Raw genomic sequence first — 128,148 nt, 5'->3', positions numbered from 1 at the left:
GAGATCATGGCTAACCTGTGGACTAACTCCATATCCTTTGGCTTACATCCTTTCATACCTTTGATTAACAAAAAAATCATCCATCTCAATTTTAAAATTGACAACTGATCCAGCATCCACTGCAGTTTGTGGAAGAGAGTTCCAAACATCTACCACTCTTCGTGCTTAATATCACTCCTTTAGTCTGGACCTAATGTTTAGACTATGCCCCCTAGCTCTCAAACACCCAACTATTAGAAATAGTTTATCTCTGCCTACCCTGTATTTTCCTGTTATATCTCGAAAACTTCAGTGTATTGAGTAGGAGTTGGGAGGTCATGTTGCAGCTGTAAGAATATTGGTTAGGCCACTTTTAGAATACTGCATTCAATTCTGGTCTCCCTACTATAGGAAAGATGTTGTTAAACTTGAAAGGGTACAGAAAAGATTTATAAGGGTGTTGCCGGGTTAGAGGATTTGATTTGACTTATTGTTGTCACATGAACCTAAATACAGTGAAAAGGTTTGTTTTGCGTGCTCTTAGGTTTGAGCTACATGGAGAGGCTAAATAGGTTGGGGCAATTCTCCTGCCATCTGAAACAGAGGGCTGACCTTATTGAAGTTTATAAAATCATGAGGAGAAAGTGAGGTCTGCAGATGCTGGAGATCATGAGGGGCATGGATAGAGTGAACAGCCAATTCTTTTCCCCAGGGTAGGGGAGTCCAAAACTAAAGGAAATAGGTTTAAGATGAGAGGAGAAAGATTTAAAAGGGAACTAAGTGGCAACTTTTTCATACATAAGGTGGTACGTGTATGGAATGAGCTGCGAGAGGAAGTGATGGAGGCTGGTACAATTACAACATTTAAAAGGCATCTGGATAGGAAGGGTTTAGAGGAATATGGGCCAAATACTGGCGAGTTGAACCAGATTAATTTAAGATACCTATTCAGCATGGATGTGTTGGATTAAAGGGTCTGCTTCCATGCTGTACATCTCTGTGACTCTTTGACTTCAATCAGATCACCCTTGATCTTCTAAATTCTAGAGAAAACAAACCTAATTCATATAATCTCTCCTCATAACCCAACCCTTGAAGTCCACTTGTAAATTTATGTTGTTTTCCCTTCAAAGGTCAATCTATCCTTCCTAAGGTGTGGTGCCCAGGTCAGTTCACAGTATTCACAGTGGGCTCAAGGATTTTGTATACCTATAACATAATCTAGATTAGAATTGTGCTGGAAAAGCACGGCAGGTCAGGCAGCATCCACACAGCAGGATCTGCCGATCTGACAATCCTAACCTACATCAAGATTAAAGAAATCCATGATTAATGTACTGCCTTTTTCATATGTCCATTATCTTCTGATGTATTCTCTGTCCCACTGTATAGTCACCATTAGGGGCATATTGGCTACTCCTACTGGCAAACTGGTCTTTTTTATTTCCTTACTTCACCCACATAGATTCTACATCATCCAATCTGGGATCAGTTCTTGTCAATCATACTTATTCCATTTTGTAATAATAAAGATACTCTCTCCACCCTTTCCTTACTGCCTGTCCTTTCAAAAAGTCACATATCCTGTACACAGTATTTAGTTCCCAGTTTTGATTTCCTTCTGACCCATGTCTCCGCAAAACCTATAAAATCATACCATGTACCTGTATTTGGGTCGTTAGTTCATTTATTTTGTTCCAAATACTGTTTACACTCCAGTAGAGAGTCGTTCATTTTGAATTTATCCCTTTTCTTTCTGTCTGTGACCCTGTTTACTGCTGCTTATCTGTGTTTGTACACTCTGACCCTTTCTGGGCCGCAGTGGTATGAAAGCTACAAAATCATAAACTAGAAAGATCCAATTCCCAGAATGTTTACAAACAAAATCACTTGCATGCAAGAACTTAACAATGTTCATAATGCGCTGACAGTTACAAATAATCATTGCATTCGATCTATTGCATCATTATTGTACATCATTGAAAGAGTGTGTTATCAACTTAAATCTGAAGGTGACCAGGGAAACCAAACACCTGCTTAGAGAGAGTGTATGGTCCCCAGGAATTGCCTGTATGCTAAAGCACAAACTTATAGAACCAGAGGTTTACAGCATAGAAACAGGCCCTTCAGCCCAACTTGTCCATGCCACTCAGTTTTCGCAAGTAATGCAGTCCCACTGGTTTGTGTTTGGTGTATATCCCTCCATACCTATCCCATCCATGTACCTGTCCAAGTGTTTCATAAATGACAAAATTGTACTCACCTCCACCATTACGAGTGAAAGCCCATTCTAGACACTCACCACACTCTGCGTGAAAAAATTGCCCCACTGGACTCTATTGTATCTCTGGATTAGTGGTGCTGGAAGAGCACAGCAATTCAGGCAGCATCCGAGGACAGGCAAAATCCGAGGACAGGCAAAATCGACGTTTCGGGCATTTTGCCCGTCCTCGGATTTTGCCTGTCCTCGGATGCTGCCTGAATTGCTGTGCTCTTCCAGCACCACTAATCCAGAATCTGGTTTCCAGCATCTGCAGTCATTGTTTTTACCTCTATTGTATCTCTCCCCTCTCACCTTAAACCTATGCCCTCTAGTTTTAAACTTCCCTACCCTGGGGAAAAGCTGTTGGCTATCTACCTTATCTAAGCCTCACATTATTTTATAAACCTCTATAAGTTCACCCCACAGTATCCTACACTCCTGGGAATAAGGTCCCAGCCTGTCACCTCTCCTTATAACTCAAACCTCCCAGTCCACATAGTATCCTAGCAAATCTTTTCTGCACTCTTTCTAGTTTAACTATAAATGGTCGTGTCAACCTGGGGAGGCTACAGAAAGATTTGGACAAGCTAGGAGAGTGGGCATAGAAGGGGCACGTAGAGTACAATGTGGGAAAGTGTGTGGTTGTGCACTTTGATAGGGAGAATAGAGGCATAGACTATTTTCTAAAGGGAAAGGCTTCAGAAATTTCCGGTCTCACAATGATTCCGGAGCGATCACCCAGCCTCGTGAGCCCTGAGGTGAAGCCAGGCTCAGTCTGGATCAAGGCCCAGTGCAGACCAGAGGCTGGGTATTAATGTGGACCGGGTCCAAAGACTATTTCTCTATTAATTTTTTCTCAGTTTTATGATTTATTCCTGAACCTGCAATGCTAGACTTTTCTTTTGATTTCTCTATTTTTCTAAGAACCGAAACTGAAAAAGCTGTACCAAGGGATGTTTGTATCTAAGATGGTGCCAAAGGCGACAACTTGCAGAACTTTCGCTGCACTCATTTGAGTACATGTGACAATAAAGCTAATTCATTCATTCAGTTCCTTCGTCCAGTTCATTAATGTATTAACATGAATAGCTGTAGTCCAACACTGACCCCTGTAGAACTCCTAGTTACTGGCTAACATCCTGAAACACTGTTTAACCCTACTGTCTGCCTTCTGCCAGTCAGCCAATCTGCTATCCATGCCAGTTCCTTGGATCAAGGTGGAGTTGCTATTTTGAAAAGGTGAGCAGCCTTCCGGGACCATATAACCTGCTCCTGCTCTTACGTTGTATTTCTTTAAAACATTAACAAGTTCCAATCTAATTGAATGACAGGGAGTTGGTTAGTTCAGTTGGGTGAAGAGCTGGTTTGCAATGCAGAGTGATGCTAACAGCATGGGTTCAATTCCCACACTGGCTGAGGTCACCTTGAAGGACTCTCCTTCTCAACCTCTCCCCTTGCCTGAACTGTGGTGACCCTTAGATTAAACTCCACCCATCATCTCTTTCTCAGTGGTCTGGTAAGATTATGGTAATTTTTAAAAAAGCTTTTAATGGAATAATTTCCAAATACAGATAGCTTTAGAATATTACAGCTTTTACAATTTCCTTCCCATTTGTTTTGCTATGGTGTGACAGAGACAAGTCAGAACATGGAGAGCTTGTTGCCTTAAACTTCATTATTTGTCTATTAACATTTTTAAATGAATATTGAATGCACTAAGTTCTTTACCTTAATTTATTTTATTTTTCATTTATCTTCCAACAGAGATATTTTATGTTCATTCAACTGCTGTAATGTTGTCTTTTAATAATACTGCCACAACTAATACTATTCTATTATCTCACTGTCTTGCTTGTCGAGCATATCGCCAAGATGCTGTGCTACTGTCTCAACTTTGAGCTGTTGGAACCGAGCACACAACTTCTTCCTCATCTGTTTTACTTCGTATTCCTCGGTCCAATTCTCTGGAAGGTCGTGTGTTCAAGCTTGCACTGCAGAGTCTTGAACCAAGTGTCGCAACACTGGTGCTTTTTTCTAAAAGCTGTTCCTTTTCTCAAGATTTGGAGATGCCAGTTTTGGACTGGGGTGTACAAAGTTAAAAATCACACAACACCAGGTTATAGTCCAACAGGTTTCAATGGAAGCACTAGCTTTTGGAGCGTATGAATACTGTTTCCTTGTTTTTTCTCAGAGGGGTCGTAAACCACTCAATCTCTGAATCAACTGGTTTTGTGCAGAGATGAAAGGCCTTTTTTTTATACGTGCACAGGTAAGACTTTAGGCCAAAGCTTTCATGTTTTTAGAAGTAACCCATATAAGTCAAGGGGGCATGGTCAGCTTTCTAGCTGAGCAGTTCAGTCCTAGAAACTGAAGTTAAGTTAGGAGTTCAGCTGTGAGCTGTGTGGAAACAGGCTGCTAGACTCTCTCTCCTTCTGCCCTTCTAACTTCAACCTGTAAGCCTTTGTTTCATTTTTACTGTCTGTAAGGGGTTTGTTTATTGGAACTGTTGTGAATATTCCACACAGCATAATTAAGTCTAGTTTGGATAGACTGAGCTCTGTTGGTGTTCTTTATTCTGTTGTGTTCCATTCCGTAATTTTGTGAATAAATTTTTGACTGTTTTAAACCCAGATAGCCAACCTAGCTAACTTACTCCGGGTAATTTTCACTGTACACTTATCAAAACAAATTGCAAAATAACGGTCAGGGCTCCCTGCTTTAGAATGTTTTGAGTGGTCTGGCCGAGTCCATAACACAACAATCTAGGCAGACATTGCTTGTCGTCTTTTGGATGAGAGAGTCTCATTCAGGCACCGGAAACAATCAACGGTGATAGAGACACAGGTTGGAAGTTTTGGGCAAGAGATTTGATGGTGGTAGGAGTGGGAGAGGGGGAAGCAGCCTGTTGTAGAGCTGCTGTGATCCCTGCCACCTGTCACAGGCGGTGGAAGGCAAGCTGTCAAACACAGGCTCTTTTTGGGTTAATTATAAAAGGAAGATTGCACTGTTAAAACTAATTTTGGCTATTATCATATTGCGGAAGTTTGCTGCATGCAAATTGGTTGCCATGTTTCCTTCATTACAATAATGACCACTTGAAAAGTACTTCATTCGGCATTACTGTAATTCGCTTTGAGACCTCCTGAGTGCTCCCTGCGTAGTTGGTTTCTAATCAATCTGTTCTAAGATCACAGAATTGTTATGGCACAGAATGAGGCCATTCAGCCCATCATGCATGCACTGGCTCTTCAAATGAGCATCAATACCCAATCTCTTTGCTCCGGAACCAACTGAAAAAAAACTGCTCCCGATGCGGTCTCCTCTACATTGGGGAGACTGGACGCCTCCTCGCAGAGCGCTTTAGGAAACATCTTCGGGACACCCGCACCAATCAACCACACCGCCCTGTGGCCCAACATTTCAACTCCCGCTCCCACTCTGCCAACATGCAGGTCCTGGGCCTCTTCCACCGCCGCTCCCGCAACACCCGACGCCTGGAGGAAGAACGCCTCATTTTCCGTCTCGGGATGCTTCAACCCCAGGGCATCAATGTGGACTTCACCAGTTTCCTCATTTCCCTTCCCCCCACCTTACCCCAGTTCCAACCTTCCAGCTCAGCACCATCCTCATGACCTGTCCGGTCAAGCTTTCTTCCCACCTATCCGCCTCACCCTCCTCTCTGACCTATCACCTTTACCCTCACCTCCATCCACCTAGTACACTCTCAGCAACCTTCCCTCCAGCCCCACCCTCCTCCCATTTATCTCTCCACCCCGGAGGCTCCCAGCCTCATTCCTGATGAAGGGCTTTTGCCCAAAATCGATTTTTCCTGCTCCTCGGATGCTGCCTGACTTGCTGTGCTTTTCCAGCACCACACTAACCTTGACTCTAATCTTCAGCATCTGCAGTACCCACTGCTATCACTACCCAATGCCACTCTCCTGCTTTCTCCCCATATCCCTGTACACCATTTTGATCCAAATAACCATCCAGTGCCCCATGTGAATGCCTCAATTGACATTGCCTCCATCACATTTCCAGGCAGTGCACTCTAGACCCTAACTACTCGTTGTGTAAAATGTTTTTTCCTCACATCACTCTTGCTTCCTTTGCACATCACCTTAAACCTACCCCCTCTTTCTTGTTCCTTTTTCAAGTGGGAACAGCTTCTCCCTCTCTACTCTGTCCAGCCCAATCATGATATTGAAAACTCTATTAAATCTCCTCTCAGCTGCTTTCTCTCCAATCCCAACTTCTTCAATCTATCCTCATCACTGAAGTTTAACTAAAGATGGAATTAAACATCTCTAGAATGGGTGGGACTAGAATCTGGGACCCCTGGCTGAGAGATAGGGGCACTATCATTGCCCCACAATAGCCCTCTTACTGAATGGCTATCAACTTTTAATATTCACTAGTGTGACACGGGCCAGCATTGATAGTCCATTTCTAGTTGAGTAGGTGGGAGTGAGCTGCCTTCTTGAACTGCTGTAGTTCAACTGCTTGAACCCACAATGCCCTTAGGGCAGAAATTTTGACCCAGAGACAGTGGAGGAACGGTGATATATTTCCAAGTCAGGATGGTGAGTCGCTCGGAGCGGTACTTGTAGGTATTCCCCTGAGTTTAATGCATCCAGGTGGATCATTAATCAATGATTTCCTTGTGGCTCTGTGAATAGATACAGTCTGGGTCAGGTGGTGCATGCTTGTTTCCCATCAATAAATGTTTATAAAAAAAGACTGGCTCCACTCCTTTATCACTGGCTTTTCTGAGGGAGAACAAAGTTGGAATGAAGGCTTGCCAGAAACGCAAGTCCTTTAGTTCTTATCGATGCCAGTCCCTTCAAGTTCAGAGATACTACTCTCAAATGGGTGTGTGTGTGTATGTGTATCTGTGCATGTCTAATGTGTGTGTGCGCCTGTGTGTGTGTGCATGTGTGCGTGTGTGTGTGTTTGTATGTCTAAGTGTGTGTGTGTGTGCATGTGTGTCTGTGTGTGTGTTTGTATGTCTAAGTGTGTGTGTGTGTGCCTGTGTGCGTGTGTGCGTGTATGTGTGTGTCTGTGCATGTCTAAGTGTGTGTGTCTGTGCGCGTGTGTCTATGCGTGTGTGCGTACCTGTGTGTGTGTCTGTGCATGTCTAAGTGTGTGTGTGTGTCTGTGCGCGTGTGTGTCTATGCGTGTGTGCGTGCCTGTGTGTGTGTGTCTGTACATGTCTAAGTGTGTGTGTGTGTCTGTGCGCGTGTGTGTCTATGCGTGTGTGCGTGCCTGTGTGTGTGTGTCTGTGCGCGTGTGTGTGTCTATGCGCATGTGCGTGCCTGTGTGTGAGTGTGTCTGTGCATGAGTGTGTCTGTGCGTGTGCATGTGTCTGTGGATGTGTGTTTGTGTCTGTGTGTCTGAGTGTGTGCAGATGGTGGTCAGGTCTACAAGCAATGTTGCAACTTGGGGTTGGCTTTCACTTTCTTGGATTATAAGAATCAGGAGCCGAGTGAGGGGATGGGATTGGGAGAGACTCCCATCAGACAACAAAGTAACTTGCTTGCAAAGAGTAAAAGGTTTATTCCTGAATAGGTTAAAGTGAGTTTTGGTTGTGTAACCTGCTCATTTACAGGTTGTATTCAGAGTCTGCAGCTACAGTTGTAGCCCTCGACATGTCCAGATATTGATGATGGGAGTTCATATCTCCCAGAGAGGACTCGATGGCTGTTGAATGAGAGTATCCACTCTTTTGTAGTAGAGCCTCCTCATCCACTGACTCCTCAGCCCCTTCATTCTCGATGTAAGAATCAATGGGGATGAGTGTATCTGAAAAGAAATTTGAGAAAGGCTCTCCGATGATCCCAATGCTGAAAGAAACAGAACAAACAGTGTGAAAGAAGGCTTTTCACCATCAGCTCCTCGGCTCATTTCTCCAAGATGTTGGTCTCTCACTGGTTTGTAGGGTGCTTACAGTCACATCTAATCCTGAAGGGTCAGTTCACTCATTAGCCTGGAGGGGACACGGTCCAACTTAATTCTGTCCCCAGCCACGCTATCCAGCTAGGGTCCACAATCTGACTGAAGCTCAGACCAAAGCAGATCAAGAGAACTCCCCCACCCAAGGCGACAGAACTGGTAGCCACATTGGTGAGTGAAGAGCAGAGAGTGCCTGTTTAACCCCATTCACTGGTAGATTATTACATCTGGGATAAGGGGTAGGGAGAATCACTTGCCTTCGCAGTCCCTAGAGGGAACTACTTTAAAACAATGACTCCAGAGTAAAGGTTGAATATTTAAGACAGAGATGAGGAGATTTCTTTTCCTCTGAGGGTAGTGAGAGTAGGAGAGGAGGGGGACCCCAGTGAGACTCAGCATCTTCAAGAGAAGGAGGGGGAACCTGTACCCCAGTGAGGGTCAGCCCCTTCAGGAGAGGGAGGGGGACATCATACCCCAGTGAGAGTCAGCCCCTTCAGGAGAGGGAGGAAGACCCCGTACCCCAGTGAGAGTCAGCCCCTTCAGGAGAGGGAGGGGGACCCCGTACCCCAGTGAGAGTCAGCCCCTTCAGGAGAGGGAGGGGGACCCCGTACCTCAGTGAGAGCAGCCCCTTCAGGAGAGGGAGGGAGACCCCGTACCCCAGTGAGAGTCAGCCCCTTCAGGAGAGGGAGGGGGACCCCGTACCCCAGTGAGAGTCAGCCCTTTAGGAGAGGGAAGGGAGACCCCGTACCTCAGTGAGAGCAGCCCCTTCAGGAGAGGGAGGGAGACCCCGTACCCCAGTGAGAGTCAGCCCCTTCAGGAGAGGGAGGGGGACCCCGTACCCCAGTGAGGGTCAGCCCCTTCAGGAGAGGGAGGGGGACGCTGTACCTCAGTGAGAGTCAGCCCCTTCAGGAGAGGGAGGGGGACCCCGTACCCCAGTGAGGGTCAGCCCCTTCAGGAGAGGGAGGGGGACCCCGTACCCCAGTGAGGGTCAGCCCCTTCAGGAGAGAGAGGGGGACCCCGTACTCCAGTGAGAGCAGCCCCTTCAGGAGAGGGAGGGGGACCCCGTACCCCAGTGAGGGTCAGCCCCTTCAGGAGAGAGAGGGGGACCCCGTACCCCAGTGAGAGCAGCCCCTTCAGGAGAGGGAGGGGGACCCCGTACCCCAGTGAGGGTCAGCCCCTTCAGGAGAGGGAGGGGGACCCCGTACCCCAGTGAGGGTCAGCCCCTTCAGGAGAGGGAGGGGGACCCCGTACCCCAGTGAGAGTCCGCCTCTTCAGGAGAGGGAGGGGGACCCCATACCCCAGTGAGGGTCAGCCCCTTCAGGAGAGAGAGGGGGACCCCATACTCCAGTGAGAGTCCACCCCTTCAGGATAGGGAGGGGTACCCCGTACCCCAGTGAGAGTCAGCCCCTTCAGGAGAGAGAGGGGGACCCCGTACCTCAGTGAGAGTCAGCCCCTTCAGGAGAGAGAGGGGGACCCCGTACCCCAGTGAGAGTCAGCCCCTTCGGGAGAGGGAGGGAGACCCTGTACCCCAGTGACAGTCAGCTCCTTCTGGAGAGGGAGGGGGACCTCGTACCCCAGTGAGAGTCAGCCCCTTCAGGAGAGGGGGACCCCGTACCTCAGTGAGAGTCAGCCCCTTCAGGAGAGGGAGGGACACCCCGTACCTCAGTGAGAGTCAGCCCCTTCAGGAGAGAGAGGGGGACCCCGTACCTCAGTGAGGGTCAGCCCCTTCAGGAGAGAGAGGGGGACCCCGTACTCCAGTGAGAGCAGCCCCTTCAGGAGAGGGAGGGGGACCCCATACCCCAGTGAGGGTCAGCCCCTTCAGGAGAGAGAGGGGGACCCCGTACCCCAGTGAGAGCAGCCCCTTCAGGAGAGGGAGGGGGACCCCGTACCCCAGTGAGGGTCAGCCCCTTCAGGAGAGGGAGGGGGACCCCGTACCCCAGTGAGGGTCAGCCCCTTCAGGAGAGGGAGGGGGACCCCGTACCCCAGTGAGGGTCCGCCTCTTCAGGAGAGGGAGGGGGACCCCATACCCCAGTGAGGGTCAGCCCCTTCAGGAGAGAGAGGGGGACCCCGTACCTCAGTGAGAGTCAGCCCCTTCAGGAGAGAGAGGGGGACCCCGTACCCCAGTGAGAGTCAGCCCCTTCGGGAGAGGGAGGGAGACCCTGTACCCCAGTGACAGTCAGCTCCTTCTGGAGAGGGAGGGGGACCTCGTACCCCAGTGAGAGTCAGCCCCTTCAGGAGAGGGGAACCCCGTACCTCAGTGAGAGTCAGCCCCTTCAGGAGAGGGAGGGACACCCCGTACCTCAGTGAGAGTCAGCCCCTTCAGGAGAGAGAGGGGGACCCCGTACCTCAGTGAGAGCCAGCCCCTTCAGGAGAGAATGAGATACACAGCCAATGATAGAATCCATCACTTCTCCTTTCAAATGCATTTGAGATCGTTAATATTGTCCAGCAATTTCCACAAGCCCCAGTAACATGTTCTGATATACCATCTCACATTCCCTGAGTCTCAGTGATGAGCAGTAACCTACCCCTCTGCTGATGAGGGTACTGACTTTGAGATATGGGCGTGCAGATGTTGAGGTGTATCTTTATCTCACTGAGTCTCCAGTGTGACCCAGGACACTGAGCTCTGGCCCACTACTCAGCCAGCAGACTGAATCCTAGCCTGACGAGACAGTGAGATCTGCAGATGCTGGAGATCAGAGCCGAGAGTGTGGTGCTGGAAAAGCACAGCAGGTCCGGCAGCATTCGAGGAACAGGAAAATCAATGCTTTGGGCCAGAGCCTTTCATCAGGATTCCTGCCTGAAGCGTCGATTCTCCTGCTCCTCAAATGCTGCCTGACCTGCTGTGCTTTACAAGCAGCACACTCTCAGCTCTGAATCCTAGCCTGACCTCACTCAAAGCCTCTGTGTCTGGTGCACCCTTCACCAGCACATTCCCTGAATGTTCTCTCCCCCTTGATGTGGTTCAGGAAGGTTAGAGTCTCAGGCCCTCTTCTCCCCGGGAGCAGATGAGGGAATTCACTCCTATGAAGGGTCTGAAAACTCATTGCAATTTTCATCCAGGAGGAAGGCCATTCCACCCACTGTAGTTGTACTGGCTCTGAGAAACAGTGGTCTTGCTTTACGTCACATCCTGTTTCATTCTCAGTAACTCTGTTAGTTAGCCATTCTGGAGGATCTGACCAATTCTATTTCACAGAATCAGCTCCCACCACCAAGAATTCCATATACTGGAAACTGAAAGCAAGAGAAAGCTCATCTCTCCAAGATCTTCTTTAAGCTCATGCATTAAGTGTATGTCTTGCTGGTTAAACCAGTGTTGATTGCTCAGAGAGCGGTTAAGAAACAGCGACATTGCTGTGGGTCTGGAGTCACATGTAGGCCAGACCAGGTCAGGATGGCAGATTTCCTTCCCTAAAGGACCTTCATGAACCAGTCGGATTTTCCCCCAACAACATGGTCATCATTAGACCCTGAACTCCAGATTTGTTTTGCGAATTGGATTCAGACCCAAACACCTGTCATGTCTAACAGTCCTAGCAACAATACCCACCATGCCAGGGTTGGAGGGTTTGGATGCTGGGGCTGTTTTCCCTGGAGCATCAGAGGCTAAGGAGTGACCTTATAGCGGTTTATAAAATCATGAGGAGCATGGATAGGGCGAATAGACAAGGTCTTTACCTGGGGTCGGGGAATCCAGAACTAGAGGGCATATGTTTAGGGTGAGAGGGGAAAGATATAGAAGGGACCTAAGGGGGCAACTTTATCACACAAAGGGTGGTGCATGTATGGAATGAGCTGCCAGAGGAAGTGGTGGAGGCTGGTACAATTACAACATTTAAAAGGCATCTGGATGGGTATACGAATAGGAAGGGTTTGGAGGGATACGGGCCAAATGCTGGCAAATGCAACTAGATTAATTTAGGATATTTGGTCAGCATGGACAAGTTGGACCGAAAAGTCTGTTTCTGTGCTATAAGCTATATGAATCTCTGTCATTGCCTACTTAAACAAAGAAAAGAAATCAGAGTCGAGAGTGTGGTGCTGGAAAGGCACAGCAGGTCAGGCAGCATCCGAGGAGCAGGAGAATCTTCTGGGGATAGTTCTTCATTAGGAATGGCCTGAAACATCGACTCGCCTGCTCCTCGGATGCTGCCTGACCGGCTGTGCTTTTCCAGCGTCACAGTATTTGACTCTGATCTTCAGCATCTGCGGTTCTCATTTTCTCCCCAGGAAAATAAATCGCAAGGCTTTGGACAAAGTCCAATGGGGTGGAATCAAAATAATTGGATTGCATTTCAAAAACTGAAAATGTGTTGCTGCAAAAGCGCAGCAGGTCAGGCAGCATCCAGGGAACAGGAGAATCGACGTTTCGGGCATAAGCCCTTCTTCAGGAATGCATTTCAAAAAGCCAGCATTGGCACGCTGGGGCAGAATGGCCTGTTCTGTGCTGCCTCATTCTCTGTGTGGAAAGGAGCAGTCACCTGGTCTGCATGGGGTTCATTTGTTCTGATTGCCCCCTTACCTCTCAGCCAATTCCAGCTTCAGGTCCAGCACCTTGGTCTTCTGGTCTGCCACATCAGCTCGGAACTTTGGATTCACGTGGTGGTGTTTGAAGAGGTACGCAGACTTTTCCCGAGGGGTCTGGATCAGTGAGGTAAGGACTGGCGAGCGTTGGTTCAGGATGGTGTTTATTGGAGGTCTCCTTGTCTGAAGGCGCCTGAACAATGAGAAAATAATGATCAGTAACTGGGGAAAAACCTCACTCCTTAATGACTAACTGTACCCCACGCATCAGCTCAGACCCATTGGCAGATGGACCTCATCCTCTGAATTTTTCACAGAAACACAACAGCAATACCAACCACTCAAACCTCCCTGAAACCTACACAGGTATTCCCAGCCAAACAGAACCAGCCCTCTCTATCAGAATGGTAAGTGGGAGATTCAGTTATTAAGATATGTGTTGGTACCTCTGGCATTCTGTCCCTGTCCTGGAAGTGTTTGATGTGGGACAGTGTAGAGAGAGCTTTACTCTGTATCTAACTCTGTGCTGTCCCTGTCCTGGGAGTGTTTGATGGGGACAGTGTAGAAGGTGCTTTACTCTGTATGTAACATAGAACATAAAACAATACAGCACAGAACAGGCCCTTCGGCCCGTGATGTTGCACCGACCTGTGAACTATTCTCAGCTCGTTCCCCCTACACTATCCCAAAATCATCCATGTGCTTATCCAAGGATTGTTTAAATTTCCCTAATGTGGCGGCGGCCCTTACCATTCTCTGAGTAAAGAACCTGCCTCTGACATCTGTCTTAAATCTATCACCCCTCAATTTGTAGTTTACCCCATCATATAAGCTGATGTCATCATCCTAGGAAAAAGACTTTCACTGTCTACACTATCTAATCCTCTGATCATCTTGTGTGTCTCTATCAAATCCCCTCTTAGCCTTCTTCTCTCCAATGAGAACAGACCCAAGTCTCTCATCCTTTCCTCATAAGACCTTCCCTCCAGACCAGGCAACATCCTGGTAAACTCTCCTCTGCACCTTTTCCAATGCTTCCACATCCTTCCCAAAATATGGCAACCAGAACTGTACACAATATTCCAAGTGTGACCGCACCAGTGTTTTGTATAGTTGCAGCATGATATTGCGGCTCCAGAATTCAATCCCTCTACCAATGTAACCTGACACACCATATGCCTTCTTAACAGCACTATCCACCTGGGTGGCAACTTTCAGGGATCTATGTACATGGACTCCAAGATCCCTCTGCACATCCACACTACCAAGAATCTTTCCACTGACCCAGTATTCTGCCTTCCTGTTATTCTTCTCAAAGTGCATCACCTCACATTTAGCTGCATTGAACTCCATTTGCCACCTCTCAGACCAATTCTGCAGTTTATCCAAGTTCCCCTGCAACCTGTGACATACTTCCAAACTGTCCACTATCCACCGACTTTAGTATCATCTGCAAACTTACTAATCCATCCACCTATGCTTGTGTCTAAGTCATTTATAAAAATGACAAACAGCAGTGGTCCCAAAACAGATCCTTGTGGCACACCACTAGTAACTGGACTCCAGGCTGAATATTTTCCATTAACCACCACTCGCTGCCTTCTTTCAGAACGCCAGTTTCTAATCCAAACTGCTAAATCACCCTCAATCCCATGCCTGTGCATTTTCTCCAACAGCCTACCATGTGGAACCTTATCAAAGGCTTTACTGAAGTCCATGTACACCACGTCAACTGCCCTACCCTCATCTATATGCTTGGTCATCTTCTCAAAAACTCAATGAGGTTTGTGAGACACAACCTGCCCTTGACAAAACCATGTTGACTATCTGAAATCAAATTGTTGCTTACTAGATGATTATAAATCTTCTCTCTTATAATCCTTTCCAAAACCTTTCCTACAACAGTAGTAAGACTCACTGGTCTATAATTACCTGGGTCATCTCTACTGCCCTTCTTGAACAAGGGCACAACATTTGCAATCCTCCAGTCCTCAGGTACTAAACCTGTCGACAATGACGACTCAAATATCAAAGCCAAAGGCTCTATCTCCTCCCTATCTTCCCAGAGAATCTTCAGATAAATCCCATCCGGCCCAGGGGACTTGTCTACTTTCACTCCTTCTAGAATTGATAACACCTGTTTGTAACTAACCTCGATCCTTTCTAGTCTAATATCTCGTACCTCATTCTTCTCCTCTACAATATTCTCCTTTTCCTGAGTGAAAACCGATGAGAAATGTTTGTTTAGGACCTCTCTGATCTCCACAGGGTCCACACTCAACTTCCCACTTCTGTCTTTGACTGGTCCTATTCCTACCCTAGTCATCCTTTTATTCCTCACATGCCTATAGAAAGTTTTAGGGTTCTCCTTTATTCTATTTGCTAAAGACTGCTCGTGTCCTCTCTTTGCTCTTAACTCTCTCTTTAAATCCTTCCTCGCTGATCTATAACTCTCCATCGCCTCATCTGTACCATCTCACCTCAACGCCACATAAGCCTCCCTCTTCTGCTTAATAAGAGATGCAATTTCTGTGGTAAATCATGCTTCCCTTACCTTATCACTTCCTCCCTGCCTGACAGGGACATACCTATCAAGGACACGCAATATCTGTTCCTTAAACCAGCTCCACATTTCCATTGTCCCCATCCCCTGCATTTTGCTACCCCATTCTATGCATCCTAATTCTTGCCTAATCACATTATAATTGCCCTTGCCCCATCGATAACTCTTGACCTTTGGCATGTACCTATCCCTTTCCATCACTAAACTAAACGTAACCGAATTATGGTCACTCTCTCCAAAGTGTTCACCTACAACTAAATCAAACACCTGGCCTGGTTCATTACCAAGCACCAGATCCAGTGTGACCTCCCCTCTTGTCCACCCTTTGACATACTGTGTCAGGAAACCCTCCTGTACACATTGGACAAAAACTGATCCATCCGACATACTAGAGTTATAGCATTTCCAGTCAATATTGGGGAAGTTAAAGGCCCCCATAATGACCACCCTGTTCCTTTCACTCCTACCCAGAATAATTTTACTAATCCTCTCTTCCACCTCCCTGGAACTCTGTGGAGGCCTATAAAAAACTCCGAGCAGTGTGACCTCTCCTCTCCTGTTTCTAACCTCAACCCACATTAGCTCAGTAGACAAGTCCTCTTCAAAAGTTCTCTCTGCCACTGTTATACTATCCTTGACTAACAAGGCCACACCTCCCTCTCTTTTACCGCCTTGCCTGTTCTTAATGAAAGATGTAAACCCTGGAACCTGCAACATCCATTCCTCACCCTGCTCTATCCATGTCTCCGAAATGGTAAAAACAAGGACTGCAGATGCTGGAAACCAGATTCTAGATTAGTGGTGCTGGAAAAGCACAGCAAGTCAGGCAGCATCCGAGCAGGAAAATCAATGTTTCGGGCAAAAGCCCTTCATCAGGAATAGAGGCAGAATGCCTGCAGGGTGGAGAGATATATGAGAGAAGGGTGGGGGTGGGGAGAAAGTTGCATAGAGTACAATAGTGAATGGGGGTGGGGATGGAGGTGGTAGGTCAGGGAGGAGGGTGGGGAAGGTAGCCTTTGCTACTCTGCACTCTGCCTCTATTCCTGATGAAGGGCTTTTGCCCGAAACGTTGATTTTCCTGCTCCTCGGATGCTGCCTGAACTGCTGTGCTTTTCCAGCACCACTCTAATCTAGAACCATGTCTCCGAAATGGCCACAACATCAAAGTCCCAGGTACCTATCCATGCTGCAAGCTCAGCTACTTTATTTCGGATACTTCTGGCATTGAAGTAGACACACTTCAAACCACTTCGCTGTCTGCCAGCACGTTCCTGTGACCCTGAAATCCTGCCCCTGTCCTCCCTACTCTCATCCTCCTGTACACTGCAACTACATCTCAGGTTCCCATCCCCCTGCTGAGCTAGTTTAAACCCACCCGAATAGCACCAGCAAATTTCCCACCCAGGATATTCGTACCCCTCTAGTTCAAGTGAAGACCGTCCAGCTTGTACAGGTCCCACCTTCCCCAGAATGAGCCCCAATTATCCATATATCTGAAACCCTCCCTCCTGCACCATCCCTGCACCCATGTGTTCAGCTGATATCTCTCCCTATTCCTTGCCTCGCTATCACGTGGCACAGGTAACAAACCAGAGATAACAACCCTGTGTTTGTTCTAGCTCTCAGCTTCCACCCTAGCTCCCTGAAACCCTGCCTTACATCCCTATCCCTCTTTCTACCTATGTCGTTGGTACCTACATGGACAACGACTTGAGGCTAGTCACCCTCTCCCTTCCGAGACATCACGAACCCTGGCACCTGGGAGGCAACACACCAACCGCGAGTCTCGTTCGTTCCCAACAAACCTTCTATCTGACCCTCTAACTATTGAGTCCCCAATGGCTAACACTCTCCTCCTTTCCCTCCTTCCCTTCTGTGCAACAGGGACAGGCTCTGTGCCAGAGACCTGGGCCCCACTGCATGCCCCTGGTAAGTCGCCCCCCCCCCCCCCTTCAACAGTATCCAAAACGGTATACATGTTTTTCAGGGAAACGACCACAGGGGATCCCTCCACTGACTGTTTGTTCCCCCTTGACCCTGTGCTGTCCCTGTCCTGGGAGTGTTTGATGGGGAACAGTGTAAAGGAAGGGACCTGAACCCCAGTGATGGGCAGAACTTGAGGAAAGGTAGAAAAGAGGGAGTTACACAGAAAGAGGTGGTGTATTGAAATTTATTCTCATCATGAAGGTTTCTTCTTTCTCACACTTTCTCCCTGTTACCTGGGGCTTTCTTGTGAACCTTTTGGTTCTTCTTTCTTCAAATTCTGAGCTGGGTTGAATATCTCTGAACGAAGCAGTCGTCCTAGCTCCAACTCAATCACATCCAGGTTTTTCCTTCCAAACGTCACCCATGTCACATACGCACAGAAGGAGTAAAGGCACTAAAATTACCAGAGGAGGACCCTCAGTGTGTAGGAACATCATATTCATTTCCAAAAGCACAGCACTTTAAATTTTATGGAAATGTATTCTTACAGCACCTTCCAAACACACAGCCACTTCCATCTAGAAAGTCAAGGGCAGCAGATACATGGGAGCACCACCCCCTGCAAGTTCCCCTCCGAGCCACTCACCATCCTGACTTGGAAATATATCACCGTTCCTTCATTGTCACTGGGTCCGAATCCTAGAACTTCGTTCCCAACAGCACTGTGGGGGCAACTACACCACATCAACTGTAATGTGGGTTAAGTCAGCAAACATCCTAACACTTATCTCCCTGGGAGGTTGTTAGTCATGTAGCTAACATTTCTTAGAAATGATTTGGAGATGCCGGTGTTGGACTGGGGTGGACAAAGTTAAAAATCACACAACACCAGGTTATAGTCCAACAGGTTTAATTGGAAGCACACTAGCTTTCGGAGCGACGCTCCTTCATCAGGTGGTTGTGGAGGATACAATTGTAAGACACAGAATTTAAAGCAAAAGTTTACAGTGTGATGTAACTGAAATTATACATTGAAAAATACCTTGATTGTTTATTAAGTCTCTCATTTGTTAGAATGACCATGATAGTTTCACTTCTTTCATATGTAAATCACAAAACTTTTTTTTAAAAAGTTACATTCTCAGGTTAACTTGTTGGATTATAACCTGGTGGTGTGTGATTTTTAAATTTCTTAGAAATACTGTCTTTAGCTACTGTTTAAAAATTAACCTAGTTTTTAAAAAAAATCCAATCACCTGCAATAATCCACGTATTTTCATTTGTTGGGACTATAAACTGAAATGGAAGTTGGACAGTCACATCATTAAAATATCTGGAGAATTAGCAAATTGTAAATTAGATGCTGCCTACAATGATATGTATAATATAAAGCTGCTGTTTGAAATGGTGAGGGGGAAAAATTGAGACTGAATTATAGAGTCCCGACAGTGTGGGGGCAGGCCATTCAGCCCAACTCTCCAAAGAACATCCCACCCAGACCCACCCCATCCATGCATTTCCAATGTCTAATCCACCTAACCTACATATCTCTGGACACTATGAACAATTTAGCATGGCCAATCCACCTAATTTCCATATCTGCAGATGGAAACCAGAGCACCTGGTAGAAACCCACAAAGGTAAGGGGTGGGGGGGGGGGGGGGGGGGGGGGGGGGGGGGGGGGCGATGTGCTAACTCCACACAGTCGCCTGAGGTTGGAATCAAACCCAGCTCCCTGGTGCTGTGAGGCAGCAGCACTAACAACAGAGCCACCATGCCATCCTATGCAACTTAAAAGAAACACTTAAAAAAACTCCAAACAGATACACAATTAAGATAGATAGAAGTGCTGAGCTGCAGCATGTTAAAAGCTATCAGTGCCAAGACAGAAGGAGAAACAGCTAGAGCCCTGCAAACTGAAAGCTTCCAATGCTCCTTCTCAGTCTCTCTCTCTCTTTTCCTCTCATTGTGAGTTATGATTACACTGCTGCTTTTCTCAAGCAGTTGGGAGGGGGATGTTTGAAATCCAATGGCACTGTGGGTTCTGAACAAACTCTGCCTAGAGGCAGATTGCTGATTGGTTTGTGCTGTCAGGACCAGTTATGCAGGAGATGAATCATGGCAACAATACACTGATTGGCTCCTGGGCAGGTAGCCAGTGAGTGTGTGAACAATATAGAGGCAGAAAGACTACAGACTGCAAAAGAAAGCACCTCTCTTTATTGCTCTCTGCAGTGAAGTCACCGAGAACTGACAGAGAGCTAACCTCTCCCACCATCAGCTATAAGCTATTCCCTCCAAGCAGGGATTGAGAATTAGAAAAAATATTGTGACAACTCCACCACCACTGCCACTCCCAGCCCCTCACCCACTACCCTAAGTCCCTCCCCACCCCGCAACGTGTTTTCAGTAATGGAAGTGACTTGGATATGAAGATTGGAGATCAGAAGGTTTTGAAATGAACAAAGGGGACAACTCATTGAATCCTGTAGACAGGCACTATTTAACCATATTTCCCCAATAATTTCTCTCCAACAATAATGCCCAACAGGATTTGTTTGTTTTTCTGTGTCTGTGTCTGTCTGTGTGTGTGTGGATTTTACACAGGGTTAGGATCCCAGTTAGTTGGATTAAATGTTTGTCAGTTTAGCCTGCCTGTGGTTAGAATTGATTTATATGTAACCAATAGCTCATGTTAAGTACAGTAACCTGGTCAGTATTTTCTGATAACCTAAGTTCATTACACAGATACACTGGGGATTTCAAGTTATTTAATTAAATCTTTAACTTCTGTGACAATCCTGGGATAAGTGAGGCTCAGGTAGTTAGGAAGTCAAATGCAATGTTGGCACTTATTTTGAGAGGACTTGAATATAAAAGGGATAGATTTCTGGGGCTCTATAAGCCTCTGGTCAGACCACATGTGGAGTATTGTGGACAGTTTTGGGCCCTGTATCTCAGGAAGGGTGTACTAGCCCTGGAATGTTTTCAGAGGAGGTTCACGAGAATGGTCCCAGGAATGAAAAGCTTCACATATGAGGAATGTTTGAGGACTCTGGGTTTATACTCAATAGAGTTTAGAAGGATGAAGGGGGATCTAATTGAAACATACAGAATACTGAATGGCCTGGACAGAGTAGATGTTGGGAAGATGTTTCCATTGGTAGGAGAGACTAGGGCCCGAGGGCACAGCCTTAGAGCAAAGGGAAGACCTTTTATAATGGAGAGAAGGAGAAACTTCTTCAGCCAGAGAGAGGGGAATCTATTGAATTCACTGCCACAGAAGGCTGTGGAAGCCAGGTCATTGAGTCTGTTTAAGATGGACATAGATAGGTTAGATTAGATTAGATTCCCTACAGTGTGGAAACAGGCCCTTTGGCCCAACCAGTCCACACCAACCCTCCGAAGAGTAACCCACCCAAGCCCATTTCCCTCTGACTAATGCACCTAACACTATGGGCAATTTAGCACGGCCAATTCACCTGAACTGCACATCTTTGGACTGTGGGAGGAAACTGGAGTACCCGGAGGAAACCCACGCAGAAACGGAGAGAACATGCAAACTCCACACAGTCACCCGAGGCTGGAATCGAACCTGGGACCCTGGTGCTGTGGAGGAGAAAGTGAGAACTGCAGATGCTGGAGATCAGAGCTGAAAATGTGTTGCTGGAAAAGCGCAGCAGGTCAGGCAGCATCCAAGGAGCAGGAGAATCAACGTTTCGGGCATGAGCCCTTTTTCAGGAATGAGGAAAGCTCCCTGCCTGGTGCTGTGAGGCAGCAGTGCTAACCACTGAGCCACCGTGTCAAGGGGATCAACGGTTATGGGGAGAAACCAGGAGAATGGGGTTGAGAAATTTATCAGCTATGATTGAATGGTGGAGCAGACTCGATGGGCTGATTTGCCTAATTTCTGCTCCTAGATCTTATAGTTATAGAACATAGAACATAGAAGAATACAGCGCAATACAGGCCCTTCGGCCTTCGATGTTGCGCCGATCCAAGCCCACCTAACCTACACTAGCCCACTATCATCCATTTGCCTATCCAATGCCTGTTTAAATGCCCATAATGAGGGAAAGTCCACCACTGCTACTGGCACATGTTATCAGCACATGTTCCCAAATGGGTTGTGACTTCACACAGACAGTCACCCAAGGCAGGAATCTAACCCAGGTCCCTGGCGCTGTGAGGCAGCAGTACTAACCACTGAGCCACCAGGGGTTGTGACACTTCTGTCTGTCTTGACTGTGTATCTGTCTACTTGGTATTTTTCAAGCGCTTGGTTCAAGTTGTGAATTGGAGATGCCGGTGTTGGACTGGGGTGTACAAAGTTAAAAACCACACAACACCAGGTTATAGTCCAACAGGTTTAATTGGAAGCACACTAGCTTTCAGAGTGCCGCTCCTTCATCAGGTGGTTGTGGAGTTTAAGATCGTAAGACACAGAATTTATAGAATTTTTTTTTTTTTAACTTAGTTTAAGTTACATAGTTGTAGATTAGAAATCCGTCATTGTTTTTTCTGTTCTTTTATTACAGCTGCACGTTACAGTAAATGGTTGATTATCTGTTATTGATGAAACCTGGTGCGAATTGCTTTTGACCTGAGTAGCAATCAGTCAGACAATTTGGTCAACAGAGTAGTCCCATTGGGATTTTACACATTTGGGATGGCTTGTGGAAAAGCAAAACATTGGCACATTGTTCCCAGTTAATTTATAACACCCCGCAGAACTGAGTGTTAATGTCTATTATTTCTCTACTTTCGGACCTAAACTCTCATACAATAAAAATAATACATTTTAAACATTTGCTACACTGTTTACATATTCATATGTAAACCCTTTTCTCTACATCTCCACCAAGATCATTGTCAAAAATCACACAACACCAGGTTATAGTCCAACAGGTTTAATTGGAAGCACACTAGCTTTCGGAGCGACGCCCATTCATCAGGTGATCTGATGAAGGAGCGTCGCTCCGAAAGCTAGTGTGCTTCCAATTAAACCTGTTGGACTATAACCTGGTGTTGTGTGATTTTTAACTTTGTACACCCCAGTCCAACACCGGCATCTCCAAATCATGATCATTGTCCGATACAATATGAACATCCTTGGATTATTTCTCTTCTGGAATATTGTCTGCTGGATAGCTATCATCTTGAACCACAGGTGTACCCTTGAGAACACTTGATCCTTTGACCAGAATTGGAGGTAAGGCTAGTGAATTATCTGCATGTGTGAAAATGTCACTCACCTCATACAGCTGCCTGTCCTTATTACTGGAAGATCCCATTGCCCTGCAACAAATCCAATCAGTTACTTTGCTTCATCCCAAACCATCACACTAAAATGTTAAGCAGCTGTTGTGTTCACAATGTCATGAATGATGTAGAACTCAAAGTTTAATGTAATTATTGTAATCTTTGTTAAAAAGTGTTTCAGATTCACTTGTTTTTCTGCTACCATTTTTAGTGAGGTTTTACAGCTGTTGAAGTGAAGAGATTTGTAATTCAGTGAATTAGAAAAAGGCAGAAGAAATGGTTCTAATGCCTAGTGACAGCTGTCTTGGAACGCACAGAGACACAGAAAAACCCAGAATGGAGTCAGTTAGTGTGTGGTTGTGCCAGAGAATGGAGGCAGGAATGTTAAACCCTTGAATAAGAAATCCTGCAAAGACTACTGGAAACTGAGTTGAGGGAATTCTGATTTGGTCTGAAGTTAAGGTAACAATGAGTTCAGTTTGCAGTTGGTTTTAGGAATCTCAGGTATAGCAGCTGAAGAAAAGTACTCAGTACAGAAATTGCCAAAAGGAAGCCGGTTGCAGCTGTGCCAGACTGAGCAAGAGCCCTTGATGTTGAGATAGTGGTAAATCTTTGCTGGACCTTTAGTTGTAAGGATAAGGTAAAGCTGTCATAGTCTTACCAGACCATAGGGGTGTACTCTCATTAGAGAGCGAGACAGCTGGAGTTGGTTTAACATGAGAGTCACCATACTTCAGGTGAACAGAGAGGTTGAGAAGGAGAGTTCTTTAGGGTGACCTCAACTGTTACGGAATTGAACCCGCACTGTTGGTGTCTGTATTGTAAATCAGCCATCCAGCCAACTGAAAAAAAAGTCTGCTGTGAAGATTTGGAAGCTGTGCCTTTGAATATTGTTAAGGCAGAGGTTGCTAGATCCTTGACAAGCAAAGGGGTTGAAAGGTTATTAGGGACAGGCAGAAATGTGGAGTCATCAGATGAGCCCAATAATCTTGTTGAATGACAGAGCAGGTTTGAGAGGCTGAGAGATTTACTCCTGCTCCAGTTCACATTTTCATTAGTCATTCATTTATTGCACTTGGGCATCACTGGCTGAGTCAGCATTTCTTACCCATCATTAAAGGGCAATTAAGAATCAAGCATATTGCTGTGGGTCTGGAGTCACATGTAGGCCAGACCAGGTAACGATGGCAGATTTCTTTCCCTAAAGGACATTAATAAACCAGACAAGTTTCCCAACAATTATCAGTGGTTTCATGGTTATTATTAGAATATTAATTCCAGAATTTTTAAATTGAATTCAAATTCTACCAACCTGAACTTGGGAGCATTACCTGGATATCTAGATTAATGGTTGAGTGACAATACCATTGCCTCTCTTTCATATGTAAGAGAATTCAAAGACTCCTGACCCTCTAAGGACATAAGTTTCTCTTTACCTTTGTCATAAATGGGAGATCCTTTATTTTTGAACAGTAATCCCTCATTCTAGGTACTCCTACAGGGGGAAACACCCTTTCTATATCCATACTGTCAACACTCACTGGTGGTTTGTGGGAATATACCAATGGGAACGGGTGTCATGTTTCGCTGCAAAGAAGAATCCACAAGCTGGACTTATTGGAGGTGAGGGGCCTCTCACCTGTTAGCTGCCTCTGTTCAGAAAGGACCATTACACCAGCTACCTCACTGGGCAATGTTGGGCCTGCCCCAGATTTGGAAGCACAGCCTGCCGAGAGTGGACAGTCATTCAGCCATCAATGGCTCTACTGAACAATAGTGCAACTGAGATCGCAGTGACAGCAGCTAGTACTATAATTAGCCAAGGTTCAGGATCATCGCTGAATCCCCAGTGAAGACCTAACCACTCCATAGAATTCCGACAGTGTGGAAACAGGCCCAGCAAGTCCACATCAACCCTCCAAAGAGTATCCCATCCACACCCATTCCCCTATTGGTCTACAGATCCCCCTGACTAATGCACCTAACCTACACATCCCTGAACACTGTACAATTTAGCATGGTCAATTCACCTATCCTGCACGTCTTTGGACTGTGGAAGGAAACCCACACAGACACAGGGAGAATGCATAAACTTCACACAGACAGTCACACAAGGCAGGAATCGAACCCAGGTCCCTGGCGCTGTGAGGCAGCAGTACTAACCACTGAGCCACCATGCTACCCAAAGCACACCAAGCCTGTTGATGTGGGTCTGAAGTTACATGTAGGCCAGAGCAGGTTAGGACAGCGGCTTCCTTCTTCAAAGGGCATTAGTGAACCAGGTCCATCATAGTCTCATTACTGAGACAAAGTGTTATACTCCAGATTTTATAAATACCTTTACATTTAAACAATTTCCTCAGTGGTTTTTAGTGGAATTTGTACCTCTGTCTCCAGAGTAATATGTCAACCTCTGAATTACTTACACTACCACCTCCTCCAATTAATAATGTAATAATCTACCTCCAAAAAGCAGCATAATCACTTTTATATATTAATGACTTGGAGGAAGGGAGTGAATGTACTGCTGTCAAATTTGCAAACAACATGAAAATAGGTGGAAAGGCAGGTTGTGAGAGGGATAGAAACAGTTTGCAGAGAGATATTGATAGCTTAAGAAAGTGGGCAAAAAGTTGACAAATGGAATATAATGTGGGAAAATGTGAAGTTGTTTATTTTGGAGGGGAGTGTAAAAGAACAGAATTGCTTAAATAGAGAAAAACTGTAGAAAGCTGCATATAACTTGTGCACAAAATACAGCAAACTGTCACAGGGGTAGCAGGGAATCAGGAAGGTTAATGCAATGTTGGCCCTTATTTCAAGGGGGGTTGGAGTATGAGAGGAGGGAAGTCTTACTGCAACTGTACAAGGTACAGATGAGACTACTTCTTCAGTACTGTGAGCAGTTTCGGCCTCCTTATTTAAAGGAAGATATTTTACTGGAGCAGTTTAGAGAAGGAGGGACACAGTGGCTCAGTGGTTAGCACTATTGCCTCACAGTGGCAGGGACCTGGATTCAATTCCAGAATTAAGCAAATGTCTGTGTCCACAGATGAGCAAGCTAAGCGGACTAGCCATGATAAATTGCCCATAGTTGGTTGTGCAGGCTAGGTGGGTTAGCCTTGGGAAATGTAGGGTTATAGGAGTAGATTAAGGGGGTATGAGTCTGAATGCAATGAGTCAGAGAGTCTATGTGGATTTGATAGTCCTAATGATTCTACGATTCACTAGGTTTGGAGGCATGATTTGGAGATGCCGGTGTTGGACTGGGGTGTACAAAGTTAAAAATCACACAACACCTGGTTATAGTCCAACAGGTTTAATTGGAAGCACACCAATTAAACCTGCTGGACTATAATCTGGTGTGTGATTTTTAACTCGGCTTGGAGGGATTGTTTTATGAAGAAAGAGGGTGGTGTGTGTATGGAATGAGCTGCCAGAGGAAGTGATGGAGGCTGTGCAATTACAGCATTTAAAAGGCATTTAAAATTCAATTCAATCTGATGGGTACATAAATCGGAAGGATATGAGCCAAATGCTGGCAAATGGGACTGGATTAGGTTAGGATAACTGGTCAGCACAGACGAGTTGGATCGAAGGGTCTGTTTCTGTGCTGTACATCTCTATGACTCTAAGAAACAGTTTGGGACTCTACTCATTGGAATTTATGAGAGGTGATTTTATTGAAACATAGAGGTTTCTTCAGGGGCTGGACAGCGAAGTGCTGAGAGATTGTTTCCCCTCATGAGAGAGTCTTGAATCAAAGGTCACAGTCTCAGAATAAAAGAGCACCAATTTAAGACTGAGATGAGGAGAAATTTCATCTCTCAGAGGGTTGTGAATCTTTGGAACTCCTTACCACAGAGAGCTGTGGGAGCAGAATCCTTGTGTATATTTAAAGCTGAGACAGATAGATTTTTGATCAGTCAGGGAATCAAGGATTACACGGAAAGGGCAGGAAAGTGGATGTAAGGAATGTCAGAAACAAAAACAGAAATTGCTGGAAAAGCTCAGCAGACCTGACAGCATCGGTGGAGAGAAATCAGAGTTAGCGTTTTGGATTGAGTGACTCTTCCTGAGGAATATCTGAATTGAATGTCAGAGCAGGCTGAAGGGGCTGAATGGCCTCCTGTTGTTCATATTTCTTATACTCTAATGGTCTTACATTGTTCAAGGTACAGCTCGTTCTGCTATAATGTGCATTTCATTAACGCAAATTCAGCAGTGTAATTGATGAACTGGGGACACTGTTTCTAAAGCATGAACTTTTAAAACGTGTGCTGTTTGTAATACGATTACATCGTCAATGTTTTACGTGCTGTTTCTGAAGGTGCGATTTCTCTATAATGCGGGATTGCACAAGAACACAACTATGTGTTATGGAAGAACTACCTGTACGTACAAGTTGTTGTTATTGTAAGCATTTCTTTTGTTTAATTTTAACTTCAGCCATCACGTGATCTGTGCTTTTGGATGCTGTTCCTCCTTCCAGTTTGTGAAAGTGTCTTTGCTTGGTCAGTCATCTTGTTGTGTTTCTATGTGGCATGGTGTCAGAGCTTAAAAATGTGTTGCTGGAAAAGCGCAGCAGGTCAGGCAGCAGCAAAGGAACAGGAGAATCTTCAGGGCTTATGCCCGAAACGTTGATTCTCCTGTTCCTTTGATGCTTCCTGACCTGCTGCGCTTTTCCAGCAACACATTTTTAAGCTCTGATCTCCAGCACCTGCAGTCCTCACTTTTTCCATGGTGTCAAAGCTTGGCTGCTTTGCAGCCCTGAGGTGTGGCCTGGGATGTTTGCCTACATTTAAGGTCCTACCTAAATGACACATTGTTGTTGTTTTGTGCTCCTGCTGATGGATATCAGTGATGAGGATGTACTCACTTTCCACATGCCATGTGATGCTGTTTGGCCATGCCAAGGCCCAGTAACATCTTGCAATATATCTGGGCCATTAGTTTCCGTGCCAGGTCCATTTTAGTATTAGCCTCAGCAATCTCGATTTGCTCCATAGCACTGAGAATAAGGAGAGGGTAAACAGAAAACATGTCACAGCAAAACCTACGATGCTGAACAATAAAACTATTGATTAGGAGAGAGGTGGAATTCACATGAAACCACTATACTGAATTCAGTCTAATGAATTCTCAAAATTTCAGAAACAGGTTTTTTTGAAAGCACTTAACCTTTATTTCAACATGTTAAGGTTTTAATTAATTCAAACTTTATTATAAAACTTTACTAATATTTGGAAACATCACATGATGAGTGTAGCAAATTATATAACACAAATAACCTTATAACATCTTAGTGAATTGGATAGTCACCCAGGACTTTTAAATTGGCACAGGCTAGTCATGGAATATATCCCCCTTGACTTTCTTACGAATATGGTGCAGAAAAAATCGGAATTATTTTACAGAACATGACAGCCCTTTTTGAATTATACTGACACCGATATTTTGGCCATATTGTCCAGGGCTTTTGCTTAGCCGTGGTAATGGTTCCAGCTGGTTCGGGGGCTCCCAGGAGGAGGAATCCCGTATAAATACGGGTTTTGTTATGACTTGCTATAAATCTATTTTGAGCATGTATCTAGTTATTTATCTACCTTTTTATTTATTGTTAGTAATGTATGATATCCTATTTGACGTTTTGGTCATTTGTAGAATAGATTAATAGTAAGGTTTTTTAAAATTGTATATTGGTGTTGTTATTATATTGTAAATATAATACACTAGTTTGTATTATCTTTGTAATTTTGTAAAAAATGTTTTAAATCTTCTCTCTTCATAAAAAATCTATTAAAAAAAAAGATTGGTTTTACAGGTTGGCGCAACATCGAGGGCCAAAGGGCCTATACTGCGCTGTAATTATCTATGTTCTATGTTCTAAATGAAGAAGATTGACACAGGCCAGTTCACAAAGATAAGCTTTGCTATGTCATTACGGAACTCCCAGTTTCATAGATCAAACCTGTCTTCCATCTCTTCCCAGATAATCTCAGCTTCTACCACATTCCTCATCATTTTCTCAGATAGCACTTTCCAAACCCACGACCATTACCGTCTGGAAGCACAAGGGCAGCAGATACATGGGGATGACACCACCTACAAGTTCCCATCCAAGCCACTCACCATCCTGACTTGGAAATATATTGCCATTCCTTCCTGGGACAAAGTCCTGGAATTGCCTCCCTTACAGCGTTGTGTGTGTTCATATTCACAGCAAAAGGTCAAGAAGGCAGCTTACCCCCACCTCCACAAGAGCAATAAATTTCAGCCCCACCAACATCTCATGAATGAATTTAAAAAATGTCCAGATGTAGTCTCAGCAAGGTGCTATATAAATGTTGTAAGACTTCATAATATTTTACTTTAAAAGCTAACATATTATTTGCTTTTCGAATTGCTCCAATGCACTTGAATATTAGCTTCCTGTGATTTGGCCATGAAGATACTCAGTTCTGTTTGCAAACATTTCTCCATCCTCCTCTCTTAGGGGCTACAAATTCCATTTGCACTAAGACAGAATTCAACATTTCTGGAAGGAGATTCTGATCATGACGGAACAGTCGAGGGAAATCAAACCATGGTCCCCTTGTCACCAGCAGGATTTGCTGTATTTTATGATTTCAATGTCCAGCAACACATGCAGCCAGTCTGATAGCTCTTGTGAAGAAGAAAGTATATAAGATAGGCATAGGGTTAGGGTTTCAGGTGGTAGAGTGCCAGGTGGATAGTGTACCAATTGGGAAGGGTGCCAGGTGGAAAGGGTGCTAGGTGGAAAGGATGCTAGGTGGAAAGGGTACCAGGTGAGAATGTGCCAGGTGGATAGTGTCGCAGGTGAGAAGGGTGCCAGGAGAGAGATGGTTTAGGGTATGGGAATGGGAATGTCCATGGTGCTGGAAGAGCACAGCAGTTCAGGCAGCATCCGAGGACAGGCAAAATCGACGTTTCGGGCAAAAGCCCTTCATCAGGCATAAAGGCAGAGAGCCTGAAGCGTGGAGAGATAAGCTAGAGGAGGATGCGGGTGGGGAGAGAGTAGCATAGAGTACAATAGGTCAGTGGGGGAGGAGATGAAGGTGATAGGTCAGGGAGGAGAGGGTGGAGTGGATAGGTGGAAAAGGAGCTGGGCAGGTCGGACAAGTCCGGACAAGTCAGGGGACAGTGTTGAGCTGGAGGTTAGAAACTAGGATGAGGTGGGGGAAGGGGAAATGAGGAAGCTGTTGAAGTCCACATTGATGCCCTGGGGTTGAAGTGTTCCGAGGCGTTCTTCCTCCAGGCGTCTGGTGGTGAGGGAGCGGCAGTGGAGGAGGCCCAGCACCTCCATATCCTCGGCAGAGTGGGAGGGGGAGTTGAAATGTTGGGCCACGGGGCGGTTTGGTTGATTGGTGCGGGTGTCTCGGAGATGTTCCCTGAAGCGCTCTGCTAGGAGGCGCCCAGTCTCCCCGATGTAGAGGAGACCGCATTGGGAGCAACGGATACAATAAATGATATTAGTGGATGTGCAGGTAAAACTTCAAGATCCTCCGCTCCACACTCGCAGCAATGCGTCGGCACCTAACCTCTCTACAGTCATCCCTGCCTCAGCTGAGGGTCACACTCTCTCAGAATTGCAAAGGACCCACTCTGTACTACATCCTCAGGAGAATCCATACTCTCAACAAACAGTATTTCAACTCCATCTCAAACATCAAAAACTGTAAGTACAACAAACTTTTATCTACCCACCTCCATAACCAGCGCTCCTCAAATATTCCAGAAGATTCCCCTGGCCTCGGAAACACCATTAGCCATGCGGCTGATGCAGCTACCACCCCCACGCTGATTGATGATGTCACTTCTGCCCCCATCATGGCCACTCCCACAGCCACTTCCGGCCCTCACATCATCGCTGATGCCACAAGCTCAGTGACTTCCACCACCCCTACTGCCGTGTCTGCCACCACTTCCACCCCCATCAGCGCCACACACCTGCATTCTGCTGACACGCCCCCCACAGACCCCACTGTCACTATCCCCACCCCCCAGAACCCCGAGGGGAACACTACCCCTGCTCATGACTCTACCCCCATTCCCCCCACCATCACACCCACTCCAGGTACTGGCTCCGACCCCACTCCCAGCTCCACACCCACAACAGCTCCCAGCTCCCAGCCCTGCCGAGTTTTCACCATGACTCCAGACCTCCCCCTCACTGAGGACGAACGATCAGTCCTCAGCAAAGGACTCACCTTTGTCCCCCTCCGTCCACGCATCAATGAATTTAATACACGCCATGACATCGAACACTTCTTCCGTCGCCTCCGCCTCCGAGCTTACTTTCACAATCAGGACTCCCGCCCACCTTCCGAGGACCCCTTCGCCCACCTCTAACGCACTGCATCCACCTGGACACCCCGTGCTGGCCTAATACCTGCCCTCGACCTCTTCATTTCCAACTGCCGCCGGGACATTAACCGCCTCAACCTGTCGACCCCCCTCCCCCACTCCAACCTCTCACCCTCACAACGCGCAGCCCTCCAATCCCTCTGCTCCAATCCCAACCTCACCATCAAGCCAGCGGATAAAGGGGGCACAGTGGTAGTCTGGCGCACTGACCTCTACATCAACTTGAGGACACCTCTTCCTACTGCCCCCTGGACCATGACCCCACCCCCCATCACCAAACCATCATCTCCCAGACCATACAGAACCTCATCACCTCAGGAGATCTCCCATCCACAGCTTCCAAACTCATAGTCCGGGAACCCCGCACTGCCCGGTTCTACCTCCTTCCCAAGATCCACAAGCCTGACCACCCTGGCCGACCCATTGTCTCAGCATGCTCCTGCCCCACTGAACTCATCTCTACCTACCTCGACACTGTCCTATCCCCTCTAGTCTAGGAACTCCCCACATACGTTCGAGACACCACCCACGCCCTCCACCTCCTCCAAGACTTCCGTTTCCCCGGCCCCCAATGCCTCATCTTCACCATGGATATCCAATCCCTCTACACCTCCATCCGCCATGACCAGGGCCTCCAAGACCTCCATTTTTTCCTCTCCAGACGTTCCCAACAGTACCCTTCCACCGACACTCTCATTCGTTTGGCCGAACTAGTCCTCACCCTTAACAATTTCTCCTTTGAATCCTCCCACTTCCTCCAGACCAAAGGGGTAGCCATGGGCACACGTATCGGCCCCAGCTATGCCTGTCTCTTTGTTGGCTACATAGAACAGTTGATCTTCCGTAATTACACCGGCACCACTCCCCACCTCTTCCTCCACTACATTGATGACTGCATTGGCGCCACCTCGTGCTCCCGCGAGGAGGTTGAGCAATTCATCAACTTCACCAACACATTCCACCCTGACCTTAAATTTACCTGGACCATCTCTGACACCTCCCTCCCCTTTCTGGACCTCTCCATCTCCATTAATGACGACCGACTTGACACTGACATTTTCTACAAACCCACCGACTCCCACAGCTACCTGGATTACACCTCTTCCCACCCTATCTCTTGCAAAAATGCCATCCCGTATTCCCAATTCCTCCGCCTCCGCCGTATCTGCTCCCAGGAGGACCAGTTCCACCATAGAACACACCAGATGGCCTCCTTCTTTAGAGACCGCAATTTCCCTTCCCATGTGGTTAAAGATGCCCTCCAACGCATCTTGTCTACATCCCGCACCTCCGCCCTCAGACCCAACCCCTCCAACCGCAACAAGGACAGAATGCCCCTGGTGCACACCTTCCACCCTACCAACCTTCGCATAAACCAAATCATCCGCCGACATTTCTGCCACCTCCAAACAGACCCCACCACCAGGGATATATTTCCCTCCCCACCCCTCTCCGCCTTCCGCAAAGACCGCTCCCTCCGTGACTACCTGGTCAGGTCCACACCCCCCTACGACCCACCCTCACATCCTGGCACTCTCCCCTGCCACCGCAGGAACTGTAAAACCTGTGCCCACACCTCCTCCCTCACCTCCATCCAAGGCCTTAAAGGAGCCTTCCACATCCATCAAAGTTTTACCTGCACATCCACTAATTTCATTTATTGTATCCGTTGCTCCCGATGCGGTCTCCTCTACATCGGGGAGACTGGGTGCCTCCTAGCAGAGCGCTTCAGGGAACATCTCCGAGACACCCGCACCAATCAACCAAACCGCCCCGTGGCCCAACATTTCAACTCCCCCTCCCACTCTGCCGAGGACATGGAGGTGCTGGGCCTCCTTCACCGCCACTCCCTCACCACCAGACGCATGGAAGAAGAACGCCTCATCTTCCGCCTCGGAACACTTCAACCCCAGGGCATCAATGTGGACTTCAACAGCTTCCTCATTTCCCCTTCCCCCACCTCATCCTAGTTTCTAACCTCCAGCTCAACACTGTCCCCTTGACTTGTCCGGACTTGTCCAACCTGCCCAGCTCCTTTTCCACCTATCCACTCCACCCTCTCCTCCCTGACCTATCATCTTCATCTCCTCCCCCACTGACCTATTGTACTCTATGCTACTCTTTCCCCACCCCCACCCTCCTCTAGCTTATCTCTCCACGCTTCAGGCTCTCTGCCTTTATTCCTGATGAAGGGCTTTTGCCCGAAACGTCGATTTTGCCTGTCCTCGGACTTTGCCTGTCCTCGGATGCTGCCTGAACTGCTGTGCTCTTCCAACACCATTAATCCAGAATCTGGTTTCCAGCATCTGCAGCCATTGTTTTTACCCCAATGGGAATGTCCAGTCTGGCAGAGAGAGGGTGTTGTCATGTCCGACAAAGGGAAGAGGGGTGTGAGTGCCAGGTTTGCCATGATGTGGCAATGCCAGTGTTGGACTGGGGTGGATGAAGTTAGGAGTCACACAACACCAGGTTATATAAAGAACAAAGAACATTACAGCACAGGAACAGGCCCTTTGGCCCTCCAGTCCTGCACTGGTCCAGATCCTCTATCTAAACCTGTCATGTATTTTCCAAGAATCTGTATCCCTCTGCTCCCTGTCCATTCATGTATCTGTCTAGATACATCTTAAATGACGCTATCATGCCAGCCTCTACCACCTCCGCTGGCAATGCATTCCAGGCTCCCACCACCCTCTGCGTAAAGAACTTTCCACGCATATCTCCCTTAAACTTTTCACCTCTCACCTTGAACTCGTGACCCCACAACATTGAGTCCCCCGGTCTGGGAAAAAGCTTCTTGCTATCCACCCTGTCTATACCTCTCATTTTTCTGTAGACCTCAATCAGGTCCCACCTCAACTTCCGTCTTTCTGATGAAAATAATCCTAATCTACTCAACCTCTCCTCATAGCTAGCGCTCTCCATACCAGGCAACATCCTGGTGAACCTCCTCTGCACCCTCTCCAAAGCATCCACGTCGTTTTGGTAATGTGGTGACCAGAACTGTACACAGTATTCCAAATGTAGCCAAAGCAAAGTCCTGTACAACTGTAACATGACCTGACAACTCTTGAACACAATACCCCATCCAATGAAGGAAAACATGCCGTATGCCTTCTTGACTACTCTGTTGATCTGCGTTGCCACCTTCAGGAGACAATGGACTTGAACACCGAGATCTCTCTGCACATCAATTTTCCCCAGGGCTTTTCCATTTACTGTATAGTTCGCTCTTAAATTGGATCTTCCAAAAAGCATCATCTCACATTTGCCCGGATTGAACTCCATCTGCCACTTCTCTGCCCAACTCTCCAATCTATTTATACTCTGCTGCATTCTCCGACATTCTCTTGAGGAGTATAAAGAGTGTAGGGGCATTCTTAAGAAGGTGATCAGCAAGGCCAAAAGGTGATATGAGAAAGCTTTGGCAGATAAGGCAAAGGATAATCTGAAGAGATTCTACAAGTACACTGAGAGCAAAAGAGCAACTAGGAAGAGAATAGGGCCCCTTAAAGATCAACAAGGTCATCTTTGTGTTGAACTTCAGGTGATAGGAAAGATACTAAGTGAATATTTCCTATCAGTTTTTACTGTGGAGAAAGAATTGGAGGCTAGAGAATTCGGGGAAATAAATACTGATGTTTTGAAAACAGTTCACATTACAGAAGAGGAAGTCCTGGGAGGTCTTAGAAAATATAAAGGTGGATAAATCTCCAGGACTTGATCAAGTGTATCCCAGGCAATAGTGGGACAAGAGGGAGAAAATTGCGGGGCCCCAAGCATTAGTATTTGTATCATTTATAACCGGGGTGAGGTGCTGGAGGACTAGAGGGAGGCTAATGTTATGCCTTTGTGTAAGAAAGGCTATAAGAGGAAGCCTGTGAGTCTGACATTGTTGGTGAGTAAGTTGTTGGAGGTAATTCTGAAAGGCAGGATTTATATGCATTTGGAGAGGCAAGGACTGATTATGGATAGTCAGTATGATTTTGTGTGAACGAAATTGTGTCTCATAAACATGGTTGAGTTTTTGAGCAAGTAACCAAAAAGGTTGATGAGGGCAGAGCAGTAGATTTTGTTGACATGAATTTTAGTAAAGCCCTTGACAAGGTTCCACACGATAGACTAATTAGGAAAGTTAGGTCACATGGGATTCAGGGTGAGCTTGCCAGTTGGATACAAAATTGGCGTTATGGTAGGAGACAGAAAATGATGGTGGAAGGTTGTTTCTCCAATGGAGGCCTGTGACCAGCGGTATTCCACAGGGATGAGTACTGGGTCCACTTTTATTTGTCATTTATATAGATGATTTAGATGAGAATATAGGAGGCATGGTTAGTAAATTTGTAGATAACACCAAGATTGGTGGGATAGTGGACAGTGAAGAAGGTTATCTAGGATTACAAATGGATCTTGTTCAATTGGGTCAATGAGCTGAGGAATGGCAGATCGAGTTTAATTTGGATAAATGCGAGGTATTGCATTTTGGTAAAACAAACAAGAGCAGGACTTTTACAATTCATGACAGGGCCCTGGGCTGTGCTGTAGAATAGAGAGACCTAGGGGTTTAGGTACATAATGCTTTAAAACTTGTGTCACATGTAGGCAGGGCGGTTTAGCATGCTGGCCTCCATTGCTCAGACTTTTGAGTATAGGGGTTGGAACATTATGTTAAGGTTGTATAGGACATTGATGTGGTCTCTTCTGGAGTACTGTATGCAGTTCTGGTTGCCCTGTTATAGGAAGACTATCACTAAGCTGGAGGGGTTCAAAAGAGATTTACCAGCATGTTGCCGGGAATGGAGGGTTTGAATTCTAAAAATAGGCTGCGACTTTTCTCACTGGAGCGTAGGAGGCTGAGGGGATAGAGGTTTATAAAATTCTAAGGTGAATAGGGTGGGGGAATTCAAAACTAGGGGGCATATTTTTAAAGTGAGAGAAGAAAATTTTACAAAGGACATGAGGGGCAACATTTTACACAAAGAGTGGTTCTTGTGTGGAATGACCTGGCAGAGGAAGTGGTGGATGCGGGTATAGTTACAACATTTAAAAACATTTAGGTAAGTACATGAATAGGAAAAGTTTGGTGGGATATGGGCCAAGCGCAGGTAAGTGGGACTAGTTTAGTTTGGAAACATGGTCAGCATTGACGAGTTGGACCGAAGCTGTTTGACTTTATGACTCTATAAGTTGAAAACTCTCATGCTCAAATCACTCCTTGGCTTTGATCTGTCTATTCTCTGTACCTTCTTCCAGCCTCCCTGTGCACTTCTAAATCTAACTTCTTACACCCAGAACTAGAGGCCATAGGTTTAGGGTGAGAGGGGATAAATTTAAAAAGGACCTAAGGTTTCACATTTTCACACAGAGGGTCGTGTGTGCATGGAATGAGCTGCCAGAGGAAGTGGCGGAGGTGGGTATAATGGGTTAATCTGCTTCCACTGACCTTTCAGGCAGCACATTCTGGCTCACAGCAACTCACTGTGGAAATGATTTTCTCCTCATTTCTCCTTCTGGTTCTTTTGTTAATTGGCTAGAATCTGTGTCTCTCCTGGTTACTGACCTTCCTCCCACTGGATACAGTTTCTCCTTATTTACTCAGTTAAAACCCTTTGTAGTTTGTAATGCTGCTATCAAATCTCCCTTGGTTTCAGACTGTCAATGGGATATGAAGTCCAACATCCTAACTGAGACACTCCCCACACTTACGTCATAAAATTGCTGGTCTTGGACTCCAACTCATACTTAGAAAGAAACGCAGAGAAGTAATTGAGTAAAATTGTGAGGAATTTATTCAAATGATGAGCCCTGGAACAGCAAAGGAGAGAGAATTCACTTTACCTCTTCAGAGAAAATTATAAATGAAAACTCTGGAAAAAAACACAGCCATTCTATCTGAGAAACTGAGAAAGGTCACCATTTCTTCAAGAATCAGAATTCAGTTTCTCTCTTCCCCTTCCCATCACAATCCCTGCTTTTTCCCTGATTTTGAAAACATTGTTACTGACTCTGCCTTCTTCAGCGAGTGGCAGTGTCATCTTTTCCACCCAACTGAAAAACTGGATGTGGCCATTGTTACATGTTTTATGTGAAGGACTATGTCTCCAACAGGACAGCACCCACTTAGGCTGGAGGGAATGAGTTCAGGCTCCATTCCAGGGTAACACTCCAGTGCAGTGCTGAGGGACTGCTATGCTGTTGGAGACACTATTTTGAAAGAAACACTAAATCATGTACACATCTGCTTTATAAGATGCATGGAGACAGGGGAGTTGTTCCAAGTCTCAGTCAATATTCACTCATGATTCAACTATCAAGATGATTACCTGATTGTTATCACATTGCTGTTTGTGGGAGTTTGCTGGTGTGAAAATTGGTTGCTGTGTTTCCAACAATAGTGATTACAATGTAAAAGTACATCCCTGGCTGCTGAAATGCCTTTGGATGTCTTGTGGATAATGACACTGCACCTACATCTTTCCTCCTGTCAATAAGAGTACTGGGCCATTATTGTGACTGTATTCCCTGGGAGTTTAGAATAAGGTGGGTGAATCTCTGGAAACCTTACAGGCAGGTTAGACACAGGAAGAATGTTCCCGATGGTAGGAGAGTTCAGAACCAGGGGGTCACAGTTTAAGGATAAGGGGTAAACCTTTTAGGACCGAGATGAGGAGAAATGTCTTCACCCAGAGAGTGGGGAGCCTGTGGGATTCTCTGCCAAAAACAATGAGGCCAAAACACTGTGTTTTCAAGAAGGAGGTAGGTACAGCTCTTGTGATGAAAGGGATCAGAGAGTATTGGGGGGTGAGGTGAGAGTAGGAGATTGACTTGATGATCAGCCATGTTCATACTGAATGGCAGAGCTGGCTGAAAGGGTCCAATGGCCTACTCCTGCTATTGTCTTTTATGTTTCTATGAAGTGTGATCATAGTTTGTGCACAAAAAAAAACCCACAGACATGAACATGATAAAGTGTTGTTTGTTGGGGATGACAGTTAGCTGGAGAATAGAATCCCTATTGAGTGGGAGCAGGACAAACAGCCCATCAAGTCCACACTGACCCTCCAGGGATCATTTCACCCAGACCCAACCCTATCCCTGTGACTTTGCATTTCCCATATTTAATCCACCTCGCCTGCACATCCTTGGACACTATGGGTAATTTAGGATGGCCAATCTACCAAACTGGAAACCGGAGCACCCAGAGGAAACCCACACAGACACGGGGAGAATCTGCAAACTCCACACAGACAGTCGCCCGAGACTGGAATCGAACCCAGTTCCCTGCTGCTGTGAGGCAGCAGCGCTAACCACAGAGCCACCGTGCTGCCCCTATAATCTCCCTGCTGCGTGATGGTGAGAGAATGACCGCCACTTCTTACCCCAACATCTGCTGAAACAACGGCGAAATGCTCAGTGAATCATTTCCTTTCAGTAAATGGACAGCTGCCTCTGTGAAAAGGACATCAGCAACACGTTACATCGCAGTAACCAATACACTATGACCACAGTATCCCTCATTACAATGTGATGGCCGCCTTCAGTTAGCCTCTCCCTAGTTGTAAACGTCTCCCGTGCATCAGCACAAAGTTCTTACACTTGGTTCCCTCTGACTCCACCTTGTGAGTCAATTTCTGATGACAGGATGGTGTTAGAGAATAATTTGTGCAGAAAGTGAACAGTGAAATCATATCTGTCGTGGTTTAGGGTCGAGGGAACAGGGAAGAGGAACTGGATTGATCCTGGGGTGGGAGGCTTGGCCTATAAAGAGAGATTGAATAGAATTGGGTGAATGAAAATTGAAATGTGTATAATTCTTAGAGGGTACGACAGGTCAAATGCTAAAAGGCTGTTCCCCTTACTGGAGCACTGAGAACACTGAATACCCCATTATCAACATCCTGGGGGCTATACCGCACAAACACAGGAGCTATAAGCCCAATTTCTGATGAAGGGCTTTTGCCCGAAGCATTGATTTTCCTGCTCCTTGGATGCTGCCTGACCTGCTGTGCTTTTCCAGCACCACAACGATCTAAACTCTGGTTTCCAGCATCTGCAGTCCTCACTTTTGTCTACAGGAGCTACAAGAGCAGGTCAGGGGCTAGGAATCCTTCTGACTCCCCAGAGCCTGTGGACAGTCAGGAGGGTGATGGAGTATGGGAACTAATGATGAGCTGTAGGATCTTGGGGTGCACCGAGGATATTAGGGACTTTGGTGGGCACATCCACCACTCCCTTAAGGTATCAGTACAGCTGAATAAAGTGCTTCAGAAGGTAAATGTTATATTTTAATCTATTCCTCAGCTGATAAAGGCAAATATATTTGCCTTTATCAGCTGAGGAATAGATTAAACAACAGGGTGATACTGGAACTATCTAAAACTTCAGTTAGTCCACAGCTAGGGTATTGTGTGCAGTTCTGGAATCCACATTATAGGAGGGATGTGACAGCATTGAAGAGGGAGCAGAGGGGATTTACCAGGAGGTTGCCTGGACTGGAGAGTTTCAGTTATGAAGAGAGATTGGACAGACTGGGGTGGTTTTCCTTAGAGCAGCGGAGACTGAGGGAGGTATGATTGAGATGTATAAAATTATGAGGGGCATAGACAGGGTAGACAGGAAGGAACATTTTGTTTTGATGGAGGGGTCAGTAATCAGGGAACATAGATTTGAGGTAAGGGGCAGGAAGTGGAGAGGAGATGTGAGGAAAAACTTTTTCCTCCAGAGGGTGGTGGGAATCTAGAATCTGAGGCAGAAACCCTCATGAAGAATGATTTAGATGTGCAACAAGGTATACAGACTGTGGTTCAAGAAGGCAGCTCCATCACCTTCTCAAGGGGCAATTAGGGATTGGCACAAAATCACCTCCCATGAATTAATTTAAAAAATACAGTCCCTCCACTATTTACAATTCCTTGTTTAGAATCAGCTCAATGTTAATTCTCTCCAGGGATTGGCAGCAAGACTGGACCAAGCTACAAGTCCGTGCTGCTCACTTACTGTCTTACCACTCTAACTGTGCAAGAAACAGGAGATGGGGTAGATCATTTGGTCCATTGAGTCTGCTCAACTGTTCAATATGATTGCTGCTGATCTACATCAAGCCCACTCTTCCCCTATCCCTTCATCGTCTTTGGGCAGAATCTCGTCTGGCCCTGAACAATGTGTGCGATGCTGAAAATTCATGTGAAAAGCTGAGTGAGGCCTTTCTTGACACCAAGAGCATTTTCCAATAGTTTTCGAGACAAGATTCACACAAGTTAGCAGCTCAGAGATGAGGTTTACTGCTATAAAAACAATGAGTGGGATAAGGGGTTCTTTTTCACACTGGTGACCTGTAGGGTTCCATGAGAATCAGTGATTGGGCGACAACTGTTCACAATCTACATTAATAACTCGGAGGAAGGGAGTGAATGTACTGTAGTCAAATTTGCAGACAACACAAAAACAGGTGGAAAGATAAGTTATGAGAAAGATACAAACAGCTTAGAAAGGGGTATTGATAGGTTAAGCAAGTGGGTGCGGAGTTGGCAAATGGAGTATCACTTGGAAAAATGTAAAGTTGTTCAGTCTGGAAGGGAGAAAAAAAACTGTATTGTTTAAATGGAGAAAAACTGCAGAAATCTGCAACACAGCAGGACTTGGGAGAATTGTACATGAAGCACAGAAAGCTAGCACACAGGTGCAGCAGGTAATCAGGAAGGCTAATGGAATGTTGGTCTATACTCCATGGGGATTGGAGTATAACAGTAGGGAAGTCTTACTGCAACTGTACAAGGGGCTGGGGAGACCACATCTGGAGCACTGTGAGCAGTTTTGTCCCCTTATTTTAGCAAAGATAGAACCTACAACATAGAACTTTACAGCACAGCACAGGCCCTTCAGCCCTTGATGTTGCACCGACCTGTGAAACCAATCTGAAGCCCATCTAACCGACACTATTCCATTCTTGTCCATATGTATATCCAATGACCATTTAAATGCCCTTAAAGTTGGTGAGTCTCCTACTGTAACAGGCAGTGTGTTCCATGCCCCTACTACTCACTGAGTAAAGAAACTACCGCTGACATCTGTCCTATATCTATCACCCCTCAATTTAAAGCTATGTCCCCTCAAGCTAGCCATCACCATCCGAGGAAAAAGGCTCTCACTGTCCATCCTATCTAACCCTCTGATTATCTTATATGTCTCAATTAGGTCACCTCTCAACCTTCTCTTCAACGAAAACAGTTAAGTCCCTCAAGTCCCTCAGCCTTTCCTCATAAGACCTTCCCTCCATACCAGGCAACATCCCAGTAAATCTCCTCTGAACCCTTTCCAAAGCTTCCACTTCCTTCCTATAATGCGGTGACCAGAACTGTACACAATACTCGAAGTGCGACCGCACCAGGGTTTGTACAGTTGCAGCATGACCCCGTGGCTCCAAAACTCAATCTCTCTACCAATAAAAACTAACACACCATATGCCTTCCTAACAGACCTATCAACCTGGGTGGCAACTTTCAGGGATCTATGTACATGGACACCAAGATCCCTCTGCTCATCTGCACTACCAAGAATCTTACCATTAGCCCAGTACTCTTTGTTCCTGTTACTCCTTCCAACGTGAATCACCTCACAGTTTTCCACATTAAACTCCATTTGCCCTTGATGTTGCACCGCAGCTTATCTATGTCCCTCTGTTACCTACAACATCCTTCTGCAGTATCCACAACTTTACCAACCTTAGTGTCATCAGCAAATTTACTAACCCACCCTTCTAGGCCCTCATCCAGGTCATTTATAAAAATGACAAACAGCAGTGTCCCCAAAACAGATCCTTGCGATACACCACTAGTGATTGAACCACAGGATGAATATTACCCATCAACCACCACCCAAGATATTATTTCATTGGAGGCAGTTCAGAGAAGGTTCATTCAGATGATTCCTGGTCGAGAGGGATTTTCATCTGACAAATTCTACTCACTGCAAAAGAATGAGAGGTGATCTTATTGAAACATACAGCATTTCTGAGGGGCATGTCAGAGTAAATACTGGGAGAATGTTTCCCCTCATGGGAGAGTCTAGTACCAGAGGGCACAGTCTCAGAATAAAGGGGCACCAATTTAAGACGGAGATGAGGAGGAATTTCTTCTCTCAGAGGGTTGTGAGTCTTTGGAACTCCATGCTACAGAGAGATGGGGGAGGGGGGAGGGGTGGGGCAGAGAGTCGTTTTTGTGCAAATACATCAATCCTTGATCAGTCACGGAATGGAGAGTTTTGGGGAAAAGGCAGGAATATGGACATGAGGAGTGTCTGATAAGCCCTGATCCTGTAAAAAGTGGAGCAAGCTCAAAGGGCTGAATGGTTCCCTCCTATTCCTATTTCCTATGGTCTAACTCAATAAGGTCAAGGGGGATAGCCTTCAGTTCAGGGAGCCCCGGTAGAGTAAGTCAAAGGCAGCCTCCAATAGGAGTCCAGAGGTTTGGGCAGAGTCAAGCAGATACTCAGGGTGGACAGTCAGGGTCCTCTCCCTGTGAGGGGTGAGGAGATGAGTGTCAGGCAGAACACCAAGCATCTTTGCTCTTTCTGCCCTACTGTTCTGGGCATGGGGAAAAGGATGTGATTGAGTGAGATGAAACTGGGCGACAAAGCTGTTTGAGCTGGTGCAGGTGGGGGAAGTGAATTAACAGGTAGCACAGAGGCCATATTGTAGGGGAGGCTGGGAATGGGTTCTGGATTAGTGGTGCTGGAAGAGCACAGCAGGTCAGGCAGCATCCGAGGAGCAGTAAAATCGACGTTTCAGGCAAAAGCCCTTCAACAGGAATACAGGCAGAGAGCCTGAAGCGTGGAGAGATAAGTGAGAGGAGGGTGGGGATGGGGATGCCTGCCTTAAAGAAGTTTTCCTCCTCTCTCTACAAGAATCTCAGGGAGTCCCTCTCCCACTGCAACTCCCAGGTCATTTCCTCTGCCCTGAAGCTCTTCAAACATGTCCTGAAACAAACTCGACCTGCCTATCTTCTTTTCCACCTATCCACTCCACCCCCTCCCCCTCGACTTATCATCTTCATCCCCTCCCCCACTCACCTATTGTACTCTATGCTACTTTCTCCCCACCCCCACCCTCCTCTCACTTATCTCTCCACGCTTCAGGCTCTCTGCCTGTATTCCTGATGAAGGGTTTTTGCCGAAACGTTGATTTTACTGCTCCTCGGATGCTGCCTGAACTGCTGTGCTCTTCCAGCACCACTAATCCAGAATCTGGTTTCCAGCATCTGCAGTCATTGTTTTTACCGAGGCTGGGAATGGGTGACAGTGAGATGTTCTAATGGGTAATTCTGTAAATAATTATGAAAGTATGCTAAGATTGGCACCAGAGCTGAAAATGTGTTGCTGGAAAAACGCAGCAGTTCAGGCAGCATCCAGGGGACAGGAGAATCGACGTTTCGGGCATAAGCCCTTCTTCAGGAGCCAGTTCTGTCCTTCAGCTGCTGACTTTATGCAACATAACCCCAGGATGGTTGTGGTGGTGTAATTACAGATCACTCCAAAATGTAACCTGCTCTGATACATCCACTCTGATATACCTGTTGTAGTTGGGAATGACGGGAGAGGCTCCATCACATGACTGACCAAGGCTCTCTCCTGCTCTCGCCACCTAACCATTGGCAGGAAGTGGATTTGAAGGATGTACAAATTGATTTTCAACCCATTTGAGCACGTTCTGAACACACCTTCCTTGGTGACCTGGGGTGAGTCTTGAATCCAGACCATCTGGCCGAGAGGATGCCTCCCCTCCCACCTCCCCCAACTGAACCAATGAGCGCTCTATAACACCAGGCTAAAGGTCTCCAAAGATTCACATCTTCTGAGTGAAGAAATTTCTCCTCATCCTGAAACTGATCCTGTGTATTTTTATATTCAATTGTGGGATGTGGACATCGCTGGCTGGGCCCAGCATTTATCATCCATCCCTAGTTGCCCCTTGAGAAGGTGGGGGTGAGCTGCCTTCTTGAACCGCTGCAGTCCATATGCTGTGGGTTGACTCACAATGCCCTTAGGGAGGGAATTCCAGGATTTTGACATGTGACAGTGAAGGAACGGCGATATATTTTCAAGTCAGCATGGTGAGTGGCTCGGAGGGGAACTTGCAGGGGGTGGTGTTCCCATATATCTGCTGCCCTTGTCCTCCTAGATAGAAGTGGTCTTAGGTTTGGAAGGTGCTGCCTGAGGTTCTTTCAGGAAGGTCTATAGTGCATTTTGTACACATTGCTGGTGGTGCAGGTGTTTGTGGATGTGGTAGGCTGCTCTAGCCTGGTTAGTGTCGAGCTTCTTGTTGGAGCTGCACCCATCCAACCCACCGCTTTTCCCAACACTGCAAGAAATTACAAAGAGTTGTGAACACGGCCAAGTCCATTGCACAAGTCAACGCTCCATCCATTGACTCCGTCTATACTTCCCACTACCTTGAAAAAGCAACCAACATCATCAAAGACCCCTCCCACCCCGGTTATGCTCTCTTCAATCCTCTTCCGTCGGGCAGAAGATATAAAAGTTTGAATACAAGTACAAATTGATTCAAGAACAGCTTCTTCTCTGCTGCTTTCAGACTTCTGAATGGACCTCTCAAATGTTGATCTCTCTCGCTCTCCCCACCTTCTCTGCAGCTGTAACACTGTATTCTGCACTCTGTTCTGCTACCCTGATACACTTTGTATGGTACAATTTGCCTGTAGAGCACGCAAAACAACACTTCTCACTGTATCTCAGTACATGTGACAACAATAAATCAAACTCAAAAAAAGTATTCCATTCCACTCCTGCCTTGTGCCTGATGGTGGATAGATTCGGAGGAGTCTGCAGTCAGTGTGAGTCACTGTGCAGGGAGGGGCTGAAATGGGTTGTACATCAGACACAGTTGGGGTTAGTATTTTTGAAAAACAAATGGAGGCAGTGATCAAGACAAGGAAACACAAAAAGGATAGTATTGCAAGTCACATGCTCACTTTTAACATCCTCGAGGGTAACGTTTGGACTTTGTCGAGCTTCTGTTTTCGGGAGTTCAATTGCAGTTCCTTGAATTTTCCCAGCACTTAATGCTTTCTTCAGCAGAGCAATACTATGCCTGGTAATGACAACCTTTGATCTGGTTTCAAAAAACAAAATATCGTTATTATTTATAAGACATAAGACCATAAGACATTGGAGCAGAAATTAGGCCATTCAACCCATCGAGTCTGCTCTGTCATGGCTGATAGGTTTTTCAACTCCATTTTCCCACTTTCTCCCCGGAACCTTTGCTCCTCTTGGCAGTCAAGAAGTTATCTATTTCTGTTTTAAATATACTCAATGACCTGTCCTCCACAGCCTTCTGTGGCAGTGAATTTCACAGATTCCCCTCTCTCTGGCTGAAGAAGTTTCTCCTTCTCTCCGTTTTAAAAGGTCTTCCCTTTACTCTAAGGCTGTGCCCTTGGGTCCTCGTCTCTCCCACCAATGGAAACATCTTCCCAATGTCCACTCTGTTCAAGCCGTTCAGTATTCTGTAAGTGTCAATCAGATCCCCCCTCATCCTTCTAAGCTCCACTGAATATAGTCCCAGAGTCCTCAAACATTCCTCATCCATCTTTCACCTTCCTGTATGAAACTACATGTTAAATAAAACAGAACAAAGCTAAAAGGTGGGAGTGTTTTGAGGTCTCAAGACAATAGTTTAGCTTCAATTGTGATTTTATGGATTGAGACTCCCAAAGTATTGGGTGAATTTGTTAGGTGTGTCCAGGAGGGTTTCTTGAAACAATATGGGAATCGTCCAACAAGGGAATAGGGCCATAGTAGACTTGTTGTTGGGGAATGTGCAGGGCTGGGTAAATTGAAATTTCAGTGGGGAGCATTTTAGGAACAGTAACCATAATTCTGCAAGTTTTAAGTTACTTATGGATAAGGGCAAGAGTATCCTCGGGTGAAACTATTAAACTGAGGGGAGGCTAAATACTACAATATTAGGGGGGGAACTGGGGAATACAGATTGGGGCAGCTGTTTGTAGTTAAATCTACATCAGCATGTGGGAATCCTTTAAAGGCCAGGACAGACTGAGTAGAGATGGTGGCACAGTGGGATATAGTTAGGAAAGCATTGCCCTGGGAGTCACATTGACTTTGGACCACATGAAATCTCATGGCTTCAGGCTAAACACGGGCAAGGAAACCTCCTGCTGATTACCACGTACTGTCCTCCTTTGGCTGATGAAATTGGTGCTCCTCCATTTTTTTTTGATTGCTTACAGTGTGGAAACAGGCCATTCGGCCTAACAAGTCCACACCAACCCTCCGAAAAGCAACCCAACTAGACCCATTCCCCTACATTTACCCCTTCACCTAACACTATGGGCAATTTAGCATGGCCAATTCACCTAACCTGCACATTTTTTTTTGGACTGTGGGAGGAAACCGGAGCACCCGGAGGAAACCCATGCAGACACGGGGAGAATATGCAAACTCCACACAGTTGCCTGAGGCGGGAATCGAACCCAGGTCACTGGCGCTGTGAGGCAGCAGTGCTAACCACTGAGCCATCGTGCCACACATTGAGTGTGACAATGGCACAAATGTACTCTGGATGGAGAATTTCAATGTCCATCACCAAGAGTGCCTCGATAGCAGCACTACTGATCGAGCTGATTGGGTCCTAAAAGACACAGCTGTTAGACTGGGTCTGTGGCAGGTGGTGAGGGAACCAACAAGAGGGAAAAACATACTTGATCTCATCCTTACCAATCTGCCAGCTGATTCTGTCCATGATAGTATCGGTAAGAGTGACCACCGCACAGTTCTTGTGGAGACAAAGTCCCACTTTCACACTGAGAATACCCTCCATCGTTTGTGTGGCACTATCACTGTGCTAAATGGGACAGACTTCAAACAGACCTAGCTACTCATGACTGGACATCCTTGAGGCACTATAAGCCATTAACAGCAACAGAATTGTACTCCAGCACAATCTGTAACCTCATGGCCTGGCATATCCCCAACTCAACCATTACCATCAAGCCAGGGATCAACCCTGGTTCAGTGGAGAGTGCAGGAGGGCATGCCAGGAGCAGCACCAGGTATACCTGAAGGCATCAACCTGGCGAAACTACCAAACAGGACTACTTTCATGTCAAACATCATAAGCAGCAAGTAATAGACAGAGCTAAGTGTTTCCACAACCAACAGGTCAGACCTAAGCTCTACATTCCTTCCACATCCAGTCATGAATGGTGGTGGATGATTAAACAACTCATTGGAGGAAAAGGCTCCACAAATATGCCCATCCTCAATGAAGGAACAGTCCAGCACATCAGTGCCCCAATGATAAGGCTGATGCATTCACAACAATCTTCAGTCAGAAGTACTGAGTGGATGATCAATCTCAGCCTCCTCCAGTGGTTCCCCAGCATCTACTAGTTTCTAGCCAATTTGATTCACTCCACATAATATCAAGAAACGGTTACAGTCACTGGATAATGCAAAGATAACAGGCCCTGACAACATTCTGGCAATAGTACTGGAAACCTGTGCTCCAGAACTTGCCACTCTCCTCGCCAAACTCTTCCAGTACAGTTACAACACTGGCATCTACCCGACAATGTGGAAAATTGTCGTGGTATGTTCTGTCCTGGATAATTCCAACCCGGCCAATTATTGCCCCATCAGTCTACTCTCAATCATCAGTAAAGTGTTGGAAGATGTCACCAACAGTGCTATCAAGCAGCACCTGCTCAGCAATAACCTGCTCAGTGACGCCCAGTTTGGGTTCCGCCGGGGTCACTCAGCTCCTGACCTCATTACAGCCTTGGTTCAAACATGGACAAAAGAGCTGAATTCCAGAGGGGAGGGGAGAGGGATAGCCCTGGACATCAAGGCCACATTCAACTGATTGTGACATCAAGGAGCCCTAGCAAAACTGGAATGAATGGATATTGGGGGCAAAACCCCTGCTGTTGGAGTCATGTTCACCGACTATTACACAGTACTCAACATCCATTCATGACTCCTCACATACCGAAGCAGTCCATGTTCAAATACAAAAAGGTTTGGACAATATCCAGGCTTGGGCTGACAAGTGGCACAAAACATTCATGCCACAGAAATGCTAGGCAATGACCATTTCCAATAAGAGACAATCTAACCACCACCCCTTGACATTCAATGGTTACTATCACTAGATGTCCAATGTCAACATCCTGGGAAATGCCATCGACCACAAAGTCAACTGGTCGAGCCGAATAAACACAATGGCTACGAGAGCGGGTCAGAGGCTAGGAATAATGCGGCAAGTAGCTGATCTCCGGACTCCCCAAAGCCTGTCCACCATCTACAAGGTACATGTCAGGAGTGTGATGGAATAGTCCCCACTTGCCCGGATTGGTGCAGCTCCAACAACACTCAAGAAGCTTGACACCATTCAGGACAAAGCAGCCGCTTGATCGGCATCATATCCACAAACATTTACTCCCTCTATCACTGACACTCAGTAGCAGCAGTGTGTACCATCTACAAGATGCACTGCAGAAATTCACCAAAGATTCTTAGACAGCACCTTTCAAACCCACAACCACTTCCATTTAGAAGGACAAGGGCAGCAGATACATGGGAACACTGTCAGCTGCTAGTTCCCCTCAGAGCCCCTCACCATCCTGACTTGGAAATATATCACCATTCGTTCACTGTCACTGGGTCAAAATCCCGGAATTCCCTCCCTAAGGGCATTGTGGGTATACTTGTTGTATATGGACTGCACCGGTTCAAGAAGGCAGCTCACCCCCACCTTCACGAGGGCAACTAGGGACGTGTAATAAATGCTGGACCAGCCAGCAATGTCCACATCCCAAGGTGAATAAAGAAAACAAACTTATTCTTTAAACTCTTTTTATTATTTTTGAGTTTATTGGAGAAACCTGGTGAAAGATTCTTCTGATCAGGATAACAGTAACAAAGACAAATAAATTTGACCATTCTTGGTGATTAAATAATACATTTACGCTTTTGATATGGACCATGGAATAATGAGCTTTGATTACCAGTGAACTCCACCAATTAGCATTATAATCCTGGGCAGTAGGTTTCATCATTTCCTGGTCAGCTGCTCACAGGAATAGTTTCTCCCAATGTCTGTATTAACTGAGGCATGTTATTAATTATAGTTATTGGTCATAGAGTCATAGAGATGTACAGCATGGAAACAGACCCTTCGGTCCAACCCGTCCATGCCAACCAGATATCCCAACCCAATCTAGTCCCACCTGCCAGCACCCTGCCCATATCCCTCTAAACCCTACCTATTCATATACCCATCCAGATGCCTCTTAAATGTTGCAATTGTACCAGCCTCCACCACATCCTCTGGCAGCTCATTCCGTACACGTACCACCCTCTGCGTGAAAAAGTTGCCCCTTAGGTCTCTTTTATATCTTTCCCCTCTCACCCTAAACCTATGCCCTCTAGTTCTGGACTCCCCCGCCCCAGGGAAAAGACTTTCACCATGCCCCTCATGATTTTATAAACCTCTATAAGGTCACCCCTCAACCTCCAACGCTCCAGGGAAAACAGCCCCAGCCTGTTCAACCTCTCGCTGTAGCTCAGATCCTCCAACCCTGGCAACATCCTTGTAAATCTTTTCTGAACCCTTTCAAGTTTCACAACATCTTTCGGATAGGAAGGAGACCAGAATTGCTCACAATTATTGTGGTTTGTAATTAATAAAGATGTGTATACTGTGGTTGTGACAGTATATTTAGTCATCCATCACTCATGTATACAATCAAGTTGATACAGGTCCCAACTTACCACTTGTTGAGAATGGCTCTCCAATGCTCAATTCTGGCAATGGTCTTGTCAAAACAAAATTTAACTTTTGGCTGCTTCACCTTGATTTTCATTCAGGCCTACGATTAACTCCAGTTTCCATATCTTGTTCAGTGTTGGATGAGTAGTTTTGGACACAGTGTGATGTTATCCTTTGTACTGTGCTACTTTCCACACCTGCCGTTGGTATGTTTCTCCACTTGAGGATTACCCTGTATAAGTCTGTTGGATTCACTCAATTTCTTTATGATTCCTCTGGTGATTTACACCGTCTCAGCTTTTCCAATTGATTAGGGGTGGCTCAGTGGTTAGCATGGCAGCCTGGGACCCAGGATCAGTTCCAGACCTCAGGTGACTATCTGTGTGGAGTTTATACATTTTCCCCGTGTCCTCCTCTGCTCAATAAATTGATGAAATTGCCCAACCGTACATCTGTCGGTTGCCTCATTGCTGGTATGGCAATCACCTTTTGAGACCAAGGGAAGGACATTTTGCCGTCGGCACATAGCTATGCGCTTGACTTTGGACATCCTTATTTGCAATGTTTTCTGATTCTGTTTCAGGTTCATTTGTGAGCCCTTTTGAGCGATCATGTGATCGTGGTCAGCAACAGCTTCTTCCATTGCATTTCCATGTCATTAAACTATCAGATCATTCATTATATAGTCTGCTCATTAAAATAATCTTAACCCTAGTAAAGTCTGTTCTAGGATGATTACTGACTATCTCATATTGGTTACATTAAGATTCCTCTGGAGGACCATTGGTATCTCCTGAAGGATGTTGAGAATGTCGGTTTAGAACCCTTACTTTCACCCACCTTCACTTCCCAGTAACCCCATCTCCGCATCTAGGAGATAAAAGACTTTTGCCTGGCAAGTTGTGGCTAAATTCCTTCTCTGGTGGGCATGGGAGAATTCTTTAGAGCTTTATTAAGATGTTTTGGACAATCCATGCTCTCAGTATAGTTTCTGCTTGTTTCACTGCTACCATACAGCTCATCTATGTCACTTTTATTACTCCCTTCCTTTCCAGCGTTTTTATCCTGTCATTCAGCCTGGACATGAGAACAGCTAGGACTTTCCTAGCTGAATTTGTCTTACCCTCTCATCTACTTGGAGAAGATACTCTCCTGGAAGACCTCCTAATCCTGTAAACAGACTGTTGCACGCTTCTAGGATGCTATTCCATGATTAGTGGTTTAGTGACATATTGCAAATCTCTCTCAGCTGGTTGAGGATACTTCGCCAATGGACACCTGTACCTGCTTGTTGAGCTTCCTTATAGCCATAGATTTGTTTTAGATTAGATTAGCTTAGATTACTTACAGTGTGGAAACAGGCCCTTCGGCCCAACAAGTCCACACCGACCCGCCGAAGCGCACCCACCCAGACCTCTTCCCTTACATTTACCCTTTACCTCACACTACGGGCAATTTAGCCTGGCCAATTCACCTGACCTGCACATTTTTGGACTGTGGGAGGAAACCGGAGCACCCAGAGGAAACCCACGCAGACACGGGGAGAACGTGCAAACTCCACACAGTCAGTCGCCTGAGGCGGGAATTGAACCCGGGTCTCTGGCGCTGTGAGGCAGCAGTGCTAACCACTGTGCCACCATGCCGCCCACTGTGCCACCATGCCGCCCACAATGTTACATTTGTGTGTAACATTAGTCATTTTCTTGCAGAAAGAATGCCACTTTCCCCACACTGAAATGTTTTCCTTTCTTGGCGTGATGTCATAGAGTCATACAGCACGGAAATGGACCCTTCGGTCCAACCAGTCCATGCTGCACATAATCCCAAACTAAACTAGTCCCACCTACCTGCTCCTGGCCCATATTCCTCCAAACCTTTCCTATTCATGTACTTATTAAAACGTCTTGGAAACGCTGTAATTGTACCTGCATCCACCACTTCCTGAGCACATTCATTCTACACATGGACCACACTCTATGTAAAAAATTTGCCTCTCTTGTCTTTTTAAAAATCTTTCTCCTCGCTCCTAGTCTTGAAATCCACTATCCTAGAAAAGACAACTACCACTAACTTTATCCATACCTGTCATTATTTTATAAACTTCTGTAAGATCACTTCTCACCTTCCTACGCTCCAGTGAAAAACGTCCCAGCCTATCCAGCCTTCCTTTACAACTCAAACCTCCCATAACCAGAACTGGACACAATATTCCAGAAGAGGCCTCACCAATGTCCTGTACAACCTCAACAGCCCCAACTTCTATACTTAATACAACTGAGCAATGAAGGCAAGTGTGCCAAATGCCTTTTTAACCAAACTGTCTATATGTGATACATATTTCAAAGAATTATGTACCCGACCCTTAGGCCCCTCTGTTTACAACACTATCTAAGGTGCTACCATTAATTGTATAAGCCCTAACCTTTTTTATTGTACCAAAATGCAATTCCTCGCATTTTTCCAGGTTGAACTCCATCTGCCATTTCTCAGCCTAATAACCAATTTGATCAAGATCCCTTTGTAATCTTAGAAAACCTTCTTCACTGTTTACTATGCCAGCAATTTTGGTGTCGTTAGCAAACTTACTAACCATGCCTATGTTCTCATCTGAATAATTTATGTAAGTAACCAAGAAAAGAGGACCCAGTTCTGATCCTTGGGGAACACTGCAGGTCACAGACCCCGCCCCCCCAAGTCTGAAAAGTAACCCTCCACTATTACTCTCCGTCTCCTGCTGTTAAGCCAATTATGTATCCAATTGGCAAGCTCACTGTGAATCTCATGTGACTAACTTTACTAATCAATCTACCATGCAGAACCTTGTCGAACACTTTACTAATGTCCAAGTAAACAATGTCTACTGCTCTGCCTTCGTCAACCTTTCTGGTAACTTCCTCGAAAAACTGAATCACGAAAATCACAAAACTGAATTTGTGTGAGACACGATTTCCCTCACACAAATTCATGCTGATTATTGCTAATCAGTCCTTCCCTCTCTAAATGCATGTAAACCCTATCTTTCAGAATCACCTCCAACAACTTAGTGATGTCAGGCTCACAGATTTATAGATCCCTGGTTTCTCCTTACAACCATTCTTAAACAAAGATACAACATTAGCCATCTTCCAGTCACTTGTAGTTTTGGATGATGCAAATATTTCTGCAAGGGGTCTCGCAATTTCCTCCCTTACTTCCCTTAGCGTTCTGGGAAACCTTAGATGAGGTCCTGGTTCCTGTCATTCACCTATGATTATTATATTCCTTTGGCCTGAAATGTGTATCTATATGGAAAAGTCTCGTGTACATTGCCATGAATATGCACAAATTGCTGATTTACAAGCTCAGCGCTTCAGCACACATTGAACATTCTCCTGAGAGTAAATTTCTCCTCTCTTAGTAGATATGCTAATGATCCCTTATCCTTCATAAAATCCTGATTTTAAGGAGGTCATCTTTTAGATTCACATGCTCTGTATTAATGACATCACCTATTAATCATAGAACTCTTTTTCATCTTTGGCCCTAATATTGAAAATATACCTTTTATCAGCTATATTAGAGTCTTAGAGTCATTGTGACCTCCAGCATGGAGACAGGCCCTTTAGCCAAACTGGCAAATACCAACCAAAATGTCCATCCATGTTAACCCCGTTTCCCTGCACTTGGCCCATATCCTTCTAAACCTTCCCTATCCATGTATTTGTCCAAATGCCTTTTAAATGTTGTTAATGTACCCACCTCAACCACTTCTGCTGGCAGCTCATTCCATATGCGTACCACCCTCTGTGTAAAACAGTTGCCCCTCAGGTTCCCTTTTGTTCTTTCCCCTCTAACCTTAAACTGATGCCCTCTAGTCCTCGATTCCCCAACCCTGGGAAACAGACTTAGTGCATTCACCCTATTCATGCCTCTCATGATCTTATACACCTCTATAAGGTCCCCCTCAATCTCCTATGCTTTCAAGACAAAATCCTAGCTTGTCCAACCTCTCCCTTATAACTCAGACCATTGAGACCTGATAACATCCTTGTAAATTTCTTCTGCACTCTTTCCAGTTTAATAACATTTTTCCTACAGCAAGGTGACCAAAACTGAACACATTGCTCCACATGCGGCCTCACCAACATCCTGTATAACTGCAACATAACTTCCCAACTTCTATACTCAGTGCCCTGACTGATGAAGGCCAGTGTGCCAAAGGCCTTCCTCACTGCCCTGTCTACCTGTGACTGCACTTTCAGAGAACCGTGCACCTGAACTCCAAGATCCCTCTGTTCCACTACACTCCTTAAGGCCCAACCATTCACCATGAAACTCCTACCTTGACTTGACTTTCCAAAATGCAAGACCTCACACTCATCTATATTAAACTCCATTTGCCATTTTTCCAGCTGATTGAAGTTCATTTGGGATTGAAGGCATCAAGGCTTTCAAACTTTCTGCTGTCTGTATTCTGTTAATCAGAGTTTAGGGTGGAATAGACTTTGAAACAGTCTCTCCTCAACAGTTAAGCAGATCTATTGCAATTTTGTAATTATGTCATTATACCTGGAATACATTCGACTTTATATCACTTTTTGTTTGAATAGCCATGGACCAGAAAAGGTTGCAGACCGTGTGTTTTATACAGTATTTCACCTGTTGTCTGCTTCTTTATTCTTTTGCCATTTTGTTCAACTGCTTGTAGTGGTTTTCACAGCTCTGAGCATTCCTACGTCTCTTTGTCAGTAGTTCTTATTTGTAACAGTTCTTCAATACCCCATCTCAGGCGCACTCTTGGCATCATATTATGGGCTCAGGTCGGTAAAGTGACATTTATTTGAAAACTGGCTGCAACTTGAGTGCTCCCAGTCATTGCTTCATGGTACAGTACACATGACTATGACACAGTAGGAGGCAAATTAGTACAATCTTGCATTTTATCCCGAACATCCTCTGACAATGTCTCATAACCTCGGTGCTAGATTGGAGTTTCAGTTTAAGTCTTCAAAGATAACATATCAGGTGCCCCAAATGTTAGGATTTTGAAAGAGACAGTTACAGAGATAATGAATGTATTCGTGTGATTGCTCAAAATTCTATGTATTCTCAAATGTTCCCTTTGAATTGAAAGGTCGAAAGTGCAGGGGTTACATGGATAAAGCAGCTTAATGACACTGGGTGAGAAGCTCATTCAGATACTGATGGGCCCAACAGCCTCCTCCTATGTTGTAACAATTCTGAGATTCAGCATTAGGACGTGGCATTAGGAGACTTGGAGAATATGGTTAACCAGGGTCAAACTCTTTTTTTTGACAAGGAAAATCATAAAAATATAATTTTATGAGGGTGTAACTATTAGGGAACACTAGGGGGAACCAATAGATGCTTGATTGATAGATTTTCAGAAAGTGTTTGATTACATAAGAAGTTATTACTCTCTTCAGTAGTAAAAGGCAGACTATTGGTTTTCAACTTCCAACACCTGATTTTAAAACTGAGACTTTCATATACCAGAACTTTTTTTTTCAAAAAGAGAAAATATTACCACAGCACAGACTAGGCGACTGTTTTGTGGAACACCCACATTCCATGTGCAACAGTGACCCCAAGTTTCTAGTTGCCTGCTACATCAACACACCACCTATTCTCTGGCCAACACCTCTGTCTTCAGCTTGTGGCAGTGCTCCAGCAAGCTGGAAGACCAGAATCTCATTTTCTGCTTGGAGACCCTGCAGCCTTCTGGACTCAGCATCCAGTTCAATGATTTTAGTGGCAGAACAGCACTTTCTATGTGATTTACCCATACTCACATCTCATGTCCTAACATGACATGAGCTACTTTCAGTACAGGGCAAAAGTGAGGACTGCAGGTGCTGGAAATCAGAGTCTAGATTAGAGTGGTGCTGGAAAAGCACAGCAGGTCAGGCAGCATCTGACCTGCTGTGCTTTTCCAGCACCACTTTAATCTAGACACTGCTTTCAGCACAGCCAACCCATTTTCACCCACACATTGTCCCCATGAACACCTAGCCAGCTCCTCTTCTTCCTTGCCTTTGTCTACTAAACTTCTCCCCCAACCCTTTCTCTCTCTCTCTCGGTTCCATCTCCACATCCACTCAGTCCTTCACCCCCATCAACCCCTTTCCCTGTTATCAAAGTAAATACCACCTCTTCCTAACTGCTATCAGTTCTGAAGAAGGATCACTGGACCCAAAACATTAACTCTGTTTCTCTCTCCAATGATGCTGCCAGACCTGCTGAGTTTCTCCAGTAACTGCCGTTTTGGTTCAAAATATTAACTTAACGATAAGATCTGCCAATTTTTTGGGGCATACAGCCATCATAGCTGGCATCACACCAACACTGAAATTCAGATACCGCACCACCCATTTCTGTGCTAGACAATTGTCTTTTGACTTGATAGCAGCATCCTGTTTGTGGTGAACACCCTGGCTTTCCTTGTTACTCAAACACTTGTTATATCTTATCTGAGGTTGACAGGGAACTTACCAGCAACACAAGTGATGGTCTTATACCCATTCATAAGTTTATTACGATTCCGTGGAGAGAAATGATCTGATCAGGGAAACCAGTAAGCCCCAGTTCTGCTGAAGGGTCACTGGACTTGAAACATTAATTTTGTTTTTCTCTCCACAGATGCTGCCAGATCTGCTCAGTTTCTCTAGCACTTTCTATGCTCGCACCCTATTTCAGCGTCAGGTTGAACGAATGGTTCAAGCTCTATTTATGAGGCTGACGATTTGGCCCAAAATCCTGGACCTCCCTCTCTATTGGCTCACATGGAGTGCAGTAGCTCACCATCACCTTCTCAAGGGCAACTAGAGGTGGGCAATAAATTCTGGCCCAGACTGTGATACCCACATCCCACAAGTGAATTAAAAAAGTCCAATCTTAAAGTTTGTGGGACTGTAGGAAACCCAACGTGTGTACTGACCAGTGAAGGTAAGTCTATGGCAGACAGCAGTAGGGAACCCCCTCGCTGACTTTGCAACTTGGAAATTGAGGAAAGGCAGCTCATTTGATTTCAAATTTGAGTCGAAAGGCCACACATTAAGATGTACAAGTAAATGGGCATTCAAATATTGTAGAAGTATCAGCTATGCATCAGAAATATGAACATGTAGAAGGTTGGATATCATTCCATCAAAGACACATTTCTCAGAGAGCTCAGCAATGACGTTTGTGAGGGCTGGACCAAGCAGGGATGTTGGAAAGTGTCCAGTCTATCTCAGGTTAGGTGAAAAAGTAAGTTCATGCAAACATTCGGCCTTCATTGTATTGAAAAGCTGACCAGGTTTGAGGAGCTGAATAGCTTTCTCCTTCTATTATATTCTTACCAAATGTAAAAACAAAACTCTCACTTACTTCTCAAAGTCTTGGTCAAAAGGATCCAGGAGATTTCGAACTTTGGATATTGACTTTTTGTCTTTAGTCTCGGGAATCATCAGTGCCTTGCTAAACAAATACATAGAGAATATGTTCAACACGAATGAAAGGTCAACTGGAAGGATATGCTCTCTGCTACACTGACTTCCCAGAAAAATGCATCAATGCACATCATAACTGGAACCCTCTGCTTAATATGACTCTCCAAGGCTTCCTGAACAAGCAAATGTCACTTTGCATACATCTCTGCTGATTGAAGAAAGCCCACAAACTGGTGAAACCCATGTGCACCTCCCTTACCCACTCTATAGTGACCTGTTCAACCCCCTGGGCCCTTTCACATCAGTGCTCCACTGGAGCAATATTCCTGAGCACAATCTACCATCAGGCATCCATTTGGATAAAGGAATGGGAAAATATTGGAAGTCACAAACAACTTCACAGAGTCATAATGTCATACAGCATAGAAACAGACCCTTCGGCCCAGCATGTCAATGCTGACCAACAAATACTAAATTAAACTGATCCCATTTACCTGCAATTGGTCTGTAGCCAACTATGCCCTGGCATTTTAAGTGCTCATCCAGATTCTTCTTAAATGTTGTATCCATCACGCTCTCAGGCAGCATTTTCCATATTCCTACTGCCTTCTGGGGGAAAAGAATTTTCCCTCAGATCTTCTCTAAACCAGTTACTCCTCACCTTAAACTTATGCCCTCTGGTCTTAGACATGTCTGCCATGGGGAAAAGATTCCCACAATCTACCCTGTCTATATACCTTTCATAATTTTGTGTCCCTCAGTCAGATCTCGCCCACCCACTCCTCTCCCCCCTCAGCCTCGCTGCACCAGGGGAAACAAACTCCGCCTACCCAGTCTCTCCTCTCCTTTCCATCCCAGGGCAACATCCAGGTGACCCTCCTTTGCACCCTCTCCAGTGTAATCACATCTTTCTGATAGTGTGGAGATCAGAACTGCACGCGGTATTCCATCTGTTTTATGAAGTTGTAACAAGACTTCCTCACTCCTATATTCTTCATCCCAGCTAAAGGAGGCAAGCATTCCATATACCTCCTTCCGCACCCTGCCTACCTGCGCTGACACCTTCAGGGATCTATGGAAAAGTACACCAAGATCTCTTTGTCCTTCAGTATTCCTAGGGACCTACCATTCATTATGTATATCCTTCCCTCATTCGACCTCCCAAAATGCATCAGCTCACATTTACTGGGATTAAATTCCATCTCCCTTTGTGCTGCCCAATTTCCCAGCCGATCAATATCAGATTGTAGCCTGAGACCATCCTCCTCACTATCAACAACACCCACCAATGTTCATGTCATCTGCAAAACTTACTAATTATACCTTCCACATCCAAATCCAAGTTGTTAACATACTTAACAAACAGCAAACGGTCCCAGCACCGAACCCTGTGGTACATCATTGGTCACGGACTTCCAATCACAAACACAACCCTCCCACCATCACCCTCTGCTTCTGTTTGTAAGTCAATGTTGGATCCAGTTGGCCAACCTTCCTTGGATCCCATGGGCTCTTACCTTGTGGATGAGCCTTCCATGTGAGACCTTGTTAAAGGCCTTACTGAACTCCATGCAAACCACATCAACTGCACTACCCTCACCAAAGTACTTAGACACATTTTGGAAAATGTAAATTAATGAGATCTCTCTCCAACAATTCCACGCTGACCATCCCTGATCAATCCCTGCCTTTCCAAGTGTTGATTATTCCTATTTTTCCAATAATTTCCTCACCAATTTCTTGAGACAAACTCTATCAGGAGAATGTCTGGCTTTGCTGATATAGCACAATGTTCAGCACCATGTGACACCAAAGCAGTCCATGCCCAAATGCAGCAAGACTGGGCAATATCCAGGTTTGGGCTGAGAACTGGCATTTGTGTACACAAGTGCCAGGCAAGGACCATCTGCCACAAGACAGAATCTAATCATTATCCCTACACATTCAATGGCTTCACTATCACTATATTCCCCACAATCAACATCCTGGGACTACCATTGTTTAGAAATTGAACTGGACTTGCCATATAAGTGCCATTGCTACAAGAGCAGAGCAGCAGCTTGGAATTCTGTGATGTGTAACTCCCTTTCCCTCCAAAGCCTTTCCACCATCTACAAGGCTCAAGTCAGGAGTGTGATGGGATACTGTACTCCCCACTTGCCTGGATGGTGCAGCTCCAACAACATTCAAAAACTCAACACCATTCAGGACAAAGCAGCCCGTTTCACTGGCACCATATCTTTAAGGTATTACACCTTAAACATTCATTCTCTCCACCAACACTAACAGTCCCCATTAACAGCTATTCACCCTCCTAGCTGGATCATTATCCACTCCTTTGTCTGTCCAACTGTTCTTCTCTCTCTTTGGGCTCTATGTCCACTTATTGTTTACTCTTTACCCCCTTCCTCCACCCTATCTTCTGCATATAAAGCAACATTTTCCTCACTACCATCAGTTCTGAGGAAGAGTCACTTGATCTAAAACGTTAATTCTGATTTCTCTCCTCAGATGCTGCCAGACCTGCTGAGCTTTTCCAGAAATTTGTTTTTGGTCCTTAACTACCTGTTGTTGAATGGAGGGATTTTGTTGCTGTCCGGTTAATGGTTGTCTCACAGCCAATGAATGGGTTGGTATCACCACTCCGAGGACCGGAGAGTGTGGTGGAGTGCATGTGATTTCTCAGCCATCAAGGAGCAGGTATAGCCGTTTATCTAACTCAGACCCGTCAGCCAGTGGTGTTGGCTGTAGGATACAGCTGCTACCTTCCCCACAATGTAGCTACTGAGTGAGTGGGAGAGGAATGGGGAGAGTGTGCAGCCTGGTGGGGTCTGGGGTGCACACTGGCCTGGATGCAGCAACTGGAATTGCAGTAAAAGACCTTTGAAGATTTTAATATACACCTCCCAACACCAGACTCTAACCAATGTTATATCGTCACAGAGTGACTGTCAATGGATGATATGGAAAACCTTCTTGAAATCAGAGACATTGACAACAAGTAGTTCCTGAGACCAGACTCTGTACTCTATCATAACGGTATCATCTGCCAGTCTGTAAATCTGCTCGTCCTTTGCGATTCATGTTACACATTCATGATCTGGACAAACAAACTGAGGTCATTGTTGCTATATTTTCAGATGCCACAAAGATACGTGGAGTGACAGGTAGTACTGAGGAAGTGGGGAGTCAGCAGAAGGACTTGGACAGGCTAGGAGACTGGGCAAAGAAATGGCAGATGGAGTTCAATGTGAGAAAATGTGAGGTTGTCCTCGTTGGGAGGAAGAATAGAGGTTGTTTTGAAATGGGGATAGGCTTTGGAAATCTGAAGCACAAAGGGACTTGGGAGTCCTTGTTCAGGATTCTCTTAAGGTTAACATGCAGGTTCGGTCGGCAGTTTGGAAGGTAAATGCAATGTTAGCATTCATTTCAAGAGCAGAGATGTACTGCTGAGGCTGTATAAGGCTCTGGTCAGACCACGTTTTGAATATTCTGAGCAGTTATGGGCCTCATATCTAAGGAAGGATGTGCTGGCCTTGGAGGGAGTCCAGAGGAGATTTACAAGAATACTCCTGGGGACGAAAGGATTGTCCTATGAAGAGCAGTTGAAGACTGTGAGTCTGTACTCAATGGAGTTTAGAAAGGTGAGGGGGATCTGATTGAAACTTCTAGAACACTGAGAGGCCTGGATGGAGTGGACATGGAGAAGATGCTTCCACTAGTAGGAGAGACTGGGACCTAATGGCACAGCCTCAGAGTGAAGGGATGATGCTTTAGAGCAGTCGTGAGGAGGAATTTCTTCAGTCAGAGGGTGGTGAACCTGTGGAACTCATTATCACACAGGGCTGTGCGGGCCAACCCATTCATTAGCTGTGAAACAACCATTAACCATACAGCAAGAAAATCCCTCCATACAACAACAGATAGTTAAGGACCAAAAACAGAAATTGCTGGAAAAGCTCAGCAGGTCTGGCAGCATCTGTGGAGAGAAATCAGTTAATGTTTCGGATCGAGTGACCGTTCCTCCGAACATACCCAGTTCTGAGGAAGGGTCACTGGACCCAAAATGTTAACTCTGATTTCTCTGCACGGAAAATGTTGTTTTATATGCAGAAGATAGGGTGGAGGAAGGGGGTAAAGAGTAAACAATAAGTGGACATAGAGCCCAAAGAGAGAGAAGAACAGTTGAGCTTTTCCAGTAATTTATGAAATAGGTCTTTGATTGGTAAGAGGATCAAAGATTTCAGAGAGAAAATGGGAGAATGGGGATGAGAAACTTATCAGCCATGACTGAATGGTGGAGCAGTGTCGATGGGCTGAATGGCCTAATACCGCTCCTATATCTTATGGAAGGCCCTGCTTACTTCAGTTTTTAACCTGTGAAGGAGCACTGCCAGGAACTGACCACAGTGTGGTGACTCCCTCATTATTGCAGTCACTGAAGGTCCCCTTCCTTGGCAACTTGATAATGACATGATGGTTACTCTCAAGCTGGTATCCTGCTGACCATGTTGTTTGTGCTCTGTTCTGACGGTGTTCCTGCCATTGCTTCAACAGCTCTGCTGGCATCCCTGATCCCAGGCACCTTGTTGTTCATTTAGTTATTGCTGACTCTTTGGACCTCGGACCTGTCAATGTCTCCCAGTTAGACCTTCAGTTGCTGAGATGCATTACTCTCACTGAATTTGTACTTGGAGCTGAAGCTGGGCTGCTTTAAGGTCACCTGACAGTGTTCCACCCACCTAGCCTTCTGCTCCATATCCATCAAGAATGCACTCAGTGTCTTTGCCCTTGCCTGCTAAAGTGGTGTTGCTTTATTGCAACGGTCAGTTCCTGTATGATCCTGCATTGCATCTTGGAGTTCAACAGCCCCTCGCAATCCCCATTACTCCTGCATATGTATTGCTTTCAATTCCCTCTACAAATCAATCAGCGTCTCTGCTTCCACCGCCCTCATAGGCAACACCTTCCAGGTCTTTATTGTTGAACATACAAATATGCATATACTGAATTAGGCAGCTGCAGACTGACCATGATTTACAAGTGTTTTTTTGTTAAACTATAGACCTGTACATGCACCAGTTTCTACTCTTCCCTTCTCAATCCAGTCCCTATCCTATTCTCATACAAAGTAGCCCTATTATGGGCACCATAACTTTAGTTTGAAATAATGGAGGAATACTTACTAAATCAAAGAAGATGCACTCCAGCCCTTACAGTATTCAATGACCTGAAAAGTTTCATGAGTGCTGCAAACACATTGAGCTCCCTCTCCAAAAGCACCAGGAAAATCCCAGCCCTTATTTTCCTAATCAACCTGTTCAGAGGTGTCATGGTACACCTCTGGAGCAGGTGGGGCTTTAACACTGGCCTCATGGATGAGAAATAGGGACACAAACCACTGCATCAGCAGAGCCCTAAAACACTCCAACTCTTAACTCCAATAGCATCACCCACTTTCAGTTAACTCAAGTAGTTTTATTCTTAGAAGGAGCTGTCATTTCTAACATTGCCAATTACCATTTGCTGCATATAAAAGACCCAGGCCCTCTTGTGACACAATGGTAGTGTCCCTACTCCTGGATCAGAAGGCCCAGGTTCAAGTCCCACCAGCTCCAGAGGTGTGTCATAACATCCCTGAACAGGTTGAATAGAAATATTAGCTAAATTTAAGAAAAAAGTAAGTGTTCCTCATGTCCTGATTGTATCTCATTCCCAAAGTCTTCCTGGCACGTTTTATTCACATTTAAGATCACTAGATTAGATTAGATGACTTACAGTGTGGAAACAGGCCTTTCGGCCCAACAAGTGCACACCACCCCGCCGAAGCGCAACCCACCCATACCCCTACCCCTACATTTACCCCTTACCTAACACTATGGGCAATTTAGCATGGCCAATCCACCTGACCTGCACATCTTTGGACTGTGGGAGGAAACCGGAGCACCCGGAGGAAACCCACGCAGACACGGGGAGAATGTGCAAACTCCACACAGTCAGTCGCCTGAGGCGGGAATTGAACCCGGGTCTCTGACGCTGTGAGGCAGCAGTGCTAACCACTGTGCCACCGTGCCGCCCACTAGCATTTGCTACTGTACAATGGCTTCCTAAGAGATGGTTTCTGCTAAAAATAGATTTGCAAGTTACAAATAAAGCCAGTTTGTCACCCAAGGATTTGCCAACTGTACTGTTTACGCAGGTTGTGCAAGGCATATCAACATGACCCTAAATACAATCAGGAAGAAATGTAGTAGGCAGAAATGGTGCTATCTCGGTTCTCTGTTGTGACTGTCCAGAGGTTAGGTGTACCAAACTGGTTTTGATTTCCCAGGTTTATAGAGACAGCAGCAGGGACCTCGGGTATACCCAGCCACCCCTATGTGTTCAGAGTCAGATTCCATAGAAGTCATAGAGTCATACAAAGTTAAAAATCACACAACACCAGGTTATAGTCCAACAGGTTTATTTGGAAGTACGAGCTTTCGGAGCACGGCTCCTTCATCAGGTGGTTGTGCAGTATAAGATCGTAGGACACAGAATTTATAGCAAAAGTTTACAACGTGATGTAACTGAAATTATATATTGAAAAAGACCTGGGTTGTTTGTTAAGTTTCTCATCTTTTAGAATGGGCATGTTGGTTTCAGTTCTTCCATATGTAAATTTCTTAAAGTTACATTCTCAAGTGAACTTTAACAATAGGGGCCACGCTGGCCCAGATAATGCATTGAAGGTGTGAGGTGCCCTGTGTGAGGCTGTCTGTGCCCCAACGTTCAGACTGATTCTAATCTAAAAAAGGGATTTACAGAATCTTACATCACCGACCCCAGAGCAGACCTGACCCGGTTGGCGATTACCTTTGACAGAATTTTGTAATCCGCATTCAACAGTGAGATTGGTCTCCAATCTTTGAGCTCCTCCCTCTCCCCCTTCCGCTTGTAGATGAGGGTGATGATGCCTTTCCTCATGGATTCACTCATGGTACCTGCCCGAAGCATACTGACATACACCTCCAGCAGGTCCTGGCCAATCAAGTCCCATAGAGCGGAATAGAGCTCGACCGATAAGCCGTCGCTTCCGGGAGTTTTATTCTTTTAGAAGGACTCGAGGGCCTTGGTCAGCTCATCCAGAGATAGCGGCTGGTCCAGCCTCTCCCGTGTTCTGTCGTCTAAGACCTCCGTGATAGAGGACAGGAACGACTGGGCGGCCGCGCTGTCGGTTGGCTTCGCGTCATACAGACTGGCATAGAAGGATTTACTGATCCTCATGACGTCAGCCTGAGATCTCGTTATCGAGCCATCTTCTTCCTTCAGGCTGCTGAGCACAGAGCTCTCTTTGTGCACCTTCTGGAAGAAGAAACGTGAGCACGTCTCGTCCTGCTCCACCGAGCGGACCCTGGACCGGAAGATTATCTTTGCTTCGGAGGCCTCCGAAGCAAAGAGCGAGGCTTGCTGGCCCTTCACCTCCTTGAGGTCCTCCGTGACATCCACCCCCATCGTCTGCAGCAGGAGCAGGTTCTGCATACTTTCCTGGAGCTGGGACAGTTTTCCCCGCCTCTCTCTCGCCTCCTGAACACCTTTGAGGATGAAGAACTTCTTGATGTTCCCTTTTACTGTTTCCCACCAGTCAGCTGGGGACTCAAAGAGGAGCTTCACGGTTCTCCAACCTGCGTAGTCCCTCTTGAGCTCCTCAATGTTTCCCGGGGTCAACAGCTTTGTGTTCAGCTTCCACGTTCCCTTATCAGCCCGCTGCTCGTCCTGTAGGTGACAGTCGGCCAGCAGGAGGCAGTGGTCAGAGAAGGACACCGGCTTGACGTCGGTGGATCTGACCGAGAGCATTCGGGACACAAACAGGTAATCTATCCTTGAGCGGATAGACCCGTCTGCCCGAGACCAGGTGTATCTACGCTGCGCTCCGTCTGTTCCGCTACAGCCTGCCCTTCCTTCTGGGTGCCTCCAGACATCATTCCCGTGCTGTTTTGTGGTACCTTGCTGGTCTTAGGTGGTCCACGGCTCGTGTTGCCACCTCTGGCCATCTGTGCGTAGGTGGCGGCCCCTCGTCTTGGGCAGGCCTTGTACATGTGGCCCGCCTTTCCGCACAGATTACAGTTCTTGGCCTCCTTACATTCCTTGGTCGGGTGGCCTTCCTGCTTGCAGTTTCGGCAGACGGTCACCTTACAATTCGCCACCATGTGGCCTGACCTCCCGCAGGTTCGGCACACTTTCAGCTGCCCTGCGTATGTCAGGTAACCTCTGGATCGCTGAGAGTCTTGCACTCCTCAGGGATATGATCGCCTACGTGCAGGACAGAGGGATGGACACCTGCCTGATCAGCCTGGACCAGGAGAAAGCCTTTGACAGGATATCACACAGGTATATGAGAGATGTTCTCTTCAAAATGGGCTTTGGAGAGGGAATCTGCAATTGGATCAGACTGCTCTACACCAACATTGTCATTGCAGTCTCAATCGATGGGTGGGGATCAGATAGCTTCCCAGTCAGATCTGGAGTCAGGCAGGGCTGCCTTCTCTCTCCTGCCTTGTTTGTGTGCTGCATAGAGCCATTTGCCGAGTCCATCAGGAAGGATGCGAGCCTGAGAGGGGTGACTATTCCTGGCAGCGGGGGCCTGCAGATTAAGGCCTCCTTGTACATGGATGATGTCGCCGTTTTCTGCTCGGATCCGCTGATCGTGCGCAGACTCATGTGCATATGTGACCAGTTCAAACGGGCCTCAGGGGCCAAGGTAAACCGAGGCAAGAGCAAGGCCATGCTCTCCGGGAACTGGGCCGACCAATCCTCGATCCCCTTCACCGTCAGGACCAACCACCTGAAGGTGCTGGGTATTTGGTTCGGGGGCGCTGGGGCGTGCGCCAAGTCTTGGGAGGAGCGTATCAGAAAAGTGAGGCAGAAACTGGGCAGATGGACGCTCCGGTCGCTCTCCATCGCGGGAAAAAAACCTGGTCATCAGGTGTGAGGCACTGTCATTGCTATTATACGTGGCACAGGTCTGGCCTATTTCCAGAACCTGTGCTGCTGCAGTCACCCGGGCCATCTTCCAGTTTATATGGAGGTCAAAGATGGACCGGGTCCGAAGGGACTCGCTGTACAAAGATCCGGGCAACAGGGGAAAAAATACACCCAATGCCACCCTCACCCTGATGGCCACCTTTGTGTGTGGCTGCATCAAGCTGTGCGTGGATCCCCGGTACGCAAACACCAAGTGTCACTATGTACTGAGGTTCTACCTGTCCCCGGTGTTGCGAAGGATGGGCCTGGCCTCGCTGCCGCAGAACGCTCCGAGTAGTTGGACCGTTCCGTATCACCTGTCCTTCGTGGAGAAGTTTATGAAGAAAAACACCTTTGACCACAAGTCCATCAGGAAGTGGTCAGCACGTAGTGTCCTTGAGACCCTTCGGGAAAAGGAGAGGGCGGATCCTATCGAGCGGTTCCCTGAGCAGACTGTCAAAGCCATTTGGCAGAAGGCCTCATCGCCAGAACTTTCCAACAAGCACCAAGACATGGCTTGGCTGGTGGTGAGAAGACCTCTGCCTGTGAGATCCTTTATGCACGCCCGGACTCTCAGCCGCACCGCACGCTGCCCTCGAAGCGGCTGCGGGGGGGACGAGACTGTCACACATCTCCTTCTGAAGGTGCCTACGCAGAAGAAGTCTGGAGAGGAATGCAGTGGTGTTTGTCGAGGTTCGTCCCGAGCAGCGCCGTGACGCGGGACTCCGTGCTCTACTGCCTGTTCCCCGGGACGCACACCGAGACGAACATCAACTGTGCCTGGAGGATCACCAACTCGGTGAAGGACGCTCTCTGGGTGGTCCGAAACCTGTTGATCTTCCAGCTGAAGGAGTTGACCCCGACTGAGTGTTGCAGACTGGCACATTCCAAGGTCCAGGACTACGTGTTGAGGGAGGCGCTGAAGCTTGGGGCAGCTGCCGCCAAGGCGCGGTGGGGAAAGACTACCTTGTAACATCTGCCTGACGAAGAAGAACAGGGGCCCACGCAGTAATTTGGGCTCTGCTGACGCCTCAGCTAAAAATGTAATTGTACAGACCTGTAAATAGGAATGATTACTCTGTTTTCGGTATGCAAACAAATGGAATGTTTACATATGTATGGCATGTCCAGTTGTACAGATCATCAAAGTATTTTATGAATAAAGTATATTTTAGAAATAAAAAATTTTTTACAGAATCTTACATGAATTCACGCAGTTTTTGAGCAAAATAAAATGTAATTCTGCAAGTACAAATTCACTTCACAAACTTATATGTGTGTGTGTGCATGTGGGTGTGTGTGCACAGCGGGGTATGAGTGTCTGTGAGAGAGTATGTGTATGTGTGTGAGGGTGAGTGTAAAGGGGCACAAGTTTGTGAGAGGGTGTGTGTGAGTGTGGGGGTGCATGTGTGAACGTTGTTGAGAGGGTCTGCGTGAATGTCTGGGTCTGTAGGAGTGTGTGTGTGTGTAGTGCAAAGGGGTCACTTGTAGTGTGACATGAACCCGAGGTCCTGGGGTTGAGGCCATCCCCATGGGTACCGAACTTGGCTATCAGCCTCTGCTCAGCCACTTTACGTTGTTGCCTGTCTCGAAGTCTGCCTTGGAGGACGATCACCCAAAGATCCAAGGTCAAATGTCCTGGACCGCTGAAGTGTTCTCCGACTTGAAGGGAACACTCCTGTCTGTTGATAGCTGTGTGGTGTTCATTTATCCGTTGCCGTAGCCTCTGTTTGGTCTCACCAATGTACCATGTCTCAGGGCATCCTTGCCTGCAGACAACTTTGGCCGAGTCACATGAGTACCTGCCATATACATGGTGGGAGGGGTCCCCACGTGTAATGGTGTTGTCTGTGATGACACTCTGACATGTCTCACAACCGTGACAAGTTTGTATGGTATCGTCCTGAAAGCTGGGCAGTTTGCTACGACCAATGATCTGTTTGAGGTTTGGTGGTTGTTTAAAAGCGAGCAGTGGAGGTGTAGGGAAGGTCTTGGTGATGTGCTCATCCTCATTGATAATGTGCTGCAGGCCGCGAAGAATATGGCTTAGTTTTTCGGCTCCTGGGAAGTACTGGACAATGAAGGGTACCCTGTCGGTTGCAGCTCGTGTCTGTCATTACGGTTTCTCGCTGTGGCATGTCAGAACTGGCGGTCGATGAGTTGAGCATCATACTCCATTCTTATGAGGGCATCCGTAGGTACTTCCAATTGCCCATCATGTTCCTCCTCATCTGAACAGATCCGGTGTATGCGTAGGGCTTGTCTTTCGGGGTCGTTGTTTTAATATGTTTTGGGTGGAAGCTGGAGAAGTGCAGCATCGTGAGGTTATCCATGGGTTTATGGTAGAATGAGGTGCTGAGGTGCCCATCCTTAGAGATGCATGTGTCCAAGAATGAGACAGATAGTAGAGAGTAGTCCATGGTAAGTCTGATGGTGGGATGAAACTCATTGATATCACTGTGTGGTAGTTTCAGTGACTCCTCACCATGGGTCCAGAGGAAATAACTATCGTCAATATACTTGGTATATGGTGTTGGTTGGAGGTCCTACGTAGAGAAGAAGACTTTTTTGAATCTGTGCATGAAAATGTTGGCATATTGGGGTGAAAATTTGGTCCCCATGGCTGTTCCATGTATCTGGATGAACTACTGGTTGTCAAAGGTGAAAATGCTGTGGTTGAGGATAAAGCGGATGAGGAGTTGTAGGATGGTGCTTGGAGATTGGCAGTTGTTGATACTGAGTACTGAGGCTGTTGCTGTGATGCCTTCATTGTGGAGGATGCTGTTGTAGGGTGCTGAAACATCAATTGTGACGAGGAATGTTCCTGGTTCGACTGGTCCGGGCAATGCTGAGTTTCTGTAAGAAATCTGTAGTGTTGTGACAGAAGCTTGGGGTCCCCTCTACAATGGGTTTCAAGATGCCTTTGATCTAGCCAGAGAGATTCTCACACAGGGTCCAATTGCCTGATAGGATGGGACGTCCTGGTGGGTTGGCTTTATGTATTTTGGAAGGCAATAGAAGTCTCCTATGCGAGAAGTACGTGGGATGAGAGTGCGTGGGGAACCCTGAAGGACTGGATCCTAACTCCTGATCAATGTGTTTAGATCACGGGTGTGTTCTTTGGTCGGATTAGCCGGTGGTTGCCTGTAGTGTTCCTGGTTGTTCAGTTGTCGGTACACTTCCTTGCAGTAGTCCGTTCTATTCTGAATAACGATGGCTCCTCCTTTATCTGCTGATTTGATGACAATGTTGTGATTGGTTTTGAGAGCATGGATGGTGTTGTGTTGTGAACCGGTGATGTTTTGCTCTACCTTACGGGTACGGCTGATGCATCTGGCATTTATATATTTCCTGACAGTTTGAGCACACATGTCACACCCAGGGCAGCCCTCCAGTGGGGTCCAAATTGACTCCTTCTTTGGTCACTCCTCTACAGACATCTCTGATGACTGTTCTGCTTCCTCGGTGGGCTCACTGGGATCACTGCTGGCATCTTGAAAGAATTCCTGGAGCCTCATTCGTTCTGATGAAGTCCTCCGTGTCTGCTGCAAGACTCATGGGATCCATTTTTGTGGTGGGGTACACACACATACAAGTTTGTAGGGTGATTGCAAGGTTTGTGAAGGTTTGTAGCTCATGTTGAGGTTTAGGGTGTAGGTTTGCTCTTTGAGCTGTAGGTTTGGTATCCAGACATTTCATTACCTGGCTAGATAACATCATCAGTGGTGACCTCCAAGTGAAGCAAAGCTGTTGTCTCCTCCTTTCTATTTATATGTTTGTCCTGGATGGGATTCCTGGGGTTTGTGGTGATGTCATTTCCTGTTCGTTTTCTGAGGGGTTGATAGATGGTACCTAGATCTATGTGTTTGTTTATGGCGTTGTGGTTGGATTGCCAGGCCTCTAGGAATTCTCTGGCATGTCTTTGCTTAGCCTGTCCCAGGATAGATGTGTTGTCCCAGTCAAAATGGTGGGTTTTTTTTCCTCCGTGTGTAGGGCAACGAGGGAGAGAGGGTCATGTCCTTTTGTGTGGCTAGCTAGTGTTCATGTATCCTGGTGGCTAACTTTCTTCCTGTTACCTTTGACTTATACATGAACAGTCCTTAACTTTAGTCTGCCTCATTTATGGGTGGCACAGTGGCTAGCACTGCTGCCTCCCAGCGCCAGAGACCCGGGTTCAATTCCTGTCTCAGGTGATTGTCTGTGCGGAGTTTGCACATTCTCCCTGTGTCTGAGTGAGTGTGCTCCGGTTTCCTCCCACAGTCCAAAAATGTGCAGGTTAGGTGAACTGGCCATGCTAAATTGCCTGTAGTGTTAGGTGAAGGAGTAAATGTAGGGAACGGGTCTGGGTGGGTTGCGGGTTGGTGTGGACTTTTTGGGCTGAAGGGCCTGTTTCCACACTGTAAGTAATCTAATCTAATCATTCAGGGTCAGGCACCAGAGTGTCAGTATCTCTGACACTCATCTTTGTTTTTCTGTTTTCTTTGCTTTTCTTAAAATACACCACTGTGCAAAGACTTTATTCTATATTCTCCACCACCAGGAAAAATACTCATGTGGCTAGTGAAACGTTAACAAGCAGAGCCCGACAAGGGCAATGCTTGTATCAAAAAGTGAAATGTGGGCAGATAGGGAGAGGAGGAGGAGACTAAATCAAAATAGAATTGGAGGCAGAAATGAAGCACTCCATGATTCCCACCTATCCATAAAGGCATAGAGACACTCATCCATTTTATCTGTCAGCCAGGGCTCCCTGATTGGACCAGATTAACAGCCCCAATTAGGGAACTCATTCCATGAGCTCCATCTGGCTGACCTCGTTACAATCACTACAAGAATAATTGACCATAAGCTTGGCCAAAGAGTGGGTTTTAAGGAGAAAAGTGAGGTAACAAAGTGGATTGGCACAGGGATAGAATTCCAGAGTTTGGTGGCACCATGATCAATGAAAGAGTGATTAAAATCAGAGATGCTCATAAGAGCAGAATTAATGGAGTGCAGAGATCTCACAAGTTTTGGAGCTAAAGGAAATTACAGAGACAGGGAGGGTTGTGCCAAGAGAATTTTAAGGCATTAATGGAAAGACATAGATAGAGTCATAGAGTCAGAGAGATCTACAGCACGGAAGCAGATCCCTTGGTCCAATTCGTCCATGCTGACCAGATATCCTAAATTAATCTAGTCCCAATTTGCTAGCACTTGGCCCATATCCCTCTAAACCCTTCCTATTCATATACCCATCCAGATGCCTTTTCAATACTGTAATTATACCAGCCTCCACCACTTCCTCTGGCAGCTCATTCCATACACGTACCACCCTTTGTGTGAAAGATGTGCCCCTCAGGTCCCTTTTAAATTTTTCCTCTCACACGTTAAACCTATGCTGTCTAGTTTTGGACTCCCCCACCCCAGGGAAAAGACCTGGTCTATTTACCCTATCCATGTCCCTCATGATTTTATAAACCTGTGAAAGATCAATTCTCAGACTCCAATGCTCCAGGGAAAACAGCCCCAGCCTATTCAGCCTCTCCCTATCGCTCAAACCCTCTAATCCTGGGAACATCCTTGTAAATCTTGTCTGAACTGTTTCAAGTTTCACAACATGTTTCCAATATGAGGGAGACCAGAATTGTACACAATATTGCAAAAGTAGCCTAACCAATGTTCTGTACTGCTGGAACATAATCTCTCAACTTCTACACTCCTGCACAAATGCCTTCTTCATTATCCTATGTACCTGCAATTCCATTTTCAAGGAGCTATGAACCTGCATTCCAAGGTCACTTTGTTCAGCAAAACTCCCCAGGACCTTACCATTAAGTGTACAAGCCTTACCCTAATTTGCCTTTCCAAAATGCAGCACCTCACATTTATCTAAATTAAACTCCATCTGCCACTCCTCGGCCCATTGGCCCATCTGATCATGATCCTCTTGTACTCTGAGGTAACCTTCTTCACTGTCCACTACACCTCAAATTTTGATAACAGAAATTACATATATAAAAAAAATTAGACAAAGTCCAGGTTTGTTCAATTCACATTGAGGAGCATGGATAGAATAAATACAATGTGGTTCTCAAGGTCAAGGAAAAGACAGAAACCACCTTCTCCACCGCTGCAGAACAATGACATTGAAGCCACCCAATCCTGGGCTGGACCTCCCCCACCCCTAAAGCTGCTGAAGCAGATCACCATTCTGGGCCGTGGGAATCCCAGACTGGACCACCACACTGCTGAAGCTGCTGAAGCAGACCACCATTCTGGGCCGTGGGAATCCCTAGCCACCATTCTGGGCCATGGGAATCCCTAGCCACCATTCTGGGCCATGGGAATCCCAAGCCACCATTCTGGGCCTTGGGAATCCCAAGCCACCATTCTGGGCCATGGGAATCCCAAGCCACCATTCTGGGCCTTGGGAATCCCAAGCCACCATTCTGGGCCATGGGAATCCCAAGCCACCATTCTGGGCCTTGGGAATCCCAAGCCACCATTCTGGGCCGTGGGAATCCCAGGCTGGAAGACACCACAAAAGCCACCTCAAGCTATCCTAGGCCATTGGAATTCTGGGCTGAACTCACCTCGATTCGGAACGTTGGAATCCCGGGCCGTTAGCATTCCAGGCCAGGTCCACAACACCGTTGATGTTGCTGAAGCAAACCAGCACTCCGGGACATGGTTGCAGAGGGCGTTGCATCTTCACTGCTGCAGCACTTGCTGCACTCAGTATTGCTGAGTAAAATGTACTTTGTGAAGCTTTTCATCTTGAATTCATCAGGATAATTCATAAGAAACACTAATGACAAATGAAATGGAAGTTCATCTAGACTCAAGATGTTAGCTTGCTCTCTCCCCACGGATGCTGCCTGACCCACTGTGATCTCCAGCATTTCATACTGTACTGGATCTTTGTACCTAAAATGGTGCCAGGATTCGGAATTTTGTACGCTTTTCACTGTATTTGCTTATCCCTGTGCTTGAACAACGTGATAATAAACCCCTAATTCTAACTCTAAAAATGCACATTAGCGATAATCTTATTAAATGGTGAAGCAGGTTTGAGGGGCTTAATGGTCCGCTCCTACCAATCAGAGTCAATCTGCTAACTAACCAGCACTCTTTTCTCATTCAGTACGTAAGGTTGTTCCCCTGTACATTGGTATCCTTGTGTATGGTCCTGATAAGTTCAAGATGAGAAACTTTGCAAGGTACGTCTTTGTTCACCAATACTCTAGATAAATTTAGGATATCTGGTTGGCATAGATGTGTTGGACTGGAGTGTCTGCTTCCATGTTGTATAGCTCTATGATTCTATGACTCTCCTCGAACATAAATTGTTTCTTTCAGAGCTCACCAGGTTATGGGCAGGAACCTGCATACAATCTGAGTTAGCCTTTTCCCAGAACAACTGACTGAACACATCAACAGAGTGGGAACACTGCGGGCAGTCTTTGGTATGAACAGATTCATTCACGTACCTGACTAATTCAAGTGTGTTTGTGTCATCCTTCCAGACCCAATGTGCAGGTACTGCTGCAATCAACTGCAAAAAGTACAATTATAAAATCAAAAATGACATTTGCAGCAGAATATCAAACAGTATAGATCCAAAGGGTCTGGATGGCAGCATCATATCCTAGAGTTACCAACTCTCCAACCCTGAAGTCTCCAGCAATCGAAGATTGATTTGGTCACTGCTAGGAGCAAAATCCAAGAAATAAATCAGAAGAATAGGAAACAAAATTGACCTTCATTGTCTTTCTCTCTTCAAATTTCATTCACTATAATGATGCTGGGAATTGGTTTAGCTCAGTTGGCTGGATTGATGGTTTGTAGAGGAGTGTGATGCCAAGAGCATGGGGTCAATTCCCATCACTGGTTTGAGGTTACCATGAAGGGTTTTCCTTCTCAACCTCCTCACTTGCCTGGGGTTTGGTGGCCCTCCAGTTAAATCACCATCAGCTACTTCTCTCTAATAAGAGAGCAGCCCCTATGGTCTGGTAAGACTATGACAACCTAATTCTGGATTAGTGGTGCTGGAAGAGCACAGCAGTTCAGGCAGCATCGAGGAGCTTCAGCAAAATCGACGTTTCGGGCAAAAGCCCTTCATCAGGAATAAAGGCAGAGAGCCTGAAGCATGGAGAGATAAGCTTGGGGAGGGTGGGGGTGGGGAGAGAGTAGCATAGAGTACAATGGGTGAGTGGGGGAGGAGATGAAGGTGATAGGTCAGGGAGGAGAGGGTGGAGTGGATAGGTGGAAAAGGAGCTAGGCAGGTCGGACAAGTCCGGACAAGTCAAGGGGACTGGAAGTTTGAAACTAGGATGAGGTGGGGGAAGGGGAAATGAGGAAGCTGTTGAAGTCCACATTGATGCCCTGGGGTTGAAGTGTTCCGAGGCGGAAGATGAGGCGTTCTTCCTCCAGGCGTTTGGTGGTGAGGGAGCGGCGGTGAAGGAGGCCCAGGACCTCCATGTCCTCGGCAGACTGGGAGGGGGAGTTGAAATGTTGGGCCACGGGGCGGTTTGGTTGATTGGTGCGGGTGTCTCGGAGATGTTCCCTAAAGTGCTCTGCTAGGAGACGCCCAGTCTCCCCGATGTAGAGGAGACCGCATCGGGAGCAACGGATACAATAAATGATATTAGTGGATGTGCAGGTAAAATTTTGATGGATATGGAAGGCTCCTTTAGGGCCTTGGATAGAGGTAAGGGAGGAGGTGTGTGCACAGGTTTTACAGTTCCTGCGGTGGTAGTAGAAAGTGCCAGGATGTGAGGGTGGGTCGTAGGGGGGCGTGGACCTGACCAGGTAGTCACGGAGGGAATGGTCTTTGCGGAAGGCGGAAAGGGGTGGGGAGGGAAATATATCCCTGGTGGTGGGGTCTTTTTGGAGGTGGCGGAAATGTCGGCGGATGATTTGGTTTATGCGGAGGTTTGTAGGGTGGAAGGTGAGCACCAGGGGCGTTCTGTCCTTGTTACGGTTGGAGGGGTGGGGTCTGAGGGCGGAGGTGCGGGATGTAGACGAGATGCGTTGGAGGGCATCTTTAACCACATGGGAACGGAAATTGCGGCCTCTAAAGAAGGAGGCCATCTGGTGTGTTCTGTGGTGGAACTGGTCCTCCTGGGAGCAGATACGGCGGAGGCGGAGGAATTGGGAATACGGGATGGCATTTTTGCAAGAGATAGGGTGGGAAGAGGTGTAATCCAGGTAGCTGTGGGAGTCGGTGGGTTTGTAAAAAATGTCAGTGTCAAGTCGGTCTTCACTAATGGAGATGGAGAGGTCTAGGAAGGGGAGGGAGGTGTCAGAATGGTCCAGGTAAATTTAAGGTCAGGGTGGAATGTGTTGGTGAAGTTGATGAATTGCTCAACCTCCTCGCGGGAGCATGAGGTGGCGCCAATGCAGTCATCAATGTAGCGGAGGAAGAGGTGGGGAGTGGTGCCGGTGTAATTACGGAAGATCAACTGCTCTACGTAGCCAACAAAGAGACAGGCATAGCTGGGGCCCATACGTGTGCCCATGGCTACCCCTTTGGTCTGGAGGAAGTGGGAGGATTCAAAGAAGAAATTGTTAAGGGTGAGGAACAGTTTGGCCAAACGAATGAGAGTGTCGGTGGAAGGGTACTGTTGGGGACGTCTGGAGAGGAAAAAACGGAGGGCTTGGAGGCCCTGGTCATGGCGGAAGGAGGTGTAGAAGGATTGGATATCCATGGTGAAGATGAGGCATTGGGGGCCGGGGAAACGGAAGTCTTGGAGGAGGTGGAGGGCACGGGTGGTGTCTCGAACGTATGTGGGGAGTTCCTGGACTAGGGGGGATAGGACAGTGTCGAGGTAGGTAGAGATAAGTTCAGTGGGGCAGGAGCATGCTGAGACAATGGGTCGGCCAGGGTGGTCAGGCTTGTGGATCTTGGGAAGGAGGTAGAACCGGGCAGTGCGGGGTTCCCGGACTATGAGGTTGGAAGCTGTGGGTGGGAGATCTCCTGAGGTGATGAGGTTCTGTATGGTCTGGGAGATGATGGTTTGGTGATGGAGGGTGGGGTCATGGTCGAGTGGGCAGTAGGAAGAGGTGTCCTCGAGTTGGCGTTTGGCTTCAGCGGTGTAGAGGTCAGTGCGCCAGACTAATAATACTGAAGGTGGACAAAGATACATTACTTGTCAGATAAAATTAATTCAATTGGCTTACAAAGAGCTATTTAATTGCCATTGGTAGTGCCCGCAGAGATGGACCAATAACAGTGCCTGGACAAGTTAGTAAAGGTTGCAGTTGAGAAAAACACAAGTTCCCAAAGGGAGGACCTACCACCATTTAAACTAAAAAAAGTAGTTCAAATTAAAAAAAATTATAATTGTTCAAAAATAGATGGAAGGTCACAAGATTAGGCAGAATATAAGACACAGCATAGAATGACCAAAAGATTAATAAGTAGCAGAAAATTGCTGTCAATATGTGGAATTTTCTACTACTGGGGCTGAATTATGAAAATATATTCAAGTCTGAGAGACAGGAATCAATGTGGAGTTGAAGAGTATCAGATGATCTCATTGAGTGGTGGCACAGTCTCAATGGGCTGAATGGCCTACTACTGCTCTAGTATCTTATGGACTTATGGCAAAAAAATAGCTATTGATGCAAGTATAATAATGTACAAAAATCATAAATCTGTTAGATATTTATAAAAGAGAAGAGTTCACAATGTCTGCATTGGTCTGCAGAAAGTGAGTCTGGGGAATTAATAACAGAAAATAAGGAGTCAGCAGGTAAATTGAACAGGTATTTTGCATTGGTCTTCACTGTGGAGAAAGTTCTGAAGGTGATGTAAGGATGAACAAAGGAATCTTGATCAGTGAATAGCAAAAGATCTTGAAAATATAGTCATGTAAGAAAAATGAAATTATCCATTTTGGCATGAAGAATAAAAATTAAAGCATGTTATCTAAATGATGAGATTTGGAAAGCTCTGAGAATAAGAGATCTGGGAGACACGATTCACAAAATACTTGTATGCAGTTACAGCAAGTAATTAGGGATTTAAGATGGGCAAAAAAGTTTTCCAAGTGCGATCTAACCATGGTCTGCCCAAGGTCAAAATAAGCATGTCTTGTTTTATATTAGTGGGCGGCATGGTGGCACAGTGGTCAGCACTGCTGCCTCACAGCACCAGAGACCCGGGTTCAATTCCCGCCTCAGATGACTGACTGTATGGAGTTTGCACATTCTCCCCGTGTCTGCGTGGGTTTCCTCTAGGTACTCCGGTTTCCTCCCACAGTCCAAAGATGTGCAGGTCAGGTGAATTGGCCATGCTAAATTGCCCGTAGTGTTAGGTAAGGGGTAAATGTAGGGGTATGGGTGGGTTACGCTTTGGCGGGTCGGTGTGGACTTGTTGGGCCGAAGGGCCTGTTTCCACACTGTAATGTAATCTAATCACTTGTCTGATGAATGAACCCCAACATCCCATTTGGATCAGCTGTCACTTCCAAATGATCAGCAAGATGCTGCATTAGAATAGCCAAATCTCTTTCTTTCACCTGCTTTAATAACTTATAACCAAATGATTGTGAATATCTACAGTATAGAGGTAATACCTAATTTTAAAATCCGTAATGAAAAAGCAGAGCCATTTTTATTATCATTCCATCGACATTCCTAAAAATAGATCTCTTCCTCACACTGGTATTTATGGGAACTTAGTGTGCACACATTGGCTTCATCACTTCAATGTTAGGGCATCCTTAAAGGTTATACGTATGGTTTGGTGTTGAGGTTATAGTGAGAGTTTGTGACTTGGATTAATGTTTAGGTTTGGGCTTTAAGCTATAGGATTGGTGATAGGTTTAGGGTTAGGGCTGGGGATTAATTTCTTTGTTATTTGTTCATTAAGGTCAGCATTTATTATCATCGATTTTAGAGAAAATGTGTAGCTCAGGTTGTCGATCAGATTGTAAGTTTACTCGCTGAGCTGGTAGGTTTGTTCTCAGACATTTTGACACCATCAGTTCGGTAACATCATCAGTGAGCCTCCAATGAAGCGCTGGTGTTCTGTCCCGCTTTCTATTTCTGTGTCTTGGTCTGTTAAGGTGGGTGATATCACTTCCTGTTCTTTTCCTTAGAGGTTGGTAAATGGGGTTAAATCAATATGTTTGTTAATGGAGTTCTGGTTTGAATGCCAGGCCTCTAGGAATTCCTATATGTCTCTATTTAGCCTGTCCTAGGATGGATATATTGTCCCAGTCAGACTGGTGTCCCTCTTCGTCTGTGTGTGTATGGATACCAGTGATAGTTGATCATGTCTTTTGGTGGCTAGTTGGTGTTCATGTATCCTGGTGGCTAGTTTTCTGCCTGTCTGCCCGATGTAATGTTTGCTGCAGTCCATGCAGGATATTTTGTATACCACAAGCAGAGCTACATTGTGACATTATTTAAATGAGCGACAACACACTGCAGCACCCAGGAAATATGAGAAGCTGACGAAAAATACCTGTACAACATATCCAGGAACAACGGGTACCCAATAAGCACAGTCTGCCGATTCCTACACAACAGACCTAAACAAGAAGACACAACACCCCCAGAGACTCTTTTCACCCTGCCATATATTAAAGATATCGCGGAGATGACAACCAGACTGCTCCAGGCCCTAGGCATCATGGTAGCCCGCAAATCTACCTGAAACAGCTCCTAATGAATTTAAAGGACCCATACCAACAACCAGCAGAACAAATATCATATACAAATACCCAGAACAATCCTACAAGCTCAGAGAGCAAACGTACAACCTGTTTTATTATCATCATTTAAAAATAAGTTTAAATAATAAAATTTAAAACAGAGTTGAGGAAACATCTTTTGTCTAAGAGTTTTTGGAATTCCCTTCCTTGAAAGACAGTGGATGCAAAATCTTTAAATATTTTTTAAGGCAGAGGGAGATAGATTCTTGATTACAGAGGGGATAAATATTATCAAGGCTATGCAGGAAGGTAGGGTTGAAGTTAGAATCAAATCAGCCGTGATTTTATTGAATGTGGAGCAGGGTCAGTGGCCACCCTGGTTCATTATTGTCTCTCCCGAACTACCTTTAAACTAAGTAGTTTTCTCAGCCATTTCGGAATGTAGGTAAGAGTCAACACCACCGTTGTGGGTCTGGAGTCACATTTAAGTTAGACGAGATAAAGATGACATTGGTGAAAGAAAGAGGTTTCACAGAAAGTTAATAGTTTCATGGTGACCATAAGGTTTGGCAGAGGGAGGGACACGGTTCAGGGGATCCAGGTGTTTGTTTTAATTTCACCAAGTGCAATAGAATTTAAAAGCACATACCCAGAGCATTGGAATTCCAATCCCAGTGACAGTCCCAAATACATCACCTCTTAGCGCCCAGCTTTAGCTATAAGGTTAATGCTTGAAGTTAGTTTTAGCGCGTTCCCGCCCTGTGGCCCAACATTTCAACTCCCTTCCCACTCTGCCAAGGACATGGAGGTCCTGGGCCTCCTTCACCGCCGCTCCCTCACCACCAGACACCTGGAGGAAGAACGCCTCATCTTCCACCTCGGAACACTTCAACCCCAGGGCATCAATGTGGACTTCAACAGTTTCCTCATTTCCCCTTCCCCCACCTCACCCCAGTTCCAAACTTCCAGCTTAGCACTGTCCCCATGACCTGTCCTACCTGCCTACCTTCTTTTCCACCTATCCACTCCATCCTCCTCCCTGACCTATCACCGTCATCCCTTCCCCCATTCACCTATTGTACTCTATGCTACTTTCTCCCCACCCCCACCCTCCTCTCACTTATCTCTCCACCCTTCAGGCTCTCTACCTGTATTCCTGATGAAGGGCTTTTGCCCGCAACGTCGATTTTCCTGCTCCTCGGATGCTGCCTGACCTGCTGTGCTTTTCCAGCACCACTCTAATCTGGACTCTGGTTTCCAGCATGTGCAGTCCTTGTTTTTATCGCGTTCCTGATGGTGACGGTTAAGAGCCGCTAACATTAAAATCAGAGGGTCAGAGCCCGCTTGGTGTTACTGGGACAAAGGGAGGGCAAATATCTCCCCACTCCCCCCCAAACCCAGGCCCGTTCCCCGCTCGCCCTGCCCTTTCCTGGGGGGGTTCCCTCGCTGCCTTGCCCCGCTCTCACCTGCTCCAGGTTGAGGTATCCGGCCATGCCGCTTGCAGCGCCCCTCCTCCACACAGTCTGTTTACAGCAGTCTCCTAGCAACCGCAACAAGATACATTCCCGGAGCAGAGTACAGCAAGTAACCCCCCACCACACACACATACACACTCCCTCCCTCCTCGGGAGACAGTGACACCCCCTGGGGTGGGGGACCAGTAATAAACCCAGTGTGAGAACAACTCTCAGGAGCAGGGAGTCATGAACTACGTAACCCCCGGTGGGAGGGGAGAGGGAAAGCCCCACTAACTCTTGGGACGAAAATAATTAGCTCAATATGAGGATAATCCCCTGGAAGGGGAGTAATGTGAGTAACCCGCTGGAGAGCAATCCCTGGGAGCAGAGAGTAATAAACCCAGCGTGAAAATACTCTCTGAGAGTGGCAAGGGCAGTAATTTACCCAGTGTCATTAACCCCTGGGGGTGGGAAATAATGAAGGGGTTGTGAAAGTAAACCCTGTGAGGACTAAGAAACCTGGTGTGAATTTGAGAGTACCGCCTCAGAAATGGGGAGTAAAACCCAGCATGAGAGTGACCTTCAGGGCAAGTAATAAACCCAGAGTGAGAGTAACCCCTGATGAGTAATAAACTAATGTGAGGGTTACAACCAAGAGCACAGAGTATTAACCTAGCATGAGAGTGAGCCCCTAGCAATGAATAACAAACCCAGTGAGAGTGTAACCTCCTTGAAAGGTAGCAATGAAATCAGTCTGAATGTAATCCTCAGTATCAGATGTAATAAATCCAGTGCAAGTACCTCTAGGATCAGCAGGTAAGGCGGCATTAGACCAAGTGTGAGAATAGCCCTGGAAGTGAGTTAAAGTTATAGAGTTATAAACTAGCAATTCATATTTCCTAACTTCATAACTAAAGAACTTCATAAGAAAGGACCGAAATGTTTAACTTTATTTTTCCACTTTTATACTCAGAAGACTATAATGCTGAACTTTTAAACAATATCTTTATTTCTCTATTTCTGTAACTAAAACTTTGTGCCTAGGTCTTTTGTATCTAAGATGGCACCATGTGTGGCGACATTGCAGCCCTTGCATGGGATTTTGTACACTACGTTGCACAAAACACTACATAGGACAAACAGGAAGACAGCTAACGATCCGTATCCATGATAACCAACTAGCCACGAAACGATACGACCAGCTATCCTTAGTAGCCACACACGTAGATGACAAGCAACATGAGTTCGACTGGGACAACATTACTATTATAGGACAAGCCAAACAGAGAACAGCCAGGGAATTCCTAGAGGCATGGCACTCATCCACAGTTTCTATCAACAAACACATCGACCTGGACCCAATATACCGGCCACTGCAGTGGTGGACAGCTGGAACTGACAACCGGAAGCGGCAGAGACAAACCACTATAAATGGCGGAGGAAACATCACAGAAGCGCTTCATAGGAGGCTCCCAAACACTGAGGATGTCACCTAGACAGGGGACGAAACATCTGCAACACAAATTCCCAGCTCGGCGAACAGAACCACAACAACGAGCACCCGAGCTACAAATATTCTCACAAACTTTGAAGTTCTTTCCGTATTTGTGGGGTTTGATTTCCAGCACACTATCCCAATGTATTATGAGAATGGCATGATTTGGAGATGCCGGTGTAGGACTGGGGTGTACAAAGTTAAAAATCACACAACACCAGGTTATAGTCCAACAGGTTTAATTGGAAGCACTAGCTTTCAGAGCACCGCTCCTTCATCAGGTGGTTGTGGGAGAGTGGCAGATTACTTTCAACAGTAGGAAAGCCAATGGAATTCTCAGAAAAGGGTGCATCAGTAAGGAAACAGACATTAAAACCGTAGCCGGTAATACAAAGGGAATGTTTCCTTAGAGGCTATAAAAAGGGAGATAACTCAAGGCAGTCAAGAATATCTTTCCTTGAGTATTGAAAAAGAGAATAAAATCACTGGAAAATCTGAATATTTTGTTTCAAAGGGAGCAGAATTTCATCATTCTTCAAATGAAGAAGGTAAACCAACAAAGATATTGAGGCACACTGGAACAAATCAATCACTAATCCTGGATGATACAATTTGTCTTCTGGAGGATTAATTGTGATGATGCTGTCGCTTTAAGGGATTATTTTGACTTGGTTTTTTTGGAGAGGTTGTAAGGCAGAGGTGCCAAGCTGGCTACTGTAGACCAATTGAGTAAAAGGTTTGGGAGGCTGTGGGATTTTTTTGTGCCACTTGAATGGGTGTGGCCAGCTCTCACAGATTAGGATTTCTGGGTTTTGGTTTTTCAGTAACATCAGAAGCTATTGGGGTCTCAACAGAGTTGGAAGCTTCAGTGAATGTCTCTCGGCAACTACTCTCTCTGAGTTCTCTCTTGATGTTTTTTTCCTCCTGGATTGGAGAACTGCATGCGAGAATCTTTGTCTGAATTTTCCTTTCTTTGTCAAAGGGTATGTTTATGTGATGTAATTATATTGCAACAGTTAATTAGTAATAGTTACTGTATCTATTATTCTGCTAAGTTTCCAGTAGATTTGAGTTATTTTAAATTCCTCTTTATTTGGTTGTATTTTAACTACAGTGTTTAAATAAATTGTGTTTTTGCTTAACTTTGAGTAGTTTGACCAGTCGCATTGTATCTGGAACAATCACCACATTTGCCCTTAAAATAAGAAAAAATTAGGGTCTAGGCTACTTTCTTAAAATATTTTGAGGGAGTCTAGTCTAGTCCATAACATAATGAAGGAGAAAACATTAATTTGAGGTTACATGGAGGTTACAATCTGATTATATGATATAGAATTGGATTAAAGAATGTTCTAATGAGAATAGTGAAAAAGATCCAACAACGGGAATTGATCTTGGGAAATGACCTGGCTGTTTGTAAAATATTCTGAAATGCTCAGTAAAAGCAAAATAGACTGAGAAGTTACATATGACGTATCCTAAATTATTTTATGGTGTATTCTGACGAGCTCTCAGGCTCATGAAATTAGAGGAGGAGGTCTATGAAAGAGAGTGATGATTTGGAAATTCAGTTATTGGTATAATTTATGAAAATTAAAGAGAAATAAAAAAAGAATATGTAGCTTAGCTTTAACAGAAATACAATATATGGATTCTGAATTATGATACTAAATAGCAAACTCAGAAACTGAGTCAAAACTAACACCTGTGGCTTATTATTTGAAATAAATGATGAAAGGTTTGTAATTTATCTATTTATTCATATAGTTTTTAGAGTTTGGACTTCAAACTTGTGGCATATTGGTTACTCTTGTGAAGGCGTTTAAAGAAAACAAAAACAAATTCAGAGAAACCTTCTGAAACCATAATTCAGTAGATAACAAAGAGCAGATGATTTGCATGTCACCAGTAATGTTAATGGGAGATTGTTTATATATTGTGTTAGCTAGGTCAGTATTTGCTGCAGTTTAGAAAAATTCTTATTGAAAGGACCTAGGGAGTGTTGCTGAACAAAGAGACCTTGGAGTGCAGGTTCATACCTCCTTGAAAGTGGAGTTGCAGGTAGATAGGATAGTGAAGAAGGTGTTTGGTATGCTTTCCTTTATTGGTCAAAAGTATTGAGTACAGGGGGTGGGAGGTCAAGTTGCGGCTGTACAGGACATTGGTTAGGCCACTGTTGGAATATTGCGTGCAATTCTGGTCTCTTTCCTATCGGAAAGATGTTGTGAAACTTGAAAGGGTTCAGAAAAGATTTACAAGGATGTTGCCAGGGTTGGAGGATTTGAGCTATAGGGAGAAGCTGAACAGGCTGGGCTGTTTTCCCTGGAGCGTTGGAGGATGAGGGGTGACCTTATAGATGTTTACAAAATATTGAGGGACATGGATAGGGTAAATAGGCAAAGTCTTTTCCCTGGGGTCAGGGAGTCCAGAACTAGAAGGCATAGGTTTAGGGTGAGAGGGGAAAGATATAAAAGAGACCTAAGGGGCAATGTTTTCACACAGAGGGTGGTACGGATATGGAATGAGCTACCAGAGAAAGTGGTGGAGGCTGGTACAATTGCAACATTTAAGAGGCATTTGGATGGGTATAGGAATAAGAAGGGTTTGGAGGGATATGGGCCGGGTGCTGGCAGGTGGGACGAGATTAGTTTGGGATATCTGGTCGGCATGGAAGGGTTGGTCTGAAGGGTCTATTTCCATGCTGTACATCTCTATGACTCTCTGTATATCGCAGATATACAGGGTGGTGAAGATGTTTGACATGCTTGCCTTAATTGGTCAATGCGCTGTGTATAGAAGTTGGAAAGTTATATTATGGCTGTAAAAGACGTTAGTGACGCCACTTTTAGAATATTGTGTTCAGATTTGGTCATCCTGCTACAAGAAGGGTGTTGTTAAACTTGAGAGGGTGCAGAAGAATATAGGTGGGACTGGAAGATTTGAGTTATAGGGAGAGGCTGAATAAACTGGGTTTGATCCCCCGGAGGATCTCACACTGAGGGGTGACTTTAAAGAGGTTTGTAATATCATGAGGGGTATGGATAGGTCTTTTCCTACGGTCGGTGAGTCCAAAACAAGATAGCATAGGTTTAAGGTGAGATGGGAAGAGAATTAAAAGGTGCCCGAGGGGTAACATTTTCATGCAGAGGGTGATGCATGTATGGAACAAGCTGCCAAAGGATGTGGTGGAGGCTGGTACATTCAAAATATTTTAAAAACATCTGGGGGTTTAAGAGAGAAATGGGCACGGTGGCTCAGTGGTTAGCACTGCTGTCTCACAAGGACCAAGGTCCCAGGTTCGATTCCAGCCTCGGGTGACTGTCTGTGTGGAGTTTGCACATTCTCCCTGTGTCTGCATGGGTTTCCTCCGGGTGCTCCGGTTTCCTCCCACAGTCACAAAGATGTGCAGGTCAGGTGGATTGGCCATGGGAAATTGCCCATAGTGTTAGGTGCATTAGTCAGAGGAAATGGGTCTGGGTGGGTTACTCTTCGGAGAGTCGATGTGGATTGGTTGGGCCGAAGGGCCTGTTTCCACACTGTAGGGAGTCTAGTCTAACCTAATCAAATGCTGGTAAATAGGTCTCGGTCACATTGGGATGTCTAGTTGGTGCAAATGGATTGGACTGAAGGGTCTGTTTCTATGCTATATAACTATATATAAAATTCTGATAAGGCTGGACAGGCTAGATGAAAAGATGAATTTCTTCTTGGCTGGAGTGGGGATCCAGTATAAGAGTCAGGGTCTCTGGAGGCTGTTTCATAGCAGGCTATTTCAGACTGAAATGAGGAGAAACTTCTTTACTCAGAGGGTGGAAAGAAATAATGAAATAGAAAATGAAAGCATTAGATAGACTTTTAGAAGCTAGAGGTGTCTGAGGTTTTGGGGAGTCAGCAGGAGGTACAGAGTCAGTCAAGATCATAATGAATGACAGAGAGGATTTGGTGGATTGAATGGGCTAGTCCTGCTATTTTCTATGAAGAATTGTTTAGTGTAGTCTTAACATGTGCAGAAAGTCAACCTTTCAGCAATCAAAAATTGCTAGAAAATCTGAGCAGGTCTGGTAGCATCTGTGGAGAGGAGGCAGTTAATGTTTCGGGTCCAATAATCCTTCTTCAATGCTGATTTTGACTAGGAGAAAGAGAGAGAGAGAGAGAGAGACAGAGAGAGAAACAGAGAGAGAGAGAGAGAATCAGCTGGGAAAAGGTAAAGGTCAGTCCAGGAGAATCAAAAGCTGCTAATGGGGGTTGGGATAAGGCCATGGCAGAAGGTGCTCAGGACCTTAAATTATTGAAGTGGATATTAAGTCCTCAGACTGCAGACTGTCCAAGCAGAAATGATATGCTGTTCTTCCAGCTTCACTGGAGAACTGCAGCAAGCCTGAGACAGAGATGTTTTTGTTTCTGATTTCCAGCATCTGCAGTTCTTTGACATTTTTCTCCAGAAATCAGATTGGATAATAGGGAGGTGCTTAAAAGGTTAAATGGAACATAATGTTATCTTCCAGAAAAAAACATCAAAATGACTTGCAAAAGCTATAATAAACATATTAGTCAATTTTTGTAACTAGCCAGGAAAAGCTCTTTGACGTGGTAACACTATTTAAGAAAGGTGGCAAGGACAAACCAGGGAACTATAGACCAGTGAGCCTGGCGTTGGTGGTGGGCATGTTGTTGGAGGGAATCCTGTGAGACAGGATTTACACATATTTGGAAAGGCAAGGTCTGATTAGGGATAGTCAACTAGGCTTTGTGCATGAGGAATCATGTCTCAGGAACTTGACTGAATTTTTTGAAGAAGTAACAAAAAGGATTGATGAAGGCAGAACGGTGGACATGATCTAAATAGACTTCGGTAAGGTGTTTAACAAGGTTCCCCATTGGAGACTGGTTAGATCTCATGGAATACAGGGAGAACTAGCCATTTGGATACAGAACTGGCTCAAAGGTAGAAGACAGAGGGTGGTGGTGGAGAGTTGGTTTTCAGACTGGAGGCCTGTGACCAGCGGAATGCCACAAGGATCGGTGCTGGGTCCTCTACTTTTTATCATTTATATTAATGATTTGGATGTGAACATAGGAGGTACAGTTAGTAAGTTTGCAGATGACACCAAAATTGGAGGTGTAGTGTACAATGAAGAGGGGTTACCTCAGATTACAATGGGATCTTGATCAGATGGACAAATGGGCTGAGGAATGGCAGATGGAGTTTAATTGAGATAAATGCGAGGTGTTTCATTTTGGAAAAACAAATCAGGACTTATACATTTAATGGTAAGATCCTAGGGAGTGTTGCTGAACAAAGAGACCTTGGAGTGCAGGTTCATAGCTCTTTGAAAGTAGAGTCGCAGGTAGATAGGATAGTGAAGAAGGCATTTGGTATGCTTTCCTTTATTGGTCAGAGTATTGAGTACAGGAGTTGGGAGGTCATATTGCGGCTGTACAGGACGTTGGTTAGGCCACTTTTGGAATATTGTGTACAATTCTGGTCTCCTTCCTATTGGAAAGATGTTGTGAAACTTGAAAGGGTTCAGAAAATATTTACAAGGATGTTGCCAGAGTTGGAGTTTTTGAGCTATAGGGAGAGGCTGAATAGGTTAGGGTTGTTTTCCCTGGAGCGTCGGAAGCTGAGGGGTGACCTTATAGAGGTTTAAAAATCATGAGGGGCATGGATAGGGTAAATAGACAAGGTCTTTTCCCTGGAGTGGGGGAGTCCAGAACTAGAGGGCATAAGTTTAGGGTGAGAGAGGAAAGATATAAAAGAGACCCAAGGGGAAACCTTTTCATGCAGAGGGTCGTGCATGTATGGAATGAACTGCCAGAGGAGGTGGAGGAGGTTGGTACAATTGCAACATTTAAAAGGCATCTGGATGGGTATATGAATAGGAAGGATTTGGAGGAATATGTGTTGGGTGCTGGCAAGTGGATCTAGATTAGGTTGAGATATCTGGTCTTTATGGGCAAGTTGGACCGAAGGGTCTGTTTCCGTACTGTACATCTCTATGTCTATGACTCTATGACTATACATGATGTCAATACAGGGATGCATAATCCATAAATCTTTACCAATTCAATCCAATGTAGTTATTCAAGTGAGGGACGAGATTAAGTTAAATTGATGAAAATTACATTATTGCAATGGGTCTTCGTATCTGGAGATCACCCATCTGTGATGGTGACAAAACCAGACAGGTCACAAGATGCTGTGTTAATTATTGTAATGTCAACCCAGTAACAAAAACAGATTCCTATCCAATTCCATGCCAGGAGTTTGGCAAGTTTCATTGACTGATAAAGTCACCCACGTGTCTACGTGGGTCTCCTCTGGGTGCTCTGGTTTCCTCCCACAGTCCAAAGATGTGCAGGTTAGGTGAATTGGCCATGCTAAATTGCCCAGACTGTTCAGGGATGAACTAGTTAGGGGTAAATGAAGAGTAATAGGGTAGGGGAATGGGTGGAGAACTCTTTGGAGGGATGGTGTGGACTTGTTGGGCTGAAGGACCTGTTTCCACACTGCAGGGATTCTATGATAAATGGCTTTTGGGCCAAACTCTGGGACAAGGCCAAGCAGCACCTATAAAAGTAAATAAAAAGGGCTTTTTGATTTTCCCATGCCTAAGACAAAATTCTGCGATATATTGGCATGTGAATTTTGTCAGAAATTAGTGCTGAATGTCAGCACAGTACTATCTTCTTTGAAAAGTTTAAAGCTGTGCTGATGTTAACCACACTGAATTATGAGAAGCCTCTCAAGCCACTGGTTGTTGATATCAGTGACACTGGTGTAAGTGCTACTTTCCTGTGAGAACATGGGGACTGAATGGACACACAGCTATTTTGCGCAAAAATGGCAAGGATGGGTTTTAAGATGATGGCAGCAGAATAGCAACGTTTCTGCCCAGGGCTCATTTGTTTCCATCTGCTTTTTCTCTCTCTCTTTCGTTTACTTTTGTTCTTTTCTTTCTTGTTCCTTTCTTGGTGGCATTGGTGGGAGTGAATCCCCTTCCCGGGGTGGTGGCATCGGCAACAGCAGTTCTCTTCCTGGGAGTGTCAGGAGTGATCCCATTTCTGGAGTGTCAGCAGCGGCAGGGGCGGCTCGTTCCTGGGTTAGGGACGGTCAGTAGCAGCAGGTTCCTTTGCTGAAATGGCAGTAACAGAATGCGGCAGTGGCAGCAATGTAAGCCACAACGAGGCACAGGCGACCACTGTCGAGTTTGAACCCAGTTTGGGACCAGCTGCTTCAGCGGCTACTGCATTGCGAAGCTCAGCCCAACGTTGACTCATGGCGACTATGACATTGATGCAGGTGAGATGGTGCCGAAGAATGGTGACACAATTCGAGCACACAGCCCCAGGACATGAGCCTGGGTACCTTAAGGCGGAGGCATTCCACCTGCAGCAGCATACACAGACCCAGGGTACCTGAGTGTTCACAAACTGAGGGATGGACTTCATGGCTTTGCTTTTCTGGCGGCAAGGACTCATCTGGACATTTCCTTTTTGTTTGGCTTTTTCTTTCATTTCTGCTTTTCTTTATAATTCTGTCTTTTGTATACTAAGAAGGTGCCAGAGAATGGTGACTGTGTACACTTCTCAATTTAATTGAGTACATGTGACAATAACACCTAAAGCTAAAAATCTTATAGCAAAATTTCCAACAGTGAAGAAAGAGACACTGAGCCCTGTCTCTACCAAAGTGTGAAACTTGGACATCTAATAACTCTGAATTGATTGTTATTTAAGGTGTACAATGGCTTGTAAGGACAATATTTTAGCACATGCTTTATCAGGGACCAGTATGAAAGAAACTGAATGCTGTGATCAAACTTGTTTTACATAGGATATGGCTGTAATGGAAACGTAATTTTTTAAAAATGTTGATGTATTATAGAAATAGTGTTAAGACAAACATTTTGTTTGAAATTGAACATGCTTAAGGATATCTTATTTTTTCCTCAGGGTGGTGGAATATGTGATGAAAGATGCATTATGTATCTTTTTGGATTTTGATTTCAAAATAGAGACACATGAATGTGTGTCAGCTGTGTGAAGGCTTTTGCTTAGGTTAAAATGTCAATTTGAAACAGTTCCAAGAAAGCAATGCCTGACAGGATCACTGTTGTGTTGGTGGACTACTGTTAAGTATATTCTGGATTAGTGGTGCTGGAAGAGCACGGCAGTTCAGGCAGCATCCAAAGAGCAGCGAAATCGACATTTCGGGCAAAAGCCCTTCATCAGGAATACTGTTAAGTATATGACAAGCAGAGTAAATGTATTAAGGCAATTAGTTGCCTCTTAACTTATGAATATCAGGTTTAAATGTTTAAAATCCAGAGCTCAGTTCACAACGGAAAATTGTTTCTTCCAGCAGGAGAATCAAATCAGTTTTGGTGAACCAGTCACCCAGCAGACTTTCTAGGTTGTGGGACTTAACAAGCCAGGAGAGTTTTGATGGGAATCTTCAAATTGTTATAAATAAATGTTAGAATTATGAGAGGCTCATGCCAGCAGACTTGGAAAGGAATCATAAAATTGTCTCGATAGTTCATGAAAAAGGAACTGGGGAAGTCAATTAAACATTTTAAGAAGCTGATGCAGGAGCTGTATTTCTTTGGAATTAAGTCTCTGTAACAGACAGTGTTGGTTGAAACTTTATTTCTGTCTCCTCTCTCTCATATATATATATATGTTTATTTCTTTTGTGAATTTTTATTTTCTATTTTAGAAAAATCTGCAACCTCATGCAAATATGTTTCCAAGTAACTAAACAACACATTAACCAACTTAAAAAAGTGATCTCACTCATTCTGGGTCCTGGTTTGTCCAGTATTACCAGAGCTGGGATCATAACTTTAATTACATAAGGTCCTATCAAATCTGTACAGCTGTAGAAACTGCTCCAGACTGCAGTGAGTGAAGGTTGTCTTTATTTTTTTGTTGTTTTTCATTAAAACATTTCATACATGGGTTAAACGCAATGAATGAAAATGCATGACAAAAAGAACTCAACAGAATTTTTTGTTAAGCAAAAAGCAGACTACTTCAGATTCTAAAAATCTAAAATAAAAGAAAATTCTGTAAAGGGACCAATCCTGTGTGGCTTGCTAAGCCATTATTTAAAATATATCTGGAAAATTTCACAAAGATCAGCTCCTTCCAATTAGAGGCATTTTCCCTTTCACAATTACTGGAGAATCTATCAGCAGCAACTGCAATATGGAGAAAGTCTGTAATTAGAGGATGAATGAGCATCATAATATGAATGGTGTCAACTAGCCAGAGCTGTGGCTGAGAGTGTCGACTGAGAGGCTTTCAACTGGATGCTAGTTTGGGAGGGAAGGGTACGACAGTTGGATGGAGAAATCTGGGTCAGGGTGTGGGCTGGGTAGATGAGGATTGGGAATCAAGAGTTTGGCCAGTGGAGGGGGCAGGCGTGAGCAAGGGGATATAGGGAAGTCAAAATATCCATGAAATGTTTTGTAATGTAGAAGTCCACAGTTCAAAGTCCATCCACCTCAAAAAGGCTGCAGTTTAATGCTCCCCAGTAATACAGAATGGTTACAAAAGCCTTTGACACCATGGATGTAGTATTTCCTCCACTTACAGGAATACAGAAAGTCTGTATCATGCCACCAATGATCCCCACTCTCTCAATGAAAAGGCTGCAGTACCTCCTCCCCAGTAGTGGAAACAGTGTAGAAGCAAAGTATTACATCACTGAAGATCAGTTAAATTGTGACTGATAAGTATAGGATTTTTTTTGTCATATACATGCTTCCCCAAAACACGTTCACACACTCCATATTTTGTTAAGGACAGATCCCAGCTAAAGATGATGTGGGTTTGTTATGGTGGATCTGTATTGCTTGTATTCATTCTTCCCTGATCTATACTCTCCCTATTTGATAGTTGAGCAAATTTCATTACAATAAGCCCATGTTTTGAGTTTGCAAAGAACCCTGTTGTTAATTAAAAGAAACATAGTGGGTGACCTAGATCATAATTGGGTCATAAGCTCTAGTTTAGAATTGACAATAAGCTAATGCTCCTATGAAAGTTTACACTGTAAAAGGTAATAAACAATTGAGTAGCGTGTAGTCGCCAACACCTTTCTTCTGAAATACTGAAGTAATCTAGAAACCAAGCAGCAGTCCATAACTCTGAGTAGACTGTCTTCAATTTTCTCTGACCCATGTCACTCAGTCAACTTCTTCAATCGTGGGTCCACTGGCATTGCCAGGTTCTGAGGTACTGCCAGCTCCTCCAGGCATCCCAGCACAGGGACATCGAAAGAATTTAGCTACTGGCTTGCAGACTTTCTCCAGCTCCTTCTGCTGGTGCTCAAATTCTTCCTTCTCTGCTGTCTGGTTTCTTTCTAGCCAAGTGAGAACCTCCTGACATTTTGCGAGGATACTGCTCCTTTCCTGCTCAGTGATTTTGTCTTTCAACTTCTCATCTTGTACAGCCTGCTTCATGGCATACACATAGGACTCTAGGGCATTTTTGACAGTCACTCTTTGACGGTTAGAATCATCTTCAGTCTTGTAGCGCTCTGCATCCTGCACCATGCGCTCTATTTCATCTTTGCTCAGCCGCCCCTTATCATTAGTAATTGTGATCTTGTTTTCTCGGCCTGTGCTCTTGTCGACAGCTGAAACATTCAGGATACCATTGGCATCTATGTCAAAGGTCACCTCAATTTGTGGTACACCACGGGGAGCTGGTGGGATATTAGAAAGGGCAAACTTGCCAAGCAGATTGTTATCTTTGGTCATTGCCCGCTCACCTTCATAAACTTGAACAAGGACACTGGTTTGGTTATCTGAATACGTAGTAAAGATCTGAGTCTGCTTGGTGGGGATAGTCGTGTTTCGTTTGATGAGAGGAGTCATGACACCACCAGCTGTTTCAATACCTAGAGATAGTGGAGTAACATCCAACAGCAACAGGTCCTGCACATTTTCAGACTTGTCACCTGTTAAAATGGCCGCTTGGACAGCTGCACCATAAGCTACAGCTTCATCTGGATTGATACTCTTGTTCAGCTCTTTCCCGTTGAACAACTCTTGAAGGAGTTTCTGAATTTTAGGGATTCTTGTGGAGCCACCTACAAGAACAATATCCTGAATCCGAGACTTATCAATCTTGGCATCACGAAGGGCTTTCTCAACAGGTTCAAGTGTGGCTCGGAAGAGATCATTGTTCAATTCCTCAAACCGGGCCCTGGTGATGGATGTATAGAGATCAATCCCTTCATACAATGAGTCAATTTCAAGACTAGCTTGTGTACTTGAGGATAGGGTCCTCTTGGCACGCTCACAAGCTGTACGCAGACGTCTTACAGCTCGCTTGTTCTGGGACATATCTTTCTTAAATTTCCTTTTAAATTCTTCCATGAAATGGCTCACCATGCGATTGTCAAAATCTTCTCCTCCCAAATGAGTATCTCCAGCAGTGGACTTGACTTCAAAGATACCATCCTCAATGGTAAGAACAGAAACATCAAATGTTCCACCTCCCAGGTCAAAGATGAGGACATTATGTTCACCAGATCCTACTTTGTCTAGTCCATAAGCAATAGCAGCTGCAGTTGGTTCATTGATAATCCTCAGCACATTTAAAGCAGCAATGGTTCCAGCATCTTTGGTGGCTTGTCTTTGGCTATCATTAAAATAAGCTGGCACTGTGATTACAGCATTCCTCACAGGAGTACCTAGGTATGCTTCTGAAATCTCCTTCATTTTTGTTAGCACCATGGAGGAAATCTCCTCAGCAAAGAAAGTCTTCACTTCTCCTTTGTACTCCACCTGAACTTTGGGTTTCCCTCCCTCATTAATGACTGTGAAAAAATGAACAAAGACATCTTCTAATAAGTGAAATATCAAATGACACACTGTTTTTCCATTTCTTAAGAACAGCTTATGGTGGCATGGTGGCTCATTGGTTAGCACTGCTGCCTCACAGTGCCAGGGACCCGGGCTCAATTCCAGCCTTGGGCAACTGTCTGTGTGGAGTTTGCACATTCTCTGTGTCTACGTGGGTTCCCTCTGAATGCTCCAGTTTCCGCCCACAATCCAAAGGTGTGTAGTTTAGGTAAATTGACCATGCTAAATTACCCATAGTGTTCAGGGATGTGTTAGTTCAAGGTAAATGTAGAATAATAGGGTAGGGAAATGTGTCTGGGTGGGTTACTCTTCAGAGGGTTGGTGTGGACTTGTTGGGCCTAGGGGCCTGTTTCCACACTGTAGGGATTCTATGACTCTAGCTGTAATCTGCCAAAGTCAAATACCTTCCCCTCAGGCTGGGACTTTTTTCACTGGAGCATAAGAGGTTGAAGGGTGACCTTACTGAGGTTTTTAAAATAATGAGGGACATAGATGGGTTGAATGACAAGGGTCCTTTCCCAAGGCAAGTTCAAAACTAGGGGGCATATTTTTTAAGGTGAGAGAAGAAATATTTCAAAAGGACATGAGGGACAATTTTCTTTTACATATAGCGCGGTTTGTGTGTGGAATGAACTGCTTGTGAAAGTGGTGGATGCAGGTTCAGTTACAACGTTTAAAAGACATTTGGATAAGTTCATAAACAAGAAAGGTTTGGTGGAATATGGACAAAGCATGGGAGGTTTAGTTTTGGAACATGGTTGGAGTAGAGTGGTTGGAACAAAGGGTCTGTTTCCATGCTGCATGAATCTATGACAATGACGCCATGACAAGCGGTAAGACAAATCCCAGACCTGCCCTTTCAATCTTAACCATCCGCGTATGTTTGCAAGGAAGCTAAAGTTATTGTACCTGACATTCTCTCTTTTTCTGGTCTCCAGAGACCAGATGCCTACAGGAAAGAAATGGCAATTTAGAATATAGAACTGTACAGCACAGGAATGGGCCCTTTGGACCACGATGGTGTGCCGAACATGACACCAAATTAAATGAATCCCTTCTGCCTTCCCTCGGACCACATCCCTCCAATGCTTGCATACTCACGTGCTTATCTAAAAGCCCCTTAAATACCGTTATCGTATCTGCCAGCACCACCCAGACTCCTGCCACTCTGTGCAGAAAAACTTTCCCCTCACCTTAGATGCATACCCTCTAGTTTCAGCTCCGTGAAAAAGATTTGGACCATCAACCCTATCGATGTATCTCAATTTTATAAACTTCTATCAAGTCTCCTCTAAGCCTCTGCCACTCCAGAGGAAACAACCAGAGTTTTTCTAGCCTCTACTTATAGCTCATACCCTTTAATCCAGGCAACACCCTAATAAAGAGTCGAGAGTGTGGTACTGGAAAAGCACAGCAGGTCAGACAGCATCCGAGAAGTAAGAGAATCATTGTTTCTGGCATAAGCTCTTCCTGAGTCTCTACATCATTCCTGTAATGTGGCAATCAGAATTGAATGCAATATTCTAAGTGTGGCCTAACCAAAGTCTTAAAGCTGCAACATGACATTCTGACCCTTGTACTTGATAAAGACAAGCGTGCCATATGCCTTCTTTGCCACCCTATCTACCTGCATGGCCACTTTCAGGGAGTTATGGACTTGAACCACTAGATCCTTCTGTGCATCAATGCAGTTCAGGATTCTGCCATTAGTTATACACTTTTCCTTAATATTTGATCACCCAAAGTGCATCACTTCGCACTTATCTGGATTAAACTGTTTGCCCTTTCTCTGCTGGCTGCCAGCAAAGACCCCTCCCACCTTGGTAATAGTCATCCAAGTCATTTATATATACATATATCACATTTAACAGAGGTCCCAGTACAGACTTCTGCAGAACACTGCTAGTCACTGACCTCCAGCCCGAAAAACACTCTTCCACACTGCTCTCTGCCTTCTACGGACATGCCAAGCAGCCAAGTTACTGTGGATCCCATGGACCTTATTCTTTTGGATGAGCCTTTTATGAGGGACCATGTCAAAAGCTATACTAAATTCCATGTAGACAACATCCACGGCTCTACCCTCATCGAGCATCTTCACCACCTCCTTGAAAAATCCAGTTAGTAAGACATGATCTGCCCTGCACAAAGCCATGCTGACTGCCCCTTTGCTTTTCCAAATGAGCTTAAATCCTACCCTTTAGGATTCTTTCCAAAAGCTTGCCAACCACCGATGTGAGACTCACTGGTCTATAGTTTCCTGGATTGTCCCGTTTCCCTTCTTGAACAGAGGAACAACATTAGCTACTTGCCAGTCCTCAAGAACCTCTCCAATTGCTAGTGAGGACACAAAAGATCTTGGCCAAGGGCCTGTCTCAATAATTTGCGGTAAATACCATTTGGCCCTGGGAACTTATTCACCTTAATGCTCTTCAAGAGATCCAAAACCACTTCTTTCTTTATCTCAAAATGCCCTATCATATTATCAGGCTCCACACTAATCTCACTATCCTCCATTTCCTACTCCTGGGTGAATACCAACACAAAGTCCTTATCTCTGATCTCACACACATCCTCTGCCTCCAAGCACAAGTTCCCTCATTTATCCTTGAGTGGTCCCACCTTCTTCCTAGTTATCTTGTTTTTAAACGCATGTACAGGATGCCTTGGGATTCTCTTTAACCCTACTTGCCAAGGTCATTTCAAGCCCCATTCTTGCTCTCCTAATTCTCTGCCCAAGTTCTTTTCCACTTTCTTTATATTCCTCACAAGCCCAGTTCAATTTGAGCTTCCTAAACCTTACATGTACTTTTTTTCCTTTTGACTAAGTTCACAGTCTCCCTCGTTGTCCAAAGGTCCCTTACCTTAGCCCCCATCCTTGTCCTTCCTCCTTACTGGAGCATGCCGGTCCTGAATTCTGATCGCCTTTAAACAATTCCATGTCAAATGTGGAGTTACCTGCTAACAGCTCTGTCCAGTTAGCACTCCCCACTCATGCCTAATGAAATTTGGCCAATTGTGTTAAAGCTCTTTCTGCAATCCAAAATGAATCTCACCATCCTATATACTTCATTGTCAGTTTTAAATACTAGAACATTTTCTCCTTGAAAGAACAGCCTATTCCAAATAGATTGTCTCAAAGCATCCCATCTAAGAACTCTGTACATAAGAAAAGTCATCTTTTTTCTTCATTTCTCAGTGGCTGGTCTACCTTGTGTTTTTTTTTAAAAACAGCCAGTGAAGAAGAGTCCTTTTACTCATTCAATCCACATCTGACAAATCTCTTCGGATCTTTTATAACAGCATTTACTCTTTTAGGGAATTATTTATTTGTACGCAGATCTTTCAATTTGTACACAACCTTTAGCATCTGGCTGTTGGCCTAAAGTTTCATTCCAGTTTTAAGACCCTCCAGTGTGCATCACCTTATAGCTCCATATTAAAACTGTATATGTGACCAAAGTGTTTGCATCTAGCTAAATTCCTTATAGACTCAAAATCCTTGTGTGTTGCATAAATTAATTTTAATGTTATAGTTCCTATATCCAAATACTGAGTGGAGGCCAAGATCAAAGAAAAAAAAACTTAACCATATCTTTACATACACAATTTCAAAATTTTCACCAAAGTAACATCCACGGCTCTACCCTCATCGAGCATCTTCACCACCTCCTTGAAAAATCCAGTTAGTAAGACATGATCTGCCCTGCTTTGCGTTATATGGTTCACTTAAGCATCATAGGCTAGGCCAACATTTACTGTCAATTCACAATTGCCTTGGAGAAGATGATGGTGAGATGCCTTAGTGATCCACTATAGATACAGCCACTGTGTTTAAGGAGGGAGGTCCAGGAATTTGCTCCAGCAACACTGAAGAAATACCAATATATTTCTAATCAGGATGGTGTGCGCCTTGGAAGAGAACTTGCAGATGATGATGTTCCAATGCATCTGCTGCCCTTGTCCTTTTAGAGGTAGGATTTGTGGATTTGGAACATGCTCAACTCCAGTCCACCATCTGCAACCACAAGTCAAGAGTGCAATGGAATACTCCCCACTTGTCTGGATAAGTGCAGCTCCAACAACACTCAAGAAGCTTGATACCATCCAAGAGAAAGTAGCTTGATTCGTACTCCATGCAGCTGTGTATTAGATGCACCACAGCAATTCATCAAGGATCACTATCCTTTGATCGGTGTGTTCATAACTTCAGCAGACAACCTAAAATTGCTGAGGGAGAAGGGAAAGAAAAACTGAGCAAGTGAATTGGAGAGGACAGTGGAAGCAGATGGACAACGGAAGAAAAACAAGGAGGGAAGAGGAGGATTGACTGTGGTCTTGGCTGTGATCCAGGTCTGGATCAGTTGCATCCCAGTCTGCTGTGGGAGATGAGGAAGGAAATTACAGTGGCTCTGATCCAATTCTTAATTCATTTCTGGCCACAGGAGAGGTGTCAGAGGACTGGAGGACAGCTGATTTTTTTTTGTTTTTAACAAGTGAAACAACAAGATAGAGATAAACCAACATAGACAAATGAGTCTCAGTGGTAGGGAAATTATTGGAGAAAATTCTGAAGGAGAGAATCTTAATTTCACTTTCAGCAGGGATAATCAGTATGGCTTTGTCAGAGGGAAGCCATGCCTAACAAATTTGATTTAAATTTGAGGTGACCAGATGTCTAGATGAGGGTACTGCAGTTAATGTAGTTTATCTGGATTTCATCCAAGTTTTTGATAAATGTTCCACTTTGGAGATGGATAAAGAAGGTAAAAGCACATGGGATCTGGGATAACTTGACAGGCTGGATCCAAAATTGACCTTGTGGGAAGAGATGGAAGGTGTTGAAAGAAGACTGTGACTGGTGGCTGCTGTCCCGTAGTGCATCACAAGGATCAGTGCTGCATCCTCTACGTTTGTGATATATATTTTTAAAAATTGCCGATCAGGGGAATGATAAGCAAGTTTGCAGATGACACGAAGATTGGCTGGGAGTTGACAGCAAGGAAAAGAGGTCTTAGGTTACAGGAGGATGCAGATGAATTGGTCAGATGGAATTTTACTGTGATAAAATTGAAATGAAGTACTTTTGGAAAAAACAACAAGAGTGTACTCAATGAATGGCAGCACACTAGGAAATTCTGAGGAACAGAGGGATCTTGGGATGCTTATCCAGAGATCCCTGAAAGTAGCAGGACAGGTTAATAGGGTAGCTAAGAAGGCATACCGGACATTTGCTTTCATCAGTTTTAGTGCAGACTAAATTAACAGCAGGGTGGTCATGTTGGAGCTGTACTAAAATTTGGTTAGGTCACAGCTGGAGTACTGTGTGCAATTCTGGACTCTGCACTATAAGCAGGATGATTGCACTGGAGGGAGTGGAGGAGATTTACCAGGATGTTGTGTGGAATGAAGGGATTTTACATTTCTGGTTCCACATAGGTTCAGCTCTCCTTGGTGCTGAATGTCATTGTATGGAAGTAGGGCACCAACTCAGATTCAGTTTCATTATGATGGAGACCTTGTAATTTGTTATTGAATTGCAGAAGCTGCTCAGGTTGCTTTAGTTTAGCCATGAAGAACATAGAAGAGAGGAGGACGAACTCAGGTTGTTTTGTTTACAGTAGAGAAGGTTGAGGGGTTATCTGATTAAGGCATATAAAGGTTATGAGGGTCATTGGTAGGGTGGATAGAAAGCAGCTGCTCCCTTAGATGAACAGTAAATAACAAACAGGCCTAGTTTTAAAGTGAAAGACAGGAGATTTCGAGGGTATCTGAGGATTTTTTAAATAAAAGGGTGGTGTGAATCTGGAATGCACTTCTGGAAGAGTGCTTGAGGCAGGAAACCTCACTTTAAAAACTTGAAATGCTACAAACATTCAAGTACTGGAACGTGGGATTAGTGTAGATTTAGAGAAGTTTTTGTCAATACAGACTTTTGGCCAAAGGGTCTTTTCTGTACTGTTTGTTTGTGAAAGGAAATTTAAAAAGGTTTAACTTTTGTCCAAGAGGTTGAGTGCTAATCAAGTATTCAACTTAGCATAAACGGTTTCTGGAAGCAAGGAAAGCATTGGGTTGGGAGAAGAGAGAGAGAAAGTATGATCATGTTATGACATGTACTTTCAAGCTCAGAATACCAGTTAAAAGGTGCAATATCATTGGAATGTTACCATGCCATAAGATGCCTGATAAAATTGTGTAGGAAGTTGGACCAAGAATCAATAGTTGAATACGGTGTAATGTACTTTGTGCTCTTGTTGTAGAGAATCATATTCAGCAGGAGTAGCTTCAGACACTGAAACACTTCCTTACATTCCTTTTAATATTTGCCTCTCTGACTTAAAATTATGCCCTCCAGTTTTGAATTCCCCACTATCCTAAGTGGAAAGACCTTTGCTATTTACCTTACTTACACCCCTAATTAAATGTATAAACCTCTACAAAAAGATGACTCCTCAACATCCTATGCTCCAGGGAAAACAGTTCCAGCCTATCCAGCCTCTCCTCAATGCCTGAGCCATACTTTCGCAGACTTTCCAATTTAATAGCTGTCATACAGCAAGGCAACCAGACACACACAAATGCCTTCACCACACTGGTCTACCTATCACTTTGAAGGAGCCATGCACCCGAAATCCCTAAATTTGTTTCAAAAACAGATATAACTGCATGATGTTGGTATCCAATTGCCAAGTAACCCTTTATTTACATGCACAAAGTACACAGCCATGTAGAAGTCAGTCCCTCAAGTGAGGAGTTTGAGGTATAAACAGAATATTTTTTTTTAAATCAAAGGGCAATGACACTCCTGTTTTTTTTAAGAGTTGGAGGGGGAAATCTCCTGTTTATTTTTTTTTCTTTTAATGCCCCCACACTACCGCCTAACTGCGGTAGTGCTTATTTTTTCCCCAGCACCCATGGTGTGTGTGTGTGTGTAGGTGTGAGACACAAGGTGCACAAATCTTTATTCAGTTTCCACCACCAGGAAGACAGGAAAACACCCGAGTGGCCAGTGACAAGCAGTGCCCTTCACAAAAGGCAATGCTGTGTGATCAAAACAGTGAAGGGGAGGGTAGGGTCTAAATCAAAATAGAGTTGGAGGGGGAAATAATGCACTCCACTCCCTGCGGCACCCACCTCTCCCTGAACAACTCCAGGATGTTGGTGGACACCGCGTGCTCCTTCTCCAAGGACACCCGGGCCCTAACGTAACCGCGGAAGAGGGGCAGGCAGTCGGCCCTAACAACCCCTTCCATGGCCTGCTGCCTGGACCTGTTGATGACCAGTTTGGCCAGGCCAAGGAGCAGACCCACGAGGAGGTCTTCAGACCTGCCCTCCCTCCTCCGTACCGGGTGCCCAAAGATCAGGAGCGTGGGACTGAAGTGCAACCAAAAGCAGAGGAGGAGGTTTTTGAGAAAATCAAAAAGGGAGTGCAGACGCCCACACCCAATATACACAGGGTCCACAGACTTCACAGCGCCACAGAACAAGCAGTTGGGCTGGGAGTCCATGAACCACCGCAATCTGCGTTTGCAGGGGACTGCTGCGTGCATCACCCTCCACCCCAGATCCCCGAGAGAAAGGGGGAGGACTCCCGCGTAGAGAGCCCTCCACTGGGGATCCCCACCGCCCGATGGCAAATGGGCACGCCAAGGCGTGTCCGGACGGTGGATGAGGGAGAAGAGGTGGACGGTGTGCAGCAGCAGTCTATATAGGGCCCGCCTTTTAACATCCTTAAAAGGGACAAAATGAAAATTCCGGAGGCGGCTCAGGTTGTTGGGCACAGGCTCCCGTGGGAAGTACGGGACCTTGGGGCCAATGTGAAATTCCGTCCGGGCTGGGGTGAGCGCGGACGGGATCTCACCGCACACCTGAGCGTCCTCCAACTGGTGCACTACGTCGGGTCCGAGCACCACCGTTTTAAGGCGTCGGATGGCGGTGGCCACGTACCGGACGTCTACCGCAGCCCTGCTCGCTTTGTCCTGCGGCAGTGTCCAGCCCAGGACCCCGGCACCCAGCACATCCCCGACCATGGTCGCCCTCGCCGCCACGGCCCTCCCCTCCGACAGCCACTTGAACCCGCGAGTATGGAGTTGCGGATTCCTGAGCAACTGCTCCCTGACGACAGCCGCTACTCCAGCCGGAGGGTAGGCGCGACGCAATTTGACCATGTTCCAAACAGTGATCAGGTCCTGGTAAAAGACAGGCAGCGTCTTGAGGGAGACCTCCAAACCGTCACGGTCGACGAACAGGAGCTGCGTGTCGTAGTTGAGGTTACGCACCTGGCGGGAAAAATACGTTGCCAGGGCGCACCACGTAGGAGGAGGCTCGACATAAAGGTATCGCTGCAAGGTCTGAAGGCGGTACGTCACGACCTGGGTGCAGACGCACACCAGCGACTGACCGCCCTCCTCAATAGGGAGACTCAGAACCTGCGCAATGACCCAGTGCATCTTTTTGTCCCAGAAGAAGTCGACCAAAGTTCTCTGGATGTCAGCGACAAAGCCAGGAGGAGGGACCAAAGTGACCAGCCGGTACCACAGCATGGCGGCCACCAGCTGGTTTATGACCAGCACTCGCCTCCTGTAAGATAGCACTCGGAGCAGTCCTGTCCAGTGGCCTAGGTGAGCCGAGACTTTGGCCTCCAGCTCCTGCCAGTTGGCCATAAACAGAATTTTTTTTTCTCTTCTCCAGCTCTCAGAGTGAATAGAACCCTATGTGCTTATTTATTTTTTTTAACTCCTTTTTTTTTACTACAGTGCTCTTTATTCTTTTTCCCACACTACCGACTAACTGCTGTAGTGCTCTATTTACTGTTTTTTTTTTTCCCCCCACACTACCACCTAAGTGCAGTAGTGCTTATTTTTTCCCCCAGCACCCATGGTGTGTGTGTGTGCACAGGTGTGAGACACAATGAAAGACACAAAGTGCACGAATTTTTTATTCAATTTCCACCACCAGGAAGATAGGAAAACACTCGGGTGGCCAGTGACAAACACTGTCCTTCACATCAAAGGGCAGTGCTGTGTGATCAAAACAGTGAAGGGGAGGGTAGGGACTGAATCAAAATAGAGTTGGAGGGGGAAATAATGCACTCCACTCGCTGCAGCGCCCACCTCTCCCTGAACGACTCCAGGGTGTTGGTGGACACTGCGTGCTCCGTCTCCAAGGACACCCGGGCTCTAACGTAACCGCGGAAGAGGGGCAGGCAGTCGGCCCTAACGACCCCCTCCACGGCCCGTTGCCTGGACCTGTTAATGGCCAGTTTGGCCAGGCCCAGAAGCAGACCAACGAGGAGGTCTTCAGACCTGCCCTCCTTCCTCCGTACCGGGTGCCCAAAGATCAGGAGCATGCGACAGAAGTGCAACCAAAAGCAGAGGAGGAGGTTTTTCAGAAAATCAAAAAGGGAGTGCAAACGCCCACACCCAATATACATGTGGTCCATGGATTCCACAGAACAAGCAGTTGGGCTGGGAGTCCGTGAACCACCGCAATCTGCGGTTGCAGGGGACTGCTGTGTGCATCACCCTCCACCCCAGATCCCCAAGAGAAAAGGGGGAGGACTCCCGCATAGAGAGCCCTCCACTGGGGATCCCCATCGCCCGGTGGCAAATGGGCACGCCAAGGCGTGTCCGGACGGTGGATGAGGGAGAAGAGGTGGATGGTGTGCAGCAGCAGTCGATACAGGGCCTTTCTCTTCACCTCCCTAAACAAAACAAAATTAAAATTCCGGAGGCGGCTCAGGTTGTTGGGCACAGGCTCCCGTGGGAAGTACGGGACCTTGGGGCCAATGTGAAATTCCTTCCAGGCTGGGGTGAGCGCGGACGGGATCCCACCGCACACCTGAGCGTCCTCCAACTGGTGCACTACGTCGGGTCCAGGCACGGCCGTTTTAAGGCGTCGGATGGTGGTGGCTACGTACCGGATGTTTACCGCTGCCCTGCTCGCTATGTCCTGCGGTAGCGTCCAGCCCAGGCCCCTGGCACCCAGCACATCCCCGACCATGGTCGCCCTCGCCGCCACGGCCCTCCCCTCCGACAGCCACTCGAACCCGCGAGTAGGGAGGTGCGGATTCCTGAGCAACGGCTTCCTGACGACAGCCGCTACTTCAGCCGGAGGGTAGACGCGACGCGATTCGACCATGTTCCTGACAGTGATCAGGTCCTGGTAAAAGACAGGCAGCGTCTTGAGGGCGACGTCCACACCGTCACGGTCGACGAACAGGAGCTGCATGTCGTAGTTGAGGTTACGCACATGGTGGAAAAAATACGTCGCCAGGGCGCACCACGTAGGAGGAGGCTCGACGTAAAGGTATCGCCGTAAGGTCTGAAGGCGGAACGTCACGACCTGGGTGCGGACGCATACCAGCGACTGACCGCCCTCCTCAGTAGGGAGACTCAGAACCTGCGCGGCGACCCAGTGCATCTTTTTGTCCCAGAAGAAAATCGACCAACGTTCTCTGGATGTCAGCGACAAAGCCAGGAGGAGGGACCAAAGTGACCAGCCGGTACCACAGCATGGCGGCCACTAGCTGGTTTATGACCAGCACTCGCCTCCTGTAAGATAGCACTTGGAGCAGTCCTGTCCAGCGGCCTAGGCGAGCTGAGACTTTGGCCTCCAGCTCCTGCCAGTTGGCCATAAACAGAATTTTTTTTTTTAAACCTCAAACTCTTCACTTTAGATTACGTAGCAGTGTGGAAACAGGCCCTTCGGCCCAACAAGTCCACACCGACCCGCCGAAGCGCAACCCACCTATACCCCTAACCTAACACTACGGGCAATTTAGCATGGCCAATTCACCTGACCTGCATATCTTTAGACTGTGGGAGGAAGCCCATGCAGACACGGGGAGAATGTGCAAACTCCACACAGTCAGTCGCCCGAGGCTGGAATTGAACCCGGGTCTCTGGCGCTGTGAGGCAGCAGTGCTAACCATTGTGCCACCGTGCCACCCACATAAACAGAATATTCACATTGCCCAGGATTCCCTGATTGGCCCAGGTGAGCAACCCCAATCAAGGATCAGTCAATGAAATCCACCTGGTTCCAATCACTATATCCCTCCCCTACCAAGTCTGGGGGATGTAGGCCAGTGGGGTCAATTTCAGTCTTTGGGCACTGCCCCACCAATGCAGCTATGTTGGCATCCAACCAGACAACTTTTTCCCAACAGCTTCATTCTGGAAGCTTCTGGGTGACCATGATGGAATTCAGTCAGTATCTGGCAGTGATCTTTGCTCAGGACAATCACACTTGCTCCCCATAGTAATATGCCATGCTTCATGGTGATCTGGTCTCACTGGGTCCAGAAACGTTTCACTGCTGGTTGTGATGGCCCTTCTGCTTCCCCATTATCACCAGCAGTTTTAATTTTGCCAGGACAGGATGTCATTGCGGCCAGTTGAATATTGTTCGAGACGACAGGAAGGGTGCCCATAAAGTTTAAATCAGAATGGATTCTTCTGGTGGGGCACTGTTGGTGCAATATCTGCTAGAGAGAGGCAGTTCAAGGCATCTGCATTAGCCACTTGGCTTCCTAGACAGTGTTCTTACTTGTACGCACTGAAAATAAGAGGCACCACTGATTTCAACTTGAAGCTATGGGCAGCACTGCCTTGTCTTCCTTAAGTAGCCCTAGCAGGGGTTTGTGATCTGTGACTATGACAAATTCACATCCATAATGTATTGGGTGAACTTCCACAAAGTTGACAGTGAAACTTTCCTTCTCTATCTGGGTGTATGTGCATTCAGCACCAGCCAAAATCCAAGCAGCATATACTATTGGGCATTCCTCTCCATTGGACTACAGGTGAGCCAATGCTACCCAGATTCAGTATGGAAAGCATTGCATGTCAACACTGCCTCATTTCAGAGGATAGTGGACCAACACCTTAGATGACGATAGTTGCTTTTACACTTTCCTAAAGGCTATTTCTTGGCAACATAGTCATTTCCAAAGTTAACACTTTTTCCAATAGCTGGTGTTAAGGTGCCAAGATGGAAGCCAGGTTGCATATGAATTTCCTGTAATATTTCACTAACCCAAAAAACCCCAAGCTCCAGTACAGATGTGGGAGCCAGAGCGCCTTTGATCACCCTTAACCCAGCAGGTTACTTGGGGCACCAGAAACACATTTTTCCCTTCTAAGACATACATCTGCCTTGGTGAAACATTTAAGTATTATGTCCAAACTCTTCAAGTGCTCTTTATTGGTCTTCCCAGTTATTAACAAGTCATTCAGATAAATGACAACCTGAGGTAGCCCTTGCAAAATTTCTGTGGAAAAGCATGTAGGCTGATAATATCCCAAAAATGGCAGGTTCATATTAATACAAACAGTTGTGGGTATTAATTGTGGCATACTTCTGCAACTCCACATTTCATAATTGCAGGTAGGCATGTCTCATGTCCAGCTTTGTGAAGGACAGTCCCCCACCACCACTTTTGCATTTATCCAGTTGCCAAAGGTTGTAAAATCCTCAAAGGTGAACTGAGCTGTCAGGCTTCACAATTGGTACAACCAGTGCTGCCCATTTAGCAAATTGCACTGATGATTTTTTTTTCCCCGCTCTCCAGCCTCCTGATTTCTGCCTCTACTTTTGTTTGCAAGGTAAATGGCACATGGCAGGCCCTGCAAAAAAATTGAATTGCTTCTTGGTTAACAGGTCAAGTGGCTTTGGCCCCTTTGAAAGTTCCTAGCCCCTCCTGAAAACCCCTGGGTATTTCATGAGGACTTCACTGAGGCAGCCAATTTTCAAATCAAATCAAAGTGTTGAGCTAATCTAGGTGAATCTTTCTCAACCAATTCTACCCCAATATGATTGGGCCTAAGCCTTTTACTATCTGTGGTAACTGTACCAACTGCTTCTCATAGGAGGCTGGAACTGAAGTCGTCCCCTTAATTTACATGTGCACAGTACACCAGGTGTGGCCAGCCAGCTCAGAGTCAGTCCTTCAAGTGGAGATTCTGAATGTTCCATTTACTTTTTGTTCCCCCCACAGTGAAAACAACAAGTGTTTAAATCTATATTTATATTCCACCACCAGGAAGAATGGAAACATATGAATAGCCAGTGACAAGCAGTGCCCCTTTGAGAAAGGGCAATGCTGAGTAATCAAAAAGTGGAGAGGAGGGGAGGGGAGGGCAGGGATTAAAATCAAAAAGAGTTGGAAGGGGAAATAAGACACTCCACTCCCTGCGGTGCCAACATCCCGGTTATATTTTTTTATTTTATTAAACAAATTACAAAAACAGTTTACAACAAACAGTTACATTTATAGCTACATACAAGAGACAGCAATTTTACAAGGGAGAGGAGCAGCAAAGAAGAAGGGCATGTGCCCGAAACGTCGAATCTTCTGTTCCCTAGATGCTGCCTGACCTGCTGTGCTGTTCCAGCAATAAAGTTTCAACTTTGATCTCCAGCGTCTGCAGACCTCACTTTCTCCCAGAGGAGCAGCAAAGCCAGGCCCCAAACCCTACCATTCAAACAGTTTACAGGGACATGAGGACAAACCTCAAATCCCAGTTTCACAAAGATATAAGGAGACAACAGCAGTGACAGTTGTACATTAGACAGTACTGTTACATACAAAAGTGCAGACAATACAGACCCAGCAAGCCCCCATCCCTCCCACCTTCCGACCACTCTAAGGCAGCCCACCCCTACCCACCTTCCGGTTCTCGGTCCACCCCATGCCCCTTCCAGTTCTCAGTCTGCCCTGACACACCTTTCGACCACCTCTAGGACAGCCCGCCCCGGTACCCGCCCAGGGTGACAGCAGTCAGGACAGCCTACCCACCCTTCTGGCTTCACTAACCACCCTCAGCACCTTTCGACCACCTCTGGGGCAGTCCGCCCCGGTACCTGCCTGGGGTGACAGCGCTGAGGACAGCTAACATCCCGGTTATATGTAATTGCCCAGGGCTCCCTGATTGATTGGGTTTGTTAACTGGGCCAATGATCTCAGTCAATGCAATCTGCCAAAAACTACAACACTCCCCAGGGTCCTACCGTTACTTACCAAAATCTAACACTTTGCATTTATCTGAAATGAACTCCATCTGGCACTCCTCAGCCCATTAGCCCAGCTAATCAAAATGTTGTACCTGGAGATAACCTTCTTCACTGTACTATTTTTGGTGTCCTCCACATACTTAGAAACTATGCTGCCTATATTTTCATCCAAACAGTTAATATAATTGGCAAAAGCAGACCCAGCACTGATTCCTGTGGAACACTTCTGGTCACAGGCCTCCAGTCTGAAATAAAAATTCTCCATCACCTGTCACCTACCTTCAAAGTAATTTTTTGCTGATTGGCTGGCCCCCAAGATCCCAGGTGATCTAATTTTATTAACCAGTCTACCACTCAGAACCTTGTCAAAAGGTCTTGCTAAAGTCCACGTAGACAACACCTAATGCTCTGCCATCATCTATTTTGATCACATCCTCAAAAGTCAAAAAGAAAGTGTGGCACTGGAAAAGCACAGCAGGTTAGGCAGCATCCTGATGATATATGACTTGATAAAGGTGTACAAGCTATACAAGGGCAGCATGGGGGCTCAGTGATTAGCCATGCAGCCTCAGCACCAGGGACCCTGGTTCGATTCCAGCCTCGGGTGACTGTGTGGAGTTTGCACATTCTCCACATGTCTGCATGGGTTTGCTCTGGTCTACTCCCACAATCCAAAGATGTGCACGTTAGGTGAATTGGCCACGCTAAATTGGCCATAGTATTCAGGGATGTGTAAGTTAGGTGCATTAGGGGTAAGTGTAGAATAAGAGGGGATTGGGTCTGGGTGGGTTACTCAGAGTCAGTATGGAATTGTTGGGCTTAGTGGCCGGTTTCCACATTGTAGGGATTCTATGATGAAGTGAGGCATAGTTAGAGAGTGGATAGCCAGAGACTTCCCATGGCAGAAGTGTCTAACACAAGGGACATCATTTTAAGGTGATTGGAGGAATGTTTATGGAAGAGGTCTTTTTTGGTCTTCCCAGTTATTATAAAGTCATTCAGATAAATGACAACCTGGGGTAGATAGGTTATTTACATAGTGAGTGAGGTGTGTGGAATGCACTGCCAGCAATGGTAGTAGAGTCAGCTACATTAGAGATATTTAAGCGAATGATGGATGATAGTAAGACGAAGGGAATGTCAGTTAGTCTGATCTTCGGCACAACAGAAGGTCGAAGGGCCTGTACTGTGCCGCACTGTTTTATGTTCTATCAGAGAATCAGGAGAATCCTCAAAAGTGCAATCAAGTTAGTGAGACACAATTCCCCACTTAGAAAGCTATGCTGACTGCCCCGAATCAGTCTTTGCCTCTCCAAATCCATGCAAACCTTTCCAACAACTTACCCACTTCTGATATCAGACTCCAATCTATAGATCCCTGGCTTTTCCTTGCAGCTTTTCTTAAATAAACAAGATTAGCCACCTTCCAATCTTCTAGCACCTCACCCGTGTCTGTGGGTGATGCAAATATCTGACAGGGCCCTTCTGCTTTTTAAAATCTCCAACATTTCCATAATGTGGACGGTTTTCATCAGATTTATTTCTTGGCACTCACTTCTGTGTCTTCTGCCACAGTACAGCTGAGGCTAAATATTTGTTTAGTATCACACTCATCTGTGGTTCCACACAGGACAGCTTTGTTGACCTTTAAAAGGGCCCCATTCTCTCTCGTTGCCCTTAATGTACTTGTAGAATCTCTTTGGATTATTCGTAACCTTATCTGCCAAGATCATCTCATATCACCTTTTTGCCATTCTGATTTCTCTTAAGTGTGCCCCTACTCTCTTTACAGAATCACTGGATTTCATGACACATGCGCTCTGGCAGTCCAGAGTGCTATACCACTTCATTCACCTCAAACTCCATGGAGCAACTGCAAGGGAAAAAGGGCAGCCCTTGAAGAGATGGCTACTTGCCCCTCCATAAAAGCTTGACACCAAGTTAGCCATCTAAGAAAAATCATTGATCAGGCTTCAGAAGCTCAGTTTAGTGTCAGGAATTAAGAAATTATACGTTCTCAGAACGATGGTGTCACTGGCTAGGTCAGTATTCATTGCCAGAGGGCAATTGCAAGTCAAGTGCATTGCTGTGGTTCTGGAGTCACATGTTGACCAGACCAAGCAATATTGGGAGATTTCCTTCCCTAAAAAAAAAAGGACATTTGTGAAGCAGATGACTTTTTAATGACAACCCACTATGGGTACATGGTCAGCATAGTGCTAGCTTTCTATTCCCAGCTTTTTAAAATTGAATTTAAATGTCACCTTATGCTTGAGAATTAACCTGGAGTTTTGGATTATAGTCCTAGGACATTACCAAGCCACCACCTTTCCCTGAAGTATCTCAGCAAGTGGTCAGCTACATTTTTCATAATACCACCAAAGAGACATGCATTTTAAAAAGAGTCATTGAGTCAGCACAAAACAGACCCTTCAGTCCAACTCATCTATGCTGACCAGACGTCCCAATCTTACCTAGTCCCATATCCCTCTAAACCTTTCTATTCCTGTACCCATCTGGATGCCTTTCAAACATTACAATTGTACCTACCTTCATGAATTCCTCTGGTAGTTCATTCCCTACATACCACCTTCTACATAAAAAAGGTTGTCCCTCAGGTCCCTTTAATATCTTTCCCATCTGACCTAAACCCATATTCTCCAGTTTTGGACTCCCCCATACTAGGAAAGAGACTGTCTATTCACTCATGATTTAAAGCTCGATAAGGTCATCCCTCAGCTTCCAAAGCACCACAGAAAGTACCCCAGCCTATTCAACCATTCCTTATAACTCAAATGCTCCAGTCCTGGCAAAATTCTTTTCGGCACCATTTCAAATTTAACAACATCCTTCCTGTAGAAAGGCAACCAGGATTGTACACAGCATTCTAAGTATGGCCTCAATGTCATGTACAGCTGCAATATGACTCCCAATTCCTAAACTCAATGTTCTGATCAACAACAGCAAACATGCCAAATGCCTTTTTCACTACCCTGTCCACCTGCCCAACCATTAACTGAATAAGTCAGAGGGTGTACATTGTTACAGGGATATGCCATTCAACCCAGTCAAACCTCCAGCAAGGTGGACCTGGAACAGATGCTTGGCAGTGGTGACAGATTCTAGTTTGGGGCAGTGTTGGACTGATGGCAACTGCATTGGCAGGTTCCAGTGAGGACTTATGGTAACATCAGGGAATGCAAGATGGGACCCAAGAGTGGCAAGTCTTGTACCAGCTATTCAGCGAGGGGACCCATGGCTGTACGCTCCAGCCCCATGGCTAAGCACTTGACATGAAGGACTGAAAAGTTGAACTTATTTTTCTGCCTTTATATTTCATGCTTTGGTTTATTTTTGTTTTAAGATGACACCAAAGTTGGACAGAATACAACACTTTACTAGTTTGTAACAAAATACACGTAAAATGAGATCAAGTCCTAGGAGGAGGCATGGGTGGCCGTGGCTGACAAGGGAAGTTAAGAAACAAAGTTAAAAGAGAAAAGGTATAACACAGCAAAGATAAGTGGGAAAACAGAGGACTGGAAAGCTTTTAAAGAACTCCAGAGGATTACTAAGAAGGAAATATGCAGAAAAGAAGATGAGGTTCGAAGGTAAATAGGCCAATAATATAAAGGAGGACAGTAAAAGGCATGTGAAAGGCAAAAAAAAAAAGGTTAAGACTAAAATTGGGCCCTTGAAGACAAACAGGGGAATATATTACAGGGAACAAAAATGGTAGAAGAATTGAATTGGTACTTCAGATCTGTGTTCACTGGGGATGACACAAGCAATCTCCCAGAGGTAACAGTGGCTGAAAGACCTGAACTGAAGGGAATTTATATTTGCCAGGAATTGGTGTTGGGGAGACTGTTAGGTCTGAAGGTTGATAAGTCCCCGGGGCCTGATGGTCTACATCCCAGGGTACTTAAGGAGGTGGCTCGGGAAATCATGGATGCGTTGGTGATTTTCCAGAGTTCGAAAGATTCAGGATCAGTTCCTGCGGATTGGAAGGTGGCTAATATTATACCACTTTTTAAGAAAGGTGGGAGAGAGAAAGTAGGAAATTATAGACCTGTTAGTCTGACCTCAATGGTGGGAAAGATGCTGGAGTCTATTATAAAGGATGAAATCACAACACATCTGGATAATAGTAACAGGATAGGTCAGAGTCAGCATGGATTTATGAAGGGGAAATCGTACTTGACTAATCTTCTGGAATTCTTTGAGGATGTAACTCTGAAGATGGACGTGGGAGATCCAGTAGCTGTAGTGTACCTGGACTTTCAGAAAGCTTTTGATAAAGTCCCACATAGGAGGTTAGTGAGCAAAATTAGGGCACATGGTATTGGGGGCAACGTACTAACTTGGATTGAAAGTTGGTTGGCTGATAGGAAACAAAGTAGTGATAAACGGCTCCATTTCGGAATGGCAGTGGGGTACCGCAGGGATCAGTGCTGGGACCGCAGCTTTTTACAATATATGTTAATGATATAGAAGATGGTATTAGTAATAACATTAGCAAATTTGCTGATGATACTAAGCTGGGTGGCAGGGTGAAATGGCAGGACTACCCTACGTTGAAAGACTGGAGCGGCTGGGCTTGTATACCCTTGAGTTTAGAAGACAGAGAGGATCTGATTGAGACATAAGATTATTAAAGGATTGGACACTCTGGAAACATGTTTCCACTGATGGGTGAGTGCCGAACCAGAGGACACAGCTTAAAAATATGGGGTAGACCATTTAGGACAGAGGAGGAGAAACTTCTTCACCCAGAGAGTGGCGGCTGTGTGGAATGCTCTGCCGCAGAGGGCAGTGGAGGCCCAGTCTCTGGATTCAGTTAAGAAAGAGTTGGATAGAGCTCTCAAGGATAGTGGAATCAAGGGTTATGGAGATAAGGCAGGAACAGGATCCTGATTAAGGATGATCAGCCATGATCATATTGAATGGTGGTGCAGACTCAAGGGGCAGAATGGCCTACTCCTGCACCCATTGTCTAAGTCTATATTCCCATAGTTAAGGAGATTTAAAACATACATAATACTCCTGGTGCAGTCTCAGACAAGCCTTAAGTCCGTGCCATATTTTAACTTTAAATTAATGTTCAGCCCGAATGGATTCTGACATGGGTGGAAATTCGAAAAGACCGCTACTGCCTGTTCACCTTATCAGTCCCTATGTCTGCTAGTCTATTCAGGCTCCTGGTCCAACAACAAATTTTCTCAGTTTTAAAAACAATGCTGTGTTCTCACTTCCAGCCACTGCTTCTGTCTCTCCTAATCTCTCTATCAAATAAACCCTCAGATCTCCACACTCCAGTAATTCTACCGTCTGGAGTATTTCCAATTATCACCACTGTCCAATGGAGTCTATGACCCGAGTTGCCTGGGGTCCTAAGCTCTGGTATAACCTTCATGCACTGTCCTCACCTCACATTCCTCCTTCCTGCCCTGCTTTAAACCAAACTTTTAGCTATTTAACTGAATATCTTCCAGACTTAGGTGTCAAGTAGAACTTCTATGATGTAAAGGTACTACATCAATGTAGACTGATAATATTTAAAAGGCGCTATGTCAATGGGGGAGGAGAGGTTTTCAAGAAGTTTGAACAATGCGTTTGGGGGGGGGGGGGGTCAGGGCGCGAGGTCAGTGCGGGCAGTTCTAAGGGCGTCTCGGCGCTATATCAATGTGCGTGGTTGTTAGTCCTTTAAAGCACTATATGAATGCAAGGTGTTGGTAAAGGCTTTAAAAGGTACTATGCCCATACAGGAGAGAGGGTAAAGCGACGTGTAAGTGAAAATTGTTTGCCGAGGCGCGATGTAAACGCAGCAGGTTGTTGTTGGCTAAAGCCGCTTTTTCAGTCACCTGCTGCCGACTCACCGGTAAAGGGCCAGTGCTTGATGTCGGTCTGTACCGTCGTGTCGTCGAAGTTGCGGCCGATGAGCCTCTTGGCGTCGAAGACGGTGTTGGTGGGGTTCATGGCCACCTGGTTCTTGGCGGGGTCGCCGATCAGCCGCTCCGTGTCGGTGAAGGCCACGTAGCTAGGGGTGGTGCGGTTCCCCTGGTCGTTGGCGATGATCTCCACCTTGCCGTGCTGAAAGACGCCGACGCACGAGTAGGTGGTGCCCAAGTCGATACCGACGGCCAGGGAATGGGCCGCCATTACGCCGGGTAACGGCCACGACCGAGCTGAGGGCGACAGGCAGCTGTCCGTTTGCCCTGCTCGAGCCTTTTATACAAACGGGCCGCCATTTTGATTTCCCGCTTCGCACCCCTCTGGCCAATAGGAACGCCGCGCTTCTCCTGATTGTCACGTGTGGGATAACGTAAGCGTACATTAACCAATCAGGCGTCGCGTTTCGGCGGTGCTCACGTGGGCGACGAATGATCTTCCAGCCCTGGCGTCAACGCTCTTCGGCACGTGGAGGAGGCAACGACCAATCCAAACAAAGGACGCGTTTTATTGGAGCTGGCGAAGGGGGCGTGGACACAGAGTTGACGGTTTGGCGGGGCCTGCCCACGTGCGGCAGTACCGAAGGGATCTGATCTGATTGGACAAACGGATGCCCAATCGAAGAGGCCGACAGCGCGGAAGGTGGCAGTTTGAATGATTACATTTGCCACTGGATACAACGGCACCACGTGGGAGTAGAGGTGGGAAATGGACACATGATGCAGTTCACTGCAACTTACCCTGAGAGTGCCCTACAACTATTGACTGTTTTCAGGTCCTTTACTCACTTATCAAGGTAACCTTGAAGGTCTTCTGTCCTGAAGAATTGGATCACAAAGGTTAACTTACAAGGGAAAGTTTGAACAAACCCATATTTATGTGCCTTGGAGTGGAGATGTTTAAAGTTGTGAAAATTCTAAATAGGGTCATCCCATTTTATGTTCATTCACATGAAATTAAAATCACTGTCACAAGTACTTTCTTTGTCCGCCATAAAACGATCCTGCCGCATCGTTCAATACGTTCTAGAGTGTGTTGTTGTAAAAGCCCAGCAGGTCCAGCAGCATCCGAGGAACAGGAGAATCGACATTTTGGAATGCCTAACAAAGGGCTCTTGCCTGAAAGGTCAATTCTCCTGCTCCTCGGATGCTGCCTTTCCTGCTGTGCTTTTCCAGCAGCACACTCTCAACTCTGATCTCCAGCACCTCACTTTCTCCTACCATCATTCAATAGGGTCATGGTTGATTGACAATGCTTTATTCCTGATGAAGGGCTTTTGCCCGAAACGTCGATTTCGAAGCTCCTTGGATGCTGCCTGAACTGCTGTGCTCTTCCAGCACCACTAATCCAGAATCCTTACATCCACTTTCCAGCCTTTTCCCATTACCCAATGATTCCCTGAATCTTTCTAGCAGAGCCTTAAATGTACACAAGGAATCGACCTCCATAGTTCTTTGTAGCAAGGAGTTCCAAAGACAGTCAAGCCTCCAAAACAGAGGGAATGTGATTGCATTGGAACGGGTGCAGAGGAGATTCACCAGGATGTTGCTTGGGATGTAAAGTCTCAGTTACGAGGACAGACTTTTCCTTGGAGCTACGGCTGCAAGAGGATCTGATTGTGTTTTACAAAATTATGAGAAGCATAGATAGGATAGATCATGAGAATCTTTCCATGTTCTAGATCTCTCTAAAATGAGGTCATAAGTCTAAGATGAGGACTAAGTGGTTTAGAGCAGATTTGAGGAAAAAAATTCATCCACAGGGTGCCTGAGAGGGTGGTGGAGGCAAGTACTCTCGTAACATTTTTAAAAAATCTTGATGAGCACTTAAAATGTTAGTGCACAGTTGGCTATGTGCAGGTAAATGGGATTAATTTGGTATTTCTTGGTCTGCAAAGATATTGTGGGCTAAAAACCTGTTTCTACGCTGTATAACTATGAGAATAAATTCCTCCTCATGTCAGTCTTCAGTTGGTGCGCCTTTATTCTACACCCTTTGGTCCACTACACTCGCATGGGAGGAAACATGCTCTTGGCATTTATCTTGTCAGGCCGCTTAAGAATCCAATAAGTTTCAATGAGATTATCTCTCATGCTTCTAAACTCCAGTGAGTAGAGTCCCAGCCTGTTTAACCTTTGCTCATAAGACAATCCCTCCATATAGAGAATCATCTTAGTGAAGTCCCTCTAAACTGCCTGCAATGAAATACTATCTTTACTTAAATAAGTGGATGCTGCAGTTCTGAATAGAAATTGCTGGCAAAACCCGGCAGGTCTGGTAGCTCAGACTGTGAGCTAGATTGCATCAGAATAGGGCTCTTTTGTTTCTTCTTTTATCTCTCTCTACTTATGTTTTTCTCTCTCTGTACCTTTAAACACCTCTTGACCTGAGCTTGGATGGCATTGGTGACAGCGAAAGCCCTTCACAGACCTCAAATGGCCCCAGCGTGGATCTTGCATGAGCCCAGACCTCAAGCAAACCAAAAGCTTGGGCCCAGTGCACAGACCTCAAGCGAGCCCGTAGTGGACTTGATCTGGCACAGCATGGACCTCGAGTGGGCCCAGCGCAGACCTTGAGAGGGCCCAGTGCATTGACCTCACACAGGCCTAGCACAGACCTCAAGCAAGCCCTTACTTACTTTTCCATGGTGAGCATCAGAATGGGCGGCTGTTACTTTGGCAAAGGTGGTGGTAGGCCCAGCGGCTAAAGATGGTGCCTTCGGATTGGTGACTTCGTTGTTGTTTGGGTTTGGCGGTGGTGAAGCAGTGGCAGAAGAATATTACAGTGACATCAATAAGGTGGTCCAGTGGCAAGAGACATGACTCTGATGTTAGTTGATCCAGCACAGGCAGTGGTGGGGGAGGATCAGTCCAGTAGTAAAGATATCACCTGAAGATCAGCGACGTCGGTACTGGTTGAGTTCGGTGTAGATGGCATAGAAGGGGTGGAGTAGGGATGGCAGCACAGGCATCATTGAATACTGATGGACTCTCTTTAAGATAGATCTTTCTTTTCTTTATTCTTAAATTATTGAACATGGCACCTAATTGTGGAGAGAAATGAGAGATTTCACTATATTTTTATGTTCATAATATACATCAACAATTTGAACGAAGGAATTGAAAGCCATTTCTCCAAGTTTTCAGATGACACTCAGCTGGGTGTCAGTGGGTGCTGTAAGGAGGACGCTAAGAAGCTGCAAGGTGACTTGGACAGATAGGCTGAGTGGACAAATGCTTAGCAAATGCAATATAATGTGAATAAATGTGAAGTTATCCACTTTGGTGGCAAAAACAAGGCGGCAGATTATTATCTGAATGATGGCAGTTTAGGAAAAGGTGAGATGTAATGAGACCTGGGTGTCATGATGGAATGGTCGTTTGAAGGTTGGTGTGCAGATACAGCAGTCAGGGAGGAAAGTGATTGGCATGCTGGCCTTCATAGTGAGAGGATTCATGTATCAGAGTAAGGATGTTTTGTTGCAGGGCCTTGGTGAGGCCACATCATGAGTATTGTGTGCAGTTTTGGTCTCCTAATCTGAGGAAGGACATTCTTCCACTGAGGAAGTCCAGCAAAGGTTCACCAGACTGATTCCCAGAATGGCAGGACTGATATGTGAGGAAATACGGGATCAAATGGGTTTGTACATGCTGCAATTTAGAAGAATGAGGGGGAATCTCATAGAAATATGTAAATTAAAGCACGGTGGCTCAGTGGTTAGCACTGCTGCCTCACAGCGCCAGGGACCCAGGTTCAATTCCTGCTTCGGGCAACTGTCTTTGTAGAGTTTGCACATTCTCCCCATGCTTGCGTGGGTTTCTTCCGGTTTCCCACCACAGTCCTAAAATGTGCAGGTTAGGTGAATTGGCCATGCTAAATTGCCCGTAGTGTTAGGTGGACCAGTCAGGAGTAAATATAGGAAGGGTGGTTTCTCATAAGAGGATCGGTGTGTACTTGTTGGGCCGAAGGGCCTGTTTCTACACTGTAGGTAATCTAATCTAATCTAATCTAAATTCCTGATGGGACTGGATAGGCTAGATGCAAGAAGAATGTTCCCTGATGTTGGGGAAGTCCAGAACTAGGAGTCACAGTCTAAAAGTAAGGGACAAGCCATTCAGGACTGAGATGAGGAGGAATTTCTTCAGTCAGAATTGTGAATATGTGGAATCCTTTCCCACAGGAAGCTGTTGGGGCCACTTTATCAGATATATCCAAGAGGGAGCTGGACATTGCCCTTGCGGCTAAAGGGATCAAGGGATATGGAGAGTAAGCGGGGAATGGGATACTGAGATTGCATGATTAGCCATGATCATGTTGAATGGTGCTGCAGGCGTGAAGGGCTGAATGACCTACTCCTGCACCTATTTTCTACATTTCTGTATTTTTACTGTAAAATGCATATGACAATAAAACCATTTATTCATCTATAGGAAGACAGCAGAGCTAATGTTTCAAGTCCAGAAACTGGTGATAATGTTCTGATGAAGATCATCTCAGTTAGACTGAAGTCCTGAAGGAGGATTACGCCTGAAATGTTGACTTCTCCCCCTCTTGCTGCTACCTGGCCTGCAGTGTTTTTCCAGCCTGCTGCTTGGATTCCAGCATCTGCAATTTTATTGTCTCTAATGAGGATCATCGCAGTACCAAAGAAACACGTGTAACATGCCCGAATGACTACCGCCCAATAGCTTTGACGTCTATAATCATGAAGTGCTTCGAGGGGCTGGTCATGGTCCACATCAACTCTAACCTCCCAGCCTGCCTCGATCCCCAGTAATTTGCCAACTGATGAAAACAAGTCCACAGTGGATGTCATTTCCCTAGCTCTACACTCGTTCCTGGAATATCTGGACAATAAGGACACCTATACTCACTCATCCACTACAGCTCTGCCTTCAACACCATTAAGTCTCCTCCAGACTAATCTCAAAACTCCGAGACATAGGTAGGTCTCAGTTCCGCACTCTGCAGCTGGATCCTCAGATGCCTGAACCACAGACTGCAATCAATGAAGATAAACGGTACCTCCTCCACGATATCCCTCAACGCTGGCGCTTCCCAAGGAAGGGTTCTCAGCCCCGACTTGCCCCACGTGCACCCTTGCCTATGTAGTCAAATTCCAATTGAATGCCATCCACAAGTTTGCTGACGACACCACCATGGTAGGATGGGTATCAAAACAATGATACCCATCCTACCCATGAATATTGCCATGCAAATTATTCTTTTTATCATTCACAAAATGAGGCTATTGCTGGCTAGGTCAGCATTTACTATCCATCCAAAGAGGCAGTTATAAGTGAGCCACATTGCTGTGGCTCTAGGAGTTACATGAAGTCCAGACCAGGTAAGGATTGCAGTTTCCTTCACTAAAGGACATTGGTAAACGTGGTGAATCATATGAGAGTTTGCATCATATAGATGCTGCACAGAGTATTGGTTATTTATGGATCTGGTGCCAATGAACTAGACTGCTTTGTCCCGGAGCTGCACCCATCCAGGCAAGTGGGAAGTATTCCATTATACCCTTAAAATTGGTAATCTTGATGAGATGAAAGGTCAGAAAGTCAATCAGGGTCACAAAGATGATTATCGGATGGAAGCTAAGATCAGTGCATAGCCACGCTCAGGCTGACGTCTCTGCATGGACATATCGAAGCTTGCTGGTGAAACTGTGACCATTCTGGGATGAGGGAGTGGTGGAGTGTACTGACGGCAAGAAGAACAAATTGCAAAAATCAAACAACATAAAAACAGGACTCCCAATTAGTGTTGCTGCATACATACTGAACATTTTATTAAAAATGGAATTTAAAAAACTCCACCAGTCTCTAAACAGAACATCAATTCACAAGTGACTTTGTGTACTACTATTGTAAGGCAAGACCCAGTGAAATCAGCTGGTTACAATCTGCAAACATTCTGACTCCTTAAATTAGCAATATTGTCGTTTGATTGTCCAAAATTAGCAATGAAGGGGGCAGCACACAGCATCCAAGAGATCAAGAGAGAGGCAGAGATGGCTTATGAAGAGGGAGGGGGGGCACAGAGAACTGGTTAAAGTACTGCCTGGGAAGCAGCTGCTGCTGTACTCATGGATCGAGTGCTTTGATCCCATGGCCCCTCTCATTATCAAAGGACAGGTCTGACCCACTGTGAGGATTAGGGGCAGGGGAGATTCTGCAGACGAGAATCTCCAGGACAGCAGACATTAGAGTCAGATTACTCCTCAGCACCAGCCACTGCTCAATCCTGCAGGATAAATAAGGCAAGAGAATACATAATGAAAAGTATAACCCCGTGTAGCACCGAGGATCAGAGGGACCTTGGTTTACATGAACACCTGCCCCTTATGGTGGAAGGACAGGTCGATAAAGTGGTTAAGATGGCATATGGGGATTCTTTGCCTTTTTTAGTCAAGGCATAGAGTTGAACAGCAGGAAAGTTACACCGGAACTGCATAAAACTTTGGTTAGGCCACAGCTAGAGTATTGTGTGCAGTTCTGGAGTCTACCTTAAAGGAGGGAAATGTCAGCACCGGAGAGGGGACAGAGGATATTTACAAGGATATTGCCTCGGCTGGAAAGTTTCACTTATGAAAGACAGATTGGGAGCAGAGGAGACTGAGGGGCACATGGTTGAGATGTTTCCCTTTGATGGGAAGATTAACAAGTGGATACAGACATTTAAGGTAAGGAATAGAAGATTTAGAGGGAAAGAGAGGCAATGCTTTTTCACCCAGAGGGTGATGGGAATCCGGAATTCACTGCCAGTAAGGCTGGTAGATGGAAAAACTCTCATAACTTTGACATAGTATTTAAATGTGCACTCGTGATGTCAAGGTATACAACGCAATGGGCCACGTGCTGGAAAACAGGATTAGACAGTTAACCATTTTGACATGAGCATACTCAATGGGCCGAAGGACTGTTTTCCATGTTTTAGAGATCTAGTTCCCTGTCTGCTTTTTTCTTTAATTACAGTCAATCTGTGTATGCTTCTGGAAGTAGTTCTTAGTTAACCTGTCAGAAACGTAAGGGGCAATTTGGAACACAGAATTCAAATCTTGCCTTAACCATCTCTACTTCAAAAGAGAACAATTCTGCCTTCTCCAGTTGATGTTTAGATACAGGTCCAGATGTAAAAGCAAAGTGCTGTGGATGCTAGAGATCTGAAACAACCACAGGGAGTGCTGGAGAAACTCAGCAGATCAGCAGCATCTGCGGAGAGAACAATGTGGAGCTAATGTTGAGTCAAGTATGATTTTTCCTTAAAAGGACCTTAAAGGAGTCATACCTGACTCAAAATGTTTACTGTTTCTCTCTTCACAGATGCTGCCAGACCTGCTGAATTCCTCCAGCATTCTATTTTAATATTAGGTAAAGGTGTGCCTCTGTCAGTTGTTAGTCCCAGTGCTTTTGCACAACAAAAACCTATTCCTGATTGTGAACAAGTGTTCTTAAACAGAGTAATGAAATTAGACCATCATTCTGAGATGGGAAAAGCGGACATTTTAAAAATACATTGCATTCCTACAGCCATGTGCAAATTGTCAATTGCCATTACAATGGAGAAAGCACCATCCAGGTCTTGGTTCCCAAATATCACATAATAATCAATGAGATATACTTGATAAATCTGAGCTTTATATTATGGAATTAAAGTCAACAGTGTCAGTTCCTACTCTGTGTGTCAGCGATACTATGTCCAACCATCCCACGGGATCCCAGTCCTGAGACATATGATCTCATTTTGAGTTCATAATGCTGACAGTCGGAGCAAAGGACATTTCTGAAGTATGATACCAGACTTTGAAACATTAACTTTGTTTCTCTCTTTGCTGCCAGACCTGCTGAGTTTCTCCAACATCCTCTGCGTGATGGTTTCTTGTAGGGACGTGATTTGGGATTACTATTACCAGTCGTGACATTCTGGCAAGGGGTGCGATGAACGTTGGGCCTTGCTGGGATCAGTTCTCTGGTGAATAATGCCAGGGAGGACAACACCAGAGAAGCCAAAAAGGTGAGGAGGTGGGATGGATCATCCCACTGAAAACAAACTCCAGGCAGGTTTACGGCAGGTCCAGTGGAATACTTTAGGAGGGTAGGGGTAGTCACTCACAGCTTCTTGGTGTGGCTGGTTAGATGGTGCATAGTGAGCTCCTTCTTCAGTTTGAACTTGTCCCCACACAAGGTGCAGGTGTGAAGGTGGACGTCAGTGTGACGTTCCAGCAGCTCCCCATCCTCAAACACCTGGAAGCAGACCTCACAGATGACCTCTCGGCCCACCAGATGAGACACCATGTGGCGCAGGTGGTCATGCTTGCGGTAGCTGCCCTGGCCACACCTGGGGCAGACGTAACGGGCATCTCCCCGGTGCATGTCCAAATGCAGTCGGAGCAGGCGTTCCCGCAGGAACTCCTTGCCGCAGATCTGGCAGGCAAACTCCTTCTCCTTGGTGTGGGTGGTGAAGTGCTCTCGCAGGTGGCACCGCTGGTAAAAGGCCTTGCCGCAGAGGTTACACACGTGCTTCCGCCGGTCCACCCTCTCGGACGGGGTTTCGCGGGGCGCCTGGCCAAACATGCAGCGGGAAATGTGCTCCACCCACAGCTTCTCCTGGTCGAAGGCCCGGGCGCACTGCGAGCACTGGAAGTGGCGGCCGACGTGCCGGTACATGTGCTCCTGTAGCTGGTATCGCTGTTTGAAGCTGCCCCCGCACACCTGGCAGGTGAACCTGGCCAGCTGAGGGCCTGGCGGCGAGTCGCCCGGGGGTGCCGGGGTTGATGGGGGAACGGGCTGCCCGCTGCTGGCCTGCCAGGGGTACAGGGCGTCGTGGCCGCCCAGGCAGCGCTCAGCGTGCTCCTGCAAGCGGCCACCCTTCACCAGGAGGCGGCCACACTTGCCGCATGCGCACACGCTGTCCACGTGGTGGGCCACATAATGGCCGGCGCGCTCACTCTCCGGCAGTGCCACGCCGCAGAGCTCACAGGCCGGCCCCAGCGGGCTGCCTCGTCCCTCTTGCGGCTCCAGCTTCAAGGTGCGCCCTTCCTCCTCCTCTTCCTCCTCATCATCGTCCTCCTCCTCGTCCTCTTCCGCGGCCCAGTTGGGGTGACCCTCCGACGGCCGGTGCCCCCCGCCGCCGCCGCGGAGTCCGCCGGCCCCCTCGAAGGCCAGCGCCTTCTCCTCGACGTCGTCGTCCGAGGCGAGCTCGCCGTCGTCCGCCACCTGCACCACGGTGATGTCGTGCAGATCCACGGCCGCCGTGTCGTCGGGCTCCGTCTTCACCGCCGGGCGGCCGCCCCCCGTGCCGTTCTCCTCAGGCGGCGCCAATGGCGGCTCCGCGGAGCCGGGCCGCCCGCTGGGTCCCGCCTTAACGGGTTCGCCCTCGCGCTCCGGCCCCTCAGGGGGCGCAGGCGCGCGCCGGCTGTTGCAGGTCAGCGCATGCTCATTGAGCAGCTTCTCGCAGCTGAAGACGAAGCCGCAGCAGTCGCACGTGTAGCACTTGCCGAAGCGGGGGTGAAGCCTGCCCTTTAGGCCCGGGCGACCCTGCTTCCGTGCCGGGGCCTCCATGGTGGTGGCGGCGGCGGTGGTGGCGGCGGCGGGGGAAGGCGGCGGTGGCGCAACTGCGGGGGCAGCGCTGAGGCCGTTAACCTCGGGGCTCGGTTCCCGCCGCCTCCTCTTGACCAGCTCCCCCGGCCGCTCCTCGTACATCCGTACCCCGAACATCATGGCGCCTTTCGGCTGGGCCACAGCCGCTGGGGGGGACGGGGCGGCCTTGCCGTCGCTCTGCTGCAGTTCGTCCAGGCTCTTGGGCACGTAGTAGAGCTGCAGGAAGGTCATGGCGGATCGCAGCTCCTCAAAGTCCGAGGGGACCCCGACCAGCCTCCCCAGGTACATGATCTGCAGGATGAGGTCGAAGCACTCGGCGCTGATGTTGACGTTGCTGAGGCTCAGGTTCCCCGTCAGCTGCTGGCTGATGAACATCATTCGGAAGTAGGAGCTGCAGGCGGTCAGCACGGCGCGGTGAGCTCGGAAGTAGATGTCATTAATGATGATGCAGCAGTCACACAGGAATCCCCACTCCCTCTGGTTGTTCAGCTGCTGGAGAACGTACTCACTGTGACTCAGCCTTGGCATCCTGGACCACCCGCCAGTCAGCCCGGTCCCTGCAAGGAAGCAGAAAGTTGGACTAGTGCTGCAAATTAATTAGAGAATCACTGCCATTCAGCCCACCCATTCCACACTGGCCCTTCAGCCCACCCATTCCACACTGGCCCTTTCAAAGAGCCACGCAGATACACATATTCCAAACCCAACCTCCAACGAACAAGACAAATAATTGAAGAAAAGGACAATTGTTTTCATAACTTCCTCACAAAGACTATAACATTGTGACACCAGCCCCAGAGTCTGCAACCTGCCACTTAGGATCTCCCTTGTCCCTCCTTGGCCACCATTTCTAAACTAGGTAACATTCACATGAGAAAGGTCAATGTGCATTCAAATTAAAGTCATCAGTTGCCGATTTCACGTTATTTACAACTTAAGGTTTATGAAAATGCAAATTCAGAGCATGCTATTCCACTCCATTGCTCTCTATCATTCTATAAGATTATGACTTCTGAATGTAACCCCAACTCCACATGCTCATCTACCCTCGCAATAACTATTAACTTACTTGTCAATCTATCCACCTCAGCCTTAAAAATATTCAAAGACACTGTATCCACCACCTTTTCAGAGGGAGAATTCCAAAGACGCTTAGTGGGAAAAAAAATCTCAAATGTGTTTTAAATGGGCAACCCTGATTTGTAAACAATGATCCCCTAATTCTCAAATCCGCTACAAGAGGATTCCTCTCCACATCCACCTGGTCCTCCACATCCACCTGATCAAGTCCCCTCCAGATCTTTATGACGTTTCAATCAAGTTACCTTTTGCTCTTTTAAAATGTGGCAAATACAAGCGTAGCCTCTCCAACTTTTCCTCAAATGACATTCCAGTTGTTATTATATTAAATCTTTTTAAACTATTTAAACAAGGTGACCAGTATTTTGCACAATATTCCAGATATGGTCTCAACAGTGCCCTGTATAACTAAAACATAACCTCTCTTTTTGTATTTAATTCCCCTCAAATGACAACATGTTATTCACTTTCCTAATTACCTGCTGTACGTACATACTAACTGATTATGATTCATTTTACTTTCTGCCTCTCAGAATTATGAACTTTTTCACCATTTAGATGACTGTATATGCTTAGGTTGTATTTTTCTTCCAAAATGGACAATTGTAATATTTTCTGATGTTAGTCTATTCACCAGTTTTTTTTTGTCCACTTAATTCATTTTTGATGTAATATGGCTTTTCAGTTCCAAAGAAAAGTCATATTTGACTCAAGATATTAAGTTTCTCTCTCCACGATTGCTGCCAGACCTGCTGAGTTTCTCCAACACAGTTTTATTTCAGATGACAAGACCATCAGAAATAGGAACAGGCCATTTGCACCCCCCCATCCCGGGTCAGCTCCACCATTCTATAGGATCCGACATTCCTCACGTCCACTTTCCTGCCCTTTCCCTGTAACCCTTGATTCCCCAGTGATCAGAAAATCTATCCAAGCCTCAATTATATGCAAGTATGCTGCCCCCCAGCTCTTTGTGGCAAGGAGTTGCAAAGATTCTCAACCCACCAATAAGAAATTCCATATGTCTTAATTTGGCATCTCTATTCTGACACTACACCCCCAAGCCCTCCTCTCTCACTTGGGCAAACATCCTCTCAGCATTTACTCCATCAAGCTCTTTAAGAATCCTATGTGTTACAATGAGATTGCCTCTCATTCTTCTAAATTCCAGTGAGTAGAGTCCCAGTCTGTTTCAACTTTGTTCATAAGACAGTCCCCATTCATTTTCAAATAAAAACTAAAAATTGGTGACTCATATTAATTCGGAGGTGTGGGGATAAAGGTAATGTCATTTTGCATATGAAAAGCAAAAAAATGCTTGTGTTCTTATAATCATCTTGTAGTAAATAGACTTTAAGGAAACTTTTGTCAGCAAAAGCTTGTTGAAAGTAAACACTAAGTCGAGTTGTGTGAAGTTAAGGCAATTGTAGGGACTTTCATTATTCCTGAGAATGATATATCACCTCAACAACTGTATTGTAGAAATATGGTTGTAATTATAAAATGCCTGTGGAATTCTGTCACAAAAAATGGTTGAGGCTAAAACATTGAATGTTTTCAAGGAGTTAGTTAAAAATCTCAACACCAGGTTATAGTCCAACAGGTTTATTTGGAAGCACTAGCTGTCTGAGCGCTGGTCCTTCAGGTGGTTGTGGAGAATAAGATGGTGCTCATAGAATTTATAGCCAAAGGAGTCCAGTGTCATGGAGGTGCGATACAGTAAATAATTTCAGATCAAATCTTTCATCTTTTAGAATGGGATAGGTTGGTCTCTGTTCTTTGCTATGTAGATCCCAGAACTTATTCAAGGAGTTAGTTATAGTTCGGAGGGATCAAAGGATATGTGGTGAAAGTAGAACAAGCAACTGAGTTGGATGATCATCCATGATCATATTGAATGGTTCCAAGGGCCGAATGGTTTGAAAAAAAAGGAATATGCCAAAGGCAATATCCATAATAGTGATGTAACCACTACTCAAACAGATTTATGTACAGCATATTGCAGTTTCTATTTGCTTAATTATTTAAACAAATAAAGTGCAGGTATTCGGCCATTTATTCCCAGAAAAGGTTATAGGGATGGGGGTGATCAGATCAGCCATGATCTTCCTGAATGACAGAAGAGGGCCGAGTGGCCTACTCCTGACCCATCTGCATTTAGAACCCCACAGCTTTCTTAACAGTACCACCAGAATTCCAGTGTCCCCTCCATACTAGCTTCTGACAGTGCAATGTTCCCTCAAGAAAATGGATTATGGTTTATTATCTGTGATGTTTGTTTGGGTATGTAGTAGACTAAAAGCTCTGTTGGTTGGAGAGCTGGTTTGCAATGCAGAGTGATGCCAACTGTATGGGTTCAGTTCCCACACTAGCTGAGGTTATTATGAAGGACTCTGCTTCTCAATCTCTCCCTTTGCCTTAGGTATGCTGACCCTCAGGTTAAACAGTCACCAGTCACCCCTCTCCAACGAGAGAGAGGGGCACAACGGTCCTCTGGGATTATGGTGGCTTTATGCAAGTATCTGTTAAAGCTGATTTGCATCCACAGGAGCTAATGCAAACAAAACAGGATACCAGAGATAGAGTTTTAGATGAGTTGCTGGATTTGCTCAGTTTGTGTTTACTCTCAGCCTCTGATATGCCCTTTGCCATTGAAGGACACTTTGGGATATTCGTGCTGGATTGGGGTCACCTCTGTCTCAGAGTTGTTGGTGACATGGTCTTCACCAGACAAACCGAAGTAGGGAGCAGGAATCCAGGCTGATATTTTCCCTGACTAATGCAAGTGAGCTGAACTCTTAATAGCCAGTTTCACCCCTATAACTGAACGTATTCTAACTCAGTGTCCTCTGAGCTCTACCTTCTGTGTCCCAGACTGAAGGGAGGGACTCAGCTGAGATCAGAGTCCAACTAGCAACAACACACGTACTAAATCGACACAAGTGACAGTCACAGGACGACAGGAAACACCCTTCAAAGTTTCCATTTTCGCACATCTGGTTAAACCCAGCATAAAAGACAACATGGGGTGCAAAACATTCTGATGTTGTGCCAATGTAAACAATTTCAATCAATACCAGCATCAAACCACAGCTGTTAATGGTGCCTTCATACAGGACAAGACCAAGTCTAGGATACGTAGACCAGTCAGCTTAATACAGGATAGGAAAGATGATGGAATCCTTTCATGAACAGAACAGAAAAATATCCCAAAGCTAAAAAGTCTAAACAGCCAGCGAGGATTCCAAAGTAGTAATTCACATTTGATCACTCAACTTTTATAGAGTCATAGAGATGTACAGCATGGAAACAAACCCTCTGGTCCGTGCCGACCAGATATCCCAACCCAATCTAGCCCCACCTGCCAGCACCCGGCCCATATCCCTCCAAACCCTTCCTATTCATATACCCATTCAAATGCCTCTTAAATGTTGCAATTGTACCAGCCTCCACCACATCCTCTGGCAGTTCATTCCATACACGTACCACCCTCTGTGAGAAAAAGTTGCCCCTTAGGTCTCTTTTACATCTTTCCCCTCACATCCTAAACCTATGCCCTCTAGTTCTGGGTTCCCCGACCCCAGGGAAAAGACTTTGCTTATTTATCCTATCCATGCCCCTCAAATTTTGTAAACCTCTAAGGTCACCCCTCAGCCTCCGATGCCCCAGGGAAAACAGCCCCAGCCTGTTCAGCCTCTCCCTGCATCTCAGATCCTCTTTCACAGGATGTGGGCATCACTGGCTAGGTCAGCATTTATTGTCCATCCCTAACTGACCCTTGAACTGATGGCTCTCTAGGCTATTTCAGGGGGCAGCCAGGAGTCAGCCACATTGTTGTGGGTCTGGAGTCACATGTAGGAAAGAGCAGGGAAGCACAGCAGATTTCCTTCCCTAAAGGATATCAGTGAAC

General features: G+C 45.8%; 3 protein-coding genes across 6 annotated transcripts in view; all 3 read right to left on the bottom strand.

The window, feature by feature from the left end:
* Positions 1 to 7,531: 7,531 nt before the first annotated feature.
* On the bottom strand, positions 7,532 to 80,274 carry ppp1r36 (protein phosphatase 1 regulatory subunit 36). 3 transcript variants are annotated; one of them, XM_087989461.1, is made up of 11 exons: positions 80,215 to 80,274; positions 73,574 to 73,638; positions 57,037 to 57,126; positions 44,849 to 44,988; positions 38,243 to 38,312; positions 36,570 to 36,668; positions 27,355 to 27,486; positions 22,469 to 22,511; positions 17,507 to 17,667; positions 12,723 to 12,917; positions 7,533 to 8,085 (listed from the first exon to the last, which is right to left on the bottom strand). In XM_087989461.1, the coding sequence occupies exons 1-11, from the start codon at positions 80,239 to 80,241 to the stop codon at positions 7,845 to 7,847; spliced, it is 1,263 nt and encodes a 420-aa protein (XP_087845587.1). In that variant the 5' UTR covers positions 80,242 to 80,274; the 3' UTR covers positions 7,533 to 7,844. The 3 variants fall into 3 exon arrangements, with proteins under 3 accessions (XP_087845589.1, XP_087845587.1, XP_043554381.2); XM_087989463.1 differs by lacking the exon at positions 36,570 to 36,668 and having other exon boundaries at positions 7,532 to 8,085; XM_043698446.2 differs by lacking the exons at positions 17,507 to 17,667; positions 22,469 to 22,511.
* An 11,622-nt stretch (positions 80,275 to 91,896) lies between these two features.
* LOC122553333 (heat shock-related 70 kDa protein 2-like) lies at positions 91,897 to 113,760 on the bottom strand. Its single transcript, XM_043696895.2, has 2 exons — positions 113,478 to 113,760; positions 91,897 to 93,536 (listed from the first exon to the last, which is right to left on the bottom strand). Exons 1-2 carry the CDS (start codon positions 113,758 to 113,760, stop codon positions 91,897 to 91,899), a joined length of 1,923 nt encoding a protein of 640 aa, XP_043552830.1.
* Positions 113,761 to 119,322: 5,562 nt separating this feature from the next.
* Positions 119,323 to 128,148, bottom strand: part of zbtb1 (zinc finger and BTB domain containing 1) — a 19,304-nt gene continuing 10,478 nt past the window's right edge. For both annotated transcript variants that reach the window (XM_087989566.1, XM_043696893.2), the window contains one exon: positions 119,323 to 123,715. In XM_087989566.1, coding sequence (XP_087845692.1) covers positions 121,668 to 123,686 — 2,019 coding nt within the window. In that variant the 5' untranslated portion in view covers positions 123,687 to 123,715 and the 3' untranslated portion in view covers positions 119,323 to 121,667. The remainder of the gene's footprint in view (positions 123,716 to 128,148) is intronic.

Source organism: Chiloscyllium plagiosum, unplaced genomic scaffold, assembly GCF_037043375.1.
Source record: "Chiloscyllium plagiosum isolate Xiang-an unplaced genomic scaffold, Cpla_swu_hap1 HiC_scaffold_8, whole genome shotgun sequence".
Classification (NCBI taxonomy): Eukaryota; Metazoa; Chordata; class Chondrichthyes; order Orectolobiformes; family Hemiscylliidae; genus Chiloscyllium; species Chiloscyllium plagiosum.
Note: the sequence above shows the minus strand (reverse complement) of the source record. Positions and strands in the feature narration are given on the sequence as shown.

Coding starts and splice junctions, on each gene's coding strand:
- ppp1r36 (XM_087989461.1), bottom strand. CDS start 80,241: ATGGCCGGATACCTCAACCTGGAGCAG. Junction 44,989..57,036: donor TTTGACCAAGACTTTGAGAA/GTAAGTGAGAGT, acceptor TTTTGAAACCAG/ATCAAAGGTTGTCATTACCA. Junction 8,086..12,722: donor AAGCTGGAATTGGCTGAGAG/GTAAGGGGGCAA, acceptor TGTTTCTTTCAG/CATTGGGATCATCGGAGAGC.
- LOC122553333 (XM_043696895.2), bottom strand. CDS start 113,760: ATGGCGGCCCATTCCCTGGCCGTCGGTATCGACTTGGGCACCACCTAC. Junction 93,537..113,477: donor CAAGCACTGGCCCTTTACCG/GTGAGTCGGCAG, acceptor ATTTTTTCACAG/TCATTAATGAGGGAGGGAAA.